The sequence below is a fragment of the Tamandua tetradactyla genome, chromosome 5, assembly GCF_023851605.1.
Source record: "Tamandua tetradactyla isolate mTamTet1 chromosome 5, mTamTet1.pri, whole genome shotgun sequence".
Classification (NCBI taxonomy): Eukaryota; Metazoa; Chordata; class Mammalia; order Pilosa; family Myrmecophagidae; genus Tamandua; species Tamandua tetradactyla.
The window spans coordinates 13,712,121-13,824,821 of NC_135331.1; the positions used below are offsets into that span (position 1 = coordinate 13,712,121).

A 112,701-nucleotide genomic window follows, 5' to 3' on the forward strand; every position below is an offset into this window, starting at 1 on the left:
ACTGATGCAGCATGACCATCTAAAGACAGCCCATTTTCAGATTTTTGCAAACGAACCTTATTTTTAGCAATTTTTTCCAACCCAGAACCATACCTTGCATTTAATTCTCAGGCCTCTCGTAAGCCATCTTTTGATATCCTCTTTCACTTTCTTTTTCCCACTACCCCACCAACCTCTGTTTTCTGGACTATAAGAAATCCTGCTCCCCTAGAGATGGGGGAGACAGTGCAGCCCCAGGAGGCACTGCGTAAGGAGGGCCAGCACTGAAGGGCACGCACATAAACACACACACGTGTGCCCAGATACACATGCACACATATGCACACATGTGTATGCGTACCTGTGCACCCGTATACACATGTTGTGCACACCCATGGACCCATATACACATGCATGTGCACACACAAGTACAGGCATGTGCATGTTTGCACACATACACAAATACACACCACAGTATTCTGCTCTAGGGGAAGGTCAGGGCTGGCAATGAATTTGCCTTTAAGGAGGCACCATCCAGCAGCTATGCGGCCCCCTTACAACATCTGGTCAAGCTTTGATCTTCAAGCTGAACTCCCTTCCCTGCCCCCCGGGTGAGGTGGCTCCTGTTGTCTGTGTTCACCAGTAAACTAGCAGCATCCAAACAGGGCAGCATATTATCCTCCTATTGCTGCAGTAACAAATGACCACACCTATAGCAGCTTAAAACAACACAAATTTATTATCTTACCGTTCTAGAGGTCAGAAGTCCAAACTCATTTTTGCTGAACTAAAATCAAGGAGTCTGGAAGCCTTATAGGAGTATCCGCTCCCTGGCTTTCTCCAGCTGCCAGAGGCTGCCTGCCTTCTCTGGCTTATAGCCCCTCCGTCTTTGTTTACAGCCAGCAGCATAGCATCTTCTCTTCTCTCTGACCTCTGCTTCCAGCCTTACATTTTCTACCTACCTGAGCCTCCCCTTGGGCCTCCCTCTTACAAAGGACCTCGTGGTTACACTGGGCTTGCCCACATAATGCAGAAAAACGTCTCCATCTCCAGAGCCTTAACTCCTTTCACCGTATGCGGAAACACAGCCACAGATTCCAGGGATTAGGATGGGCGCCTTTGGAGGCCATTCCTTGGCCGACATCAGGCCATAAGCAGACTGCCTGCCGAGGCTGAGCGCTGCCGGAGAGACCGACCGCAGCAGGTGGATTGGGAGCAAGAGGCAGCTTCGGGTGGGGAGACCAGGAGCCTCACGGTGCATGGAGCCGACTTTTCTACCCAGGAAAGACCTGTCCTTTTGCGCATGTCAGAAGCCAGTTAGAAATCAGAATGTGGTTCCTTTCCAGTAGTGACCACAGGCGCAGGAGTGAACAGGCCACATCCTCGTGGTCCTCGGTGAGTGGAGAAGCAGAGAATTGTCCCTTAACACTGAACCCTCAGCCCCCGCAAGCCCAGGACCGCCCTCCCTTCAGCAGTCTTGGACAGCAAAGCATCTCCAGAATGGTGGGTTTCATAAACGCTGACAACAACCTTACAAAAATGAATCAGTGGGATCCTCAGAGATCTGTGGTGTGTGCCATAAATAGGAAAATAAGAAAGGAAACTAGGGAAAGCAAAACAAGGGACCGGCTCTTCTTAAACAACGCCACAGCTGGACATGGGTACCAGACAGCAGTTTGAAGACGGGGCCTTACGAATGTGTCAACAGAAGCATCCAGAGCCTCCTAGGGAGTGAGCAGGGGCAGCTGAGAGAGCTTCTGTTTCAGAGGGCACTCGGGTGGGTTCCCCACGCCCCCACCCGCACCCCTCCACGCGATTCCAGGCTTCCATTTGGATATGCCCATCTGCAGCTTTCTCCGTCCAACAGAGTGTTTTCTAGACCAGATCAAGAAAGCTGTGGACATCATCTGTGCATTCCTTAAAGAAAATCACCTTCGATGCTCAACTGCAAAGATCCAGAAGATGATCACGGAGAGTGCTTTGGCTCTGGGAACATTACTGGAAGGGAGCTAAGGAAGTACTGCAGAAACTTGAGGGCAGGGAGGTGGGGAAGGGAAGCTGAGGACTTGGGGCACCCGGGACTGTGATTTTCAGTGGTGGGTGTTAGAAGACGGGGCCTTTGCATTAACAGCACACTTTTTTTTATTTTTATTTTTATTCATAAAAACCAATCAACATACAATATGAACATTCTTTTTTTATCACACAGTTGTATGTTCATCATCATGATCATTTCTTAGAACATTTGCATCAATTCAGAAAAAGAAATAAAACTAAAACAGAAAAAAAATTCTTACGTATCATACCCCTTAACCCTCCCTTTCATTGATCACCAGCATTTCAGTCTACTAAATTCATTTTCACATTTGTTCCCCTTATTATTGATTTATTTTTAATCCATATGTTTTACTCATCTGTACAAAAGGTAGATAAAATAAGCATCAGACACAAGGTTTTCACAATCACACAGTCACATTGCAAAAGCTATATCATTATACAGTTATGTTCAAGAAACATGGCTACTGGAACACAGCCCTATATTTTCAGGCAGTTCCCTCCAGCCTCTCTGTTATGCCTTAACTAAAAGGTTGATATCTATTTAATGCATAAGAATAACCTCCAGGATAACCTCTGAACTCTGTTTGGAATCTTTCAGCCATTGACATTGTATTTTGGCTCATTTCTCTCTTCCCCCTTTTGGTAGAGAAGGTTTTCCCAATTCCTTGATGCTGAGTCTCAGCTCATTCTACAGGTTTTCTCAATCCCTTGCCAGCTCATTTTAGGAGTTCTGTCCCACATTGCCAGAAAAGTCAACACCCCTGGGAGTCATGTCCCATGTAGAGAGAGGGAGGGCAATGAGTTTGCTTGTTGTGTCGGCTGAGAGAGAGAGGCCACATCTGAGCAACAAAAGAGGTTCTCTTGGGGGTGACTCTTAGGCCTAATTTTAATTAGGCTCAGCCTATCCTTTGTGGGATTAAGTTTCATATGAACAAACCCCAAGATTGGGGGCTCAGCCCATTGCTTTGGTTGTCCCCACTGCTTGTGAGAATATCAAGAATTCTCCACTTGGGGAAGTTGAATTTTCCTTTCTCATTATTCCCCCAAGGGGACTTTGCAAATACTTTTTTATTCACTGTTCAAATCACTCTGGGATTTATTGAGGCATCACTCTGGACAAACCTACAAAATCTCATGCCCTACTTAAGGTTCCATGTACTCATGGTGTTCAGTTAAGCTGTCCACATAAGTTATAGTAGGAAATGCACTAGTCAAAGTATCAATTTTGTACCAAATAAATATTTTTTGCTTTAGTCTCACACATAAGTTAAAGTTTTAAAATATTAATTACCATCTATTTTCAGCACCCTGCATTATTGGCATTCCTTTGTTCTTCCTCATGCAAAACATTTTTAAATTTGTACATTTAGTCACTATCATTATACACTGTAGGCATTCCTAGATTATACCATCTCAGTCTTAATCCTCTACTTTCCTTAACAGCACATTTTTGATTCTATATCGGTGTCCTAGGGCTGCCGCCATCCTTGGAGAATTGAGAATTCTTGCCTGTGGCCCAAAGGCTCCATTGTATTGGCCACAGACCTGACATACCCATGCCCATGGTCCCAAGAAAGGAGGGCAGTTAATGCTGATGTCCACACAGAAACATCCAGAGCAATGCAAAAGCAGATCTGTGCACTTGCTACACTGAGAGGGGTCTGGGAAACTGTACCAATGTGCCATGAGAGATGAGCATAATACATCATCCAGGTTAACTGAAATGAAGAAGGCAAGGCTGAGTTTGTGGTCAGTAATAGAACTATTAAGGACAGGTCTGCTCTGCTTCCTGAAACCCCATGAGCAGGATAGCAGATAAACAAGACAAGGTGTAAGGACACAGCAGAGAAGAACGGAAGAGAGCCACTGGCTATGAGAAAGAGCTTTCTCCCTTCCTGACATCGGGTGCAGGCTGGGAAGGGTGGTCACTGGGGGCGGTGTGGAAGGCAGTGCCCAGAGGGTGGGAGGAGTGGCCGCCCCTTAGCAAGGATGGGGCCGGGCAGTGCCCACGAGGCTTGGCCCTGGAGACCAGCTGTGCACCCCACCCACGTGGGCTGGGACAGGGATCCACTGAGGATCCGTCTATAGGAGACAGAGCCCCACCCATCCCTAAACCGTGCGGTCAGGTGTCAGAGCCCAGGGGGTCATTTAAAAATTTTCACTATGGAATGGAATGAGCTTTCTGGGGACAACCAGGGAAGCCAGGGTGAGGGATAGTGCCCGCTTCTCAAAGAGGCCCAATGCCCAGGAGTGGGGCTCTCCAGGCAGAACAGGGGGGAGCCTGGCTGCTGCCACCTCCGGGGCTGGGAAACCACTGCCTGAGGGCAACAGCCGGTGCACACTTTTAGAGTTGCTGGAGAAAAAGGAGGAAGGAGTAGTGGAGGAGAAAAATGATAGAGGAAGAGAAGAGAGGAGGGGGTGGAGGGAGAAGGAGAAAGAGGAAAGGAGGGAAGGGGGAAAAGGAGAGGGAGAGGGGCAGGGAGTATGAAACAGACATTATGTGACCTGTAAAATCTAAAATATTTACAGTCTGGCCCTTTAACAGAAAAAGCTTGCTGAGTCTTGGACCTAAATTATGAATATTCAGCCAATGATCCCCAGACTGCAGGAGGAAACGGATAAATTAGGAAACAGCTGAGAACCTCCAACGCAATGATTGCATCCAGTCTTTCTTTAAGGTCACGATAATTCAAAGGAGGCTAGGTATTCCTTAGGAGAATGCTTCCAAAAATTGACTTGAGAAATAAGTAATTGCGGATGGTCCTTTCTGTTGTTTGTGTATAAATAAGTTCACCAAAGGGCAGGAGAATAACTGCCTCCGTGGAGCCATAAAATTCTGTAAGTTCCTTGGATGAAATGAACTAGGTCCTAACTCAGCCAGATGTGGGACCTGCCCTGGACAGCCTCGTGCCCTCCGTCGGAGGCCGGGACGCGCCGTCCAGCAGATGCCCTGTCTCAGCTTTCCTTTCCCCCTTGGGCGGGCTGCACCGCCCCAGGCACAGCTCTGGTGCCTACCCCGCGCTGCTCCCTGACTCGTTTATAAGCAACGCCTCCCAGAAATACAAGACACCAGAACCATTCAGGAAACGTGGGAGCAGCTTCACGCCTGTCAGCGGAAGAAGCAGCTGGAAGAGAAGCCCGAGATTTCAAAATGGGAGGCTCCCCGAGCGCTGAGCTTCCCTCTGAAATCCGAAAAACTCCCCTGAGAATGTCAGCTTTGATGCGTGGCCAGCTTTAACCCCGGACTAAGCGTCTGTAGCAGGTAGATGGATTCTGAGCACGATGGCGGAAATGGAGAGAGAAAACCACGTGACAGGAGTGGACACAAAAGCAGTTGTCATGGGCCCGGGACCCCCAGCACATAAGACCTTATACCTGGGAAAGCTTTCACTCTCATTTCTCAGGTATCCCCAGGACCACCACATCCCATGTTTACCCTCCTCGGATATCACCCTCAATATATCACAGGATGGGGGTACAACGAGTTCTGTTCACAGGTGTTGATAAAAAGGCATCCAGTATGAATGAAGGGAATCAAAAAAAGGACTGCAGGAGGAATTTGGAAGGAAAGTCACAGGTAATCGGGGCACTTGCCTTCCATCATAGGCAAAAATATCCTTCAGGTTTGTCCAGAGTGATACCCCAGTGAATCCCAGAGTGATTTGATCAGTGAGTGGAAAAGTATTTGCAAAGTCCCCTTGGGGGAATGGTGAGTATGGGGGAAAATTCAGCTTCCCCAAGTTGAATTCTTGATATTCTCACAAGCAGTGTGGACAACCAAAGCTATAGGCTGAGCCCCCAGTCCTGGGGTTTGTTCATATGAAACTTAACCCCACAAAGGATAGGTCAAGCCTACTTAAAATTTAGGCCTAAGAGTCACCCCCAAGAGAGCCTCTTTTGTTGCTCAGATGTGGCCTCTCTCTCCAGCCAACACAAAAGCAAACTCACCACCTTCCCTGTCTATGTGGGACATGACTCCCAGGGGTGTGGACCTTCCTGGCAACATGGGACAGAAATTCTAGAATGAGCTGAGACTCAGCATCAAGGGATTGAGAAAACCTTCTTGACCAAAAGGGGTAAGAGTGAAATGAGACAAAGTGTCAATGGCCAAGAGATTCCAAACAGAGTCCAGGGGTTATCCTGGAGGTTATTCCTTACACATTAAGTAGATATCACCTTGTTATTCAGGATATAATGGAGAGGCTGGAAGGAAATGCCTGAAAATGTAGAGCTGTGTTCTTGAGGATGATTGAATAATGATATAGCTTTCACAATGTGACTGTGTGATTGTGAAAACCTTGTGTCTGATGCTCCTTTTATCTACCTTGTCAACAGACGAGTAGAACATATGGAATAAAAATAAATAATAGGGGGAACAAATGTTAAAATAAATTTAATTTGAAATGCTAGTGGCCAATGAAAGGGAGGGGTAAGGGGTATGGTATGTATAATCTCTCTTTTTTTTTTCTGTTTTCGTTTTGTTTCTTTTTCTGTTGTCTTTTTATTTCTTTTTCTGAATTGATGCAAATGTCCTAAGAAATGATCATGATGATGAATATGCAACTATGTGATGATATTGTGAATTATTGATTATATATGTAGAACGGACTGATCATATGTTGAGTGTTTTTGTTTGTTAAATTTTTGTAATTTAATAAATAAATAAAATTTTTAAAAAAGAATAAAAAATATATATATATCCTTCAGAAATTCGACACAGATGGATGACAGCTACATAATAGTGTGTTAAGAGAAACCAAGGTTATTTCAGGCATTTTTCAAATCTTACCAAAATCGAAATCACGAAGACTCTGGAACCTTCCCTCGGAATGGTTTTTGGCATCTCTCAAAGAAAGACTACCAGTATTAGATGAGAGGCGGCCAAGTGTTTTTTTTTTTTTTGCAAAGGGTGAGCTAGTAAACATGTTTATCTTTGAGGACCACACTGTCTGTCGCAGCCCCTCAGTCAGCTGGTGTGGTCGGGAAGCTGCCATGGAGAATATGTTAGCTAATGGGCATGGCTGTGCTCCAATAAAACTTTATTTACAAAAACAGTCTGCAGGCTGGACTTGGCTCAGGGGCCACAGTTTGCAAACTCCAGAACAGCACAGTCCAAAAGTTTTCTCTGCGGTGACGGAATTGCGCTATATCCACGTTTATAGTTATTGAGAATCTGAAATGTGGTCATGTGGCTGAGGAACTAAATTTTAAATCTCATTTCCTTTTAGTTCATGTAAATGTGAATAGCCACATTGACTGGTGGCTACCATATTGGACAGCGCAGTACTAGATAATGCTTTAATAATGCTACCTGCACTCCCTTAGGCCACATACGTTTGTTAATATTTCCTTGCTCTGGAGAGCCTCCCTATAACTGAGATGCTGGTAATCCACACATACTAATAAAGGTCAAAGTAATTTTCTGGCATTAAATTATATTTATCAAAAATGTTTTGAAATCTGGTACTATGCTTATTAAGGCATAACATTAATATCTCCTCCATTCTAGGTCAGATGAGGTCTGGCTGTACACTCGGCCCCAAGGTCTGCGCTGGTCACGTCTGTCTATATAAATCACCAGACCACCCTGGGGGGAAACTTGGCTACGTTTCATGAAGCTGCAGAGAGACTTCATTGGTTCCCATCCTACCCAACTGAAGAGTTTAATTCTGGTGAAGCACTGGCTCTAACAGGTACAGCGGCCCTTTTTCTTGCTCTCTGGCTATTATGTTTATCAGTCTGCTGTGATATTGGAGCAGCACTTACCAGCATCTCCCAAGCTGGCGAATGAGCTGCTCGGGGGACTGCTCACTCCTTAAACCCTGGATATCTTAGTGAAGTTCCTGTCACTAACCCCACTAAGTGGGTTCAGGCTTAAAGCACTGTCTCGGTTTCCCAGGGCTGCCATAGCAAAATGCCATACACTGAGTAGCTTCAAAGAACAGAAATTTATTATCTCACAGTTCTGGGGGCTAGAAGCCTGAAATCGAGGGGTTAGCAGGGCCATGCTCCTTTTTGCAAGTTATAGAAAAGAATCCTTCCTTGCCTCTTTCCCAGCTTCTGGTTGTTGTTGAACCATCCTTGACATTCCTTGGTGTATTAGTTAGGGTTCTCTAGAGAAACAGAACCAACAGGGAACACTTGCAAATATAAAATTTATGAAAGTGTCTCACGTGACCGTAGGAACGCAGAGTCCAAAATCCACAGGGCAGGCTGCGAAGCCGACGACTCCAATGGATGGCCTGGATGAACTCCACAGGAGAGGCTCACCAGCCAAAGCAGGAATGGAACCTGTCTCCTCTGAGTCCTCCTTAAAAGGCTTCCCATGATTGGATTTAGCATCACTAATTGCAGGAGACACTCCCCTTTGGCTGATTACAAATGGAATCAGCTGTGGATGTAGCTGATGTGATCATGACCTAATCCTATGAAATGTCCTCATTGCAACAGACAGGCCAGCGCTTGCCCAATCATATGAACAGGTACCACAACTTGGCCAAGTTGACACCTGTCCCTAACCATGACAGTCCACCCCTTGTCAACTTGGCACATATATATATGTATATATATCACCTTAGACCATACTTAATTTCCAAATGAAAACAAATAAGCACACATTTTTTCTTTTACCTGACAATACTCAACTGTCCTGCATATAACTGGAAACACATTAAATCTCTCCAGAATAGCTTGCAAATCCTTGGGCAACATTCATCCTTAAACTTGATATCTTACAACTTAAATAGTATAACAAAAACAAACAGCATTACAGTCCTCGTTTCTGTAACTGATCACGTGGTGGAAGTTCATATTTATCACTACCTTCTTCCACTACCCATTCCATGTTCCCTTTCCCCTCAGCAAGCACTTCAGCTGGCCGTGGTTCTTTGCCTGGTGGGGTGACCCAAACCTTCATTCCTGAAGTCTCAGAGCCATTAGTGGTCCTGCCTGGATTGTGTTGTTGCAGTTTTCCATTGATTTTAATCACATGGCATGGTAGTACTAATAGACGCCCCAGGGGATCTCCTATATTCCAAGAAAACTCTTCTTTACTTCCATTATGTAGCTGCAGTCCTACTTCCTTCTGATAGTCAGGGTCAATTACCCCAGACAATAATGTAATCCCCTTCTTGGTGTGTTGATCCAGAGGCATAAGTAGCCCAAAGTGGCCAGGTGGCAATCTTAACTTCCAGTTCAGTGGTATCACTGTTGTTTCTCCTGGAGAAAGCACACCCCGTTTTGGAACTAAAACCTGTAGACCAGCAGAACTCAGGGTAGCAGGGACAGGAAGCAAAAATTTTCCTAGTGGATCACTAGGAGTAATAGTGAGTGGCACCACACCCATTTCCACCCCTTGGTTCCTGGACCCATGGATCCTGGCTATGGGAGAAACAGCACCATACAGTGGACGCTGATTCAGAGCATACACAGCTTCCTGGAGAACATTACCCCAGCCTTTCAAGTTTTTGCCACCTAGTTGGCACCGTAATTGAGTTTTCAAAAGGCCATTCCACCGTTCTATCAATCCAGCAGCTTCTGGATGATGGGGAACATGGTAAGACCAGAGAATTCCATGAGCATGTGCCCATTCCCGCACTTCATTTGCTGTGAAGTGTGTTCCTTGATCCGAAGCAATGCTATGTGGAATACCATGACGATGGATAAGGCATTCTGTAAGCCCACGAATAGTAGTTTTGGCAGAAGCATTGCGTGCAGGGAAAGCAAACCCATATCCAGAGTATGTGTCTATTCCAGTTAGAACAAATCGCTGCCCCTTCCATGAAGGGAGTGGTCCAGTGTAATCAACCTGCCACCATGTAGCTGGCTGGTCACCTCGGGGAATGGTGCCATATCGGGGGCTGAGTGTGGGTCTCTGCTGCTGGCAGATTGGGCACACAGCAGTGGCTGTAGCCAGGTCAGCCTTGGTGAGTGGAAGTCCATGTTGCTGAGCCCATGCATAACCTCCATCCCTACCACCATGACCACTTTGTTCATGAGCCCATTGGGCAACAACAGGAGTTGCTGGGGAAACAGGCTGACTGGTATCCATAGAACGGGTCATCTTATCCACTTGATTATTAAAATCTTCCTCTGCTGAAGTCACCCTCTGGTGTGCATTCACATGGGACACAAATATCTTCATGGTTTTAGCCCACTCAGAAAGGTCTATCCACATACTTCTTCCCCAGACCTCTTTGTCACCAATTTTCCAATTATGGTCTTTCCAAGTCCCTGACCATCCAGCCAAACCATTAGCAACAGCCCATGAGTCAGTATACAAACGCACCTCTGGCCAGTTTTCCTTCCAAGCAAAATGAACAACCAGGTGCACTGCTCGAAGTTCTGCCCACTGGGAGGATTTCCCCTCACCACTGTCCTTCAAGGACACCCCAGAAAGGGGTTGTAATGCTGCAGCTGTCCACTTTCGGGTGGTACCTGCATATTGTGCTGAACCATCTGTAAACCAGGCCCGAGTTTTCTCTTCCTCAGTCAATTCACTGTAAGGAACTCCCCAAGAGGCCATAGCTCTGGTCTGGGAAAGAGAAGGTAATGTGGCAGCAGGAGTGGAAACCATGGGCATTTGTGCCACTTCTTCATGTAACTTACTTGTGCCTTCAGGACCTGCTCTGGCTCTATCTCGTATATACCATTTCCACTTTACAATAGAGTGCTGCTGTGCACGCCCAACTTTATGGCTTGGTGGGTCAGACAACACCCAACTCATGATAGGCAACTCAGGTCTCATGGTAACTTGGTGGCCCATGGTTAAGCGTTCAGTCTCTACTAAGGCCCAGTAGCAGGCCAAAAGCTGTTTCTCAAAAGGAGAGTAGTTATCTGCAGCAGATGGTAAGGCTTTGCTCCAAAATCCTAAGGGTCTGCGTTGTGATTCTCCTATAGGGGCCTGCCAAAGGCTCCAGACAGCATCTCTATTTGCCACTGACACTTCCAGCACCATTGGATCTGCTGGATCATATGGCCCAAGTGGCAGAGCAGCTTGCACAGCAGCCTGGACCTGTCGCAGAGCCTCCTCTTGTTCAGGTCCCCACTCAAAATTAGCAGCTTTTCTGGTCACTCGATAAATGGGCCGGAGTAGCACACCCAAATGAGGAATATGTTGTCGCCAAAATCCAAAAAGACCCACTAGGCGTTGTGCCTCTTTTTTGGTTGTGGGAGGGGCCAGATGCAGCAATTTATCCTTCACCTTAGAAGGGATATCTCGACATGCCCCACACCACTGGACACCTAGAAATTTTACTGAGGTGGAAGGCCCCTGTATTTTTGTTGGATTTATCTCCCATCCTCTGACACGCAAATGCCTTACCAGTAAATCTAGAGTAGTTGCTACTTCTTGCTCACTAGGTCCAATCAACATGATATCATCAATATAATGGACCAGTGTGATGTCTTGTGGGAGGGAGAAACGATCAAGGTCTCTGCGAACAAGATTATGACATAGGGCTGGAGAGTTGATATACCCCTGAGGTAGGACAGTGAAAGTATATTGCTGACCTTGCCAGCTGAAAGCAAACTGTTTCTGGTGGTCCTTACTAATAGCTATTGAGAAAAAAGCATTTGCCAGATCAATAGCTGCATACCAGGTACCAGGGGATGTATTGATTTACTCAAGCAATGATACTACATCTGGAACAGCAGCTGCAATTGGAGTTACCACCTGATTGAGTTTACGATAATCCACTGTCATTCTCCAAGACCCATCTGTTTTCTGCACAGGCCAAATAGGAGAGTTGAATGGGGATGTGGTGGGAATCACCACCCCTGCATCTTTCAAGTCCTTAAGAGTGGCAATAATCTCTGCAATCCCTCCAGGAATAGGGTATTGCTTTTGATTTACTATTTTGCTTGGTAGGGGCAGTTCTAGTGGCTTCCATTTGGCCTTTCCCACCATAATAGCCCTCACTGCACGAGTTAGAGAACCAACGTGGGGATTCTGCCAGTTGCTCAGTATGTCTATGCCAATTATACATTCCGGAACTGGGGAAATAACTACAGGATGGGTCCGGGGGCCCACTGGACCCACTGTGAGACGGACCTGAGTGAAAACTCCATTGATCACCTGGCCTCCATAAGCCCCCACTCTGACTGGTGGTCCAGAGTGACGTTTTGGGTCCCCTGGAATTAATGTCACTTCTGAACCAGTGTCTAATAATCCCCGAAATATCTGATCATTTCCTTTTCCCCAATGCACAGTTACCCTGGTAAAAGGCCGTCGGTCTCCTTGGGGAAGACTTAGAGGAAGGTTAACAGTATAAATTTGTGGCAGTGTAACAGGTTTCTTCCCCGTAGGGACCTGGCCTCCCCTTCATTCAAGGGGCTCAGGGTCTGTAAACTGTTTCAAGTCTGGAAATTGGTTAAGGGGCCGTGACTCTGTGTTTTTGTAATTCAGGTTAGACTTCTGTTCCCTTGACCTAGAACTCTTTTGTTTATACAGCTCCAACAAGAATTTAGTAGGCTGCCCTTCTATTGTATTTCTAGGCACCCCATGATTTACTAGCCAATGCCACAAATCTCTGCGTGTCATATAATTTTGATGCCTCCTTTGAGTTTGTTGTCTATTATAATACCCACGTCTACCCTGTCTTTGGTGATTAAGTGCTGCCACCTGGCTTCTGCCAACTCGGGATCCTGTCATCCCCATTGTGTTTAAGGATTCCAGCTCAGTGACAGCAGTTCCTACAGTAATATCTGACCTACAGAGAAGTGCAACCACAGAGCTCTTGAGGGATGATGGTGCTAGTCTCACAAATTTATTTCTCACTGTTCTGGTAAAAGGTGCATCCTCTGGACATTCCTGGGGTGTAAGAGCAGGCTTTGCATGATAAATCCACTCTAACATCCCAATCTCTCTAAGCCTCTGGATCCCCTCATCTACATTATACCAGGGCAGTTCTGGCATTTCAACCTCAGGTAATGTTGGCCACCTTTTGATCCATGTTTCAACCAACCACCCAAACAAGCTGTTAACACCTTTTCTAACTGCTCTAGCTATAACATTGAATGCAGAATCTCTGCTTAGTGGGCCCATATCAATAAATTCAGCCTGATCCAGCCTTATATTCCTCCTACCATTATCCCACACTCTTAAAATCCATTGCCACACATATTCCCCTGATTTCTGTCTATATAAATTGGAAAACTCACACAGTTCTTTTGGAGTATAACGTACCTCCTCATGTGTGATACTTTGTACCTCACCTTTAGGGGCTTGTTGGGACTTTAGTCTAGTTATAGGTCTAGAAGAAATGAGGGGTGGTGGGGGTGGGTCATGAAAAGAATTAGAAATATCTTCCAAGCCATTTGCTTCAGGGCTTTCATTTGCAGTTTCATCTGGTGAAACAGGATTAATAACTCTAGGGCTAATCCCTTCAGGAGGAGGTTGGGTGGCCAATTCCTCAAGGCAAGCTGGAGGTGGGGTGGCTATGTCCTCAGGGCAGACTATTACAGGGTTATCTAAAGAAGGCTCAGCATGGTCTAGGGTTTCAACCTCACCCCCAACATCATTATCAATCCATATGTCACCATCCCATTTTTCAGGGTCCCACTCCTTTCCAATCAATGCCCTCACTTTAACAGCAGACACCATGCAAGACTGAGATTTCAGTTTACGTTGTAAAGTTGCTACTCTAACAATAAGATTCTGAGTCTGATTTTCAGAGATCTCAAGTCTACGGCCACAGGAAATAAAATTTTCCTTCAGGATACTCATAGAAACCTCTACATCTTTCAGACGGCACTTAAGCTTCTTGTTTGAAGCCTTAAGCCCATCCCTTTCATCCTTTAATGTAGACAGTGTATCTAACAACAACCAACCAACATCTCTATAACTCTTATTTCTACAAAACTCTGTAAAGGTGTCAAAAACATTATCCCCCAGAGTCTGGCTTCGTACAAGCGAAGCATTAGGAGAATCGAATGATGATATTTTGACTATCTCCTTTGCCAACTCAGTCCATGGATTGGGAGTGTCATTCTGATTACAGGAATCAGAGTCCTTAGTGTCTCTGAGCCCAGTCAGAGTAGAAAACCATTCATAAAAACCCATTTTTAAGATTCTGTTCCTTAAGAACCACTCCCGGTACCAAGATGTATTAGTTAGGGTTCTCTAGAGAAACAGAACCAACAGGGAACACTTGCAAATATAAAATTTATGAAAGTGTCTCACGTGACCGTAGGAACGCAGAGTCCAAAATCCACAGGGCAGGCTGCGAAGCCGACGACTCCAATGGATGGCCTGGATGAACTCCACAGGAGAGGCTCACCAGCCAAAGCAGGAATGGAACCTGTTTCCTCTGAGTCCTCCTTAAAAGGCTTCCCATGATTGGATTTAGCATCACTAATTGCAGGAGACACTCCCCTTTGGCTGATTACAAATGGAATCAGCTGTGGATGTAGCTGACGTGATCATGACCTAATCCTATGAAATGTCCTCATTGCAACAGACAGGCCAAGCGCTTGCCCAATCATATGAACAGGTACCACAACTTGGCCAAGTTGACACCTGTCCCTAACCATGACACTTGGCTTATAGCTGCATCACTCCAGTCTCCGCCTCCATTGTCACATCACCGACTTCCCTGTGCATCTCTTCTGCATCTCTGTGTCTGAATCTCCCTCTCCTTTCTCTGTTTATAAAGATACCAGTCATTGGACATAGCACCTTCCCTAATCTCTTGTGACCTCATCTTAAGTTGATTACACATCAGCTCCAAATAAGGTTATATTCTGAGGTTCCAGGTGAATGTGAATTTAGGGGGACTACTATTCAAACCTAGCACAAGCACCTTGAGCCATCAAACCTGGTAAAGTGGTTCATTTTGCCCTTGCACTGACTGAAAATTCTGCAGGATACTGAAAAGTATCCAGGCTACGCATGTGGAAGGGAGGATGGAGGTTGGGATTTGCATGCCTGCCTGTCACCACCCTGCCTTATCTGCTGCCTGGTTCCTGCAGCTAACAGTCCAGGGAAGCTCCAGGCTGGACCAGGGCTGCTTTTTCTATATTGTTTGGCCACCCATCACCTGCACCAATGGCTCTGCTCGTGGGGTAGGTTCTGAGCATTGTCATGACCACAGACTTCAGCACACTGTCAGCTCTTTTCCTGAGATCCATCCTCTCTGCCGCCAGCTCCCAGGGGCCTGAGATGGAGACTGAGCTCTATGGTTCCCACCCCAGAAAATGAGAGATGTGTGGGGTGACTGCTCAGAGGGCACAGGGCTGTGCTGCCACTTCCCTTCCCCTGGCCTCATGTCTTCAGCTAAAATGGGGCTCATAATACCTGCTCCACACATTGGTGGGAGGCCTGGGAATGGCACAGGTAAAACACCTGGCACCATAAGTAGCCCACGGGAGTAGGAGGGATTTCAATAAGAGGAGCTATGTTATTACCCCATTTTGGCATGTGTGGCCAAAAGCAAAACGAAGACCCTGAGTGTGCTGTGTAATAAATGAACACCTGCAAACCTGCACCATGGAGGCCTCCAAGCTCCTTCCCTTGCCAGCATTGAGCTTTGTGACTCAGTTTCCCTGGTGTGTCCCTGGCAGTCCTGAACAGCAGCAGTCTGTGCAGCTCTCACTGAGCACATCATGTCATCCGATGCTCCCACGTTCCCTTAGTGTGAAAGGAAAGTAGAGAAAATGGAGTCTTGGTCCACAGAATGTATCTTGGAGCTGCTAGCCCTTTATGCCTGGAAGCAGGGGGGTCAGACATTGGATTTTTGACATCACGGAAGGTTTCCGGACAATCCTGGAACTGGTCATAAAATAAAAAGAGCTCTGTGTCTTCAGAACTGTCAACTACAACTTCAAAGGTGAAGAACTTCCCACTGACCCAGATCCAGAAAACCAGGTACCTCAAACCCTAGACTCTCCTTTTCTCAACCTGATTCCCTTCCACACCATTTCAGCACCTCAGTCTTTCTCCTCCGGGGCCACGAGTCCTTATGTGACACTAAGGGGGAAATATTAACCAACAGAACCCCCCACAATCTCCAGCAATAAAATCCTGGGTGAGGCAGAAGACATTATCTAGAGAAAGGAGGACCAAGACACTAGATCCCTGACTTGCACTCATCTTTCTAGGTCAGAAGGAAAAGCCTGATTCATCAGAAGATCTAAGAGGGGCAGGGGGTGTGAATATGTGCCTGAGAAATGCTTCCATCCATGGACCCATTCAACCTGCAGGATTCCTTCTATCCACCCTTTCTGACCTTACTACTGCAAAACCCTCATCCTTCAAGAATGCTAAGGAACGCCACCACATCCACTCAGAGCCGCCAGCAGGGGGCAGATAACAATACAAGCAGGAGAAAGAAGGTACATTGGAAAGAATAGAGGAAGAGAAGAGGGGCGGGGCGGGGGGGAGGCAAGGACTCAATCCTTTGGGTTGCCTACCATTGGTTAAGATTACTTAGCAAGTTTATATTTGATTGAATTACACAACATCTTAATTTAGACACATAGTTTTATTGTTAAGGCAGAACAGGCCTCATAGAGCAAATGGCTCCACGAAGCATTCTCCAAAGCCTTCAAACTCCACGTTTAGGTCTGTGGTCTTGGACCCAGAGGAACCTACTGGCAGCATCGTTGGTGTTGGCATCTTCTAGCCCAGAAGCTGAAGGGTATTATCATCTCTCTGCTTCGAAGATGCACTGGAGACCTAGTGCAGCCATGGAACGTGCTAGTAAGAATAATCTAAAGGCATTGTAATCTGGAGGTAGCCCTGTGTGGCAGGCTTGAATCAAATGACTTCTGTTTTCACAACTTGGCATCACTTTAGCTACAAATAACAGTGAGCCCAACTCCCAGGAGCCTCAACAATTCTTATTAGCTTCCCATGACAGGAAATCCCAAGGCTGTCCATCTAGGACTCACACAGCAACTCAACATTGATTTCTCTCTGAGCGGGTTTTCTCCACCATGGCACCGTTGAGGTTTGGGGCCAGATAGCTTTTGGTCGTACGGGCTGTCCTTCATTATAGGATGCTCAGCAGCATCCCTGGTCTTCTCTAGCAACAAGATGCCAATAGCACGTACCACGTGTTCTAGTTTGCTAGCTGCCGGAATGCAACACACCAGAAATGGATTGGCTTTCAATAAAAGGGGATTTATTTAATTAACATATAGTTCTTCTATATGAACTGAGGTTCTTTCTTACGCAGGGAGGCACAGGGTGATCTCTCCAGGCCTCTGGGTTCCAACAACTTACCCTGGGGTGATTCCTTTCTGCATCTCCAAAGGCCTGAGCTGCGAGTGCTGAGAGGAGCTGAGCTGCTTGGGCTGTGCTACATTGAGCTCCGCTCATTTGAGTACCAGCCAATTAAATCAAACATCGTTCATTGCAGCAGGCACGCCTCCTTGCCAACTGCAGATGTAATCAGCAACAGATGAGGTTCACATGCCATTGGCTCATGTCCACAGCAACAGAACTAGGCACCTTCACCTGGCCAAGTTGACACCTGAACCTAACTACCACACCATGCCTCCCTCCCACCATGCAGTGTGGCAGCCAAAATATGTCTCTACACATTGCCCTGTATCTCCTGAGGAGCACAGTCATGTCCGGCTCTTTCTGGCTTTTGGATCTGTCGTCTTTAGATATTAAAGTTCTCATCTCGCTGTAAATGGCGGTGGCACCTGCAGACCACAGGTTCACAGTCCAGGCAGGGAGGACAGAAAAGGGGACAATATCCAAGAGTTAAGAACGGATTTTATTAGAAGCCTTATCCAGCAAATTCCCTCACCTTTCTTTGCCCAGAACTCTCATGTGGTTTTCCTTAAATTGAAGGAGACTGTGAAGAAGGGGGTGATGACAACTGTAATGGCGACAGGCCAGGCAACCACCAGTGTCTGCCATACCTGTCAAGGCGCCTTGTTTTATCCTGAGACACCTGCCCCCAGGTATATGTGGTTCTCACCACTGGTGTTTCTTTAAAGAAGGGTTTCTTAACCTCAGTACTGTTGACATTTTAAGCCTGGTGTTATTTATTTTGTCCTGTGCATTGGAGAATGTTGAGCAGCTTCCCTGGTCTCTATCCATCAGATGCTACCAAGCTGTGGCAGTTAAAAATGTCTCCAGACATTACCTCACGTCTTCAGGGAAAGCAAAATCACCCCCACTGAGACTCTCTACTTTAAATGAACCACCACCCTTCTCTGGGGTTAACTCCAGTTATTGAGATCCTCACTATTTGTAAGGACAAAAAAATTATCTCTGGCAATAATGATCCTCCCAGATAAATTCTGCCCCCTCCCCCTTCTCCCTACCTTCCTCTCTCTTTCCCTACCTTCCCTTTCTCCTTCTCTCTCTCTCCCTTCTGGCCAATGGTTTAACTGCTTAGAAGCATCATTCTCTCACCTTTATTTCTTTCTTCCCAGATAGTGCAGACACCAGGATTTTATTAGAAGCCTTATCCAGTAGAGCTAGGCTGCATCCTGTTGTCAATGACATGTTCTCATTCAGAACTCACAGAATCCTGGAATAATAATACCCAAAGAAACTTCTAGAGTCATCTGGCAATTGCTCCCCCCTCCTTTTTTAGAGAAATTACAGGTTTACAGAAAATCATGTATACAATACAGAGTTTCCATATACCACCCTGTTATTGACACTTGCATTAGAGTGGTGCATTTGTTATAATTCATGAAAGAACATTTTAATAATTGTGCTATAAACTATAGTCCACCTTTTATGTTAGAGTTCACTGTTTGTATTGTACAGTCCTATGTTTTTTTCTTTTAAATGTTTATCCTAGTAATATATACAGCCTAAAATTTCCCCTTTCAACAGTACTCAAATATATAATTCGGGTGCTGTTAATTACGTGTACAGCATCGTGTTCCCACCACCAACGAGCCATTACGAGAACCTTGTGGCCAGCCCAAATAGACGCTCTGTACAATTTGAGCATTAACTCCCCATTTCCTACCTCCACCTTGGCCCCTGGTAACCTATATTCTTGTTTCTGATTCTATGAATTTGGCAATTGCTTCTTAAGAATCTGCACACTGTGTAAATCGCTAGCCCTGATCCCATTCTTCCTTTTTCCCCTTCCCTTCCTTCTTTGACTCCTTTTGAAATCAAGACTGAAAAGTCCATGAACCATGACTTTTCCTTGGTTCATTTCCATGAAGTCTTTTCCTTACTGAACCTCTTTGCAATGACATACTCGAATAAAATATTTTCTCATCCAACTTTATGTGCCCTGTATTTCTGTCAGCCACTCTGTATTTTTCCAATTTTCCCTTCAAGTCTTAGACAAGGCATCTCTCTGTGTCTCCAAAGTGAAGACCTTTATTTGCACCTTGGGATCCGTAACCCTGTGATCTTGCTCTCATAATCCTCTACCACATCCCCCTTCAATCTCTTTCTCTCCTAGCATACAACCCTTTCTGCCCTTGCGGATTCACAGGTCTCCTTCTCAGCCAGTAGCCAGCCAACCCCTTCCTTAGACTTTCAAACTTTCCGAAGTGCTGGAGGATAAACTGCTATCTCATTGCTCTGTCCATCCTTTTCCTTCAGACCTAGCTTTGTCCCCACCCAGGAATATCTTCTTGACAAATCTAAAGGCTTTTCCCTCTGGCTTTAGCTTCAAGGAAACTGGAAGGTCTCTTTTAGTTTCCAGGCAGCTAAAACAAACACCATGCAGTGGGTTGGCTTACAGAATGGAAATGTATTGGCTCAGGGTTTTGAAACTAGAAGAAGACCAAAACAAGGCATCATCAAGGTGATGCTTTCTTTCCAAAAGACTGTGACATTCTGAGGCTGGCTGCTGGTGACCCTTGATTCTTGGTTTTTTGGCCACTTGCCAGTGCATATGGCAGCCTCTCCTGGCTTCTCTGGGTTCTCTTGGCCACCAGCTTCTTCCTGTGGCATTCTCTCTTGTGTCTTAATAGACTAAAGACCATCCCGATTCATCCCAGCCACACCTTAAGTGAAGTAACTTAATCATAGGATCCTATTTATAATGGGTTCACACCTACAGGAATAGATTAAGAACGTGTTTTTCTGGGGTGCACAGCTCAAAGCCACCTAAAGGTCTAAACATTTTAGAACACACTTTTAAACTTTTATTACTGCCAAACCACATATACCAACACTTTTGACCTGGATGAGAGTAAAAGAAATAGACATGACTTGAGGTTGAAGAGTGGAAGAATGGACACCCTGGGCACGTATCTTCTCAGTCTACAATCGGTTATCAGACCTTCTAGATGCCTAAACTTGTGCTAGATATGCAGATAGGAAAACAAGGAAGAGGAAACTCCGAGACACTGCCCCCATCCTCTCAGGGCTTATGGTATAGTTAGAGGACCTAAAACACTTCATCCTAACTCCCTTATAGAGGAAGGAAGCACTTTTTGACTATGTGCTAAGGAATGTGTAGGCGATTGTCTGAGATCAGTTGGAATAAAATGAGCAACTCAAAGCCACACAGAGGCAGGGAGGAACCATTTTGGTCCTTTACCCCAATGTCTTCTCTGCACATACCAGGCATTCAGTAGATATTTAAGTTCATTAAGAGAAGAAACAGTTCATGGTCATCAGGACCATGTCATTCGTCATCACTGGAAGTAAGCACCAACCCTTCCTCCAGAAAATTGATGAGTAACAGCAATGAACAGGAAATAATTAAAGAACCCCACCTTTCCTGTTCAAACTGTATTTGGAGATACACAAACAGCCATACTGATAAGGGAATTTTATTATTTTTAATAGAAGGATTTTACTTAATAAGTGTGGAAGAACGACTAATTAGAAATGTCATCATTTTGCAAACTCTGATGAAATAAATGTTTCAGGCAAAGATTATGAAGGGATAAAGCCACTAGATGAAATGCTGCTGGGGAGCTCTGTAATGGAAGAGGTGGCCAGGCTGCCTCCACCTGAATCCACAGTTCAATCTTAGCATCATAGAGAGAGACAACCAGATATGCCTCCTGGTATGAGGCAGTGTGGCTCACACAGCACCATCCAGTAAGTATTCTTAACAAATCAAAAACCAAATGTTGGGCAGGCCATGGTGGCTCAGCAGGCAGAGTTCTCACCTGCCATGCCGGAGACCCGGGTTCAATTCCAGGTGCCTGCCCAAACAACAACAAAAAACACCAAGTGTATATGTTTGTATATGTGTATGTATATATATACACATATCCATAATAATTATACATATACATTTAGAGCCTGAATTTAATCACATCTTTAGCACGAACTCTCAGATTGCAGGAAAGATAGGGAATTAGGAAGCGAATTAAATGATACCACAAGGAGGCAAACAAGGAAATCTATGCTCCAGGACATTCTACAGCAGGGCTGAACTAACTAAAGGGCAGATAGTAAATATTTTCAGTGGTCTCTGTCGTGACTAGTCAGCTCTGTGTTGTAGGGAGAAAGATGCATAGTCATTACGTTTCAATAAAATTTATTTACCAAAACAGATGTCAGGCTGGATTTGGCCCATGGGCCCTACTCTATAGGACAATTGATCTGTTCTCTTCAGAAAGTCAATGGCGTAAAAAAAAAAGATGGAGAAAAGGCGATTGCTCTAGATTAAAATAGACTTAACGCTCATCACTGCAAACTGCAATGTGTGGTCCTTGTTTGGATCCTGATTCAAACAAGCCAACCATAAAAAGTCTTTTTTAGACCATCAGGGAAATCTGAACAGGGACTAGGTGTTAGATCATGGCAAGGAATTGTGGTTAAATTTGTTAGGTGTGATAATAGCATTATGGTTATATAAGAAAATGACCATATATTTTAGAGATGCTTTCTGAGGTATGTAGCAGTGAGGTCTGCTACTTGCTATTTGCTTTAACATACTCCAGAAATAACAACAAAAATAAGAGCTGAAGCGACTGTTGAATCTAGTGAAAGGTATATGGTTGTTTGTCATATTGCTCTCTAAATAATGCTTTTAGGTATATATGAAAATTTTCCAAATGAAGAGAAAAGGAAAAAATACAAAGCTCACGAGGTGACTCCAGAGATGGTCATTGAGATGCTGATTTGTGTGACCATAAATGCAGGCCAGGTGCACCTCCATGGGCTGTGATTTCCCTTGCAGCACATGGTCCCGCGTCAGAAGAGGGTCACTGCAGAATCCCATTCTGGAGTGTTGTGGGCAGGAAGTGGGCAGTTATAAACTGGGCAGACTTGGTTGTGAGAAACATATCCATCAAGTACAACTGACCCCAGGTAAGGCCACCACAAAGACCCTGAGAAGACAGAAGATCTTATCTGCAACTTCAGGAGAATGGAAGGAGTGTAGAGAAGGTCTGCAGAGCTGCTAGAGATAGAGCAGCATGAGGCAGAGGCGTTCCACAGCCTGGCACAGTCCTCTGCCCTACTTCAGGCCGACGGCCTCTACTAAGCACTGAAGTGGGGAGCCCAGAGCAGCCTGTCCACCGTGGAAGAAAGATGGCCCACATGACAGCCAGTACGTTGCATGCTCAGCTACCCCTCGCTGCCCATCAGTTTTCTGAATATGATGCTAAGAAGAAAGTTTCAATTCTTGCATGCCAAGAAATTGGCCTTTTTGTTCCATGCTTGATGTTTGGGCATAAGATTAAACTGACACACTAGTTCTATGAAGGCACATACCTTATCCACCAGCTGGGAGCAGCAAAACCATCCTGAGGACTGTACTCCAGAACAGGACTCAGCCCATGGCAAGATGGCCCAGGAGGCCAAGCAGAAAGCAAACAACTCCAAAGAACCACCCTTGGAGGTACCAGCCTTCAGATCCATTAACTCCATGACAAGACCAAGCCAACCCTTGGTGGGCAACCTGCTCAAAGCAATACCTATAATATGAAAATTAGCATTTGTTAAGATATATTCTGAGCTGGGCACATTATCATGTGTTTTCTTTGTAGAACAGAGGTAATACTTTGAAAAAAAATTAGTGAACTTTTTTGTTTGCCTTCTTATGAACAGGACCTTCTCTCAAGATATCCTGAGTCATCTATCTACCTGAGGAAAGACGAGGGCTTGTAACAGAAGAAATGCAAAGAGAATTCCCAACATGCAGCTCTCACAATAGCACATTTAGCATCTCAGCAGAGAAAGGATTTTCCCATTGATATGGTTGGGGCAAGATCTGGAGAACCTGACCGTGGGGTTTCCTTTAAAATTCCACAAATACTTTTTTTCACACAAAGGCCTACAGGTGTCAAAAGACAGATGGAAGGATGGGACAGAGACTCAATATCTAAGAGCAAGAGGAGACCAGGGGAGCAGGAAAAGACCAGCCATTATGATCAGTGGTGAACATTATGATCAGCAAGGGATGAACCAGTTCACCCGTCCTCTAGAGAACGCCAGCCTGTCTTTTCCCAACAATCTCAGTGAGGCACCCCTTTAAGTCGAAGGTATGGGACAGCAGGGGAATTCAGAGGCCAGACCTCCAGTAAGGAGGAAGAGAGGGCACCAACGTTGGCTGTTAGAAACAAAAGGAATTGAGTTAGCAAACTCAAGAGAAAATGTGTAGGCCAGACGGACTTCATAAAAAAGAGAATGAAAACTAAGAAGAAACCAGGAGGGAAATGTGGGATGGTGTACAAATCTTACATCCACAAAAGTGAAATGAGCCAAGAGTTCAGCAAGAATCCAATTAAGTAGAGTGAAAGGTCAAAATCCAAGGCCACTCCTCCACTGCTGGTTTCCCCAGCAACGAGAGCCCCACTTACAACAAAGGAAATAACAATTCAAAGCAGGGCTACACATGGCAAGTGGCCAAATGGCTTAGGAGGATGTGATGGTCAGGTCCATGTGTCAGCTTGGCCGGGTGATGGCGCCTAGTTGGCTCGTCAAGCAACCACTTCCCTGTCTGTGGCTGTGAGGACATTTCATGGACTTAAATCATGAACCCATTAGTTGCATCCACAGCTGATTACATCTGCAGTCGGCTAAGGGGAGTGTCTTCTGCAGTGGGTGACAGTCAGCTCATCTGAAGACTTTTAAGGATAATTCAGCAGAGACCATCTCTCTTTCTGCTTCAGCCAGCAACCTCTCCTGGGGGTTCACTGAGGACCTCCATTGGAGCTGCCAGCTTGCAGCCTGCCCCTTCAGATTGTGGACTCTTACATTCCCACAGTGGTTTGAGACTTTTTACTTTTATAAATCTCACATATAAATAAAAATTTATACTTTTATAAATCTCATATTTACAGATATATCCTGTTGGTTCTGTTTCTCTAGAGAGCTCTGACTAATACAGAGGAGTTTGGGAAGAGTTTGAGAGGCAGCCTGTGAAGGAGACCACATATGGGAAGGGTTTATGGGTAAAGGGGTTATCTTGAGCCTGCGTGCTAGAGGGCTTCTGTATGTTGGGTCAGATGTGAGCAGGAAATCGGCCTTTGGTTCTATTCATAGGCATCAGGGCATGGGTGAACCTCAGACAAGGAGAAGGCGAAGGAGGCTCGCTCTCCTGGGGCCTCCCTGTATGATTCCTTCAGAATGCTATGAACTTTCAGTGACAAGCAGAAGCTGGAAGAGGCTAGGAACATCCTCCCTAGAGCCTTCAGAGAGGCCACGGCCCTGCCCACTCCTTGATTTTGCCCTTTTGGCCTCCAGGACCATGAGAGAGTACACTTCTGTTGCTTTAAGCCACCTGGTTTGGGGTACTTTGTTACAGCAACCCCAGGAAACTAATACCTCTCTCCAAAAAAAATGCCTTTTCCCTAATCCCCGTAGACCTGTGACTATGCTACTTTATATGGCAAAAGGAATTTAGCAGATTAAGTTTAAAGACCTTGAGATGCCATGAGTACCCTGGATTACTCATGTGGGCCCACTTTAATCACATGCGTCCCCAAAAAACAGAGAACATTTCCCAGCCAAAGTTAGAGAGCTTCCACCAAAGAGGCAGGAGAGGAACCCAAACAGCTGCTGCTGGCTTAAAGGTGAAGGGAACCACGAATCACAGAATACAGGGTCCTCTTAACGCTCCTGCCAACAGCCAGCAAGAAAACAGGAACCCCAATCTGGCGACTGCACGGAACTGAATTCTGCCAACAGCCTAAAAGAGCCTGGGAACAGATCCTCCCCAGAGCAGCGAGACCAGCCGAGCCTACCAACTCCAGACCTACAGAACTCAGAGATAATAAGCACAGGTTGTTTTAAGCCTTAACTTGGTGGTAATTTGGCCCAGCAGCACCTGTCTCACTGGGTTTGGTGGTAAGCAGGGCAGGGGCTGGAGAATCAGCCTCGCCTATTCCATAACCATAGTTGTGCCATGCCCAGCCTCTGTCCGGATACCTGAGACTCAGATTCTCTGGCAGATACCCCAAGTGTGCTTCGGAGGCTTGGGGCTCCTGGTCCCCAGTGGGGAAAGAGGGCAACCGGCTGGCGGATCCAGGACAATCCCAGTTTGCACCAGCTGTCCTGACATAGAGCTCCTCGTATGCCCCCTTTCTCTCCTAAAAGTGTCCCAGCTTGTGCAATAAATGATATGGCCACCTGTGAGTTTCAAGGAGTGGGGGATGAATGTAGCTTACAGGTAAAAGGGCCTCCAGGAAAGCAGCCTGGTGCAATGACACAGAACACACGTGTAATAGCCCCAAACTACAAAATAACCCATATGTTCATAAACACAATGGATGAGTAAATTGTGACACAGTCACACAATGGAGTGAAAATGAATGAACTTCAGCCACCTGCAAGGTGAACAAACATTTAAATATATATATTAGGTGCAAAGTACCACCAATAAAAAAATGCAAACTGGGTGGGCTGCGGTGGCTCAGCAGGCAGAGTTCTCGCCTGCCATGCTGGAGACCCAGGTTCAATTCCCGGTGCCTGCCCACGCTAAAAAAAAAAAAAAAAAAAAAAAAAAAAAAAAAAAAGTGCAAACTGTATGATTCTGCTCATGTAAAATTTGACAACAAGGAAAACCCAAATCTGTTTTTAGAAATGCAAATTAGATGGTACATATGTTTTAAAAACTCATCCCTGCAAAAATCCATCACCCCCCATCTAACCAGGAGGAAGAAAATCAAACAAACCCAGACAGAGATACATACTACAAAATACCCAATTGGAACCTCTCAAAATTGTCAAAGTCATCAAATACAAGAAAAGATTTGGGTCTAACATCACAACAAGGATTTGGCACTCATTTGCATTTATCCTTCTATTACCGCCTCTCCATGTCCTTTGTCCACTTCTCTGGCTTGCCCTCTTTTACTTAATAACTCCTGCAAGTGCTTTCCATGTTAAATAATCTAGGACTAGTGTTGCAGACATCTTCCTCTATTGATCTTCGTTTATACATTCTAGTAGTTAAATTGTTCTTTTTTTTTTCCTTTAGGTTTTATGTCATGCTTAGAAAGGTCTCCACTTCTAGTATTGTAATAGTTTCAGTTTTTACATTTTTCTGCCTACAATTTCTGGGTGTGAGAAATTAGGTGGAAATCCAGCTTTATTTTATTTCCAAATACCTGGCCAGTTGCATTAAGCTCTTACCACTTTCCCAGGGAAGATGTGCTGCCTTTATCATAGACTACATTCCCTTTGTCCTGGGTCTGTTTCAGAATCTGCTTCTGCCTGACTCATCGGTCTCCTGTTCTTGCACTAGGGCCTTAATGGAAGACGATTCCAGGCCATCAACTTGCTAACCAAATATGAGCATCTCCTGCACACACACTCCAAAGACTCGCCCCTGCTTCTCTCTCCCCTGGTGTTTACTTCCCTGGGGCTACCGTAACAAAGTGCCACAGACTGGGTGGCCTAAAGCCACAGAAATGTATTCTCCCACAGTTCTGGGGGCCCCAAGTGCAAAGTCAGGGTGTTGGCAGGGCCGTGCCCTCTCCCAAGGCTCTAGGAGAGAATCCTGCCTTGCCTCTTCTCCTGGTTGCCAGCACCCTTGGCATTCCTTGGCTTTGCAGCTGCAGCACCTCAGTCTCTGCCTTGGCCATCTCCTGCCCTGCTGTCCTGTGTCTGTGTGTGTGACCAGCTTTCCCTCCGCTTATAAGGACACTGGTCATATTGGATTTAGGGCCCACTTTGACCCAATTTGGCCTCATCTTAACTAATGACGTCTTCAAAGACCCCATTTCTGTAAGGTGTTAATCATAATATGGGAACGCTGTATTTTCTGCATGATGTTTCTGCAAACCTACAACTTCTCTAATTAAAAATAAAAGGGCCCTATTTCCAAATAAGGTCATGCACATGTGACAGGGCATTAGGACTTACACATATCTTTTGGGGGCTACAGTTCAGCCCCTCACACTTGGAATACCCTTACCCTAATACCTCTCTGGACATGTACCCACACTTCAGTGTCATTGCAAACACCTACCTCCTTTAAGTCCTTCTTGAGCTTCTGAGTGAGGCACTTTCTAGGAAAACCTAGCATCTCTGGCTTTGGACATGTTTCCAAAGAAAGTCGATTTCCAGACACTGTTGGTTTAAAGGAAGGAGGATTCTAATCTACTAATAACCAACGGACACCTCATTGGTTGCTAAAGAAGAGCTCTTCATTCTATACAAAACTCACATGGAGACCCAAGATAGAAATAGAACCAGACAAGGTAGGATAGGACAGAGGACTGATTCTTGTATTTATTTGCCTGGTTACTAAAGCACTAAATGGATTGTATAATGTAGTATAGTGCATTTATTCTCAATTTTAAGTTTCCCGAGAGCAGAAATTTATGGCTGCAACCTCTAACACCTACCCAAAGAGGTTGGCCAGCAGAAGGATCTTAGAAGATCTGATAAAATATGCTGCTATTTGCCTCCGCTCTCAAAAGGGTGACTCTTTGAAGAAATCGTGCCAGATATTTGATTAGTTCACTTGTCCAAAATAAGTCCAGCTGTGATGTAGTTCTTTGAGGACAATGACTTATGGGGCCAAACTGAATGATGTCTCTAAACCCTACTGTCCCAGCCGTCCGGAAGTACCTCTCGGTAGGTTGTTGAATAATAAAACCAGCAGCTGCCATTTCCAAAGTTCCCAGCATGAGCCAGATGCCCGGCTGGGAACTTTATTCCCACAACAGCTCCGTGAGTCACAGACAACCAAGCCGAGCCCCAGGGAGGCTCCAGGCACAGGCTCGGGAGTAGCGCTGTCTGCTGGAACTTTCTGGGGTGAGGGCTGTTGGTGATCAGTGCTGTCCCACATGGTAGCCACCAGCCACACGGCCTACTGAACACCAGAAAGACCGCCAATGGGCATGAAGAACTGAATTTTAATTTTACTTAATTTCAGTTACTTTAAATTTAAATGGTCTCATGATTTTAAAAATGGAAAATAAGTATTAACAAGGATATGGAGAAATTAAACCCTCGAGGACTGCCTAAAGAGGGCATGTAAAATGGTGCAGCCACTGCAGAAAGCTTGGTGGTTCCTTGAAAAGTTAAATGTAGAATTACCATTTGACCCAGCAATCCCACTTCCAGGCAAGAGAAGTGAAAGCAGGGACTCAGACAGATACTTGTCCGCCGATCTTCATAGCAGCATTATTGACAATTGCCAAAAGATGGAAGCAACCCAAGCGTCCATCAACAGATAAATGGACAAAGAAAAGGGAATATTATCCAGCCGTTTAAAAGAATGAAGCTCTGATAAGTGCTTCAGCATGGGTGACCCTTGAAAGCATCATGCCAAGTGAAAGAAGCCAGATAGAAAAGGACATTTACGTGAAATTTTTACTTTCTATTTACATGAAAGATCTTGACTAAGCAAATTACAGAATCAGAAACTAGAATATAGGCTACCAGGGGCCGGGGTGGGCAAGGGGGGTGGGAGTGATGCTTAAATTGTACAGAGTGTCTGTTTGGAGTCACAGAAGAATTTTGGCCATGGATGGTGGTGATGGCAGCTCAACATTGTAAGTGTCATTAACAGCACTAAATTATATATTGGAATGTGGTTAAAGGGGGAGATTTTAGGTTGTGTACACATTACTAGAATAAAAAACTTTAAAACCCTAGGACTGTACAACACGAACAGCGAACCCTGATGTAAGTGATGGACTATGGCTAATAGTACAACTATAAAAGTGTCCTTTCGTCAGTTGTGACAGATGTACCACCCTAATGCACGGTGTTAATAACAGGGTGGTAAACTATGAGAACTCCGTATTCTATGCATGCTTTTTCTGGAAACCAACTTCTCTAATAATAGTAATAATAATAACAATAATGATAATAAAAGCAAGCGCTAAGTGTAACAAAACTATTGGCTCTGTGCTCAGGGACCCAGCCCCTCTGGGGCTTGGAGGGCAGAATGAGTGGCACGTGTGAGGATGGTGAGCTGGAAAGAGGCTCTCTGTGATTACAGGAAGAAAGCAACTTGGTGCCCCTATCAAGCAGCGTCGCTTGGCTCTGTGAAGGGAGAGGTGCCCTGAGGTGCAGGGACTCACACTTTGCAAGCCTTCAACCCCTTGGGTAAATAGTAACCGTCTTTGTCCACCAAAAAACACCTCCCCGGAATCAATGAAAGGCTGGTGCTACTGTGGATGAAAAAGAAAAGGGAGAGAGAGGCATGCCTGGTGACGCTCCAATTGCAACTACAGAGCTTTTGAAAAGAAAGGCTCCTCTGTGATGTTTGAGTAATTCCTATCGACGGAGGAAGCAAGGAAATAAGAGGATGGGACCTGACGTGAGGGGGTACTTCAGAAATGCTCTCACATAGAGGAACGACTCATTTGTAGTAATATTTCTTGTATAAACGGAGGCTGATGATTTGTAAAACAGGAGCTCGGTGGCTTTCACATACATCCACCTTACTCAGCGGGTAGATCTCTTTGGCCAAACAGCACTGGCACAGTCCAACTTGGGAAACCCAAACTGCCCTCTTTAGTTGAGTCTACATTTATGGAGCAGTGGCTTTAGGGTGTTACTGTGAGCTGCACTAGCTGCTGGGTGTGCGAAGATGAATAAATTAGACAAGAGCAGTCTGGTAATAGAGACACATGATAACGAACTATAACCTTAGTTGTCAGTTATAAGGCATAAATGACCAGCCTTTTCATATATGACTCCATCAGACAGATCAGCTTTCAGCTGTTTCATCAATGCAATTGGTAACACCACAGTGACATTTCTAAAAAAAAAACACACTCTGTAATAATAATGGTGTAGCAACCACCTTAGAAAGCAAAATCCCCAGGAGAGATAAGGAGACATGGAAATGTGCTTTTAACAGGAAACTTCACCAGAACACTCTTCAGGGCATGACAGAGCGAGTGGACTAAAGAAAGAATGGAAATAGAGGACCAAAACAATGACAAAAGCAAGGTAGACCTTAGGGACATATATTGAATTTTACTCTCAGATAATAGAGGGATAAAATAACACCTTCTCAAACACACATGAAAAATGTGCAAAAGTTGATCACAGGTCACAAAGAAGATACAAAGTCCCATAAAGAAGAAATCTTGCAAACAATATTCTCTAATCATAATGTGATGAAAAAGAAATTACTAACAAATTTTTTAAAAGATCTTTCCTCCTAGAAATTTTTCAACTTTTTATTAAACAGTTATTGGGTGAAAGCAGAAATACAAACCCAGATTAGAGAATTTCTAAAAGATAATAATATGTAAGTGGTTGAGCAAACTATAGTACATCACATGAGGACTTGTGTAGGAAGGAGGAGGAAGAGAAAGTGAAAAGGGAGGAAAAATAGAAGATGAAAAAAGAGGAGAAGGAGAATCAGGGAGGAAGACAAAGAGGAGACAAAGAAGGAAAAGGAAAGAAAGAATGGGAAGATCCCCAAGAAATGATATGAGCTAGAGTGATTTCCAGAATACACTGTTAAGTAATAAAAGCAATGTGTAAAGCGTATCTATAGCATGCTGCCTTGTGTGTAAGAAAGAAGGGGAAACAAGAAAATATACATTAATCTTCTTATTTGTGCAAAAGGAAAAACAAGAAGGAAAAACTAGAGACCAATGAAATTGGTTACCTCAAAAACTAAGTGGAAATGGGACAGAAAGGATAGAAAGAATTTGCGGGTGGCATTATTTTTCTAATCATACTTTCTTGTAAGGTTTTAACTCTTGCAACCACATGCTCAAAAACTGAAACAAAATTAACAAAAATGGGAAGCAAACTGTAAAATGGAATACAAGCAAAAACAAATGGACCAGACCATGTTTCAAATGAGTAACCCTGAAGGTCAAGAAAAAGAGAACTAACTCAGAACTTTGGAACCCAGCACACCGCTCTTTCTCAGAGGCTTGGTAAGCAATTCCATGCATCTTAGAAATAAACCATATATTGTGAGCGATGACAGGCAAGTGAGTTGCAAATCAAGAAATAGGAAGAGGCGATGAACGCTGGCAGTTGGAGTGGAATCTGAAGTGTCAGTGTGGCCCCATCGTTTTTAATATGGATAGGTAGATACTGAAATAGACAGGGATGTGTGGGCACGCATATACAAACACACGCATACCATCTGTTTCCTAGCGCTGTCTGCTGAGAGTAGAAGCAAAAGCAGCACACAAAGCATCCATTCTAATGATTTCTAAATATCGTTCTCCGCTAAAGGAACCAGAGCTTCTTGAAGAAATGACTGGTCATCTAGCTGGGGTAGCGAAAATACAAGATGAGCCTGAACCATCTTATTCCGAGAAGTAGGGTGTGCTTGAAAAATGATGGGGACATGTGAAAAGGACACATGAGCCAATATGAAAGAGCTTCCACTAGCCTAATCGATGATAACTTGAACATTGTAATAAATAGTGAAGAATTACAATCCATGGAATAAAATTAAAATAAAAATTCATGAATCCATGCTGCTATAGATTAATCAAAAAAATAAATGGGGAAAGAGGAAAGCTTTTCTTTGCAGTAAAAAAACAACTAATTGATGTAGAAAGAATGATGAAAGTTGATAGTCGCTATTTGGTAGCCATCGTAATAATAACTGCATCAGGCAAAGATGATTCAGTGGATGCTAAATTTAATGGATAAAAGTTTGAGAAGTAACTGGTATTTACATCATCTCCCTAGACTGAACACCAAGAGAGAAATAGGAACTTTACAGTGGAGAAAATTAACAGGCACTATTTTTACTAAATGACCAAAGTAAGCAGGATATTTTGTGCCGCCTATGCAATGCACCGAGAAGGGTACAACAACACTTCTGTAAGTATTCCTACCAAAAAATGTACAACCTGAATCTAATCAGGAGGAAAAAATCATAAAAATACCAACTGAGGGTCATTCTACCAAATAGGAGGCCTCTTCTTTTTAAAGATGTAAGTCATGACAAAACTGGATGATTACAACAGATTAAAAGATATGGCAGACACGTGACAGCTGATTGCAATGCATCATCCTGGACTTACTTTAGGCATAAAGGATATTGTTGAGAACAGTGTATGATATTGGAGAAAGGTCTGTAAGTCAGATAATAGAGTAACATTGTATCGGTATTTCCTAATTTTGATCATCATACTGTAGATATGTAAGAAAATGTCCTTGCCTTTAGGAAATACACAAAGAAATATTTATAGGTCAAAGGACATCATTATGTTTTCAACTTACTCTCAAAAGGTCTGGAGAGAAAAAGATATGGCAGATGAGTGTGAATAAAGCAAACAGTAAAATGCTAACAGTTGGGCAATCTGGGTGAAGGGGATAAGGGTATTCTTTATATTATTTTGCAATTTTTCTCTAAGTGTGGAATTGTTAAACAATTTTCACAGGTGAGCAGACCATATATGTGCATATATACCAATATCTCTACAGGCATTTGTATAAACCTGAGATTAAGCAAATTAACAATAAAATAATGGTGAAGAACAATTGGTTCAGGGGTCGGCAATGAGGGACCAGAGTTTCAGACTTGACAAACATTATTTCCTGCAGGAATTTCGAAAAACCTTGTTAACAGCATTCCAAAACCCAGCAAAAGGCGCAGACGTCGCTCACTTCCCGATTAGCTGAGCGTGAGTGGCCCGCGCAGTCTACTCCATTAGCCTGCGAGAATCTCCCTGTGAACGTGCTTTCTCATTGGATGTCCTAAATCAGCACCTGGTGTGCTTGTGAAACACACAGATTTTTGGCCTCTACTCCCAAAAAAAGAATTTCTGGGAATTAGGGTCCAGGAATCCAAACACCCAAGGTTAAGCACCTGAGAACAACGGACCTCGTGGCTTTTCATGACACCTGCCGCATCGTGCTTCTGAAGCGGCCCCCAAACTTGGAACCCTGTTGTGAGCCCTCCTTGTAGAGGTCTGCACCTAGGAACTCACTTCAAGTCAACAGAACAGACCAAAGTGGCAGACTGGCACCTCCAGTACTGGGTCATAAAAGACTGTGCTTTCTGTCCTGGCCACACACTCTCTCTGTCACCTTCTCGCTTACTGGCTCTGCCAAAGGAAGCTGCTTTGAGCTGCCCTAATGGAGAGGCCCCCGTGACGACGGCTAAAGGGTGGCCCATGGGCAGCAGCCAGCAAGGACCAGGGGCTCTCGATCAACACTCCGTGAGGAACTGACACCTCCCAACCATGTGAGTGAGCCGCCTCCAAGCTGGAGATCGGCGATTGTCATGACTTTGAATATGTACTAATTGTATAACGGTCAGTTTACTGATGAGTGATTTTGCATCTTGAGGTCTCTTTTATCCCCAATTTCTTCTCTCTTGCTGCTTCTCACTGTACAGACTGAACAAGCAAGGCTCTTCTCAGCCTCTTTCGCAGATAGCAGTGGCCCTGGGTTTCAGGGCTGGCCAGTGGGGCTTAAGGGGAAGTCTGCTAGGAGTCTTTGGAATACTTCTGCTTTCCTGAGAAGAGGGAGACCCTTGCCACCACCACCTAAGTCTCTCTTATTTTGCCTGGAATACTCCATCAAGTTCACCACTGCAACATTCATCTGGTCAGGATGGGAACAAGCATGAGGCCCAAAGGCCAACACTCTAAGGGTCTGGAAGTACTGGAAAGTGTGCTTGGAATAATCAGACTGCAGCTTAAATAAAAGCACCTGGCTTAAGCACCCCCATGACCGGCATGCAGCTGATGAGACGCTAGGACCTGCCTCCCACCACACTCCCCTAATGGAGTCAGGTGCCCAATGTCCTTCCTCAGCCCCCCAACTCCTCCCCAGAGGCCTCCTACCCACCCCCAACCTAACACCACCACCATTCTCTCCAGAGAACACACTCCATCCCCTCCCTGGCCTTAGCTCCAGCCCGCAGATCCAAGCCAGGGTCATGCTAACTCTTCTCAAGAGCTCTTGAGAAATCCTGATGGACTACCCACAGCATCACACCCCCACCCAATTCTTTGTTCAACCCAAGCCAAGCCAAGCCAGGCTCAGCTCTGCATCATCTGTCCAGGAAGGCGAGACCAGTAGCAGCCTACCTTTGCTATGTCCCACGTGCCTGGCCTGGAGCATTTCATTCATCATCTCATTTGATTCTTACCTCCCAAGGTAGCTGTTTTCATCTCCAAATGAAAACAGAGGTGGAAACTGAGGCACCGAGCACTTACTCGTCCATTCCCATGCTTGCCCACCAGGACCCCAGAGTAGGAGACCCTGGACCTCACTGTCTCCACCTGCCTTTCCAGCCAAGGCCTGAAGACCCTCTACTCCCCCCTCCCCTCTCTGAACCTCCTGCTGTAAAGAGCTCAGACACAGGCCAAGTGCCAAGACAGAACTTCATTAGGAAACCTCATTCCAGGGGCACTGCCCTGCTATTCCAAAGCTGCTCTGAGTTGCACCATCCCTGCTAACGGGCCGTACATGCCTCGTTGCTCAGCCTGATTTTGAAGACTGGCTGAGCTTTCCCCAGGCACCCACTGTGGCTGCAGGGTCAGGGCTGTGCGAGGCAGACGATCAGTGTGGAAGGAGCTTGCTGCAGTCTGCACAGGTGAGAGGGCGTGGGAGAAGCAACCCTGTCGTTTCCTATGTGTCAAGTACTGCAATGAGGGCCTCATGGCACTAAAATCCCCAGAACTGCCCTCCAGGTTGGATGCCATCATTCCCATTGAACAAACAAGGAAACTGAGGCCCCGCAACGTCAGGGCTCTTGCCCATGAGCCCACAGCAAGTATGCAGCCTGGCAAAACTCAACGCTGGCCTCCTGTCTTCTAAAGGCTAAGCCTTTAGCTCCTTCACTATATGGACTTCTGAAAACCAGGCATCCACTCAGCCACTGCCTAGCTCAGGCTAGTTCACCACTCTGGACCGTGTGCAGGAAAAAGGTTCCAATGGCCACAGGTGATCGAAAACAAAAGGATTCCCCTTGAGTGATAAGAAACCTCCAAAGCATTCCCAGCCATTGCGGTGGGCCATCCTACCTGACCCCTGTCCCAGCAGACCTCCCAGGGCTAAGAACCCTCCAAAATTCTCCTCAGGCCCCACCCCCCAGCCCCTGGGCACTTGTTAAAACAAAGAGTCCAGTCGAATGACTATTGGCAATGCGTAAAAACAATGTCCTTTGAGACAGCTCCAACTAGCCAAACGCAAAACCCAACTACCCATGGTTTCCACCGATGACAAGTTTCAAACACGACTTACACCACTGTGGTTCCTTATCTCCGTTCATATTGGAAGAAAAGACGACATTTCAGGGAGTGGTTAATGAGAAGAAAGATACAGTGTTTCCCATCCAAGTTCAAGGACCCCAGGAAGGGGCCCATGAACCCCAAGTTAAGAACCCTCCAGCCTAGAGGGTCTCCTGGGTCCCCCCAACCCCTCGTGAATCACCCTCAGTTCTGCCTCGTCTTTCTCTCTCCAGAGTAAACCCAGTCGTGGTTTTCCGTGCTGAGTGTTGAAACCTCTGACCTGGATGGGGTTTATCCCAGGGCCACCTCCAGGGCTGCCGAAAGTCAACTCCTGTTCACTCTAAGTCTTGCCTTAGTCTGAGCCCTCACCTCCTTCCTGGAGCCTGCCCGACCCTCGGGCTGCCTCAGGGTTTTTCTTCCCCACCCCCACCCCCAGCCAGCACTGGCCACCCCATCCGGGCTGCACTTGCCTAGTCCTAGAAAATGGGACGTCGTCGTTGCTACATTGAGAGCTGGTGTCAGTTCTGCTCTCTCTTCCCCCAAGCAGTGACCCCGGAGGCTGCGTGCCCTCACTGGAGCAGGACTGCCCACCCTCACCACCCATCAGGGAGTGAGAAACCAAGGGTAGTGCTTGCCCTGCGACCCCAGGCTTGGCTGTTGTAGTAGCTAGTGTTAATCCTCTGGCACTTCAGACCCCAAAGCCCACGTCCGCAAGAGAAGCAAACTGGAAGATGGTAAAATGATGGACTGTTATACTTTCAATAACTTCTTTTTTAAACTAGCCAGTAGCTCCTAAGTTTATTGTGAGCGCATCACTCTTCTAAGAACTCAACATTCATTAAATCATTTCATGCTCACAGCTTTCCTGTGGGACAGGTATCTGTTATCATCGTGCCCATTTTACAGATGAGGAAACAGAGGCACTGGGAAGCAAAGCACCTGGTCCAAGGTCACTCTGCTAGGAAGAGTTGGCGCCAGGATTTCAGCTCAGACAGCCAGACTCCAGGGCTCACGTGGTCATCCCTTACCTGAAAACGATGAGTGCAGGGTTCACTAAAATGCTGTTGCTGGGGCAAGCAAGGCACAAATAGGGCCTCCTAAGATGCCCACACTTCCTAACTCCAGAGCCTGTGTTATGTGTTCTCTTACATGACAAAGAGGGACTTGGCAGGTGTGATTAAGTTAATGGTATTGAGATGGGGAGATTATCCTGATATCCCTGTGGGTCTGATGACATCAAGAGGGTCCTTAGAAGAGAAAGGCAGGAGGGTCAGGGTGCGGGAAGGAGATGTGATAACAGAAGCAGAGAGAGAGAGAGAATGGAAATGCACTGCTGCTGGCTTTGAAGATGCCCGTGGAAGGGACGACGAGCCAAGTACAACAAGGAATGTGGGCAGCCTCTAGAAGCTGGAAAAGGCAAGGAAACAGATTCTTTCTTTCCCTGAAGCTTCCAGAAGGAGCACAACCCTGCCAGCACCTTGATTTTAGACTCCCGACCTCCTAAACAGTAACGTAGTAAGTTTGTGTTGCTTGGAGACGCCAAATGTGTGGCCGTTTATTACAGCCATCGCAGAAACTCATACCGTGACCTCGGGCAAGAAGTTTGACTTTCAGGGCCTCCAGTGCCTCCACTGGAAAATGAGGAGAATCACACATGCCTCCCTTGGCTGCCGGGAAACTAAAACAAGATAAATGCGGAAAGCCTTGGAAAGTGTCCTCTCGATGAGAATTGACTTTTCAAGTTCATTTCAGGGTAACCTTGGCCTCCCTTTGGGCGTTAGCTTTGGGATCAAAAGCCCCTCCCCTCCCTTTCTCCATCCACCCCCTCTGTGGCTGGGGGATAGATATCTCCTGGTGTGTGCTCCATGGTCTCCACTGCTCCTAGGTGGACAGCAGATGGCTGGCCAGATGTCAGCGGCTTGGCCAGAGCCCAGGCTTGAGGCCATGAGACAGGACCATGTTGTCACTCCAAGGAAGGCGGCAGCTGGTACTGCTGCTTCCTCCTCTTTAGCTGGGCCGTCCTGTCTACCTGACCAGGTGATGCTCCCCAGACAGTCTGTTAACCATCAAGGGCATCAGGCAAGCTGACCATGGAAGCTAATCCTTCTAAGGAGACCCAAGCCAAACCTCTACAGGCTTGCCTTCTTTTACAGGACTCTACCAAGATTCAGGCATCCATTTATTCATTCCTCAAAGATTTAGCCAGTATCAATTACATGCCAACATTATTGTTTGCCCACCCAACAGCCATTCCTCCCTTCTTCCTTGCTCCCCAAAACCCACCCAGCCCCAGAGGGAATTTTGATTGGTTTAAACCAATCCTGGCATCCTGTTTTCTTTGCCAATGATTGGTCTAGATGTGGGTATGTGGCCCAGTTTTGGCCGATAAAACATAAAGGGAAGTCTGCTAAGAGATTCTAGGAAAGCTGTCTTCCTATTAAGAGGGAGATGGGTAAGGAAAATACCTTTTTTGTCTTCTTTCTTCCCTTTTGCTTGGGATGCTGTTGTCTGAGGTTGAGATTTCTGGAGCTTCAGCAGCCACCTTGTGACCTTGAGGTGACAGTGCTAAGGCTGAACTAACACTATGTCAAGGGTGAGAAAGCAGAAGGCGAGAACAGCATTGATGGCTCTGATGAGCCACTGGGCCTTCTTGGATCTGCTGACCGCAAGACTCCTCGTGAAGTAAAGAATAAGTGTGTCCTTATGATATAAACCATTCCTGGTTGGGTTTTCTTTTACTTGCAGCCAAGAGCATACTGATTAAGGTGTCTGCTATGAAACAGTTCTATTGCTACTTGGAAAACCACCCCAGGTGGTAACCTAACGCAACAGCCATTTATTATTTCTCATAAATCTCTGGGTCATCTGAGCCGTTCTTCTGATTTGCACTGGGCTAACTCATGCATCTGCCTTAGCTGGTAGCTTGACTGGAATGAGCCATCCAGCATCACCTAAATGCTATTTGTGGTCCTGGATTTTCTTATGTTATCTATAGAAGCAACTGGGACAACTGGCAAAATCTGAAAAAGGTCTATAGAGTAGGCAATGGTATTGTATCAGTTTCCTGATTTTGATCATTATTCTGTGGTTAGGTAAAAGAATGTCCTTGTTGCCAGGAAAAACATGCTGAAGTATGTAGGGGTAAAAGGATATCATGTATTCAACTTGCTCTCAAATGTTTCAGAAAAAAATCACAGAGAGAGAGAGAAGGATAAAGCAAATAGGACAAAATGTTAACATTTGAGGAATCTGGGTGAAGGGTATACAGGAATTCACTCTGTACTCTTTGAAACTTCTCCAAAAGTCTGAGTTAATTTAAAATTTTAAAATTAAGCAGAAAAAAGGAAGGGAGCCAGGATTCAAACTTGGATTATCTAATGCAAATGTTTGGTTGTTCCTTGGGAGACGTGGCTTAGAGTCCCAGCCCCAAGGAGTCCAAAGATCAGCTGGGGTGCGTGATAAGCCTCTTGCACTCAAAACTAGCATCTCCTTGATGAAGATCGCCTGAGGATTCAACCTGCTAGAGACGTGAACGTCCTTTGCCAACTGTACAGCCTTATGCACAGTTAGAAGACTCATAGGGGTGATGCTTCTATTAAAGCAAATAACCCCTCTCCATTTTTACCCTGTGGGAATGTGGATTTTCATGGGTGGGATTTGTTTGAAGCCACATGTGCCCATTTGAAGGCAGAATAAGCTCCTGGGCTCGAATCCTGGCACTGCCATTTAGCAGCCATATGATCTTGGGCTGATATCTCGCGTTTTCGGTACCTCTGTTTCCTCACCAGTAAAATGAGAATAGTACATAGCTCACAGCGTTGTTATAAAGATTAAACCAGTTAACGCGCAGCTCGGGGGTGCTGGCACAAGGAGAACACTCTACCAGCTGTCCTTATCACACCGTCATCACGGGTTGCTGTTAGCACCCTGGGCTCAAGCACCAGACAGAGCCAGGTCCAAGCGCCTGAGGGACCTAGCCCTTACCTGCTGGGTGACGCTGAGTGAGTTACCTGCCCCTTCGCACCTCAGGGTCCCCATGTCTTATAAAATGTGGGCGACACTAATACTAGGACTAATGTGAGGATTAAATTACAGCAAACATGTGCCAGGTGTCAGATAAACAACGTGGATGGCCAGGAGAAAACGTACCTGGAAATTCCTCCAGCGTGAGAACAAAGGCCTGAGAGGGCCACCAGGGGGCGCTGTGCGTCCACTCCCATTTCATTTCCATGGCCACCACTGGACAGAAGCTGGCAGTTTCTAGACAGACAGAAAAAGCACCCATTCCTGCCGTGTCTCCGTTCACACCTGACTCCAAGCCCCATACATTTTCTGGGCCCCCTCCCCTTGTGCTGGAGTCACCGTGGGTCCTGGGTAGGGTGGCCTGCCTCAGCTACCTGCCCACAGGGGCTAGGAGAGAAGGGACAGGTGACAAGTACTCACCTGCCCCACATGACCGAGGAGAAAAACGGAGGCCCATGAAGAAGGGACACCGCAAAAGAAAGGGGTCAAACAGCTCTTTGCTGAGGGTCCGCCATCCCTGGGGGATTTCAGCACTGCCAGCCTACTGTGTGCCATTAGGCAAATGACTTACCCTCCCTCAGCCTCTGTGTCCTTATCTGTAACACCTGAAGTGATACCTCGTGGCTGTTGGTGGGAAGATGAAAGGAACTTGATAAGAATCCCCGATGCACAGTAAGCCTGCAGTGAATCTATGCTTATCATTCCAGGCCCCCACCCGAGTCTGGCCTGGGTCTCCTCCCATCTCCAGGGGGGGGTTTTAATGCTGTGTGGTGGGGTCACATTTCATTATTTTTCCATGTAAGTATCCCATTATTGCAGCACCATTTGTTGAATTTTGTTTGTTTGGGAAATGCATGGACTGGGAATCAAACTCAGGTCTCTCACATGGCAGGCGAGAATTCTACCACGGAACTACCCTCGCACTCCCTCCAGGTAGGTTTTTCACACACCAGCATTCATCCCCAGTCCGCACTTTTAAACCTCTCCTCAGGAACCCCAAGCCGTGATCACAGGCAAGTGATTTCCATTCATGAGTCCAAGTAACAGAAAGCCAGTTAAACCCCTTCAGGGAATGTGGGGTCCAAGGAAATGTGAGCAATGGTTCAGATGGCGGGGAAGCCCAGACTCAGGGGCTGGACCCCTCGGGAACCTTTTCCCCCCACCCCACCTCCTCTCTCCCTCCCGCTTTCTCCCCTGCATCATCCCTCCCCTCTATGTAAGTTGTCCCCCCCCCCCCCCGCACCCCCTGCTCTCTCCACCCCTCCCCCCGGCCTCCCTGCCATTCCCAGGGATGCCTGCTCACTCCCACCCCAGGACTGCCCTCTGGGCTGTGCCCTCTGGCTGGGACCGGCTTCCTCCAGGTGTCTGCACGGCTCCCCACCTCCCTCCTTGGAGTCTTTCTCAACTGGCACCTCGGTGGGGCCTTCCCTGGCCTGCCGATGGAAAGCTGCACCCCACCTCGACTCCCCCAACCTCAGGATGCTCGCATCCCCCTCCCCTGCTGGTTTGCTTTTCTCCTTTAACTTTGATTCACACACACAAAAAATGGGCTAACCGTAATCCTTGGTTCATAACCACTCTCATCAGCTTTTAATTAGTTGATTTTGATAATGTTGTAAACACCTGTGAAACTGCCACCCAAAACAAAAGCTACAACTTGACAATAACCAACATCTAATAAAGTACATCTACTCATCTAATAGCCGGGTTTCCCCTGCCCCACACAGCACCTCCCCCACCCTCATCCTAGGGCAACCCTCATCCTGAAGCCTGAATTCATTCTTCCCTTATTTTCCTTTTTGTAAAGTTTATTATTGCGTATGTGTATACATATATATGTATACATACATATATAATTGCAGTGGCCTTCATCATTACAAAAAAGCTCTCACATTTATATAATGGGGCATACTTTATTGACTATTATATTTCAGAGATTTCCTCCATATGTCTGTGTATAGCTATGGTTCCTCCATTTCACTGCCATGTAATATTCCACCGTGGGAATGAACCGTAGTGTACCTGTCTGCTCTCCCCTAGATGAGCATCTGTGTTGTTCCCCAGTCTGGGCCACGGCGAATGGAGCTGCTGTAACTCCCACTGACGTCTGTGGTAGACGGGTAAGAACTCGTCCAAGGTGTTGAATTGCTGGGTCGTAGGATACGTTTCTGCTTAGCTTTAGGTGATAAAGCCCAACGGTTTTCCAACGTGGTTGCACCAGTTTGCATCCTCACCACATCTGACAGGGCTTTGTTTGCCTCCATAGCACCTTATGACATGCTCTGTTACTATGCCATACGTCATGATATGCTGCTACTATGAGTCACATTATGATGCTCTGATACTACGATATATTGTTTTCACTTATTTCGTTGTTTGTCATCCCCCCCTCCCATTAGAATGTCAGCACCAAGAGGGCAGGGAACTTGTCTGTTTTGTTCAGTTTTGTATCCCCAGTGCTTCGAACACCATCTGGCACATAGTAGGTGCTCCGTGAACATATTCGGCTGAACAAGTAGATGGCCCAAAACAGGCCCTGAGAGCTCACGATATTATATGTAATTGGCCCAGCTGCCTGGCGATAAGCTGACTCGGTTTTAATCCCCCAAATCCCCCAGGGAGAGGACCTATTGGCCAATAAATAGGTGGCCAATTTTTGTTGAACTCCTGAGGGTGGGTGAGTATAGGTATTCTTTAAACACTCGCCAGGAGGTTCTTGTATGCAGCCAGGGGTGAGACTCAGTCCTCCCGGGTGGGACACATCCAGACCCCACTAAATCTGAGTTTCCAGGGCAAGGCCCAGGAGTCTGTATTCAGGAAGATTCTCCATGGCAGCCTGGCACCAGCCTCCACCGGACGCCGATTCCAAGTTCAGCACCCGGGCATGGGTCTGCGCAGCCCTTTGCCCACCAGACCAGCTCTGGCCCGTCACTGTTCGGTGGTTCCGGCTAACGCCACTGCTAGTTCTCAGCTGGTGAAAGTCCTTTTACCACTCCCACTCCACCCCCCTCCTGCAGCCCCAAGAAAGTCCCCAATTTTCAGCAGAAATCTCTGAATTCCGGGGGTTCCCCCTTTCCATCCCTGAAGATACCCAAACTGTCCTTCTCTTTGTGATTATTTCCTTTTTTCAATTTGAACTTTTTCTCCACTGCCAGAGGGGAAGGTCACAGAGTCTCCCCGTGTACCAGAATGTAGGGGCTGGAGAGAAAGAGCTCAGAAAAGCCTTAACTCACTCGGCCCCACAAGACTGGGGAGCAGGGAAGACATCTGCCGCCCAGGGATTGTACCCCGGTTGTACAATCCCTTTGGAATGGCCCGAAAGTTCACTCATCCTGCTCTGCAAGCCCACAGAATACCTCCCACAGCCTCTCTTCCTCTTCTTTAACCCAGGTCTAGGCATATAGTAGGTGCTCAATAAAATCGAGTTACTTTCAGACTCTTTCAAACACAAATTCAGTCATATCAAATCCCCTTCAGTACATTCCCATCACACTTAGGATAACATTCTAGGCCCGAACCAGGGCTCCCAGAGTCCTGCCCGGCTGTGTCTGACCCCCTCAGCTTGCACCCTCTCACCCCTGCTCGTTCCTCAATGTCTGTGCCTGCCTCCTTCCTTTCCTCTCACAGACCAAGCTCGAATCTCCCGCCTCTGGGCCTTTGCATAACTCTGTTTCCTCTGCTTTAAATGCTCTTCCTCCCGCTCCATAAGCCTCCCATCCTGCTTAGCCAAGTTAAGACCTACAGGTTCTTCAAGGAGTACTGAAATGATCCCTCCTCTAAGAAGCCTTCCTTGGCTCCAGGGACCTGGTAGGACCCCTGCTAGATGCCCTCATGTCATCCTGAACTTTTTCTTTATGGCTCTTGCAAATGTTTATGATCACACTTTGCTTTCCGTAAGTCTTTGACTCCTGTCTGACTTTCCTATAGACTCTGAGACTTGAGAGGGCAGGAACCAAGCTATTTTGGTTGTCTCTATACATCAGCACATAGCCCATGCCTGGCACATAGGAGGAGTCCAGCATTTTTTGGATGGATGGATGGATGAATGGATGGATGCATGCATGCATGGATGGATGAATGGATGGATGGATGATGGATGGATGGACAGATAAATGGATAGGTGGAGAAAAGGAAGAGAGGGAGAGTAGGAGGGAGATGGGGTGAGAGAGGGAGTGAGGAAGGGTATTTGCATGGATGGATGGATGGATGCATGGATGCATGGATGCATGGATAGATGCATGGATAGATGCATGGGTGAATGGATGGGTGGATGGATGGCTGATGAGTGAGAGAACAAAAATTAATTTATGATTGATGGTTTTTGCTCTATTGGCTTTGTTCCGAGCCATCTCCCCAGTGGCCCCTTGAAATCCAGACAGGTTTTCCTTCTCTTTGGAAACTTTTTCTCCCAGGGATTCCCAAACAAGGTTCTGTCCTCAAAGATGTTCTACAACCTAGTTGGCTATTCATCCCGTTGAAAGGAGCCATTAAAACCAAACTATACTAGATCTTCAGCTGAGTGCTATTCATCAGTCACTCAACAAACACAGAGTTGCTGTAGGAGGTACAACAGGGTTCGGGGTTAAAATCTCAGCTCTACCAGTTATGCCCTTTGGGAACATGGACAAGCCATCTAACCTCTCTGAGCATCAGAATTTACCTTTCAGGCACTTGTGAAGATTAGCCTAGCACATAAACACGCACTCAATAAAAACAAAACAAAACTATTATATAATGAACACTTCATAAAAAATGAAGCTATATTCCCTGATTGCCTCACTGTGGCAGGGATAGATTTCATTTAAACAGCTAGTTGTGATGCAGGGTGTCATATCAAAGGAACCTGGAAAAAGATAGGATGAGTTCAGGGAAGACTCCACAGAGGAGGTGACATTTAGTCAGGCCTTGAATGGCATTAGCCAGTAAATCAGGGACCGGGGTTCTTCTACCCAATTTGCTGCTAGATTCCCATGTGACCTTGAGTGAGTCTCTCCCACCACCTGGGCCCTCTTCTGTACCATAACGTTGCTGAGCATCAGCTCTGAACTTTTTGGGTCATGGCTTCCTTTGAGGATCTGCTGAAAGCCAGAAAGAGCCGTCTTTCTAGAAAAATGCACAGACACACACATTTGCCTATAATTTGAGGGATGGCCTCTTGACCCTCCTGAAAGCCGTTGGTGGACCCTTAGCTAAATCCCAGCGCTCAACAGTCCTCTTAGAGCGTTGTCACTGCAGACCTGGCCCTGTCCACAGACAGAACTTCTCTTTAGTCCGCAGCAGACGCAAGCAAGCAGAATCACTGACCCAATCTGTAAAAGCCCATCAGGCACGGGGCTGTCCTGCAGGCCAAGGAACCAGAGTTCAGTTCTGAGAAAGGGCCCCTCAACAGCCTGCCCCTGACCTCACCTAGTTTATCTCCATCTTCCTTGGGGAGGCAGAGGAGCGTGGGCCGCTCCGGGCAGCCTCCCAAACAGGCCGCTGACCTCTGGTCTTCCACCCAGGCCGGAGTTCCCGGACGCATCCTTCATCTTCCCTAATCTAAACACCCGCAGGCCCCGGGTGGTCCATCCTCCTCCCAGATCATGTGTGTCCTCAGCTGCATCCAGTCCATGTGGCCAGTGGGAGGGGCCCACCATTCCATTAACACTTGAGCTGCTGCTGCCACCTCCCTCCCTTTCCGTCCAGCTGTGTTCACTCAGCATTTATCGAGCACCTTTTGTCTGCATGCAATGGGGAATGCAGCTGTGCACAAGCTGGAGAAGGGTTTGCCTTCAGGGAGCTTAATTCTAGTGGCTTGGAGACTTTCCTCCAAGGTCCTTGTCTCCTGATGTTGGTCCACCCTATGGCTGGGAGACAGGATGCTGGTTCCCATGTCACTCACCTGGAGCGCTGGGCGCTTTGGAGAACTGGGCTCCAGACTGGCAAACTGGGTGCTGGAAGAATTCAATCTGGGAGTCTGTCTGGGCACTGCTCTAAGCCGATGTGTGATTCTGGGTTTGTCTCTTACTCTATCTGGGCTTTAATCTTCAAATCTGTACACTTCAGATTCCATGAGTCCATTTGGCTCTGATTTAGGCGTTGCCAGACACTCCCTGCCCCCAGAGTAGTGGGAAGAGGGGAGGAGCCTATCCCAGAATGCTTTAAGATCTTTCTTTAAACAATCTCTGGATCTTATTTATTCATTCCAGCATTTATTGAGCATCTATTGTGTGCCAGGCCCTGGACTAGGTCACTGGAATGCAAAGGTGACTAAGATTCAAACTGTGACCCATCAACACCCATCGCCTGTCTCGCACCCTGCTGGCGCCTCGTGGGGTCCCAGACAGACCTAGCCGAGGCTTTGGGGCGCCCGGGACTCGCGTGTCAGTGCCAGCGGCGCTCTGGGCCACAATCTGTCTCCTCCCCTTCCTCCTTCTCGGTCCCCTCCTTCTTCCCTCCCCTAAACGCGGCCGCAGCCGCCTCCCACCCGCGGGATCCGGGCGTCCAGCCGCCCGCCCAGGCGTCCGTCGGTCGGCGAGGCAGTCTGTCCGCGCGCGGAAAGCACAGCGCCCGGGCGCACGGCGGCCGCGGGGCCTGGGAGCGAAAGGGCGCGGAGGCGGGACCGCGGCTCCCTCCCACACTCCGGGGGGAGCCCGGGAGGCGGCGGAGCTGAAGCGCAAGCCGGAGAAGGAGGCAGAGCAGAGGAGAGGCGGTGAGAACGCGGGGCGCATAGGGACCCCCACCTCCGGCTCCTGCAGGGCACCCGCGCGCAGTTGGGGAGGTCTTGGCTGGGGAAGGGGCGCTGTTACCCCCAGGGAGCAGAGACAGCGAGCGCCGCCGCTCCTGGCGTTGCCCCCTCTGTGACGCGACCCCCGAGGGGCCCTGGGCCGCGCCTGCCGCGCCGCGCGTCCTCGTGCATCTCCGCGCAGCCCCACGCACCCTGCATCCACCCAGCAGGGCGCGGGCCCGGAGGAAGGGGACGAGCGAGGAGCTGAGGAGGGGGCGCCCCGGGCAGCAAATCTCAGAAAACTGCTCCCCCGGCCCCAGCCCTCCTCTTAGGCCTGCCCCAAGGGAACGCGAGCAGGGCGACCCCCTTAAGCCCCCTTGCTGCCCCCCCCCGCATTGGTTCCCCATTGTTCTCAGCCGAAAGCTCTCCCGGGAAGGGGGGAGGGGGGCCTGCGCTCTCCTCTTAAAGGGCCCTCTCCCCTTCTTTCTCCCGGCAGGTCGCGAGCACGAGTGGGGTGGGGCGTGCCCACGGGCCCCCGCCCCCCTCGCCCCCAGCCCAGCTCGGGAGCCGCAGCCCCGGCCCGCGCGGACTGGGGTGCCGCGCCGCGCCCCTCCCCCACGTGCGTTCTGCGACCACCCAGGCCTTCCAGGACCCCAGGCAGGGACGCCCCCTTCAGTCCGCAGGAGCCGTCGTGGGGCGGGGCGGACCCGAGGCCCTGAGAGCAGCCCGTCTGGAGCCAGGCGCGGGGCTGGGGCGCAGCTGGGAGCGCGGAGGGCTGGCTGGGAGCCGCGGGGAGCACCCGGCTGGGCCCCAGCCTTGTGGGTGCGAGGCGCTGCGCGGCCGGAAGGAGCAGAAGAGACCGGCTGGGAAGAGGCTGGCCCTAGAGTAGGGGTGCCTCACCCCGTTACCCGAGCTGAGGAGACCAAAGGGTTTAGAGCAACGTTTCTCCCATCCTCAGACTTGCGTCCCAGAACTGCACCCCTTAACTGAGATAGCGCTGGGGGAAGGGGTCCTTGGTGCGTGGAACACCCCCCTCAGCTCACTCCTCCACCTGGGCCTCTGGGCCTCAGAGGGCCTTGGGAGTCAGAAGGGGGGCCGGACAGTGTTTGCCACCCCAGGGCTGAGAGGACGTTCCTTGGCTGCTGGCGGGCCCAGGCGGCGCTGGGCCCAGCAGTGGTGGGGACTGGCCCCTGAGGCGGCGGCAGCGGCCATGGCCCGGCCCGGCCAGGGCGTGATGGTGCCGATGAACGGGCTGGGCTTCCCGCCGCAGAACGTGGCCCGGGTGGTGGTGTGGGAGTGGCTGAACGAGCACAGCCGCTGGCGGCCCTACACCGCCACCGTGTGCCACCACATCGAGAACGTGCTCAAGGAGGATGCCAGGGGCTCCGTGGTGCTGGGGCAGGTGGACGCACAGCTGGCGCCATATGTCATCGACCTGCAGTCCATGCACCAGTTTCGCCAGGACACAGGTAAGCACCCTCTGCCCACCCTCCGGGGCCGGGCACCACCTTCCCAGGTAGGATGCCAGAGCCCAACCCCAGCATCCCTGAGGAGGGAGCCTGGCACTCCAAGAAGGTCAATCTGCCCATCCAGGCCTGTCTCCCCTGAAAAAGGGGACAGTGTCGCCTAGTCCAGTTTAAGGCTTGGCTTCCAATCCCGCCTCTCATATGACATGTGGGGTCTCAGACAAGTCACATCACATCTCTGAGTCTCAGTTTCCCCATCTGCAAGGTGGAGGGACCCATCTTAGAACCGTGGGAAGATTCAGTGAAATCGTGCTTACTGGGCATAAAACCCAGAATGTGTTAGCGCTCAATTATGGCAGTTTAAGTGCTTTGCACCCATTTTCTTATTTGATTTTCCCAACAATGACAGGAAGCAGGTCTTATTGTATGATTGTTAGTCCTGTTTTGCAGAAGAAACCGGGTCTTACAGAAGTTGAGTGGTTTAAACTCAGAGCTGGGATTTAAACCCAGGTAGTTGAATTCCAGGGCCAAAGCTCTTAACTGATATCCTATCCTGGCAGCAGGCGCTGGTGGTGTGGGGTCAGTGATGCAGTCGTGGTGTGGCCATGATGTGGGTGGGGGACGGTGGTGGTGGAGGTGGCGATGATGGATAGAATGGTGCTGGTGATTGAATCACTGGTACTGCTGCTTCATCATGCAATGGGGGATATAATGATGGGGGGGTGGCAGTGGCCTTGTTGGTGATGATATTGGTGGTGGTTGCTGGAAGGGGTTGGTGGTGGTTGCTGGAAGGGGTTGGTGGTGGCTGATGGAAGGGGTTGGTGGTGGTTGCTGGAAGGGGTTGGTGGTGGTTGCTGGAAGGGGTTGGTGGTGGTTGATTATGCTAACGGCGATACTGGGATGGTGTGATGGGGTGGCATGATGGAACGATGCGGGTGACCGTCCTGGGTGGGTGGTGGTGCTGATGCTGGGTCTCCCTTGGTAGTACTGGTTGTGGTGGCGGTGAGGGTGGGGGTGTGGATGGGATAGGGGTGGTGAGAGGGATGATGGAGGATGATGGTGGCGTTCCTCCTGATGGTAGATGTTGGTGAGTGGTGTTGGTGACGTATCAGGAGTAGTAGGATGGTGGTGTGGATGGTTGCGTTGGTGGTAATGTGTTAGGTGGCGACTGGGATACGAATGATGAGACCCCATTCTCAGCATTTCTTTTGGAGTTTGGCCGGATATTTGTCATCAGTGTGAAGCTCTTACTGAGCAGGGGTTAGCCAGTGGTCTCTGTAATATGCGAGGTGAGCAGTGGCAGGGGCATGGGTGTGGGGTGGCAAGGTCCTGCCTCGTGGCAGCTGCCAAAGAAGCCTTGGCATGTTTAATTCCAACGTCCAGCTGATGGGATTTTGGGGAATTCCTGTGAACCCCTGGATGACCTAACTGCCTGTAGCAGGCTCGGCTACAGTAAGACAGGAGAGCAGAGCCGTGCCGCCCAATACTTTGTAGCCACTGGCCACCTGTGGCTATTTAAATGTTGATTAAAATTATATAAAATTAAAAATTCAGTTCCTTGGTCCACCTATCCACATTGCATGGGCTCGATTCCCACAGGTTTCTCAAGATGACCATATTTGGTGGCACCAGTAAACAACATTTCCATCATCATAGAAAGTTCTGTTGGGCAGCGCTGCTCTAGCACATCGCTTGGTACCTACAGAATGTCCAACAAATCTGAAAACCCAGGAGAATTCATAGCAAATAGGTTATCGGTGTTACATTTCAGAACAGCTCGGTTTCCATAATCCAGGCATTGCCCATGTTCACCGGCAGTGCCAACCATTCATACTTCCCATCACGCGTCATTGGCTAAGCTCCTGCTGCTTGTCAGACCTTCTGCTAAGGGAGCAAGACAGAAAGGGTCCCAGCCCCACGAGGTCCCATTGTATAGTCAGGGAGACAGATACACCCATAATCACATAGTTCATCAATTTTAGAAGTTCCAGAAAGAAAACCCACAGCAGCTCTGAGAGCATGAAATGAACCTGGTCTTGGGGTGGCCAGGGAAGGCTAATCTGAAGAAGTGATGTTTGAATGTCAATCAGAAGAATGAATGGACAAGGTAGTGTTCCATGCAGAGGGAAGAGCCAGTACAAAGGCCCTGAGGTAGGAAAGAGCAGGATACCTCCAAGGCCATTTTGGTTGGAGTACAGTAGACAAGGAGACAGTGCAAGAATAGCTGGAAGCAGGGGCTAAACATACAGGCCTGCTCAGTCGTGAGGAATTTCATACTGAGAGCAGGGAAGTCACTGCCAAGTTTTGGCACCCATTCTCCTACAGGAGCTACCAATGCCCTGATGGAGAAATGAGAAGTGCTCAGGCTGGGTGTCATCTACCTATCCTCTCTCCCTTATCCTGGAACTTTCTCTGGTGGAGGGCAGGGGTCTGATGGCAGAAAGGGGTGGGTTTCTCCTTGGCCCAATGATTTGACATTCTCTGGGTTCAGGACCAATGCGGGAGTGTGGAGATTTTCCAGGGCCTGGCTTTGGGGTGGGGGGACGTAGAAGCAGGGGCACCCCCACCTGAGGCTGCCAAGTTGGCAGTTTTGCCTTTGATCCCCCTCTCCTTCCAGGGTCCCTTTTTTCTTCCCAACACGCCCACCTCAGTTCCTGGCTCCCTAGACCCCCAAGCTCCCTCCATTCTCCCTTCAGTAGCCTCTCACTCTGAACCCTTTTATTGTTCAGTCTTATTGGGTCCCCAGAAGTCCAGCTTCTGTTGCTTCCTCCCACCCCCTTCCTGGAGCTGTTCACTCCACACCTGCCCCTCATTTTCCAGGAAAGGGAAAATAAAACACTCATCCCTCAACAGGCTCCTGGGAGCCTGCCAAGACCCCCAGCGAGAGAGGACGGCCTGGAATCCTATTTGGGCTGGCAGGGGACCTAGGATGCCTGGAAACCTGCTGGAGGGAGGGACACAATGCCTCCACACCAGGCATAGTTTTGCTCCCCCTCTTCATCTGGGAGCAGAAAAAAAAAAGTCAAGAAAGAACAGCTTCTCCTCCTAGTTAATAGTCTAGGAAAGAGCCAGGACTAGTGCAGGAGACCTGAGTGCCAGGCCCTGCCCTGCCACTGACCAACTGGTGACCTCAGGCAAAAATATCTGCACCTCTCCACACCTCAGTTTCCACAACTATAAAATGGGCAAGAGTATCACCTCACTGGCAGGGGCTTCCCTAACATTGAGTACTTACCCACTTGTGCTCAGCATGTGCTGAATGAGCGGAATAGAATGCAGACCTTTAGAGACCCTAGAGCTTCAAAAGATTATGGTTCCCATGCACTGGCACTGAAAACAATATAAAGCTGTAAAACATAAGATTTGCATGTATGTGTGAAAATGAACACAGCTGCAATCTAGATTTTCTAATTGTAAAATTCTTAACAAGTTTATTGAAGGTGAATTTTCATTTGGGGGAGGAGGTAGGAGTGTGCCCAGGTTTTGTTGATGCCCTAAAATAGGAGCCAGGAGTCTTTCTAATAGGGCCAGAAAGTTCATATTTTAGGCTTTATAGGCCACCCAGTCGAAAGTTGGTTATTCGACTTTGCCAGTGTAGCATGAAAGCAGCTGTAGATAGCATGTAAATGAATGAACTTGGCTATGTTGCAATAGTACTAGTTATGAATGCTGAAATTTGAATTCCAAATAATTTTCACGTGTCATGGAATATTCTTTTTATTGTTTTTTTCCATTTAAAAATGTAAAAAACTTCCTTAGCTCATGGACTGTACGAAAACAGTCGCTGAATGGATTTGGGTCATAGTTCACTGACCCTTGCCCTAACTTGTTCTTAATCTGCCCATGGGGTCACGTGTTGAGGCACTCTCCCCCTCTCCCTGTGGCATCTGCACGTGTGTGCATGCACGCACTCAAACACCAGCCTGCTCGGGTACTGCCTGTATAGAAATGTCCTCTGCAGCCAATGGAAAAAAGCCCAGGTGTCAGGCTCTGGCCACAGGGGACAGGCCCAGACCCTGGTCCCACGGGGAAAGCTGTTTGTTCAGCCGTTGCCCCCTCACCTCTTCCCTGCTGGGCTGTTTTCACTGCTCCCCACCAGCAGCAGGGGAGGGGGCCGCTTTGAAGCCCTGCCGGTCAGGAGCCCAGGGTCTGGGCTGGAAACTGGGGCCCTCCCACAGGGAGGGGGGAACCAGGGGGGAACGCTGTGTCCCCAGGCCACATGATGGTGGCGAAGAAGCACTGATGGGGCTACCCCAGGCGAGCTGCCTTTGTGCTGTGATCGCCATGGTCTTCTCGCTGGGCCATGTGCTCTGTTTGCCACAAAGCCTTGCTTGTCTCCTTTGTCCTGAGCCTGGCCTACCAACAGACAAACCAAGACTGCCACAAGTGGGAAAACCCGGGTGGGCACAGCAGCTGGCGGCTGAGCTGGGTCCAGGAGCCCTCAGGGCCTAGGGCTAAAGGACTGGGCTCCCATTAGCAGCAAGGGTGGGGCCACAGTCTCCCTGAGGGACATTCCTACCCCCTGCCTCTTAGGGCAGTGGTCTGCAAAGGCCGCACCCCAGAGCCTGGATTTTCCAGCCAGTCCACACAGCTGGACAGAGGTGTGAGTCAGCCACTTCCCAGGCAATTTTGATTCCTCCTTAGTTTCACTCAGCTGGGGGCAGAGGGGAGAGGCACTTTCCTTGCCCATCTCTCCCATTCTCCTCTCTTTCTACTGCTGGAAGCTCTTGGGGCAGTCATCTGCCCATTCTGTAGATGGAACAGCTGAGGCTGGGACCAACCACAAATGCTGCACCCAAAGCTTAAGTGTGGCTGTGTCTGGTGCACCCAAGCTGTTGGTCTGAGTGACAGCTTGTGATGGTTTCAGCATCTCCCAAGCCTGCATCCCTCCCTGGATGGTTTGGGCTCCACTTAGCCTTGGTCCCTACTCTTAGTCTTGTCCAGGGACTACATAAGGCCCTCAGAGACTGGGTGGGGCCACCCAGAGATGGGGAGCAACCATCACATATCACCAAGAAAAGCACCTTCAGAATTTAGACTCCGACTCCTAGGACAGGTTATTGAACAAATGGAAAGACTGAGGCCCAGAGAGGGTGGGCAATTTGCCCAGGGTCACACAGCCAATTAGTCCCAAGCTGGAACAAGAAGCCCGGCCTCCCAGGGCTCAGACAGGCCCCGGGGACAATAAACAATGTGACCTTCAATGCCCAGGCTGAGAGAGTCTCCACCCCCTCCTCCCTTGCGAGTTCTGTTGGGGTCTGTTGGCAGAGTCTGCACCAAGGCAGGGACAGCCCCACAGCACCCTGGGGGACCTCCAGGGCCCTACACTATGGTTACAGGGAATGCCCTTGGGACTCTCTCTCAGCTAGTCTGGGAGGCACCTGGGGCTGGGCTGAGTAAGAAGGACAATACCTGTGGGTGCAGAGAGGGGCTTGTCTTATGGTGACAGCAAGTCCAGCTAACCCATTATGGCTGTCTCCCCACGGCCACCTGACCCACTGCCTTCCTCTCCACCATTGCAGACTCATTCTTTTGGCCTCTGGCTGCTTTTCTGGCTCCAGGAGCCTCTTTTGATACAGTAAATTCATCATTATTTTTATTTGACAGTCATTGGTACCTGCTCAGTACCAGGCTGGGCCCCAGGGACTCAGAGAAAAGGACACCAAGGCCCCTGCAAAATTCTGTTCAGAATCTAGTAGGAGACAAAGGCATATGCCTCTCATGGTAACAGCTGTAGAACCCTCAGACTTGTGAGACCAGCAGATATAGATCCAAATTCGAGCTTGGCCCCTCCCTGGCTGCAAGGCTATGAGTAAGCTCCTTAGCTTCTCCAAGCCTTGATGTCCTCATCTGTAAAATGGTGATTAAAACAGTACCTACTTGAGAAGGTTGTTGTGAGAATTAAACGAAATAAGGCAGGAAAAAACATGGAGAACATTGCTTAGCACATAAAAAACATTTATTCTCAAATAGGAAAAAGATGTAAGTGCCTCCTAGGAGGGGTACAGCTTGCCTTCGGCCAGGTGATATGAATGGTGTATGCTCAAGGACTGTTAAGAGGGAGGGCTTCCTGGAGGAGGAGGCCTCCGAGAGTCAGTATGGTTTGGATAAACAGAACCATAGGAGTGCTTCCAGGCAGAGGAAACAGCACTCTGGCAGAGTCCTGGAGGAGACTCAGGCCTGGGTGGCAGGTGGCTGGTAGCCTGCATTTAGGAAAGGAGAGACGTGGGGAGGAGGTAGGGGAGCCTCTTGGGGTCCCCCGGGACCTGACAGGTATGGCTGGGCCACCAGCTGCTGCCCTTTGGCAGCCGGGCCCCAGGGAACATAGAGCCACACTGCAGGACCAGCCTCATTAATTACCAGTCCTCAGAGAGCCCTGGAGCAAGATGAGGACTGACCCAGTCACTTCCTGTCTGGGCCTCCCTCCACGACCCCATTTTACAGTGGGGAAGCTGGGGGCTCCACATTGGCAAGGTACCTGCCCGAGCTAGGAAGAGGTGGTGGGAGAGCCAGGCTAGGTCCGCCCAGCCGCGGAGCCCCAGAGCCCGGCTCCTGCCCATCCCGCAGCCGGCCTGGCCCGCGCCGGACGCCAGGCTAGCCCCGGCACCTTGGACAGCGTCGCCGGCACTCTGCCCCTGGTCACCAGGGTGGGGGAAGAAAGCCTGGGTTGAATCCTCCTCGTGGCCCCTATCGCTCTCCCCCCATCTCCCCGCCCCATCCTTTCCTGTGCTCTCCCAGCCCCCCCCCCCCCACCTCTTGCCTTTCCAAGGGAGCTGTGGACTCTGACCTAGAGAGGAGGGAGGCGATGGGAACTTGACGGGTTGTGTGTGGGGTAGACTGGGGAGGTGAGGGAGGGATGGGGAGTGATGGGGCTATGCCTGGAGCCATTAAGGCAAGGTGGAGTGGGGGGGCAGGATAAAAGGGGCCTTGATGGGGGCAGGGAGGAGACGTGATAGGGCTGTGATGGGGAAGGTGGCCAAGAAGGTGAAAAATGAGTGATAGGGGAGGTGTGGGGTTATGGGGGCGGCGATAGGGATGGCGATAAGGAAGGTGAAGAGACCATGGCGGGAGAGCAGCGGGGGCGGGGAGGGGCGGTGATGGAGGAGTGGTGAAGACGGTGGTAAGGGGCAAAGGGGGAGACGTGGGGGTGATCATGGGAGGCGATAGAGGAAGTGATGGGAGGATGAGGAGGCAGGGACAGGGTGGGGAGATGATACGGGAAGTCGTGGAGAAGGAGGCAGGGCTGGCAGTGGGGTCCCCAGCTCCCTCCCAGTGTGCACTTCTTGGGGTGTAATGCATGTGGAGGGCCCTCCAGGCCTCCCGTCTCCCCACACCTGTGGCTCCCTGGTCCCCCTCCCACACAGCTCCTGCATCACACCCGGTGGTGCTACTCCCCAGGACAGCCTCCAAGACCCAGGACCTGCGGCCAGAAACCTGGCACTGGTTGTATTAGGGAGCTTTGACAGTGAGCCAGAAGTTTTCTGGTTTCCTTCCCAGCACCTCGCCGCAAATCCTGGGGAGTGGGGAGCGCTGGCTTGTCACTTTGGATAAGCCACACTCCTTCCCTGGGCCTCAGTTTCCTCACCTGCAGTGTGGACCCAATAATAGCACCTATCTCCCGGGGCTGTGGTTGGAATTGACACGTTTGCTCATTCTGCAGAAACTTCATGAGCTTAGGACAATGGGCATAGGCCATTGTGCCAGGCACCGTCCTAGGCACTAGAGATGCAGCCATGAGCAGGAAAGGCACAAACCCCTGCCCCCAAGGAGCTTCTGTTCTGGTTGGGGAGACGGATCTGACATGGGAGACTCCGAGGAGTCCCAGGGTCATTCCTGACCCCGGGGGTCCCAAGCTGGAGACCGAGACCCCTGTCCTGTATGGCTGTCCTTGCTCAGCTTCTCTGGCAAAGTGTCTCTCCATCTCTCTGGAGCAGCTCCAGGCTGCTGCCTCCACCTGCCCAGGCAGTAGTGGCAGGGCGGTGATGGGTGCAGGAGGGATTCTGGCACAGGGCCCTGGTGCTGAACCGCCCTGAAATGCAGAACAAAGGACGAGGCAATCAAAGGAGGCAGGCCTGGCAAACAGGACAGTCCTGCCAGCAGCCGCAGTGTAGCTGCCTCCCGCCCGGTGACAGACTGGGCCCCGCCACCACTGAGCCTTTGTCCCTTCTCCCTCCAGCTGCGAGTGAGTTTGCCTGATAATCTCCCCATTGCAGAGCCCTCCCCCACCTTGCGAGTAAGCATAGCCCTCCCCCAGGCACCTCTGTTCCAGGGAACGCTTGTTCGTTTTTGCTACGATGACAGCCACCAGCTGCTGTGGAAATGAGAGTCAGGGGCCTGGGTTCAAGATTTCTCTAATTTGCTAGGTGGTCTTAATCAAGTCCCTTCCTCTCCTGGCTCAGTTTCCCCATCTAGACAGAGGTTGCAAATTCAAATGCTTACAGGGCCTGGGCAGCTTATAGAAATGTGCAAAGCAGGAGGATAACAGAGATCTGTCTTGTTCTCCAGCTCCTGGTATGCAGTATGTGCTCAATAAGCACTAGGTGAAGGCATGAATGGGGTGCCACGACTCAGCTTTTGCTGACCATTGCCAAGGAGATGGGTGATCCTTGTGGCCACGTCTCTGGATATTTGGGGACTTCTGAAATCCGAACTGTTCTGTGAATGCACCTGAGTTTTAAATGTTGATTGCCATTTTTTACATAAATACAGTGTAGCACAAAACCACATCCACCACGAGTTTGCAACCTCCAGGCTCATTTGTAGTATTCAGTAAGGTTCACTCACATGTGTTTGGTCATTCATTCATTAAGCTAGCATTTCCAAGCGCCTACCTCCCTGTGCTCCTGACTGTGGGAGGATGCTAAAGTGGCTGAAAACCAGCCCAGCTTTGGAGGGGCTCCCAGCTGGGAACACAGGCACCTCAACACCCACTAAGCAGGGTGCTCTAATGGCGAGTCTGTGGATGCAAGGTGCTATGGAAGCGCCAAGGAGGGAGTGATTCTCCCGACTAATGGCAGGGAAGATTCCAAGAAGGCAGAGCACATGAGCTGAACTGGCAAGATTGAGTAGGAGTCCAGCAGGGAGGAAAACCGAATGAGGTGGGTAGAAGGACATTTTAATACAAGGGAACAACACATGCAAATGCACAGTATGTTCAGAAAAAACTAAAAGTTTGACTTGGCTACAATGCCAGGCAGTGTAGACAGCTCGTGGTGGGCCTTGAAGACTGGGTAAAGGAGATTAGACTGATTCCTAAGGGCACTAGGGAGCTATTGATGGGTGTTGAGCAGGGAAGTGACATGGTGAAATTTGAGATTGTGGAAGACCCCTCTGGCTGCCATGCGGAGAATGCACTACAGGGTTTTGCAAAAGGTGGAAGTTGGGACAGCAGGAAAGTGACCGCAGTGGTCTAGGCAACAATAATGGTGGCTTGGATCAGGTAAAAGACAGTGGAAGTGGGGAGATGTTCAATTCCTGGCTGAGCTAAACCCTGGCTTTGCCCCTTAGCAGCTGTGTGACTTTGGGCAAGTCACTTTACCTCTCTGTGCCTCGGCATTTGTAAAATGCAATGTTGATGAAACGATGCCTCCTGTGTGGATTGAGAACCGACGTCATGAAGCACTTAGAATAGTGTCTGGCTCATAGTAGGCCCTTTGTGGGTATTTGCTGTTATTGTCACTGTGTCCATTTCACAGATGAGAAAGGAGTGGCTGAGAGGGGCCAAGTTGCTTGCCCAAGGCCAGACAGGGCTCCAGGTGGCAGAGAACTGTCTGCCCCTTCCATTCCCTACCCCTGCATTTCCCCCGCTTGACTGTTGCTGCTCTGCCAGGGGATCCGAACCTACTTTTGTGGGATGACGGGTGCCTGGCCATGGCGTATGCACAGCCGCCCTCCAGCTCCCCGCAACCTCAGAGGCAAAGCTCTCAATGCCAGTTCAAAGGCAGTAGCTGCCTGAGTTCTGCGCAGCCCCTCCGCCTTCCCCAGGCAGGGCTGTGGACCCCATCCCCTCCCCCTGCCCCCACCCCGGCCACAGACCCTGGGAGCTTGGACCAACTTCAGACGTGCAGAAACCACTAATGGGCCACAGCTTAGCCTGACGAGTCCCCAGGGAGCGTTCAGATAGAAACAGAACACTGCGGGATTATCGATTGCAGGGCAGGAGCGGAGGGCGTGCTGGGTCCACGTGCTGCAGTTGGCATCCCGGCCACGCCACTCTCCCCAGGCAGACTTCCATGTCCCCTCGAAGAGCCTCAGTTTCCCCATCTGCCAAATGGGGCTGATAATAGTGCGCAGCCCGGGGCTGCTGCCCGCAGCAGGGCGAGGCAGGCAAGCCCTCCACCCAGAGGCCGCAGCGGGAGTACTTGCTATGCCAGAATCATTTTGGTTATTGTCATCGTGGTTGTCAGGGGGAGCTGGCCAGACATTCCGACTGTCTGCTGGGAAGCGGCTGTTCCGGAAGGTGGGACGGCAGTCTGGGGATCAGCCGGGTCACTTGCTCTCTTTGTGACCTCCGTGCCTCAGTTCCCACATTCAAGAACACAGCACAGCGGTGAAGGGAGCACGGAAACCCCTGGGCCCACTCCCACACCACTCCGAGCCTCCATCTCCTCTCCTCTACGGCGGGGTAATAACAGCCCCACTTCACTGGGTTGTTGTCAGGATTAAGTGAGTCGATAGGAGCCTGGCCACGTAAGGATGTTCTCTGAGTGCTGTTATATTTCTTTTGGGGTTGGTAGAGGATTTGGTAAAATCGCTCACAGGAGCCTGACACCCCTAGGTGCTCCATTCACGCTCAACCATGTTCCCCCCAGCACCCCACCCCCACCCCCGCAGGCTCCTTACCTTGTAGTCTGACCAGGCCCGGCCTGCAGCGGGACTCCCCCCACCTGGCAGGATGTCCCGTGGCTGCCTCCCACGGGTCCCCTTCCCGTCAGGGCCCGGGTGCCCCTGAGCTGAGATCACTTCCCTCTGGGCAGCCACTCCCAGAGGCAGGGCCACCCTGCTGGGCCACAGAGGAGACAGGCCTCAGGGCCCCAGCCCAGGGAGGAGCTCGTTGGAGCCTGGGGGGCAGGCAGCGGTCTCAGAGCCCTCTTCTGCCTCCACGGAGTCAGCTTCCTGAAGCTAAGAGTTGGAGGCTGAGAGACAAATACCCGGCACTCCACCTCCAGGCAGGAGGCTCCGATCAGGACTGTGTTTTCAGGGCAGAAACTCACAGCTGAGTAATCGAGAGCAGAGATGAGGTAGTGAGGTCCTCATCCTTGGAGGTATCCTAGGCTGGGATACCATTGGCTGAGTTGAACCCCTTAGAACCAGCGCAAGTGGTTCTCCTCTCACCCGCCCTAGATTTCACCTCTCTGGGCCCCGGTTTCTCGGGGAAGAATCCTGGCACCCCGCTGGCAGGGACCTCTGAGGATAAAATGAGTTAGCGCAAGGGAGGTGCTGAGCCCAGCGTCCGGCACATAGTAGGTGCTCAGGGCATGTTAGCTCCATGGTTACTGCCTCTGCTGTGTTCCACCTCTGCAGGGTCACCTCTCCCCTCCCCTCTGTCTCTTGTCTACTCTGCCTCTCCAGGCTTTCATTTCTTTGTGTCTCTTCTCTCAAAGTCCCTCCATCTTCTGTCCCCAGCTCAGGGTCTTTCTCCTCGTCTTGGCCTCAGTATTTCCCATTTCGGTCTTGGCTTCTCTCTGGCAGTCTCTGTGTGTGTGTCTCTCTCTCTGTTCCCCATCTCTGTCTTCTCCCTCCCTGCCCAGCCTCTCTGTCTCTCTCCCTGTCACTGCCCCGGGCATGAAGTGGTCACTGGCTGCCGTGTCCAGTTACCCCCACATCCAGTCTCGGGGGGCCAGCTCCTCCATCTTCCAGCTGGCATTTGACCAAAGTCCCTTTCCCCTCAGTTCAGCTGGAACAAGATTGGAATTTTTCAGCCAAACATTCTTAGGAAATTGAGGGAGAGGGCGAAAAAAAAACAAAGGCAGACACACAAAAACAAGAACAAGCCCAGAAATGGATGCGTGCTTGACACAGGTTCCTAACTGCCATGGGGACTCAGAGCCCCGGCCAGCCCAGCTGAGTGCCCTAGAGACTGGGGGTGCGGGGTGGTGGTGGGGGGGTCATGTGGCCTGCTCAAGGACGTCCAGCAGAGTAGGTCCACGAGAAAGACCAGCCCGTCTCCAGATTCCCAGTCGAAGATTCTTCTCGGAGAACCTCCAGACCCATCTTAGAGACCCATTGTTCTGGCCGAAAATCTAGGCCAAGGCCATGGGGGGTCGGGGGGGGGAGACGGAGCGTTTCCATGGCTCGCCTGGAAATCTTGAGATCGCAGCCCAGGCAGGACACCGGGGAACCAGCTGGCCCCCGCCAGCCTGGTGCACAGCCAGAGCAGGCCTGAGAGGTGGACGAATGGGCAAGCCAGCGACAGCAGGCGCTCTGGGGGTGCGGGGCCCAGGAGGGAGGGCAGTAGCTGCCCTAATTACTCCAGCTCTCCAGGTTCCAATCTCGTTTCAAAAGGACTCCAGGGACACAGCCTTTAATAACTACCAGTAAACAGGCAGGAAAATCAATGCCTGGTGAACGGAGCCCTGGAGAGAGGATGCTGGGCAGGCTGGCCCTGACCTGGTCAGGAGGAGCTCCCAGAGTCCTTTGCTGCAGAGCTGGTCAATGTGGACCTTTGGAAATAACCCCACGCACATGCCCTAGAATCCCTCCCAGGGGCCCAGGCATGCCGGGCCAACCCCTACCCCCCATGGGGCTGCACCTGCTGCAGACTCCAGTCCCTCTTCGTCAAAGCCAACCCCTCTTCTCTCCCACTCCGAGCCCTAGGGTGTGCCAAGTAGGTTGGCCATTTCAGTTGCAGGAGTCTTCTTTATGTCAGGCTCTGTGCTGAAAATACAGATATGGATCTAACCTGGGTCCTGATCCTCCCAAAAGTCATAGATCAAGAAAGGAGATTAAGAACAAAACCAAATAATTTAATTACAGTTCAAGGATAGACATGCAATACACACAGCTGGGTATGCCAGCTATAACAACAGAACAGAGAAAGAGAAGCAATTCTGGAGGAGGTGGGCCTGTGAAGGGTTTTGATGGATGAATAGTTGAGCAGGAAATGAACCAGTCGCAGTGAATGTAAGTAATAAGATAGGAAGTAGAACAGCCATCCTGGCTAATGTTCATTGAGTGCTTTCTATATGCCCAGTCCTCTCTGCTAAGCACCTTTGACATGCGTTATTTTATTTTTTCCCATAGTAATCCTGTGGAGCTCTTAATATCCCCATTTTACAGATGAGGACACTGAGGTTATATTTGGAGGCAGAATTGGCATAAGACCTGTGAGAATCCTTATTGTTTCTTTCAGCTACCGCCCTCTGTACCTCCCATCCCAGACCCTCCCTGGCTCAGCTCAGGGCACTGGAGGCTACTGAATAAGGCAAGTTCCCATGTTCCCCCACCCACCCAGCCAGTGGGTTTTGCCCTCTGGCTAACAGAGCACCTTGACCCTTACCAGGAAGCTAATGGTAGTACTTCGAGCACGTCACACCCAGGCCATCTATCACAACCCCTCATTTTGCAGATGGTTTGGGAAACTGAGGCACCAAGAGGGAAAAACCAAGCACTCAGGAGCAGAGCAGGAAACAGCACCCAGAGTATTCCCTGTCTTGCCTCCGACTAATCCCCTCTCAGGCCTGCCCTCGAAGAAGCAGTATGGGCAAGGGAGAAATCAATATGCACATGCCCAGTTAAAATGATAAATCAGGCATCCCAGTGATGCCGCGGCGAGGGCCTGGAGGAAGTTTTCCTGTGATTGGCTGGAAGGTTATAGGAGCCCAGAGACCTAATTTCCTGGGGCCCGGCTGCCAGCCTTCCCGCACCTGTCAGCAGCTCCAGCGCTGTGCCTCGATTTCTTCAGCTCTCAGGGTTTGGGCAGGGGTAGTCTGTAACCCCTGGGATTCTGAAAGAGAAGAGGATGGAGGAAAAGCTCTTAGTTTTTCAGCCCTAGTTAGGGACGCAAATCAAGGGCAATCAGACAGAATCTGTTGCAGCGAAAGAGAAGCCCCAAGGGAGGGCTCTTTGGGAGGGACAGGAGTTGGTTCCCACCCAGCTAGCTGCAGGCCCCTGGGCCAGGTTCCTTGGGCAGGTGAGGGGAGGACCCCATTGCACAATGGAAACAACCTTGTGTCATGAGGACCTACTGTGTGCCAGGCCCTAACTAGGCTAGGGCTGGGGACACAGCAGTGAACAGACAAGGTCCCTGCCACGTGACTGCCTAGTGGGAGGAGCCAGAGAAAAAGGATGCAGAGTTAATATTTTGGGTCACACAGTGGCAGGTGCCATAAAGAAAGAGAAAGCAAGGTCAGAGGATGGCAATGGGAGGGCAGCTGTTTTCCAACGGTGGTGTGGGTATTTCCAAAGAAGTGACATGTGAACAGAGACCTGAAAGCAAAGAGGGAAGAAACCCTGAGAACACGTGGGAGTAGAAGGACCCTATCCCAGGCAGAGGGGACAGCAAGTGCAAAGGTCCTGAGGCTGGACAGTGCTTGGGATGCTTAAAGAGCAGCAAGGAGGCTAGGGTGGCTGGGGTAGAGTGAGAAGGAGAGGGTCAGTAGGTAGAGAGTCAGAGAGGAAGACGAAGTCAGACAACGTGGGGTTTTCTGAGTCTCACAAGGACTTTTGACTTTCACTCCAAGGGAGTGGGGAGCCACAGGGGACTCGGAGCAGAGGGGTGCGATCTGACTGGCACGGAAGAGGACGCCCCCTGGCTGCTGTGTGGGGATCAGAATGCAGAGGGCAAGGGCAGGAGCGGAGACCAGTCACAAGGCTACTGCAACTGTCCAGGCAGAGTGGGGAGAAGTGGCCCAACGTGGGGTGTGTTGGAAGGTAGAGATGGCTGGGTTTACTGACAGATTGGGGTAAAAGGTAAGAAGTCAGGGGTGAGTCCAAGGTTTGGGGCTTTGGGGCTGAGCAGCAGGAAGGATGGGGCTGCCTGACAGCAGCGGGAAGACTGTGGGAGGAGCACGATTGGGATGGGGGGATCAGAGCTCTGCTTCGTCTACGCTGACTTTACACGCCTGCTGACCCCCACAGGGAGCATTGAGGAGGCAGCTGGAATGCAAACCTGCCTCTAGGGGAAGAGGGAGGGAGTGGAGATGATGAATTTTGGAGTTATCAGAATAGAGACAATACTTTTCTCGATTGATCCTAATAACTCTGCAAGGAACGTCTGCTCATGCCCACTTTAGAGATGAGGAAACTGAGGCTTGGAGATATTGAGTCACCTGCTCAATATTGAGTCACCTGCTCAATGGTCACAGAGCTGGAAAGTCAGAGAGTCAGGCTTGAAATGAGGTCTGCCTGCCTCCCGGCCCTGGGACCCTATCCAGACCCTGCGCTCTGCACCTGTTCTCGCTGAATCCTCCCTAAAGCCCCCATTTGAGGGGGCAGGGGTGAGTCATGGATTAGTGTCACCCCCATTTTCAAGATGGGGCCACTGAGGCTTAAGGGACTTGCCCACAGCTGAGGAGCAGTCGAGTGTGCAGCCTTCCTGCAGGTGTGCTGAAGGAACCTAACAGAGGAGACTCTCTGCCCAGGCCCCAACTCCCACGGTAGGCTAAAGGCCCTGAGAAGTCCTGTAGCCTGGACCTTGGGTTATCTCTGTTTAACCCAGAGTTTCCCGGGGAGCTCTGTCTCAGGGAGCGCCAAGAGTTTTGGGAAACATGAGAGCAAAACCTCTGTGCCCTCGCTTCTTAAATGGCAGCGTTCATACCCACCTGGCCAAGGTTATCACGGGGTTATTGACGATAAATGAGTGCCTAGCACGGAACCCGTAGCGTCGAGGAGCAGACAGTTGGCAGAGGTTTGTGGAGGGAAGGGACACATGAAAAGTGAATGAAAACAGATAAATAAATGGACAAAGGCATGCACCGACGTAGGGATGAACAAAAGCCGTGAAGAAACAAAGGAATACCCAAGCCCAAATGGATCGGCGTGTGAGCAGGTGGGGTGAACAGATACACTGATGCCTTGGCGCCTTCATTCAGCGCATATCTATTAAGCAACTACTGTGTGCGGAGGCCTTGGGGATCTAGCAGTGAGCAAAACGGAATCCCTGCCCTTGTGGCTATGACACTCTAGTGGGGAGAGACAGATGGAAAACAAGACAGATAGATAAAATATAAACTGGATTGGAGAAAACAGAGCAGGGAAGGAGAGGGGGCAGAAGAGTGGAGGGGGGCAAAGGTACACACTTTTAAATAGGATGGTCTTGAGTGAATGTGTGAATAAAGGAGTAAGTGAAGGAGCAGTATCAAAGCAGGTATGAGCAAAAACTTCATGGATGGCTTCAGGCATGGATGAAGGAATTCATGGAAGTATTAAATAAATGAACTAATGAATACATGAGTGCTATGCTAGCGTATTAATACAGGAAGGAGATGGAAGAATTATTGAATGAATCAATGAGGTAGTGCTCCAATGGATCCATGAATGATTGGGCAATGAATGAATGAATGAACTAATGAAGGAAGGAAGGCATGCATGCCACCAACCAGTCTAGGTCATCTTGGTCTCTGTGGTTCCCTGCCCCCACCCCTCTCTCCCACCATGGCTTGCCCTGACCTCTACAGTGGTGCCTGTCTTGGGGCGGGGGGTGGGGGGACATGACTCCCTCGCCCCTCGGTGGTGCCTTCTAGATCCCCTCCAACCCCAGGGCGCATTAGCCCTCCCGTCTGCAATCCTCCCACCCCCGACCCCCAGCCCCCCACCAGCGCTGACCAAGGGTTTCTGTCCTCCTACCGCACTCGGTTCTGTGTATCCCTGCCTGTGCTGATCCCCCAGCCTGTGCTTCCCGGGTCTGGGCTGACCCTCTCTCCCCTCACCCTACCCTGGTACCCCCTTCTGGCCTGGGCTGCCCCTGCTAACCCCCCCCCCACGCCCGTGTGGCCCCCGCCCTTCAGGCCTGTGCCGACTCCCCTGGTGCGCCGGTGTCACCCGCTCCCGCGCACCTGTGTTAACACGCACCCTTGCCCCCCCCCCCATTGCGACCCCAGGGACGATGCGGCCGGTGCGGCGCAACTTCTACGACCCGTCGTCGGCGCCGGGCAAGGGCATCGTGTGGGAGTGGGAGAGCGACGGCGGCGCGTGGACGGCCTACGACATGGACATCGGCATCACCATCCAGAACGCCTACGAGAAGCAGCACCCGTGGCTCGACCTCTCGTCGCTGGGCTTCTGCTACCTCATCTACTTCAACAGCATGTCGCAGATGAACCGCCAGACGCGCCGCCGCCGCCGGCTGCGCCGCCGCCTGGACCTCGCCTACCCGCTCACGGTCGGCTCCATCCCCAAGTCGCAGTCGTGGCCCGTGGGCGCCAGCTCGGGCCAGCCCTGCTCGTGCCAGCAGTGCCTGCTGGTCAACAGCACGCGCGCCGCCTCCAACGCCATCCTGGCTTCGCAGCGCCGCAAGGCGCCCCCTGCAACCCCGCTGCCGCCCCCGGGAGGGCCTCCGGGCGCACTCGCCGTGCGCCCCAGCGCCACCTTCGCCGGCGCCGCGCTCTGGGCTGCGCCCGCCACGGGCCCTCCGGAGCCGGTGCCGCCCTCCGGGGTGCCCCCGAGGAGCCCGAGCGCCCCCGCCAGCACGCCCACCCCTGGGCAGAACAACCTCAACAGGCCCGGGCCCCCGCGCGCCGCTGGCGTGAGTGCGCGCGCCTCCATCCCGCCAGGGTAAGAGCGGCCCCCTGGGGGAGGAGGCGGGGGAGGGAGGGTCTCCCCGCGGTCAGGGCGGTGAGCCCTGCGGTGGCTGCCCACCCGGCCCGGGATCAAGGAAGTACAATATTAAGTAGTGTGTAACGCGTGCTAAGAATGTGCACACTCGTGTACCTCGATGCAGGGCGGCCATCAGCTGTCCAATTGATGGATGCAGAAACCAAGGTGGGGGGAAGGTAAACAGCCTCCCCAGGGTGACAGCTTACCAGTGACAGGGACCTAGCAGCAGCATTGCTAAACTCTGTATCACCTCATCACTCTATCACCTAGTGGGAGAGCAGGGACGGGACCCAGAAGTGTAAGGTTCCCGAGACTGTACAGTGTTGTCCTGGACAGTCTCAGAAGCTTGGATGTCTTTCTGCCCAGCCCCAGCCCGCCCGCTGAGGCGGAGGCCCTGCAAGCATTGGTCACTTGTGCAGAATATTTCCTCACCATGTCCCACCTATAATATCTCCATGAGTCTGGGTAGTACCGTAGTTTTCAAACTGGGTTCCATGGATCCGTGGGGCACCCTGAGATAGCAGGGACTGCTGGTTAAGGAGAAGTCGTTGGGCAAATGGGTGCTAGCCTCCCTACACTTGTTTTCGCCGGGGCAGTCCTCTGGGAACTGTCTTTTATGAATTGGTTTTCCCAACTGGATTCCACTGAGAAAGGAATTCCTGGCCACACCAACTTTGAGAAGCCTTGGGTTAAGGTGTCCTAGGTCCCAACAGAAAAAGATCCAGTGAGCCCTGGAGTCCAGACCCGCTCAGCCCTAACAAGGAACCAGACCCAAGGAAGTGAGACTGAGAGGGAGTGACAAGGACCTGGAGTTTGGGACACACCAGAAGGAAAAAGACAGGAGGGGAGAGGGCTGTGCTGCCCAAAGAGAGGAGGAGGAGGACACCAAAGCCATCTCTGTTTGGTCGGCCTTGACCAGGACCTGAGAACAGCTAAGGTCAGATCTGGATGTGTCCTTTGAGGTCACGACATCCAGTCCCCTCCTTTCTCCCAGGGAAAGCAAGGCCTGGGGAAGGGAAGGGACCCTGAGCCACACTGGCCTATCTGCCTTCTGTCTCCAACCCTTTGGGATCCTGACTGCCTGCATGCAAATCCCCTCTGGGCCACTTTTGAGCTGTAAGATCTGGGGTGAGTCACTTCCCTTCATTGAGCCTCAGTTTCATCATCTGGAAAATGGGGGCAGGACTCCATCGTGTTGGAGATGCTGTGTGCCCCAGCGCACAGCCCCCATCGCACAATAGTTAAGCAGTGGCAGCTAGGACTATTTGCTTCAGCCAGCCAGGGCTCCAGGAGGGCTGGGATGGGGGGTGAGGGGAGCTGTAACTTTCCAGGGGAAGGACAGCAGCCGCCGCCACCTGCCTGCCCCGCCCTGCTCTTCCCCTCCAGGTCATCTGGGCCGTGGGGACAGCGGAGGTGTGCCCCGTGTGACCCCAGCCTCCAGCCGGCCCAGTGCCAACAGGAGGGGACCTGAGGGGCTGGGAGGGGCCTCGTGGGAAGCTGAAGGGGGGCCTGGAACATCAGCCTGGCTCTGACTGCCTTAAGAAAGAAGGAGGCTGGAGGGTCCTGGAATGACAGGAAAATTAAGACTAAAAGAAAGTGGGGGTGGGAGCGAACAGAACCTGGGACGCTCCAGGGACCTCTGCAGGAATTTGAGAGTTTGAGAACCTTCTCTCTGGGGCAGTGATTATGAAATGAGAAGGTTGTAACCAGCATTTTCTTGGAAGGGGAGAGGAAGGGGGGAGAAGAAATTCTAACACGTGTAATTCCTACTTAGGATACGAATTGTTCCATGAAACTTTTGCTTCATTTCTACATGTGTTTAATGGGTTGCCTCGTGAAATGAATTTCTTAGTCCCTGTAAAAAAAGTTCTAAAGGCCGGTGCTCTAGGGCAGACTGGGAATTAGCTTTTACTAGCCCAGTGCTAATTCTCCAAGGTTGTCCTGTGGGTGTGAGTTAACAGAGGTGACCCTGGGTGTGAATTAACAAAAGTGACCCAGACAGACGAGTTCCCTGTCCCCAAGGAGCAGATAGTCGGATAGGGGAGACCGACCCTAACAAGTAAAGAGTAAATGAACGTGGTCACTGCAGAAAGAGGGAAGTGTTGCAGAGGCAATGGGAGAGGATGGGAGGGTCAGGAGAAAATGGGGCGGTCAGGGAAGATCTCTCTTCCTCACCCCAAGGAGGTAGCCAGATCTGGAGAAAGACTATTGCAGGGAGAGGGGACGGCGTATGCAGCTTCACATGGGTGGCCTGGGGCGTGTTCACGGAAAGACTGTGGTGTGAGGGGCCAGTGGGAGGGGGCAGGGCATGCTGGGCAGAGACACTGCAAATGCCAAGGGCTAGGGGTAGGAATGAATCAAGCAGATTCTGGAGACCATGCAGGGATGGAAATTTTCTAATGGGACAGTAGGGACTGAGATTTTTCCCAAGTGGGAGTCCAGGCCAAATCAAGGGCTCAGGGGCGCCTGGGCTCAGTGCTGCCAGCAGCAGGGAGCTATAGAATGTGCTTGAGCTCCAGGGAGTGGTAGGGAGAAGAAAGATTTCTCCTTGGGGCTGCTGATCATTAAACTTGTCCTGTTCCCCCACCCCAGTCAGCATCATCTCCCCTCCCTCTGCCTTCTCAGAACTGTTTCTGACCCTCTCTGAGCCCAGATACTGGCCTGGGAAGAGTTGGGGGGCACACATCAGGGTTCCCCTCATGCCTCCCCAGCCAGGCAGGCCCTGCTCCATCTCACCCCAGCCCCTCACACAGTTTGTTTCCAGCCAGACAAGCCCACGTCAAAGCCCCCCAATCTTCCATCTCCCAGGAACCCCAGCAAAAAATAGCCATGGTTAATGGGGGAGAAGAAAGAGACCAGGGAGTCTGTGGTACATAAAGAGGGGTGGCAGGAAGGAGGGGATGGGAGTTGCAGACCCTGGCTCCTCCGGGGTGAAGCGTCCTGTTGCCAAGGCAACCAAGGCCCAGGTGCAGCTTGGGGGGGGGGGCCTCCGAGGAGCCGGGAATCCAGGCCTTCCCAGCCCCCTGCAGTCCCTGCATCTGGGTCTCTCTCTGTCCCCGTGGGTCTCTCTCTCTCTCTGCCTGAATGACCATCTCTTGGTCAGTCTCTCCCTTTCTCCCCTCCCTTCTGTCCACCTCCCGGCTCTCGGCTCTGGACCCAGCAGCCCCAGATTCCAGTCCTGCCCCAGGCCCTTCCCAGCTGCGTGACCCGGAACACACGGCCTCAGTTTCCCCATCTGCAGATGGAGCTAAAACGGCCATCACAGGCCCACATGCTCACAGGGCTGCAGGAGGTTCAAATGCATCACCAAGTTAAGTGTGAGCAGTGTGCAAGGGAAGGGTGTACTCTTCAGAGAGCCCTGCCATCACATCCTCAGCTCACCTCCAGCTTCATCGCAGCCCTGGATGGGGACGGTGGGGCTGGGGAAACCCCCAGCATGGGGGCTGCCTTGCCCAAGGTCACGCGGCTGAGGGGGCAGAGCACTGACAGGGCGGGGGACCGTTCCGCTGCCCAGGCTGACCATCCCACCCGATGAGGGGGCAGGCAGCCAGCTGGCGGCCTGGGCCTGGGGGCCACACAGGAGAGGGGAGGATCCGCCCTCTCCCCTGAGAGGTCGGGTCCAGTCTTTGGACCACAGCTGTGGGGCAGAGGAACAGACTCAGAGTTTCCATCCCACGTGGTAGTGGGGAGAGGGAAGAGAAAGGGGACAGGAGCAGCTGCAGGCCTGTTTCCGTTGACTGAGCGCTCACTACCTCTCAGGCTCCACGCCACGACTTTTGCATACATTGTCCATCGTGATTCTCACAGAAATCCAAGGTGGCAGCTCCTACTGTCCCCATTTTGCACATGAGGAAACGGAGGCTCTGAGAGGCTAAGACACTTGCCGTAGGTCACACCGCTCGGGCTCTGATTGGAGAACCGAGTGTGGCCCATCCCCTGGGCTGCCCAGGCTAAACCCCACATTGGATGTTGGGCCATGGTCCCCCGAAACCAGGCCCCGAGTGCCAGGTGCCAGGGGAGTGGACGGATGCACAGCTGCTGAGCTGGGGCCCAGCTCCGGCAGCTCCTCTCACCGCATGATCCCACCCGAGTCCATTTCCTGCTCTGGTCCTCGGTGTTTGCACCTGTGAAATGAGGCTGGGCGCACAGGCCATTGTCCAGCTTGAGACCAAATATCAAAACATCTCCATGCTTTATTCCGTCTGCACCCATTTAAATGCCACCTTCCTTGGGAGAGCGTCCTTCTCTTCCACCTGCAGCAGACTTTTACTCCCTCTCCAAATCTAATTGGCACCAAAGGGATTTCGGTTAAATTTTCACACCTGAGGTTCTTAATGAGGCTGGTAACCTTTTCCTGTTTCCTGGGAGTGGTTCCTTCTTTTGCCAATAACTTGTTTATTTGTTTTGCTTATCTTTCTCTCTGGCTGTGTATCACTTCCTTATTGATTTGCAAGTACCCCCTTTCCGTTTTGCTGTTTCTTTTTATTTTCTCTGTAGCACATGTTTGTCTGTTTTTTAAGTAACTCATCCGTGTTTTTCGAACACCTACTGTGGTCGAGGTGCTGCTTGGGGCGCTGGGGTACGACTGTGAACAAAACAGACAAAAGCCTGTCCTCCTGACGCTCATGGTCTGGTGGGAGGCAAGTAAACTAAAGAAAGAAATTAAATTAGGAAAGTATGTTAAAGGCTAGTCATTGCTACGGAGGAAAAATGAAGAAGAGAAGGGATGTAGGGACTGAAGAAGGGGAGGAAGTTTTGAATAAAAGGTCAAGAAAGGACTCACCGAGAAGGTGACATTGGAGCAAAGATCAAAGGTCAAGAGCATATCATGCAGAGGGCTGAAGCCTGGGGGAGAACGGTGCAGGCAGAGGGGGCAGCTTGTACAAAGGCCCTGAGGCAGGAGCAGGTTTGTCCTGATGGAGGAGACCAGCGTGGCTGGAGCAGGTGTGAGCGAGGGGTGAGGAGCTCAGAGAGAAGAGGACAGAGACAGAAAAGGGGCCGGGGCACGTAGGGTCCTTCCGTGCCCTGTGGACAGTTTGGGTTTTTACTCTGCATGAGATGGGAGCCGGTGGCATGGGATGGGCGGCAGGGAGGCTGGGGGGCCTGGGCTGTAATGGGCTCACTCTCGAGGCTGAGAATAGACCGCAAGGAGGCAGGGGGGTCTCCGTTCCTGGTTGGCAGGGGGCGGAGGGTGTTTACGTTGCAGTGATTCTATGTCTTTATTGAAAATAATCCACATTTTATTTCTTTTATTCTTTAACAGATATTACATTTCAATGGTTCAAAATTATAAGAGCACAGAAACTCACCATGCGAGCAGTCTCTCCCCCACTCCACCCCCATCGCCCCTGCGGCCTGCCCACCCTCCCCGCTTTTCCTGGCCTCCCCAGTGCAAAGTGGCAGTACCTCTGCCTCTCCCCTGGGGCCACCTCACCACAAGGTCAAACCAACCCCCCCCACCCCAGACCCGAAGCACTTCCTGCCCTGCTCCCTGGGAGGCCAAACCACACATACGCCTGTCTGCACGTGGCTGCCCCAGGCCGTGGGAATCCACCGGCCCTGCCTGTCCCCCCTCACCTGCCCTGCCCCCTGCCTGGGCTCCCCTGTCACTCCTCCAGCAGAGCCCAGAGCAGGCCGGGAAACCGGGGGTGGGGTGGGGGGGAGTGACACTGAGCCCCTAGGCCTGTGGATAAGTCTGAGCCCTACATGCCAACCACTCCTCAAAGTTTTTCTCCAGGAGACCTCCCCACCCTTTAGTCCCTGGGATGCAGGCCAGGGAGGGCTGAGGGGTCTCCTTTGCCAGGGAGAGGAGTGAGGCCCATAGAGGCTCAGTGCCTTGTCCAGGCAGATGGGGGCCAGGGAACCAGGAAAGGGGAAGTGTGCAGGACCCCAGCCAGCGGCCGTCGATGGCCTGGGGGCTCTGCTGAGGCCACGGGGCCACCTACTCTCCTGGGAGATTGCTGCGATGGCCCCAGCGCAGACACACACACCCCCTTCAGAGCTCTGCAGAGGGGTTTGGGGTGGGGACTTGGTGCCACGTAGGGTTCCCAGGGGGGCGGGGGGACAGGGCTGCAGGTCTGAGGTGGAGTGGGCCTGAGAAGGGAGCAGTTGACAGAAGCAGGCCTAGGTCCTGACTAGAACCTCTAGGAAGGAGAAAAGGGGAGCTTGGGGTCTCCCAAGGCACTACTTAACTTCCTTTTCCCAGTGGCATGGCCTCCATGGGGGGGTGGGGGGTAGAGGAGGGAGGGCTGAGGATGGAAAGTCCACCGCCTTTCAGGGTGTGTCAGTGGAACCTCCTGGTCCCCGGGGTCCTGCACCCCTTCTGATGTCTGGCCAGAGCAGGCAAACACGGCTGCTTGTCCAGCCCCTGACCCGGCTGCCCACGGCCAAGCTGGCTCAACTCCACACAGCCCCACAGAGCAGCCTCGTGGGGTTAGTCCTGGCCTCTGACTCAGAGACTCCTGAACCCGGAGCCAGCTGCACCACTTACCAACTAGGTGACCTTGGTGAAGTCACCTCCCCCTCACTGGGCTTTGGTCCCATCTTCTGCAAAATAAGTAGCAAATAGATTTCATCTCATACCCATCTCTGCTTGAGTGGTAGTGACTTCCTGGAGCACTGTGTCGGGGAGGATTCCAAAGTCACGTCTGGGCTGCCTGCCTTAGTGAGAAGGAATGCTGGGATTGATTAGTGCTGCCTGCCGTGGGTGCTGGGTGGGCAGGAGTAGTACGTGTGGCATGTGTTTGCCATCCCTACTTGAACTTTGTCTCTGGGGGGACATTTGGTATTAGAACCCCTGTTCCTGAGGGTACCTCACATACCCCTGGCGAAGAGACCGCACAGCTAGTAGACCAATTTCTTAACTGGCTCAGCACTCCATTTAGTTCTTACAGAGAACCCATTTTCACCGGGTGCTGTCCTCAATCCTGGGGTCACAGGGCTGGGTCAGACACATTTCTAGAAGCACACAGTCAGGTGGCAGAGACAAGAGTGGAACCACATAACTAGAAAGCGAGACAGAAAATACCTGTGTCCCCCTCCTGCCGCCACCCCCCACCCAAAACAGAAAAAAAAAAGGTAGGCACAGTCCCTGGGAATTAAGAGAGAGTTGGCAGTATGGGAAGGCAGGGGGAATGGCAGGAAAGGGGAGGGAACAGTTGGGGAACAGTGAGTAGGAAAGTTTCCTGGATTATATCTTCTACCTGTGAACGTTGCCTTCCAGCCAGAGCAGGTACAAGGCAGCCCCATTCGTTCTTCCTTGGTAGAAAGAGCCAAACGGCCTCATCCCATTTTCCCAGCCTAGAGATCATCTTTCTCACTCAGGGTCTTCTGTCTCAGCCTCTGAGGGGAGGGGGAGAGGACTAGGTTTCGTGTGACATGGCAGAGGGTACAGTCTGGTGTCCTGCGCACAAATCTTGGCTCTACCGCTTGCTGGCAAGTTACTTCCCCTTTCTGTGCCTCAGTTTCCCCATCTATAAAATGGGATATTACAGACTTGCTGGGACAATGAGATGAGGGAGTGAAGCACTGCAGCAGTGGCACATGGAGGGCACTGGAATTATTAAGGCGTTGGCTAATGAGAACGCCCCATGGCCTGTCTCCTTGGTTCACTGAGATGGTTTCTGGGGAATGTCTGCGTACTCCAAAACTTTGCTTTGGAACTCCTGCCTTGAATCAGATGGAGAAAGTTGGCTTGGCCTGTTCCCATGGGTGCCTACAGAGCACACAGGCTCACCTTAGAAAGAATACCACTAAGAACCCTCCCCCCCAGGAACTTGAGGCCACACAGGGTGTCTCTCTGAGACACCTGCTTTGAGGCTCAGTTCAAATGTCTGCAGAGAACTCAGGGGGAAGATGTGTCCCCAGCGTATCTGCCTGATTCATCTGCTCAGGACATCCCCACAAAAGCCGTGGCTTCCTTCAGGCCACAGGTGTTTAATGAACATCTACTAGGTGCTGTTCAAGTTGGTGGGTGAGGAAGGTCTGAGATTAGGTGGCCTTTCCACAGAGACTGCAGGGAGCCCGTCAGTGTCAGGGGAAGAGCCTTCCCGGCGAGGGTTTGGGCTCAGCTTGTTAGAGGAGCAGTATATGTCCAGAATGGAGAGCCAGAGGGAGAGGGGTGCAAGATGAGGTCACAGAGGCAGCGATGGACATGCAAGGGCCTCAGATAATATCATGTAGTCATTTGTGCTGTGAAAAATAATACCAAGTAAGGGCAAAGATAGAGGCTTCTTTAACATGGTGGAAAAGGCCCTTCTGGTTAGGGGACGTTTGGGCATAAGCCTATGTGGAGTGGGGAGCGAGCCAGGAAATATCCTGGGAAAAGCATCTGGGCAAAGGCCCTGAAGTGGCAATGTGCCTGGCAGGTTTGAGAAAGAGCAGGAAGACCAGGAGGCTGGGGTGAGTGGAGGGGAAACGAGATTCAAGGAGTAGGTGAGGGCCCCGTCTCCCCGGATAAGGTCAGGCTCCGATTAGGGTGAGAGCCCCGGGGGCGTGAGCGCAGAGGAGAGACAGGCTCTGATGCCGAGGTGGGAAAGGCAGCAGGAGACCAGCGTGGTAGCGGGGCGTGTCTCTACCCTGGGAAGCCAGGCCTAGCTTCTGGTCAGAGCTCATTTCGGGGGGAGGCCAAGAGAATCCTCAGGCCTCCTGCTAGACTGGGCCCCGAGAAGGTGGAGCAGGGCTGAGAGGCCGACCCCCTTCCCGGAGGCCTGCGGGCAGCGGTCGCTTGTCCAGGCAGGAGGATGTTCTCACTGACTCGAAGGAAACAGTGCATCCCACATCAAAAGGGGCCCCGGGTGGCTCCCACGCTCAGCGCGGTGTGGGAACTCTGCTACCCAGGGTTCTCGCAGGAGACCTGCAGCTTGCCAGGGGCTGGGGGAGCCTCGGGACTGTCCCCCAGCTTGCTGATGGGTAAACAAAATACAGCTCCATAGCCACGCTCCACTCAGAATCTTCTTCCCAGGAGTAAGCCTGACTGGTTTATAACCCGGGGCTCAGTGGTTTTTAAGGGGTTTTGGAAAGTCTTAGGCCAGCTGGGATCTGAAATCTTCCCTTCCTGCAGTGCTTTTGACCCCTCCCCTGGTCAAAAGCTTGGCAAGTCCAGGGTCATCGGCTGGACCAGCCTTTGTCCTTATGTAGGCCTGGGGGTGCAAACTGGCTTTATGATTGGTAGTGGCTGCCTGGAGAGCTGATTGAGGATTCTGCCCAGCTTGAGAGTGCTGTGATGGATTAGTGATGTCTGCCACGGGTAGGAGACAGGAGAGTGGTAGCATGCATGCTAAATATTGTTCTTTCTACTCATTCTACAAATACCCCGGGAGAGGAAGAGAATGAGTGTCTGTGTGTCTGTGTAGGGGAGAGCAGATCACAAGCATGTCTGAAAAATGGGAGTTGGCGTGTGCATGAGCATGTCTCTGTGTTTCCCCACGTGTGGATGGCAGTATCCCTTTGCAGGGTGTAGGGTGCCTGTCAGGTGCAACTTCCCTCATATTAGCTGTCTGCTTTTTCACCGCTCTACGTGTCTGGGAGGGGGTGGCTCTGGCCGGGAACTGTACAAGCCCAATCAAGCATGTGAGTGAGTGTATATATGTTCCCTGAGTATGGGAGGGTGTCTGTGTCTGTGTTTGTGGTGTGTTCCCTGTAGTGTGTGTGTATGTTTAAGTGGTGTGTTGTGTCTGAATCTTGCATGCTCATGGAGTGTGCATTCCCTGAAGCACATCTGTATCTGTTGGTTTCTGCATGCATGTATGTGTGGCTCTGTTCCCTGGTGTTTATGTGCTGGTATATTTGCATTTGTCCATGTGGGTGGTGTGTTCCCCAGGTATAGATGTGTCTGTCTGTGTGTATGTATAGTAGTGTGTCTCTGTGTGGAGGAGGTGTGTTCCCTGGCATTTGTGTGTCTGTGTGTGTATGGGATGTATTCCCTGGAGGATGTCTTTATAGAATCTTTTCCAAGTACGTGTGTATATATCTGTACCTGTACACATGTATGTGGTATGTTTGACAAGTATATGTGTGTGTATACAGTGTGTGTTACCCAGGTGTAGGCATCTGTACTTACCACAACAGCGTACAAACTTGCCAAGGATGCCATTTGCTCAAATACACTCCCCAGCCCAGGTGGTGCCCACGGTACCTGCCCAGGGAGGTGGCCAGGGTAGCTTAGCCTGGCTCAGACCTTGGCAGGCAAAGGCAGCTGTAGCAGCTCCGCCCCCGCTGTCACTGCCCCTTCCCCTCCCGTTCTCCCTCCCAGCACAGCCCCCAGGCTGCCCCCTGATTTCCGAATACTCCATCTCTTCATCAGAATTTATTCATCCAGAGTTCCCTTCCCATCCACAAGACACCAGTGCATCTGCTTAACTGGGCACAAAAGTGATGAAGACTCAGGCAGGTGCACTGTCTCAGATCGCAGCGTCTTTCTCATTTGGTTCCCCCAACAGCCCTGTAAGTGACACGTTCTTATGGCCCCACTGCACAGATAAAGAAATTGAGGATTGTAGTGGTAATGTTACTTGCCCAAGGTTGTCACCACAGCACTGTTTTGAGCCCCTCTCCAAGGTGGAGAGAAGTTGCAGTGTGACTTAGTGGGCCGAGAGGAGAGAGGGAAAGTCACTCAGGCAGGGTTGCACAGCTGGTGGGGAGGACAGTGAAGCCAGTGGCTGAGACTAGTAAAGCCTTTATCGGGTACCAGGACTTGTGCTGCAACCTTGGCATGGAGGATTTCGTTCACTCCTTAGCACACCTAAGGAAAGCACTAGATCATCTCCATTTACAGATGGGGAAATAGGCTTGGGAGAGATGAGGGGATGTGCTGTGTGTCACCCTGCTGGTAGGTGGTTGAGCTGAGCTGTGAACGCAGTTCTGTGCAGCCCCAAAGCCAGAGCTTTTTTGGGGGAGAGAGGAAGAAGAAAAACATTTTCCAAGGGGCCCTTCATTTGAAGAGGGAGGAATGCTGCCTTAGTCACAGGAACTGACATCAGGAGATGTTCCTGAAGCCAGAAAAATAAAGAAGTTCCATCATTAAATATCTTCAGAAAATCTAGATTAACCATTACTGGCCATATGGCCTTATGCAGGACTTATCAGAGCCTTTACTCTGTTCAGCTATGTTATGGATCTCCAAGGGGGGGACACAGAGAAGAAGCATGGAATCCTTCCCTCCCGGAATCCTTCTCTCCCGGAATCTTTCACAGGGACTAGTGCTCTACATAGAAAATTTTAAAGATGCCAGAGTGACTAGGTCACTAACGTTGGAGTTTCAGACACAGAGGCTGGGAAAGGGAGCTGTGGCAGCCACAGTGCATGCAGAGCAGCCTCTCCAGTTTCACTAGCGAGGAGGTCGGCTGTGGGAACGGGAGGGGCCAGCGCAGAGTCCACGGCCCCCCTCGGCGCATACTAGAAGGATCACAGAGTAAGAACGGCGCCCCCTAGTGGTCACTCTAGATGATGGCGTCCAGGTGTGCCCAGGATCACAGGCGCCACACGGGGCCCCCTGACCCCTGATGTCGTGGCGTGGGGGCTGAAGTCCACCCGCGGCCCCTGCTCTTCTCTCCGTAGGGTCCCCGCGCTCCCGGTGAAGAACTTGAATGGGACGGGGCCGGTCCACCCGGCCCTGGCAGGTGAGGTCCGGGAAAGGTGGGCGGAGCCCGGTTGGGGGCAGCCTCACCTGTCGGCCCCGTGACTCCGCCCCCTAGAGGGGCTGGTGGGCGGGGCCCCCGGGGAGCGCCTCTCACCCTTCACCCGGGATTACGGGGCGCGCTCAGGTGGCGCCCTGCCCCTGACTGCACCCCCGCCGCACCCCCAGGGATGACGGGGATCCTGCTGTGCGCCGCCGGGCTGCCCGTGTGCCTGACGCGGGCCCCCAAGCCCATCCTGCACCCGCCGCCCGTGAGCAAGAGCGACATCAAGCCGGTGCCCGGCGTGCCCGGCATGTGCCGCAAGACCAAGAAGAAGCAGCTCAAGAAGAGTAGGCCTTCCGCGCCAACCTCTGACCCCCTGAGCTTAACCCTTGACCCCCACCCCATGCCCTCCCATGGAAGACCAGCTCGTCTTCCACGGACCCCCTTTCCGACCCCCCCAAACTCCAGCAACACCTGAGCCCACCCTGGGCCGAGCCCTCGGGGATGAATTCTGGCTGCCCTCAAACCACCCCTGTGCCCCTGCAGGTAAGAACCCCGAGGATGTGGTTCGGAGGTACATGCAGAAGGTGAAGAATCCACCTGATGAGGTGAGAGCCGGCGGGGGAGGGCCTAGGGGGAGGGCAGGGCCCTGAGCTCCAGAGAGCTGCGAGCCCCCACCCGGCAACCACCCCGTGGTACACATTCCCGGGTGATGCTCTGTGCGATCACTTCTGCCAGTCTGTCCTTTGCCTTTTCACTTTCTTGACAATGTCCTGCCGATGAACAGACATGCTGACGTTCAATTAATCCTAGTTGTCACTCTTTCAATGATTGACAGTTTCTGTGTCACGCTTGAGCAGCCTTGTCCAGCCCAGCGTCCCCAGGTCCGGTGTTTTCACCCATGCTCTCTGTAAACTGTTTAAGGTTTTGCTCTTGATAATTAAGTCTTTAATCCAGCTGGGTAGGGAGTCGGGGGGGGCGTGCAGAGCTTTCCTCCATCTTATATCCGAGTTCATTGTAATTGGGGGACAGGGATGTCTCCTCCCTTTGACAGATGGATCCCAGGGAGGGTGGGTGGCCTGCTGCCCCAGTGCTCAGCACCACCCCCACCCCGTGCCCCCCAGGACTGCACCATCTGCATGGAGCGGCTGGTCACAGCGTCGGGCTACGAGGGCGTGCTGCGGCACAACGGTGTGCGGCCGGAGCTCGTGGGTCGGCTGGGCCGCTGCGGCCACCTGTATCACCTGCTGTGCCTCGTGGCCATGTACTCCACGGGCAACCAGGTGGGCCGGGCGCCGCGGCTGGTGGGGAGCGGGCAGGAGGCCGGGCGGGGCCAGGCCGCCCAGGGACCTCAACCCCGGCCTCACCTGCCCCAGGACGGCAGCCTGCAGTGTCCCACCTGCAAGGCCATCTACGGGGAGAAGACGGGCACCCAGCCGCCCGGGAAGATGGAGTTCCACCTCATCCCCCACTCGCTGCCGGGCTTCGCGGACACCCAGACCATCCGAATCGTCTACGACATCCCCACAGGCATCCAGGTGAGCCCCTCTCACCCTGCGACCCCCGTGGTTCCAGCCCCTGCTGCAGACCTGACAGAGTCCCCTCCTCCCAGGGTCCTGAGCACCCCAACCCTGGTAAGAAGTTCACAGCAAGAGGCTTCCCACGGCACTGCTACCTGCCCAACAACGAGAAGGGCCGGAAGGTGGGTGCCCGGCCCGCCCGTGAAGTGCAGGGGTGGGGGGCGGGCAGGGACCCCAGCCACTGTCAGCCTGGGCCTGCGTCCCCGTGTCCCCCCACCTCACACCCCTCCAGCACCAGCACCTGGACAGTCACACCCTGCCAGGTGCTGCACACACCTCCTCGCCTTCACCAGCCCACCCAGGGCAGGGTGGTGTTGATTCGGTCACTTGCTCAGGTCCCACAGCTCAGAAGTGGTGGAGCCATGATTCAAACCCAGATGTCCAGGCCTCTCTGATTTTAATTTTAGTTTCCTTTTTCAAGAGACACGAGCAATCCGGATTTTCATGCAGAAATCTCCAGTTTTGAATACTAGCAAGTAATTCACAAAGTAGTGTTTTAATAGAAGGCAGAGAGCTGTCAGTCTTAGCCCCTTCCCTCAACCCAAAAGAAACAGGTAGATAACTTGGAAAGGGCTTTGTCTAGGGGAGCCAGTCCAGAAAACACAGGCAGGAAGGAAGCGGCCCAGCAGGGTATCGAGCTGGGAATTCTTCAGTGAGCCACAATGTGGCGAGGGAAAGGGATTGGGGCTGGAGGATCTCAAGCCGTGGGGTGGGGGCTGCCTGTGACCCCTGCCCCACCCCTTCCCCATCCCTCCAGGTGCTGAGGTTGCTCATCACGGCCTGGGAGCGGAGACTCATCTTCACCATCGGCACTTCCAACACCACCGGCGAGTCGGACACCGTGGTATGGAACGAGATCCACCACAAGACCGAGTTTGGATCCAACCTCACAGGCCACGGCTACCCTGACGCTAGCTACCTAGACAACGTGCTGGCCGAGCTCACAGCCCAGGGCGTGTCCGAGGCTCCAGCCAAGGCCTGAGACCCGGAGCTGCCCACCTTCCCTTCTGCTTTGCCCCCGGCCCAGCACACGCCTCCCTCCGCTGGGGCGGAAGGCGAGAATGAGAGTGTCCTGGTGGCCTGGGTCCAGGGCTGGTTAGGAGCCTGCAGAGAGAGCCAGAAGCATGCAGGGGATTTGGCTGGTGGCGGTTGGGATGATGGGAGGACATCAGGCCAGCCACCGCCAACCCATAGCTCCCTGCGAGGGACATATAGAAAGTTCCAGAAACCACAGCGACCTCCCTACCAAAAAGACAGAGATCCACCCCCTCACACACAAACACTCGTGTCCTGTTGAACACATGCACGCACACACACGTGCCTCTACTTACCCCCACACTGGGGGAAAAGACACAGAAAGACCCCGTGATACCCCATCTGGATGCCCCTCTGTGTCTCTGCCGCATCTGCACAGGCTTGTCTGCAAACAGCGGACTTCAGGGCAAGCCCTTGGTGGCTGCTGGGGCCCCTGGGGGGAGAAGGGGACTTCGGGGAAGCTCAGTCTGCCCCCAGGCCTCACCCACCCTTGCAGCATCACCCATCTTTGCCACCCTTGATGAGCAGCTGTGCCCATGGGGTGGGCGCCCCAGGTGGTTGAGCAGCTTCCCAAGGTGGAGGGGGACCTGAGAGGGGGCTACAGGGATCTTAGTCTGTGCTTGTGTCTCTTCCTCCTTTTGGACTGTGCCCTACTTCCTTTCCCCTCCGGCCCCCCAGGCCATATGTCTGTCCCAGATAAAGGCACTGTTCTTTCTCCCCACCATCGTCTTCACCACGTTGCCCCCAAGTTTGAGAGCCAGAGGCTGGAGCTTCCGGGTTCTGGAGTGAGATGACACGGTGGTGGACCGGTGGACCGGACCGGAGAAGGGGTGAAGAAGCTTAAGCCAGCGCATTTGAAAAGCAGAGCAGACATCAAAGAGTCAATTTCCCTCTCCCTGGGCGTGGGCAGTGGGGTGGCTGATAGTGTCCGGCCAACCAGGGGCCTGTTGCCCAGGCAACTCACCAGCTCTGCCTCTGTTGATTGGCTGCCACAGTGGAAGTCAGCCAAGATTTAAAGGGACGCCAGTGATTGCTCTCTTGAGAAAAACTACCAGTCCCACTGCGGGTAGAGAAATAAATGGCCTTTCTCCTCCTCATATACTCTTTTCCTGCCGGGGTGGGCTGGGTGGCTCGTGGCTTGTAACAAGGTGACAATCTCAGCCGTTGCCCCTCTGTGCCTTGGACAGCTCCAGGTGTAGGCAGAGTGGAGGATCCACCATAAGTGTCATGTCTTGGGGCAGGAAAGGGGGATGGTTACAGCACGGGTGAGCCCTACTGGTCCTGGTCCCTGGGCGGGGCAGAGGCGGAAGTGCCATTCTCAAACACGGCTCCTGGCAGCCCACACAGCTAATCCCTGGTAAAATTACCAGGAACTCAGGCTGGGAGTTTGCAGGGAAATATGAAGGAGGTAAGATGGGAGGCATTGCGATTGACTCATCAGGACCTCAGAGCCCTGTCCCTTGCTCTTGGAGAGGAAGGACAGGTTCTGGGGAGAGACGGGGACACACCCCAGGATCCCACAGCCTCAGATTTGAGCATCTGCCATATCCCGGGATGCTGGGGTGACGGTTGGCTGCTGCTGCTCCAGGCGACCCCTGCTGGTCATGTGTGGGATAGCACCCAGGTTTCCTCCATCCTCTACCCACTGCACTAGGCACCGAGTTTGTGTCCCACCCACGAGTCACCCAACACTGGAAACGAGTCCCCAGAGACCCACTCTGCCAGGCAGGTGTGCCCAGACGTTTATCCCTGTGGCTCACTCGCAAACAAAATCTCACCCCAAACTGCAACATAGGAACTCCCCACTCTCCTGATTCTCAAACCTAATGTCCATCTATGCCCCCTGAGAAACTTGTTGAAAATACTGATTCCTGCCCACCGCCTTCATTTTCTCAGATTCTGGTTCAGGGGGTCTGGGGAAGGCCCAGGAATCTGCATTTTCAGCAAATCCTCTGGGGGTGGGCTTTGGACCACAGTCTGAAAAACTCCCTGGTTCCTGAGGCACCAGCTTTGACCTGTGAGAGTCTGTAAACCACACATTTATACACTTTCTCCCCTTCCTTTTATACAGGGTAAACTGAGGCACAGACAGGAGGAAAGGGACAGGCCTCAGGTCTCCCAGTTTTCAAAGGTCTGAGTCTGGTACATGGGGTTCCCAGCCTCAGGCCCTCCTGGGGACCCCTGGTTCTCTAAGCTTGTGGTTGTGGGTCCCCAGCTAATGGCAGGGAGCAGGAGGACCAGTGAGATTACAGGGATTGGCAGACATTAAAACGGAAGGGGCTGCGCTCATTTAGTGCCTGTCTGGGACAACAAAGCCACATGGGTATCAGGAATTCAGGTACGGTTGTATTCAGAGCCAGGCTGCCTCATTGATGTGGGTAGAGGCCAGTTCAGTGAAGCAGAGGATCCAGGCTCAGCCAAATAAGTCAAGTTCCTTACCCCACCCACTCAAGTCCACTTCCACTTGGAGAGTGAGACTCATTCAGCGCAAGGCCCTGGTTCTGGGCTCAGGGCACAGGGGACCAGGCACATCTCTGGGAGCCTGCAAACCATGGCACAGGAAGGCACAGGGCAGGCCGGAAGGAGGCTCCCCCCAGGGCACACTGAGGGGGGCCTGCAGCTCCTTGCTTCTCCTTCCAGGCCGTCCCAGCATCTCCTCAGAGCCCCGGGTGGCCCAGAGCGACATTCTCCCGCTCCCGTAGCCGAAACTCCTCGTGAGCTCGATCCAAGTCTGCGAGCACATCCAGCAGGCGGGCAGCCGCCGCGCGCTGCTGGGCAGCGCCTTCCGGAGCGTCCACTGGGAGGGAGACAAGGAAGGGGGCCGTGGGCGGTCAGCCAGAGCCCAGACCCAACAGCCTTCAGGCTCCAGCCTGGCCTTGTGCCCTGAGAAGCTTAAAATGTAGCAGAAGCCCTCAGCCATGCCCCAAACCTGGGCGGGTGTGCTTTGCGAGCTGTGGCGTAGGCACTGCTGAAGGGGACAAAAGACTAAGGCCACCTGAGTCTCTTACCTTCCCTGGTGCTGTGGCCCTTCCCTTTGTCGGCCTCTGGAGTTGTGTCCACAATGGAATCCTCCAGGAATTTCATCCTGGAAGATGAGAGGGAGAAAGACAAGGTTGCTCTCGAATTCTGAATCCTGCTCGCCACTCCAGAGCTTCTCCGCTGGTTCCAGAGAGAATAGAGGCTACCACACCCCCCTACTTGTTCTCCTCTTCAACACCTATAGAGTGCAGGACACTGTGCTAAGCTCTTTACATGCACTGATTCATTTAATTATCCTAATAAACCTATATGAGGTAGGAACTTACCATCAGCCCCATTACACAGACAAGCACTGAGACACAGGCAAAGTAACTCGCCTCGGTCCACCAGTGAAAAGAAAAACAGTCACCGTTTATTGAAAGCTAACGATGTGGCCAGGTGTCTACAAAATGCTTTAGCTGTATTAGCTCAATTGGTCCTCAGGACAAACCCAGTGAAGTTGGCACTGTCATCTCCCTTTTTCAGAGAAGAAAACTGAGGCACAGAAACGTTAAGCAACTTGCTCAAGATCACACAGTAAGTGGTTGGGCCTGGATTCGAAATCAGACAGGCCAGCTTCGGAACCCACACTCTTGCAGGATTGGGACCCTGAGACCATGACGGGGAAAGGACAGACCCCAGGTCACACAGCAGGCTCAGGAGACCAGGTTTTTCTGTGACCTGTGACCTGTGCCCTGTCTCCGGAGCCCCAGGGATTATAAAGTTCTGAAGATCCAGCTCTGCATCAGAGCCAGCCCGAAGGACGTTTCCCACGTGCTGACTCTATCCCGCACCTGGGACCCCAGGAGGCTCAGCTGATGCTCATGGAATGGACAAGTAGATGAACCTGGGGAGATTGGAGAGGGCAGCCAGCCCAGCTGAGGGTGAGGCTGCAGGGGGGTGGGGTCTGCACCCACCTGAGCTGGTCCCGCCCCAGGAGCAGCTGCCGATACACTGTCTGGGCCTCAGCATCGGGATCCAGTGGGTCACTCCAGTCCCCCAGGGTGACGGCTGCATGCGTGCGGCTGCAGCCAGCCGCTGAAGGGGACACATCATCAGCGACGTCTCCCTCTCCCGCCAGAAGCCCCCGTGGCTGAGCATTCGCCAAGCCCTGCCCCTCTGCCTCTGTGTCTCCTCTCCAAACTCCCACTTTCCTCTAGTCCACAGCCTCCACCCTTGTCCAGCCCCCAGACCCCTCCCCTAGACTGTGGTTCCAGGGTCCCTTCTCCCCACCCTCCTCCCACACTCTAAGCTCAAGCCACACGCAGCCTTTCCCACCTCTCAGCCACTGTTGATCTGTGTGCTTTGCCTCTGAAACACTTCCCTACCCCTTAACCATCACCCAACTTCAACTTTTCTCGGGCTAGATTTAAGCAGCACCTCCTCTAGGAAGCCCCCCTTGGTTCCCCACCCTTGATGCTTATGGTGCTCTAGTGTCACTGTCGGGTTATGCACTCCCTCTCCTTGACAGCAGGCACAACATTTGTGCTCACCCCTAGGTGCCTGGCACACGATGGGTGCTTACAAATAATCACTCGCATTTCATGAGTGCTTACTATGTACCAAGCCATGTTCAAAGCGCTTTCGCATACACTGGCTCATTTAATCCTCAGCTGAACCCTGTGAGGCAGGCACCGGTATCAACCCTTGGCTACATTTGAGGAGACGCAGGTTAAAGTACTTCAGGCCAGCATGCACGGCCAGCCCAGGTGCAGGTGGGACACCACTGATGGACAGGTGGGGAGGACGGAGACTGCGGTCCACCCCGCCCCCTCACCTGAGCGCTCCGCCCGGAGGCAGCAGGTCCAGCGCCCGCCGCGGAAGGCACCCGGGTGGCAGGCGGTCAGCTTGTCCGGGTTGGGGGCACTGGCCTTGCGCAGGGCCGACAGCCACTGGTTCAGGTCGTTGACATTCTGTAGCAGGCGGGGGTGGGGGGCTGGTCAGGGGGCGGCGGGGCCCTCGGGACACCGCCCACCGTCCCCCACCCCCCGCGCCTGTCCCGCGGCGCCTGACCTTGCACTGGAGGTAAGTGGTGTGCAGTGTCCCTTCGCCATCCTGGGTCACCACCTGCATCACGTGGGGCAGCTGGAAGGCGCCCTCGTCCACGCGCTCCACGGCGCGGATGCTGGACACCGGGACAGAGGTGCTCACCTGGGGGGACAGGGCCGTCACTGTGTGGGGGGTGTGCGTGGGGGGGTGTGCGTGTCCATTCGATGGCTCGCGTCTGAGGGCCGCCGCCCCACTCCCATCGCGCCCTGAGCGAGTGGCCTGACTTCTCTGGGCCTCAGTCTCTTCCTCCATGCTGATAACTATGGTGGCAATAACGACAGCTACCACTTACGTGGCCCTTAGTGCTTTCTACTCAACACCTCATTTAACCATCGCAGCCAGCCTCTGAGGTAGGGCCTGTCTTGTTCCCCCAGTTGGCAGATGAGGAAACCGAGGCACAAGAGGACAAATGACTCTGCCAAGGTCACACAGCTGGTATGCAAGGGACCAGAATTGGAACCCAGAGCCGACCCCTAGACTCGAGCCCCTGCTAATGAAACAGGAACGCTAAGAGCATGCTGTCCGGTGTTAGCTGTTCTGTATGGATGTGGGCACGTAAGGACGGGTAGGTCCCGGGATGTGTGTCAGTCTGAGCTGGACTCTGGAGTGCCAGCCCCACCCCAGCCCCCGGCAGGGACGTTGCCTGTCCTGTCCGCTGCTGCCTCTTCAGGGCCTAGAACAGCGCCTGGAGTGCAGCGGGCACACAATCGAATGGATGAATGAATGAATGCCTGGGTGGGCATCTCTGTACCACCCTTTGAGTGGGCACGGCAGCTTTCACAGGAGTCTATATAGTGTGTGGTGGACACTTCTGAGGGTGGTTATGCAGTGTCCCGGCCCTTGGCGTGTCCCATCAGGGCCCCTAAGTGTGCATATCGTGAAGAAGGAGAGATGGGGAGAATGTGTAGGTGAAGGCCTGGCCCCGTCCTGTGCCTGCACATTGTTCCCAGCTGTGAGCAAAGCCTGGCCTGAGAGTCTGGAGTTGCTAAGGTGCTAGGGGGCCAAGTCCTGGAGTTGCTAAGGTGCTATGGGGCCAACTGGCCCACCTGCCGCTCTGCCCCCACCTGCCACTCAGGACTCTTGGAGTAGGAGAGGGTCTCCCCGCTGAGCCAAAAGTAGTGCTTCTTGAAGGCGAAGCGCGTGGCCAGAGTGCTGGGCTCCTCCTTGCGCTTCAGCAGGTAGCCTTCTCGAACAGTCACTGAGGGCGGGACCAGGGCCCTGGCTGGGCCCCCAACCTCTAGGAAACAGGGAGAAGGGTGGTGAGCTCTTCCCAGCCAGGCACCACCAGCCCTGCAGGCCTGCCGGGGCCTCCTGGAGGGGCAGGAGTCTGTGCCCCCGTGGAGGCAGGAGGATGAACGTGGTGACCTCTGGACTCTCCTCCCTCCACAGGGAGTGGGGTCATTGAGGTCAGGGGGGTGGGGAACAGAGGTGGGGGTGGGGGGCAGCCCCAGGGGTTTGCAGGTGGCGATGCAGCCAGTCAGCAGGGGGAGCCAACCCTGGGGAGCTGAGTCCATCCTCACAAAGCCAGGACCCAGAGACCCCACTACCACGACCTGGGCCCCCCACGGTGACACGGATGTGGCTCCTCTGCTTAAAACCCTCCATGGCTCCTTTCACCCTGAGTAAAAAACACAACCCTTACGGTGAGCGCAGAAGTCCTGCAATCTGGCCCCTCACCTCTCTAAGCTCACCTCTTTCTCTCCCCATGGCTCACTCTTCTTCACTGGCCTCCTCACTGTTGCTCTCTGTCCCCCACCCCAGGGCCTTTGCACTTGCTACTGGCTCTGCTTGGAGCACTCATCCCCCAGGATGCTCACGGCTCACTCTCTAAGGTGCTTCAGGACTTCAGGTCCTTAACGTCACCTCGGTGAGGCCCTTCCTGGCCACCCTGTCTAAAATTTCAACCTGCCACCATCTCCCCAACATATCCGCCTTCCTTGCCTTGTTTTGTCTCTTTAGCTCTTGTCATCCCCCTGACACAGCGGAGAATTTACTAATTCATCTTGACTACAGCTTTGGTCTCCACGAGAATGGAACCTCCATGAGCACAGGATTTTCTTCTGTCTTGTCCCCTGCTGTGTCTCCAGCGCCTAGAATGGTGCCTGGTCCATAGCAGGCACTTTACAGACATCTGGCGACTAAATGCACACCAGGCCGCAGTCACGTACCACAACTCCGCACTGGTTGGGATGGCCTGGAGACATGAGCCTTGTGCATCTCTGGAACCTAGCCTAGTAGGTACCAGGGAGTGTTTGCGGACCGACCGGCTGACCCACAGGTCCACATTCTCAGGCCTGGGGGGAATGGGGTGGCGGTGTAGAAGAGGCAGGTCCTGAGCACCCAGCGGGATGACAAGCCAGCTGTGGCGAGACCGTGGGAACTCACCGTCCTCCCCATCCGCGTCCACCAGCTGGTCCAGGAAGCCTCTCACACGGGAGACACTCTGCAGCAGGAAGGGGTGCAGGGGGGCCATCCACAGCTCCTTGCCCTGGCCCAGCTGCTGGCCCAGGTTCCCAATGCTCTGCACAGCCTGGAGCAGAAGGTGCCATGGCCAAGGTCACTGCCAGGGGAGCAGGGGGAGGGCCCTGTGTGGACCCAGGGTCCTGCCTCCCAAGTCGGTGTCCACTGAGAGGGGTAGACCCATAGCAGTGCCTGTGCTGGGCAATATCTGTCTCTTCCTTCCCACTTTAGAATCTGTACCCCTAGTACATTTAGTTTGTTTCCTCCCAGTCCCAGGTCTTGCCACCAAACCCTGTCTGTACTAAACTGAATCCTATCGTGCAGACTCTGGAGCCTGTCAGAACTCCAAAATGCTGACACTTGATAAATGATGGGCTAATTCAGACTAAGGTGCAAATGACTACTAGCCTGATTCCCACTTTCTTTCTAGAAGAGTAGGGCCTTTATTTCAAAAGAGGAAATTGGAGAGAGCAGTGAATACCTTCACCCTCCAGATGGAGTCCTGATGGTGGCGTTTCACACATGGATTCCCCTGGGAGTTATTTGGGTCTCCTGGGGGGTCTGGTCTCCCCACCTGTTCTCATCATGTGTTTCCCTGATTACCAGCACCCGGAACTGAGGACCCCACCGCCGACACCTTGGCGAGCAGCAGCAGCGAGCGGCTGGTCTGGGGATCTGCGTGCTGGTCCCGGAGGTCAAACAGCTTCGGAGTGAGGATGGCAGGCGCAAAGAATCGCAGGAAGAGGAATCCGCTTATGGCCAGGTACTTCACATCCTGCCGGGAGGCGTGGCAGTCAAGGGGGCTCCCAACACCTCCCTCCCTCCTGGGGAAACTGAGGCAGCTGGGGCTAGAGACTGGTTGTACAAGGGGCTACTGGGATGGAGAGGTGGGTCAAGAGACCACGCTGGTCTGCCAAAGACCCGCCGCGTGGCCTCGGGCAAATCTCTTCCTCTCTGGACTCCATTTCTCCACTCGGAAGAAGGAGCAACAATACCAGTCCCGCACATTCAAGTTTAACTAAACGTCCTCAGAGTCTGCGTCGTGCCTGGCACTGCGCTCAGGGCTCAGTCCTAGGAGGGAGGCACCATCATCATTCCCATTTTATAGACTATCAAGCAGGGGCCCGAGATCACCCAGCTGGAGAGTAGAGGAAGCAGCATTCAAACCCAGGTCTGCATGGCTTAGGGCAATGAGAACAGCACGAGCCAGCCACTTCTTACATTTGTTCCTTTAATATCATCCTAGGAGGAATTTTCATCCCTATTTCCAGACTTGCCCAAGGTCACCCAGCTGTGAACACACACACACACGCATGCACGCGCACACATGCACGCGCGCGCGCACACACGTTCAGTACCAGCTACTGAGCTATGGGTACCTTCCCAGGGTCAGGAGCTAAGACTAATCCTCTACAACCCTGTAGGGCAGGGACTACTGTCTCCACTTTACAGATGGGGAAACTGAGGCTCATTAGGGCACCCAATTCGGTTGGCTACAGACGCCATCCCGTGTGAGCCCCAGCCTCTGCCCTGAAGAAACTGTAGAGTCCGGAGCCCCTTGGTGTTGAGTCTAGGCCTGCCCACCTGCAGGTGAGGCTGGTCCTCCCAGCTCCAGCAGAGGGAACTCAGGGAGGGGGTGTGCCTCCATCCTGGGGGCGCCCGGCTCCCCCCAAGCTGGCTCCCCACCCATCTCTCACACTTACCGGCTATATTTAGCCTGCAAATGTGCTCCTGTGTTTATTTAGGGGTTGTATTCACACATGAGACAATCCCCCCCGGAGACCGCGCCGACTTCCGGTGGCACCTCTGCCTTGACAGCAAGCCCTGCCAGCAGCCGGGCACCTGGAGCTGCCCAGGGGGAGGGCCGCCAGCCCCCTGCCACGGCCCAGCACCATCTTGAACCCACAGCCGTCCCCAAGGCCACCAACCCCTCACCAGTCACGATCCAGGATGATTTCAACCATCAAACACCAGCTCGCTAACTTCCCCCTCTCCTTGAGGGAGGAACAGGTGTCACAGCGGCAGAGAAAGGGGCTCCCCTGGGCTCCCCTGACCCCACCCACACTCAGGGGCCTGAGAAAGGCCCCTGCTCCCTGCCCGAGGCCTCTGCCCACCAAAGGAGCTGAGAACTGGGGGACACTTGGGTGCCCCTGATAGGGGCGCCCCCTCACCCAGGCTGGGCTGAGAAGCTGCCTCCCCCTCTCCCCACCATTCCCCTCCCAGCCACAGCTGTGCCCCACTTAGCGCCTTCTGGCAGCCAGGTGAGAGCTCGGCAACATGAGGTGTAAATCAAGCCACGGCCCAATTTAGAGGCCCGGCGCTCATCCTCCAGTGCGGCAGGAGAGGGCTGAGTGAACAGACCTCAGCTGGGAGTCCAGGCGCCTGGGGTGGGGAGGGGCGACAGCCTCAGCCCAGGCTCTCTACCTCTCTGGGCCTCAGATTCCCCATCTGTGGGAAGGAAGTGGGAGGGGAGATGTGGCCTCTCAAGAGCCCTTAGCCCAGGGTTGGGGTTCCGCAGGTCAGATCCCAGCTCAGCCACTCAGAAAGTGTGCTGAGCATTAAACCTGGGGGTCAGTGTGCAATGGGTGATGCCTGGCCTTAGGTGTGTTGTTTTGGCTTTTTTTTTTTAAGGCAAATTAATGCCAACATTTTAAAAAAATGAGAGTCTGCACATAAAATCCAGAATATTGGCTTCAAAAAAGAAAAAGTTCAGAAGATCTGACAATACCGGGCCCCCACTCCTATGTGGCAATAATTATTCGGAGCTGCCCTCTTTGGTAGGCTTTGTGCAGTCAGTTTACTGCAGTCCACACTGCTCCCTACCGCCCCAGCCTCACCTGCTTCTATTCACCGGCCCACGCCCACAGCATCTGAGTTTTCAACCGGTGTATTGATGTTAGGAAAGCGCATGCAGGGACTTAGATTTCAAGTTTTATTTTTGTTGTCTCTCCCTGAGCATCTACTGTGTGTCAGGTCAGCGTGTCTGTCCGTCTGTCTCGCTCTATAATAAAGGGAATTTAAGAAGCACTTTCCTTGTGCCAGACCCTATTATTTGGTGGTTATGAGCACAGACTCAGGAGTCAGACTGCCTGGGTGTGCCATGTGACTTTACCTCCCCAGGCCTCTGTAAAATGGAAATATTACCAGTTCCACCTCCTGGGAAGCTTAGACGAGGTGATAGACACGTAAAGCGTGTAGGACAAGGGCTGTATACTATTATGCTTATTAACTGTGAATAGCCCTGGGTCCCAGACCTTGCCGGGAGTGCCATCCCCACCTCTGCCAGGACACAGAGGGCTTCTGGGCGGGTGGCCCCAGGTCTGGTCCCTCCTCTGTCCTGCCAAGCCACTGTCCCTGCCCAGCCTCAGTCTCCCCATTGTCCCAGGGAGCGTCAGGCCGACCGCACCCACCTGGTACCCCGGCTGGGGGAAGCGCTCCTCCACGCGCCACCGCAGCCGCTTGAAGGCGAGGCGCAGGGTGGGCGGGCAGCGGCCCACGGAGCCCACGATGGCATCCACGATGGGCCCCAGGTAGCTAGTCAGCAGCCCCAGGCTGGTCTCCCGCACGTGCTGCTCTGAGGGTGCGCCCTTGAAGGAGATCCTCCTGGGAGAGCACATGGGTATGGCTGGGGACTGGGCCGGAGGGCTCGGCGCCTGCAGCTCAGACCTCCTGCTGGCCCCCACCCTCCCCGGCCACCTCTGCAACCTCCGCTCCTGCCGTCCCACAGGGCTCTGAGCTGCTGTCCCAGCACACCTAGCTCATTGCTACCACAGAGCTTTTGGGGACGCTGCGCCCTCTGCCTGTGACCCTCTGACCTGCACGGTCAGCTTAAAGGTCACCTCCTCGAAGAGGCCACCCTTCCCCCACCGGTCACCTTCCCAGCCCCTGGGTCCCTGCATTTTCCCCATGGTCCTGCCCCGTACACTTCTGCCTCAGGGCCTTTGCACTGGCAGCTCCCCCTGCCTGGGCCCTCCACAGCACTCCTGCCCTCACCTCCTTCCTGTCTTTGCCTAAGTGTCCACTTCTCTGTGAAGTGTCCCCGAGACCACCTGCAGAATATGGCAACCCCCTCCCCTGCCCCCTGGCACTCCCCATCCCCTTCCCTGCTTTACCTTCCTCTTCAGCTTTTCGTTATCTGTCTCCCCCAGGGGAGGGAATTGTATCCATCTGCTCCCTGCGGCATCCTCAGTGCCCAGCCCAGTGTGGACACCAAGGAGGGGCCAACAATTATTTCATCAAATGGGTGAAGGAATAGCTGTTATCTCTCTGCAGTGATCTTGATCCCTTTATTTAAAAGCGTAGGGTCTGTCTCACCCACCCCCAGACTGTGAACTCCATGGGAGCAAAGGGGGGAAGTGGGGGGCTTCTCAGCCCCAACAGGCTGAGTCCAGGACTGATTGCCTTCCCTGCATTGTATCATCTGATCCAAACTCAATGGATTAAGGAGCCTGGTGTTCCCATTTAACAGACGTGAAAACTGAGGGTCGGAGAAGCTACCTTGCAAACAGATGGCAGAGCTGAGATTAGAATGCAGAACTGCCAACTCCAGAGCCCGCCTGCTACCCTGTCCTGTCCTGCCCAGGTCCCCAGATGCCCCGGCAGGAGCCCTGTAATCTCTCCATCTTTGCCAGGTGTGTTAGGAAGAGCCCTTGCCTCCGAGTTTCACAGACTCTGCCTGTCTTTTCAATCCTGAGTTCAAATCCCATCTGTGTGCCATTAGGCAGATGACCTCCCCTCTCTGAGGCCTGTTTCCTCCCCTGTAAAAGGGGGGCCGCCACGCCAACCTCCAGGTGGCAGGGCCCGGAGTGAAGGAAAGACCCTCTCCCATCCCCAGTGCTGTCCCCAAAGGATGGCCCAGCACCCAGCTCGGATGCCCCAGGGAGCGGCCCGTCCTGTGCAGAGGGGGGAGTCCAGGGAAGCATGGACTCGCCCCCAGTCACCGCCCTGCCCCTCCCACTCTCACCAGGCATAACCAACATAAAAATAACCAACGTCTCACCATAAATAACTCAATTCTCCTACCATGTAAGCATCAGAAGGCCCATGACGGGAAATAACGGAGGCACAGAAGGGAAAGGAACCCGCCCAGCCAGGGGGTGGCAGAGCTGGGATTTGAACCCAGGGAGCAGGTCTCAGAGGCCCGCCCGTCACAGTTGCAGCCTGAAGCCTAAGGGGCCAGGCGCTGCCATGGGAGGCTCTGGGGGGCCCCTGAGCAGCCGTGCTCCAGGCTGAGGCAGCGGTGGGGGGAGGGGTGCAGTCAGTGTGGCCCCAGCCCGATGAGACTCCTGTGGGCAAGAGGCAACGGAAGACAGGTCCCCCCCAGCCCAGCTGCGCTCACCTGGCCCGGCTCAGCTCCATCCTGCACGGGTCCAGCTCCATGTACTTCTTCTCTTCGAAGATGCGGGTAATCACTGGCCTCAGGACCTCATGCAGGTAGTGCATGCCCACCAGCTGCAGGTGGGGGCGAGGCCAGGGGGGGACCCGTGAGCTAGGGCTGGGGGACCACGCAGGGAAAGCTCAGGGTGTGCCCCAGGGCTGGCCTGGGAGTGTGGGGGACACCCAGTGTGGGGCTCCAGGGAATCCCGGGGCCAGGCCAGCCACCAGTGCCACTGGAGGCTGTTGAGGCGCCGGGGGCTCGGAAAGCACGGGGAAGTGGGGCCCTTCCAAGAAGTGACCACCTGGTCCCCCCAAACCTTCGCCTGCTCACCTTCATGAACTGTTCCATCGACTTGGATGCCAATGAGTTAGAACGGAAGAGGGTGTTGGGGTCGGCTGGGAGGACAGGAAATGGGGAACTCTGCAAGGTTCTGCTTCTTCACAGAGCAGAGGCCCAGAGTGGTTAAGTAAGCTGCCTGAGGTCACACAGCACAGCTCAAGAGTAGCAAAGCCAGGGCTTGAGGCCTGGCCTGGGCTCCCAGCGCTGGCTGGGGATGGATATTGTAGGGACCCCCCTCCCCCACAGGAGCCCCTGCCTCTGCATGAGGCCTCCCCTTATCCACCTCCACCCCCATTGGCAGACTGCTCTTTGGGGAATGGTATCTGGGCATCACGCAGGCAACTCACTGGTCCGAGCCACCTCACGCCGGGTGAGATAATCCAGAAAGGGCCCAGCCAGGCCCCGGCCGAGAAAGAGCTTCACCAGCTTGGTGGCAAGGTCCTGGCGACAGTCCCCTGAGGTCAGCTCCTCCAGTATGGCCAAGGGGCTGGCAGTGTCCTCCTGGGAGGGGACAGGAGGCAGGGGTGGTGGCCTAGAGCCCAGGGACCCCAACACGAGAGCCCAGAAAAGGCTCCTTGAGGCAGAGGGAGGCGGGCACCTCCCCAGTGGGACTTGCTGCCAGATGCACCCACCTCTCCTGGCCCCAGCACGGACTTCATGAGCAGCTCCGTGAGCGGCTGGTAGTACTGGGAGGGTAGGACCCGGTCCTCGGTCAGGCGCACCTTCAGCCGCAGGGCCCCCAGGCTCCCCCTGCTCGGGGCAGAGCACAGGTGGAGGAGGATGAGTAGGTATGGCATGGTGTGGACGTCCAAGATAGGCAGGTGCAGAGGTGGGTAAGGAGCATGGATATGTGCAAAATGGGTCAGGGGTGGCCAGGGGTCAACAGGTGTGTCCTGTATGAACAGGTATGAACAGGTACAGGCAGATCAGTAGGAATGGGCAAGTAGGATAACATGAACAGGTGTGGCCAGGTATTGACAGGTGTAAACAGGAATGGACAAGTGTAGACAGTGTGAGCAAGTGTGGACAATGGGGAAAGATGTGACCAGTGTAAGCATGTAGGTATAGGAATGGACAATGTGGCCAGGTACAGCCAGGTGCGGCAAGACCCAAGTTCTGAGCACACATCAGCTAGTGTGAACTGACATGGGCACGTGCAAACAGGAGGATGGGTGACAGGCCAACTCATCTGGACACACTGAGACATTCAGCAAACACATTAAATGAATATGGGTATGAATGAATGATTGAATGAGAGAATGAAGTGGCATGGTGAGAGGATGTAGGCTGGCGGGGCCCCAGAAGGACCTCCCCGCAAGCTAGGATGGTACCCAGCAAGGTTCCAGCCTGTTCCCCTCCTCAGCCCCCCCCCCCCACATTTACCCAGAATCCTCCTCGGGTCTGGGAAAGGGCAAGAGGCGGAACCAGCCATTGGGTGGACTCTGCTGCAGAACCTGAGGGGGGAACTCCACCTATGGGAGAGCACAGAGGCCGCCAGTTCAGCCCCGCCCTGCCCCACTCATCCCCGGAAGAAAAGCTCCAATACCTACCCAAAGAGGGCTGCGTGGTCTGCCTGGGGTACCCTTCCCTCCCTTACTGTATTCCAACCACACAACAATGACGATATTCCCATCCTCAGTCTTCCAGGGGTCCCAATTTACAGCCATGCAAACAGGCTCAGAGAGGTACAGCAACTTGCCCAAGGTCACACAGCTGCTAGAGGCAGAACTGGGACTCAACCATGTTTGAAATGGGGGGTATTTTCAGTTCTGTTTAGGGACACAAATTCCATCTATCAAAATAAGCCCCTAATTAAAAAAAAAATGGGTAGATTGCAATACTAGTGGTCAACGAGAGGGAGGGGTAAGGGATATGGGATGTACGGGTTTTTTTTTTTTCTTTCTCTCCTTATCTCTTTTTCTGGAGTGAGGCAAATGTTCTAAAAATGATCATGGTGATGTATAGACAACTATGTGATGAGAGTGTGAGCCACTGATTGAATAATTTGGGTGGACTGTATGGCATGTGAAGATATCTCAATAAAAATATTTTTTAAAAAAGAGGTCTCTGTTTTTTCTTTTAATACGGCTTTATTGAGATATATTTCACATATCATATAATCCACCTACTTAAGTGTACAAATCAGTGGCTTTTAGTTTGCTCACAGAGTTGTGTAACCATCACCATTAATTTCAGAACATTTTCACACCTCCCCTCCCCCCAGAAAAGCCTCTACCCATTAGCAGCCTCTGTCCCTTTTTCCTCCTGTCCTTGGCTCCTGACAAACCTAATCCACTTTCTGTTTCTAGAGCTGTTGTATATTCTGGACATTGCATAGAGGGATCATACAGTGTGTGGTCCTTTGTGCTGCTGCTTTCACTCAGAGTCATGTTTGCAGGGCTCACCATATCATAGTATGTATGGGTGCTGCGCTGCTTTTCATGGCTGAATAATATTCCCATTGCATGGAGAGACTGCATTATTTATCCCTTCATCAGTTGATGTACATTTGGGTGGTTTCCACTTTGGGGCCACTTTGAACAATCTAATACAACCTTTTTTGTGTGACCATAACATTCTCATGTCCCTTGGGTGTATACGTAGGAATGGAATTGCTGGGTCATATGGTAAATCTTTTGAGAAACTGTCAGTTTTCCAAAGCAGCTGCACCATTTTGCATTCCAACCAGCAAAGCATGGCCACACCTTTTTTATTTGCTCTAATCTTGCTTCTTTTTCAAGAAATACCAGTCTTAATTCTACAGTCACTTTCACATCTACTATTTATGTGAGACAATCCTGCCCATTTTGGGGGGGGGGGGACTAAGGCTCCAAAAGAAAAGCTTTGAACCCAGTGCCTCCAGGATAGGCGTTTAGGATTTAGGCTGTACAGCCAGAATCTGGTTGTGCTACTCCTTAGTCACATGACCTCAAGCAAGCCACTTGGCTTCCCTGAACCTTACCTTTCCCATCTGTAAAATAGGAATTACAAAACTCCTAGCTCAGAGGGGGGTCGTGAGAGAAGGAAAATCAGCTTATGCTGGAGAAGCGCTTAGCCCGGGGCTGACCTTGGCACTCTTGTCCCAGAATGAGAATCTGGGCTCACCCTGTGACCTCGGGCAGGTCCCCGCACCTTTGGGAGCCCGTCTCCTCACCTGTTCCCTGGAGCAATGGGGCTTCGTCACCCAGACCAAGGCAGTCCTGGAATCCTGGGGAACCTGAGCAGGCAGCCTCCACACCCACCCTTCCCAGACCCAAGAAACCGTGGGAAGCCCAGCCCATCTCCCCCTTCTTTCCCTCTTGAGAAGCCCTAGGGAGCCACAGAGGGTGTTGGAGGAAGGAGGAGACTCACCATGCCCAAGAAGTCATTTTTGCCCACCATGTCCCAATCCCAGAGCTCCACCCGCAGTGGGGACGGGGCCCCTGGCGTCTCCCGCAGCTCCAGCACCTCATCCCAGTATGGGAAGCGCGTTTTCTTGATGGTCTGGGGAGGAGGGGTGTGGCCCGTGAGGGAAAGAGCTGTTGGGGACCAGCCCTTGCCACTGGACAACCTCCCTTCCCAGCTTCACCTCCCCAGCTCGACTCACCGAGGTCTCCAAACTCTGGCTGCCCCAAAACACCCGTGCAAATGGATCGGATGTGCCAGAGATGTCTCGGGGGGCCAGGTCTCTGGGAACAGATCAGGGAAAGGGGTAAGGTGACAGAAGACTCAGGGACCAAGACGTCAAGGGAGGTGGAGGAGGGAGGTTTGGGTAGATCATTCAAATGCCACTGGTTTCCAAGGCAACTGCTCCATCACAGAGGGCCAGCAAGGGGCACTGGCCCTGCCCAGTATGTTCCTGCTGCCTCACAACTAAGCTAAGGGGGACACTGGTATGCCCCCATTTTCCAGATGAGGATACTGAGGCACAGAAACGGCAAGGCCCACATCACAAAGCTCAGCAAGTGAAGACACCGGGGGAAAGGGAAAGGGAGACTCAGCTTCCCTGGAGCCTCTGGACGGAGAACAGATGCCAGGGTTCAAAGCCTGGCTCTGCCGCTCATTGTCTGAGTGACATTGGGAAAAGTCACTTCACCTTTCTGAGCCTCAGTTTTACTCATCTGGAAAATCGGTGCAACCATGAGCAACTTCACAAGGTCAAGGCTTAAATGAGATGATGTGTGTTAAGGGCTTAGCATAGCACTTGGCAGGTAGCGAGTGCTCACCTCATTCATTCATTCATTCATTCAGCACACAATAATGCCCATACCCTGCCTAATACCCAAGGAAAAGCCCGAGGTAGGGACCCCTTGCCTCTGGTTGCTATGACAGCTCAAAATACTCACTCCATTCCTCCTTCCCAAGGTCCCCCAAATTCAGGGGCACCCTCCCCTGGGGCTGCTTGCTTCCTCCTCCTGTTCCTCTCCCACCCCGATCAGCATCCAAAGCCTTCTTTGGTTTCCTAGGAGCTGGTCCAGTTGCTAAGCGACAGCAATTGGTCCCTCTTCTGCTTCCAAGGATCCGGCACAGCCTTGTGGCTGGGGTTGGTGGGGGGGAGGCAGACATGGGCACAAAGCACACAAGGAGGTCCTGCCCCATTCTGAGCCCTTTTGCCTGTTTCCTGGCCCCTTTGCTCTCCTTCATCCAGAGGCCAGGGGGCCCCATCTGGGGCCAAGCCTGGGGACAGAAATCTGGAGGTGGTGGGGAGAGGCCCAGAGAGGGCAAGGAAGGGCTTTAATGTCACACAGCATGCTAGAAATAGAGATCCTCCCCAACCTGGGTGAGGGTTGGCCAAAAAGTGAGGGCTGGGGAATGAAGTATGAAAAAAACAGGCAGAAAGAGGAACACGGAAATGAAAGGGATAAAAGGGTGGAGATCTTGAAGGGAGTAGAATGCTGGGAGAGCTAATAAGGGGAGCAGGGGATTGCAGAGTGATGAGCCTGCAGTGGGGGAGATGGATGTCCCTGGAGGCTCTCCTGGGGATTTTGCTGGTCCCACATCTGTCCTGCTTCTGATTCTTCTTTGGGGCATGTAACTTAAGTGGGCTGAACCCACACTCTACTCAGGAATGGGTTCATGACTCAGGCCTGACCTATCTGTCAGTAATTGCTTCAGAGATGGTCAAGTGCCCCATATTGCACCAGTAAGAATTTGTCCTAGGACATTGCTTGGAAATGGTAGAGCAATAGGCCATCTTTTTCGGCTCTAACTGCTCAATTGGTAGGATGCCAGACTGGGGTTGCTGGGGCCATCTTTGCCCCAACTTGGGAAGAGGCTGCCTGAGAATGAAGCTAACACAGAGGACAGCAGAGCTAAAAGACAGAGACAGAGATTCCTGCTGTCACTATTTGTGCTCCTGGATCCAGCCATACCTGAAACTCCTGTCAGTCAGATGAACCAATAAATAAGCTCTTCCACTTAAGCCAGTATGAATTTGATGAATATCCTTTCACATCTCATCTAGCTGGCCATCCTCAATGTCCGGCCCATAGTTCCTGGTCACTGGGGACCCAACAAGGAATCTTGCTGGTGCTCTACCCCCTGGGAGCTTGCAACCTGGTGAGCTCAGATTCTGGTTGTGAGTCCAGAAGTGCTCCTGGAGTGAGGAGGTCCCGAAGGCCAGGGCAGCAGGGAGAACACAAGGGATCCCTGCTCATTCTCAGGCAGCCCCCCATCCCCATGACCCTACCTGGCCTGGAGTACGTGGCAGCGGAGGCAGCGGCCCTGCTCACCCTCCAGCATCTGCACCGCCAGGCAGACCTCCCCCTGCACCTCCGCATCTGGGTCCACACGGCTTAGGTTGATCCAGCTGTCAATCCCTGGCAGGCACAGGCACTGATATTTATGAAGCACCTACCATGTACTTGGCATTGTGTTAACTTAAAAATTCAGTTACAATTACAAATGCATCAAGTCACTGACTTCTCAAGTTGACTTTCTGGTGTAGGTAGTTATTCCCTTTTCCAGTTGAGAAAAAATGAGGCACAAGAAGGGAAGAGCCTTGCTCCTGATCCCACAGCTGGAGAATGACAGAGGTGGGATTTGAACACCTGAAGTAGAGCTCTAGGGCCCACGCTCTTAACCACACACTATAGTGACAGAGGTCACACTCCTCAGCCTGACATATAAAGCCCGCCATCTTTAGTCCTGGCCTACCCTCCCCTCCAAAACTCTAGAGCATTCTCACCTCTGAGCTTTAGCCTAGGCCATTCCCCCTGCCTGAATCGGTCAATTCCCTCCGTCGCATGTTTCTCTCTTTAAAGATATTGTTCCACTGGCTTCTGCCTTCTATTGTTGCTTTTGGGAAGTCAGCGTTCAACCTACTTGTGGCTCTTTTCTAAGTGGTCTATCTTTTGTCTCATTTTAAAGACAGCGTCTTTTGTATTTTACAGTTTCGTCACAATGTGTATAGGAAAGGATGATTTCTTTTACACCTTATTTAGTATAGATTGTGCTTCCTCTAATGAGTACATCTTGCCTTATCTTTGGTTCTGGAAAATTCTAGTCCACATTAAAAAAAAATTTTCGTGTTCTCCAATTTCTTTTCTATTCTCTTCTTCTGGGACTCCAGGGACACGAATGTTAGAACTTCTCAATTATCTGTATGGCTCTGAACTTCTCTTTCAAATTTTCCGCCCCCTTGTTTCTCTGAGCTGAAGTCTGATGAATTCCCTCAGACGTCTATTCCAGCTCACTGACACGCGCTCCCGCGCCAACACCAGCCTGCTGTTTAACTCGGCTGCTTGGTTTTAAATTCCAACAACTGCACTTTTTATCTCAATGTTTTGTTTCTTTTTTCAAATCTGCCTTTTTTGACAGACTGTTCTTGATAGCTCTTTCTTGTGATTACATCTTTTACTTCTTGAAATATTTGATTTTTTAGGCCTTACATCAAAATTACAAAATGTAAAGTCTTTACAGGTCTAAATCTGTTCTTTCTTTGTTTCTGATGGAAACACCTTGCTCATAGTGGCCTTTTTCCTTGTATGTGTGGTGACTTTTTTTTTTTTACATGGGCAGGCACTGGGAATTGAACCCGGGTCCTTGGGCATGGCAGGCAAGCACTCTTACCTGCTGAGCCACTGTGGCCTGCCCGTGTGTGGTGACTTTTGATTATGAACTCTTATTTGTTTGCTCTTACTCTGTCGGAAACCCACACTGAGGGTGCTTATCTCCGGAGATAAGCGATGGTTGCTTATTGTGGGACCCTCTGAGTGGCACAGCCTAATGGGAAATTCTCAGGTTCAGCAATATCTACTTTATACCTAACCTAAGTTTTGGTCTTGTTTGTTAATTGTAGAATTAATATTGACATTTGCTTTCAGGGAACTCTTATCTTACCCCTTTTCTTTTTGCCCACCACTCCCTGTAAAGTTTTAGATCATGATTTGTGGAGGGGTATAGGGAACACTGAGGAATTTTCTTGCTTTACAGCAAGTCCAGCAACATATTAGGAAACTGATTAGTTCAGGATCTTGCTGTCACATAGTAGGAGGGTCCTTCTGAAGACCCTGCTGCTGGAAGTGGCAGTCCCACCTTGCTTCTATCTCTACTGATACCCTCTGTCCAAGATGCTATCAGGTTTCTCTCACTACATTATTGCAAGACTCTTAACTTATCTCGCACATCCACTCTTGCCTCACTACAATTCAGCATCTGCAAAATAATATTTCATTTAAAATAATTAAAATACATCCAGTCTCTCCTGCTACTCCATCTTCCAATAATATGGCTCCCATCTCTTCACTGTCTCACTCAGTGACCATCAATGGCTCCCTAGTGCTTCCAGAAGAAAATCCAGACTCTGGTCTGGCACCTAAGACCCTCCCTAATCAGCTCCCACCAAATACTCCACCTGGCTTGGCCTTCTACTTCTGGATGAGAACCCATAGAGATTCTTCATATATTTACAGAAGCACCTGTAAGAATAAACGCCCTTCCTCCAAGATGCCCTCCTTGACTACACTAGCCTTCACGTCCTTCTCCTCATCCACAGCCATGCCAGTCACATCCCACATCCCCACCCCCATGCTTCCATCCTGGCCTTGTTCTAAAAGTCAAAAGTGCCTTACATAGCTGCAGACACATGAACAATTTCCTCCTTTGCTTTTCCCTGTTCTATGTGAGTGTGTTTTGTTTTCCTACCTAGTCCATACACCACTTGAAGCCAGGCATCATACTTCGTTAATGTAATTCCACCCCCTGGAGTGGATGTTTGAGCCACAGTGGAAAAAATGTAATGGGCAGGTTAAGGACACAAACTTTGGAGGCACAGCCTGGGCTCAAGTCCTACCTCTGCGACTTCCAGCCAAGGCACCTCGCCTCTCCCATTGGCCATAAATTGAAGATTATTATAGTGCCCACCTCATGGGGCATTGCGAGAATTAAATGTAAAGCACTTAGCACTGTGCCTGGCACATAGTAAGCTGTCATTAAATAGAAGCACTTATTAAGATGATTAGCATATAGTAGGTTCTGAATTAATTTCCAATGATGAAAAAGATACATTATTCAATAAATGGTGTTGAGACAACTAGCAGACATCTAGACAAGAAATAATAATAAAGTCCAACCTGTACCCCATACTTTATTATCTGGATAAATTTCAAGTAGATCAAAGACTTAAACGGGAAGGGAGGAAGGAAGGAAGGAAGGAAAGAAAGAAAGAGAAACAAATTGTTGCTGAAAGGATTCATGCAGAAAGAAATGGTCTTAGAGTTGGGAAGCTCTTTTAAGGTATGACAGAAAATTAAGAGCCAAAAAGACAAAAAATTATGAAGTTGACTACAGAAAAATAAAATAATTTTATACATGGAAAAATGATAAGCAAAGTCAAAATATAACATAAAAAGAAAACATATTTGCAGCTCATCTCACAAAGGTTTTATTTCCCTAATATGTAAAGAGCTCCAAGAAATCAATAAGAAAAGGCAAACAACCCAATTCGAAAAAAATGCACATATGATAGAAATAGACAATGGGAAGGAAAGGAATTAAAGTGACTGTTAATTATATAAAAATAGTTTCAACCTCACCCAAGGAGAAGCACAAAATAAACCTACATTAAGAGGCAGTATTTCCCCTAACGCATATAAGATCAAAAAGTCTGACAACTGTTGAAAAATACATGGGGTGGATAAATGGGTATCTCCCCCATGGAGGGTAATTTAACAATAGCTATTAAACATGTAAGTGCAGGTACTCCGTGATCCAGCAAATCCAGGTCTGGGAATTTGCCTCACTGATTGATATAACTCGTATACTGTGTGAAATCACAGTTGTACAAGGCTGTTCACCGCAGTACTGTTTGAACTAGGAAATAACTATAACCTAACCCAAGTGCCCATCAATAGGAAACTGGACAACTAAACAGTGGCACACCACAGGGAACCATGTGGTCATAAAGTGATTGAGGAAGTTCTGAGGGCGCTCATGGAAAATCTCCAACTCACATGTAAGTGAAAAGGCAAGGTCCAGGACAGTGAGTGTGGCAGGGTCCATATGTGTAAACAGAAAGCACACATAAATGCAGTGTCAAGAGGCTGGAGCTACACAACCTTAGTTCAAGCTTTGCATCTGCCACTTAATAGCTCGTGATCTTGGGAAGCCACTTAATCTTCTGTGCCTCAGTTTGTTCACCTGGAAAGTGGGAATAACAAGAGTACCTACCTCATAGGGTTCATATGATAATTGAGTGAGCTGATGCACGCAAAGCTCTGAGAATGTGTTCAGCACACAGCAAGCAGTATACAAAGGTTTGCCGTGATTACTATTCTTATTCGCCTGTATGTGTTTAAAATACCTCGAGAAGGACATGCAAGAACCTGACAACATCCGGGAGGGAAATGGAATAGCTGGGGTGTAAGGGAGAGTCTCACTGCTCATCGTGCCTTTTTAATATGGAACTATGCAAATGAATAGACCATTCAATAAATGAGCTAAATGGAAAAGTAAAACCATAAGCAACAGAAATAACTTCCCTCTGAAGGTTCTGTGCTTCCCTTATTCCTTGCTATAGGTGCCCACAGATGCCCACTCAGCCACCCTCTCCTCCCTCTTGCCGGCTGGGGGCCAGAGCCGCTCACCCACCTCGGGGGTCAGCTGCAATCGCCTCCCTGCTCAGCGAGATCTTGCCGATGACGTCGTCGTGCCTGCAGGAGGGCCGGCAGGTGAGGCCACGGCAGGGACGCCCACCCCACCCATGGCGATTCTGGGGCAGTGGCAGGTCGGGGCAGGCATCAAGGGCCGAGGTTGGGCACCCAGCGGCAGGGTGAACGCGCGCACCCCAGCGGACGCAGGCACGCACCCGACGGTGTCCTGGTCCAGCACGTAGAAGGCCAGATGGTGGAAGTCCAGGGGCAAGTGCACCGTGTACTCCTCGCCCCAGAAGGGGCTCAGGCTGCGCCAGACCGTCGCTGTCCTGCGGGAGCGCGCACAGGGGCTGGGCCCGTGGACACGCGCACATGGGCTGGAGACGCGCACACACGTGTACACGCACACCCCACACATACACACAGAGGGATCCAGGCACGCACGCTCCCAGAAACCCAGAGGACCTCGGCACAGTGCATGCACAAACACACAGACACACACCCGGGGACCTCAAAACACACACGTGCACATAGGGGCCGAAACACACACATTCTCAACATGCACATAATTCCACACACACACACACACACACAGCGGACCCAATACACAGCTAAGGACCCAGGGACACACCAAAAAAGACCAAAAGACACACACGGTGGTGCACAGAAACATACACCACATACACACACACACACAAACACACACACACACTTAGGAGTACAGCCTGAGACAGACACTCACAGATCCATTCACACTTACTGAGATACACATTTGCACACTCAGAAGTTTCTAGAAAGACAGAGATACATCCACACATGTGCAGAGACTACAGACACCTTCACATAAATAGACACACAGACAAAAGAAATGCCTAGAACATGGAGACACACGGAAACCCACAGATACTTACACATATAGAGATACATGGACATACAGAGAAATGCACATTTACGCACGCACACATTCACAGGGACAGACACACAACACACACACACAATTCCACCCGTTCATTCACTCCACAAACACTCCCCCGACTGTGCCGAGCCCAGGCTGGATGCAGGGAATCAGACGCGCAGGCGCCCAGGTCCCTACTCACACAGAGCCCCCTTGCCAGGTGTGAGGCTCGGAGAGGCCTGGGATCAGGGTTAGCTTGGCTGCACCTGGCTGGGGCTTCGGGGTGGGAATGGGGGCCAGGAAAGGCCTCCTGCAGTGTGTTAGTCAGCAAAGGGGGTGGGAAGAGCAGGGAAAGCATTTGCGGTAGAGGGAGCAGCACATGCAAAAGCCCTGGGGCAGGAGCGAGCTTGGTGAGTTTGGGGAAGAGGAAGATGCTGGGGTCAGGAGGAGAGGGCCTGGGAGGCCGTGAGGTCAGCTTGGGTCAGAGCACTGGGGGTATTGCAGCAGGTAGTAAGGCAAGGGAGAAGATGCAGGAGGACTGGGGACCAAGAAAAGCCCAGACAGACAGACAGACACAGCATCTCTTCCAAGACACCTCCACAGACTCACTTTCTTCCCTTTACTCACCAGGGAACAAAGAACCCACTTTGCCCAGTGATGGCACACCCGAACTTCTAGCTGCAGAAGTCGCCCGACATACCTGTGGCTACCTATCCTCCAGCCAGTCCACACACACCCAGCCCAGGGCACCACTTGGACCCTCAGAGCTTCCTCCCAAATACCCTCTAACCCCCACCCCAGCATTCTCCCAGCCGGAGGCACCTGCAGGTCTCCCGGCCTCTAAACCAAGACACCCCCCAGAGACCAGAGAGGGGCAGACGGCAGCCCAGAGCTACACAGAAAGTTGATCCGCGACTTTCAGGGCAGTGTGGCCAGGGGGCAGCATGGGCATGGGGGGGACGATAGTGGGGGCTCAGCTGGGGGTGCTGCAGCTTTATCCTACCTCCAGCCACCCCCCACGGGTTCCCTGTGCATCTGCTTCAGGGGCATCCTGAATCCTGCTGTCTCCATAGGAACCGCAGTCGCAGCCGCCTGCCCACCCGTCCCCCGGCCTGAGGGGCTGGGAGCCAAGTATGGCCTAAGCCTGATGCCCACCCCTCCCGCCTTCCACACTCACTCACACAGCAAACATGCTCACATCCTCCCACGTGTCCACACCAACCCGTGTACCCAAATAAGCAAGCCGCCCATACACACACACACACACACACACACACACGGGTGCACACGTGGGAATCTGTAGGCCTGCACACCCACAGGACACACACATGTGATCACAGGTATTGACAGCAGCCCTCCAACACACCCGCATGCACACAACACCAGCCAGCTGAGTGCGTGCACACACACACACACACACACACACACACACACACACACTCCCCAGGGCCCGCAGCACCCGGCAGGCCCGGAACCAGCCAGCCCAGCCAAGCGTGAGATGCCGCCCCCCGGGGAGGCCACTGCGGGAGGCTCAGGCTGGCAGCCGCTGAGTCAGCCCCGGGGAGCCGGCAGGCCCAGAGCGGGGGGTACCTGGCCAGGTGGTGGGGCCGGGTGGGAGAGGGGCTGGCAGCTGTCCAGCCCCGGAGAGGCCAGGCCACGCAGCACCCTCCATGGGCCCACCGCCCTCCCCGCTCAGTCCAAGCATAGCCCCCACCCCAGCTTCTCCCTTCAGTGTGAATTTCTGCTCCTGGGCTCCCAGGTCCAGAGGGCGCCCCTCCCCTGCCCCCCTCGCTCCCCGCCCGGCGTCTCTGCTGCTCACCTGGCCACCACCTCATCGTCCACCTTCACCAAGCAGTAGGGGTCGCTGCTCCCAGACCTAGCGGACAGGGGGACAGGGGGCCAGAGGGCAGGTTTTGGGGGCAGCCGTGGCGAGCGTCTCCTAATCCACCCGCACTGTCCAGAGAGGGGAGACAGAGGCCCAGAGACGGCAGGGGACTGGCCCAGGGTCACCCAACAAGTCCAGGGCGGAGGCAGGACCCCAGGTGTCTGACCCACCCGCCACATGCCCAAAGCACCGCATGCCACCTCCCTGGACTTCCACCACTTCAAAGAGGGGCATGAGGTCAGAGAGCTCGAGGCCTGGCTCCAGGAAACTCAAGGCAGGGGAAGAGCATGTGCTGGGGGTCATCAAGGCCCCCTAGCTGTGTGACCTTGCAAGCCAGCTCCCCTCTCTGGGCCCCCGGTTTTTCTGCCCTCTAAATGGGGCATGACATTAACACACACACCCCAGGGCCGTTGGGGGAATTCAATGAGATGACCCGAGGCCGGAGGGGTCCAGGCTGGCCCCAGAGCATCTCACACCTGACACCCTCTGGGGTAAGCGCTGTCCTGCCCAGGTTTCACTTCAATGGGAGTCTCCCTGGGTAGGGGATGCAGTGAGTCGTTCCCCGAGTCCCAGCAGGGATGGACCTTAGCAGCCCCCCTAACTACAGGCAGAGACCCGGGGACCCCGAGCTCAAACTTCACCCAACAAGAGGAATGCGCTTTAGGCCCTTGAGTAGCCATCAAGCCCTCTGTGGACCACAGCCAGCTCCATCCCCCCATCATAATAAGAGTCCCCTGTAAGTAGTAAGCTGTCCAACCCCTCCTCTTCTCCCACCCTCACCCCTGCCCCTTCGCAGGAGCTCCCCTTTGGGTTCCACCAAGCTCAGTCCAGCCTCTGCCCGGGAGGCTCTGGCCCTGGTCCCATCACGGCTGGCTCCTTCCGCGGCAGCCTCCAAAAGCCCGTCCCTGACCACACCTCCCAGCCCAAAGTTGCCCTCCAGTTCCCCTGGGCACCTCAAGTCCCGATTTCTCTGTGTTTAGGGACTACCACCCCCCACTTCCGGGCTGGGGGCTCCTTGGGGGCGGGGCTGTCTTGGTCACGACCCTATCCCCACCCCCCACTCTCTGCTCCCACGCAGCTAGCCCCACAGAGGTAGTTCTGAGTGAATGAATGGCTGACTGCTTTCCCCAGAGGCTCGGGGAAGAGATGACACGTGCCACCCAGGGAGTAACGGCCGAGTCCAGGTGGATGGGGCTCGGGGCACGCGCTCTTCACCAAGGCCTCCCCAGTCCCTGCCTCTCCCTCCACGCGGCCCCCTCCGCTGTGCCGCAGCCCCCACCCTCTCTGTTCGGTGAATCACAGACCCACAAACTCACACACTGCAGGGATTCCAGAAAAGAGGGACGCTGGCACCGAGGGCCAGCTCCAATCTCAGCTGGGTCTGAGCTGCCTCAGTTTCCCTCTCTGGATTCCTTCCCTCAGCCCCCTTTGCCTGGGTCCCCACTGCCTCTGGTTCCCCTTCTGGTTTCTACCCCTGGACTGCTCAGACTGAGCGATATACTCTATCTCCATGGGTTCTGCCCCGAACCCCCTTCTATGTGGTACTCCAGGCCTCAGTTTCCGCTTGTAGACTCCACTCTAAACCCACTGGACCATGAACCTCAGTTTCCACACCTGGGCTTCCCCTCCCCCCACCCCCACCCCACTCCTCTGGCTAGGTAAGCCCCCAGGTCCTAATTTCTCTCTTGGGTTCTCTACCTTCAAGTGGTTATTCCATTCCTCAGTTTCCCCAACGGCAGAAGGAAGGGCAGATTGACTGGGAGCCTAGCAGGACTCGCCCCCTGCTGCTGAGCCCACCTGGTCCCCGAGCCCTCTTGGGATCCGGGCTCCCCACGTCACTCCCGGGCTGTGACGCACAAGAGCCTTATCAGGCTCCCATGGGGCATGGGCAACGGTGATAGGCGGGGTTGCCCCTCCAGACCCTCAGCCTCTCCCATGGCCCCTGTCCCCGCCCAAGCGTGGGAAAGCAGGTCCCCTGGCCATCGTTCCCCAATCTGGTCTGTGTGGTTGCAGCAGTCAGGACTCAAATCCACACGTGTGGCCCTGGGGAGCTGACTCTGCCTCTCAGGGCCTCAGTTTCCCCGTTTGTCATGTGGAGATGCCAAGAGGACCACGGGAAATGTTTGCAGCAAGGCCTCGGTGACTTACAGCACCTGTCCCTAATAACAACAGGAATGACTCTACAATGAGCTGCTAGGCAGGCCTGACGTCCCTCAAACCTGGCAAGGTTCCAGGCAGAGGCTGGGGCCATTTCCCTTGGAGAAGAGAAGGAACACACCCACCTAAGAGCCCCCTGCTCACGGAGGTCCCACCTTGCTCTGCGGAGAGTCACTGTAAAGGAAGGTGCTAACGTGTAGGGAAACTGAGGCAGGGTGACTGAATCCGCCCCCCACTGCAGTTGGGTCTTATGACACCCGCCTCCTCACATGTCCCCTCTCATAGCTCACCTGGCCCCACAACTTAGGGGGGTGAGGATAAGAGATGCAGAAAACACCCACCATTACCCCCTCCCCAATGGCCAGGACATGTCCAGCACTGGGGGAGGGGCCAGCGCCCATAGAGATGGAAGCCCATGTTCTGGAAAGTGGAAAGCCCACTTCTTTTTTTTTCCTGTTTATTAGAGAAGTTGTGGGTTTGCAGAACAATCATGCGCAAAATACAGGATTCCCGTACTCCACCCCACCATCACCACCTGCATTGGCGGGGAACATTTGTGACAATTCATGGGAGCTTCCCTTCCCCCCACCCCCAGCTGCACCTTGATCCCATCACTTTGACAGCTCTGAATCTCTGATTCTGGGGTACCCTGAGGGGGCATCTCAGAAAGACGGTGGCAGGGAGCTTGTCCAGATGCTGCCTTCACTCAGCAAGCTCTCTGCTTTTCTTTCAAGAACATGTTTATTTAGGTTGGCTGATGGGGAGGGGGGGACCTAAAACTCCTCCAAGCAGCTCCCCCCTTGACAGAGCTCAGCGCTGGGAGCCAGCAGGGCCCACATGGGGGTCAGGGCAGCACTAAGCCCCCACCGCGACCTGAGCAAGGTCTCAGCATCCATGTCGCTGCTCACCTTGGGCACGGGGTAAATGCTAACGGCCCCCCAGTCTCACAGCCAAGTGGGGCTTGGAGACTCCTCTCCAGAGCTCTTGCTGTCCAGATTGGGGAACCAAGGCCCAGAGATGACCAGGTTCAAGGTCACACAGCAAATACCCTGCCAAGGATCCCACACACCTGTCCTGCATGCTGACACCCTCAGAGCCCCTTCTGGGCTCCAGGCCAAACTGGAGAAGGACCACCCCCTCCCCCTTCTGCTGATTCAGCAAGTGCTGATTCCGCCCTGGGGGATGGACAGCCAGGGACTGGCCCAGGGGGTCTCTCATGACAGCTGGCTGGGAAGGGGCTGCAGCGGGGAGTTGGCCCTTAACAGTGGCTCTGCCTCCTGAGTGGGCTGGAAGCCTCCAGACTGGGGTGCTCAGGGCTTTGGGGCAAGAGGACCCCAGGTTCCCCCCAAGCCTGAACGGTGGGGCCACCTGGTGACACTGCAAATACCGAAACACCAGATGCCTACAGGGGAATACTGGGACTCCTCTCCAGCCTTGGAGAAGCCCTACTCCAACACCTGCCTGGGCTCAGGAAGAGTCCCCCCAGCCCCCCAGCCCATCGGCTCCCCCGTGCTGACACAATCCAACGATCTGATCCTCTCTTCAGCGCGGCAAGACCCGCTGTAATGCATCCCAGGAGCAAAGACCCCCACCCTTCCGCGGGGGGTGAGAGCACCATCTGAGCTTCCCCTCCCACCAGCACAGAGGTGGAGATGGGGCCTCTCCCCACACACGTGGACCTGCCCCAATACCAGAGCAGAGACAGACAGGACCCACCGCCCCGTCGCCGGCCCGCCCTGGCATCCGAAATGGGCAACCCCCGCCCCACGCCACGCTCGGTGCGCCCCTCGCCCCCAAGCCGCCCCGGGGACACTTACACATCCTTGGCGGGCAGCGCCCGGCCCTCCACCACGCGGATATTCAGGGAGCTGCTCTTGGCCATGGCGCCCAGCCCCAAACTTTCCAGGCAGGAGGGCGCCCAGGTTCCGAGGCTGAAGCCGGGGGCGGCTACATGTCACCAGCTGCGAGCCTGGCGCTGCCCCGGGGTCCCAGCGCCGCCTGTTCGAGACGCGGGCAGCGGGGCGGGCGGTGTCCGCGGGCCGGGAAAGGCGAGGTGCCCGCCGAGGGGGCGCCCGGACTCTACAGGTAGGAGCCGTGCGCCGAGCGGGCGGAGCGCGCAGGGGGCAGCGCCAGCTCCCGCCTGGGTGTCCCGAGCTCCCGGCGGGCGGGCGGGGGGCGGCCCAGGATCCTCCCCCCCAGCCCCGCCTCCCGCGGAGTCCCCCGCCCGCCCCCGAGCCCCGACGCGCGCCCTCTGCCGGCAGCCCAGCCCGGCCCGGCCCGGCCCAGCGCTCCGGAGCGCAGCGGCCGCGGGGTCCCGCCGAGGCAGGGCGGCGGGCTGGGGAGGGGCCCGCGGGCCCGGTGGGCGTGGCGGCTGGGCCCTGCCGGGCCGGCCTCGGGCTCAGAAGGCTCCGTCGCTCCCCTGCGCGTGGCGTTCGCCCGACCCGTTCGTACCTCGCGCGTCCTCCCGGGCCCAGACTCCCGCAGCGGCCTCCTGGGTGCGACCTCCTGGGTGCGATCCGGTCGGAGAGCAGGAGCCGCGGTGGGCGGGAGGCGCCGCCGGGCAGTCCCACGTTCCCGGGGCGTCCGTCCGGACTCGATGGAGGGGCTTCAAACACCGCCCCCCACCCCTTCCATCTCCTTTGAGTTTCCAATTAAACTCAAGTCTGTGCCAGCGGCTGCTCTAACGTCACGGGCTGGCCCTGCGGGGGAGGAAGCCGCGGTCGGAGGGGGAGGGAGAGGGAGAGGGAAAGCTTGAAGATACCCACGACAGCGGTGATAAAAGTCATTTATAATTGAACACTTACTGTGTGCCAGGCATTGTTCTAAGTCTTTCCAGGGATTATCGCAGATTTCCTCCTCAACAACCCCCTGAACTAAGTACTCTTGCTCCCATTTTATGGACAAAGAAACTGAGGTTCAGAGAGGTAAATGACTAGGGGAGACCTCACAGCCAGTGTTGGCTTGGCTTCGTGGATTTGAATCCTGACTCCGCCACTTGATAGCTCTGTGGTCTTGGGCAAGTCACTTAACCTCTCTGTGCCTGGGTTTGGTTTTTTCATTTAGTCAATGTGGATAATATAATATCTTGCTCACAGAATTTTGAGAGAATTAAATGACTTAATGCAGATAAAGGTCTCAGACTGGCATATAATAAGCTCTCAGAAAGTAAGTGATAGCATTATCGGCCTTCCAGACGTGGTTCATGTGTCACCTCTTCTGGGAAGCCTTCCAGGATGCCCTCCCACCCCAAAGAATTTTTTTCCCTTTTCTCCACTTTCACAGCTCCAGGTATGTACATTTTCCAAGTTTCAAATGAGAAAATGGGAGCGGCAGAGCCTGTCCCAGGACAGCCACTTACACATACTTAGTTCTGCCCGTGAGTTCACTGTTTACTGGCCTGAGAGCTCTTAGAAGGGCTGGCGCTGAGCCTGGCTCAGCCTGGTCAGCCCAGGGTTGGGCACCACCTGCCAAATGAGGTCGGGAGCCCACACCCAAACCGGCAGGACCAGGTGCTCCCTGCCGGGGTGCAGGAGAGAGGCCCCCGATGTGCCTCCCAGTTCCTCTCCTTGACCCTCTACCCAGGACCCCAGCCAGGCTGATGGGGAATTCAGACCCAGGAGTTCTCTCTCCAGCTCACTCCTGCCTGGCGAGTCCTCTGGCCCCCAGAGACCTGGACCTCAGTTTCCCCATCGGAGCCATGGGTTTAGCAGGCCAGGCTTAGAAGATGACAACATCCTTCAGTAGGGGGCAAAGCATGATCCAGGTTGGATTCAGAACAGTGATGGCTCCAAGGAGGGGCTAAATGCTCCCCATGTCATCTTTATCAATAGCTGAATATTGTCCCCCCCAATAAAAGTACAATCTAAAGGGGTAATGGTAGCCCGTGTTGCCCCCCTTCAACCTGGTAGAAGCTGCTGGCTGAACCCTTTTCTCCTGGGATCCTGCAGAGGTTTCCCTGATAGAACCTGGGGACTAGTCCCGGGGCCTCTGGGAACATGGGCCAAATCTCCACCCAGCTATGTCAGCCTGTCCTCCGGAGTTGAGCAGGAAGTCACATTCCCAAACACCCCCACCCGCACCCCAGGCCCCCAGGGGGAATTACAAAGGTTTTCGAGTCTGCCAGCCAGGCCTCCAGGGAACAAGCTGTCACCTGTCACATAGCAGGGTCTGACCCACAGTTCACCCGGGGCTGTGGCCACACTCCCTATACTCTCCACATGGCCTGGCCACTTCCTGTTGTTCTGAGAAGATTTGACCTGAAACTGACAGGGGTTGAGGTCTCCCAGGACAGCTCCTGTGGAGGGACCAAGGCGGGAAAGGTGACCCAGAGAGGATGTGTGACTTGTGGTGACCACCCAACTGGGAGAGGGGAAAGCAGCTTCCGAGAGCCCCGACGTGGGCTCATATGGGCTGTTCCGAGAATGAATTGAGATGTCAATTCAAGTCATCTGGAGCTGTTCTTGTACATAGTAGGTGCTCAGGAAACGTCCAGCCTCCTCCTCCTTCCCTTCCCCTAAACTCCTTAATGGCAAAACCCCACGATTGTCTTCTTGCAGATGCCTTTCCTGGTCTAGCACCCATGGGGTGCACACAGCAGGTGCCTAAAGCCTTAAGCAGAAGGAGATGCTGAGTTCAAACTTTAAGATCTGACCTGGATTGGAGTCTGGGCACTTATACTTCTGAGCTGAGTGATCTGGGGCAAGTGAGTGACCCTGTCCAAGCCTCAGTGTCTTCGTTGGTGAAATGGGG

General features: G+C 52.2%; 2 protein-coding genes across 3 annotated transcripts; one reads left to right on the forward strand and one right to left on the reverse strand.

Annotated features, from left to right (window-relative positions):
- The first annotated feature begins 46,109 nt into the window (after window positions 1-46,109).
- DTX1 (deltex E3 ubiquitin ligase 1) lies at window positions 46,110-82,435 on the forward strand. Its single transcript, XM_077159899.1, has 10 exons — window positions 46,110-46,234; window positions 46,746-47,718; window positions 64,755-65,427; window positions 77,026-77,087; window positions 77,273-77,434; window positions 77,634-77,695; window positions 78,212-78,370; window positions 78,464-78,625; window positions 78,700-78,789; window positions 79,425-82,435. The coding sequence occupies exons 2-10, from the start codon at window positions 47,460-47,462 to the stop codon at window positions 79,647-79,649; spliced, it is 1,854 nt and encodes a 617-aa protein (XP_077016014.1). The 5' UTR covers window positions 46,110-46,234; window positions 46,746-47,459; the 3' UTR covers window positions 79,650-82,435.
- Window positions 79,153-110,113, reverse strand: RASAL1 (RAS protein activator like 1). 2 transcript variants are annotated; one of them, XM_077159897.1, is made up of 21 exons: window positions 109,770-110,113; window positions 105,730-105,786; window positions 103,231-103,344; window positions 103,014-103,075; window positions 98,614-98,743; window positions 96,532-96,613; window positions 96,297-96,428; window positions 94,329-94,417; window positions 93,578-93,695; window positions 93,293-93,446; window positions 92,937-93,001; window positions 92,568-92,680; window positions 90,640-90,832; window positions 87,867-88,004; window positions 87,155-87,299; window positions 85,834-86,006; window positions 84,734-84,871; window positions 84,498-84,633; window positions 83,638-83,758; window positions 82,711-82,787; window positions 79,154-82,499 (listed from the first exon to the last, which is right to left on the reverse strand). In XM_077159897.1, the coding sequence occupies exons 1-21, from the start codon at window positions 109,832-109,834 to the stop codon at window positions 82,360-82,362; spliced, it is 2,442 nt and encodes an 813-aa protein (XP_077016012.1). In that variant the 5' UTR covers window positions 109,835-110,113; the 3' UTR covers window positions 79,154-82,359. The 2 variants fall into 2 exon arrangements, with proteins under 2 accessions (XP_077016013.1, XP_077016012.1); XM_077159898.1 differs by lacking the exons at window positions 98,614-98,743; window positions 103,014-103,075; window positions 103,231-103,344; window positions 105,730-105,786; window positions 109,770-110,113 and adding an exon at window positions 97,271-97,318 and having other exon boundaries at window positions 79,153-82,499.
- Between the last annotated feature and the right edge of the window lie 2,588 nt (window positions 110,114-112,701).

Bases quoted from the DNA above. Each gene is read 5' to 3' on its own strand.
- DTX1 (XM_077159899.1), top strand. From the start codon at position 47,460: ATGGCCCGGCCCGGCCAGGGCGTGATGGTGCCGATGAACGGGCTGGGC. The intron at 47,719-64,754 runs GTAAGCACCCTC...TTGCGACCCCAG, and splicing joins CCAGTTTCGCCAGGACACAG to GGACGATGCGGCCGGTGCGG. The intron at 77,088-77,272 runs GTGAGGTCCGGG...CCGCACCCCCAG, and splicing joins GGTCCACCCGGCCCTGGCAG to GGATGACGGGGATCCTGCTG.
- RASAL1 (XM_077159897.1), bottom strand. From the start codon at position 109,834: ATGGCCAAGAGCAGCTCCCTGAATATCCGCGTGGTGGAGGGCCGGGCG. The intron at 103,076-103,230 runs GTGCGTGCCTGC...GCCCTCCTGCAG, and splicing joins CTGGACCAGGACACCGTCGG to GCACGACGACGTCATCGGCA. The intron at 96,614-98,613 runs GTAGGGTCATGG...ATCTGTTCCCAG, and splicing joins TGCCACGTACTCCAGGCCAG to AGACCTGGCCCCCCGAGACA.